This window comes from Gasterosteus aculeatus, chromosome X, assembly GCF_964276395.1.
Source record: "Gasterosteus aculeatus chromosome X, fGasAcu3.hap1.1, whole genome shotgun sequence".
In the NCBI taxonomy this organism is placed as follows: Eukaryota; Metazoa; Chordata; class Actinopteri; order Perciformes; family Gasterosteidae; genus Gasterosteus; species Gasterosteus aculeatus.
Window position 1 is genome coordinate 4,957,785 of NC_135698.1, and position 130,535 is coordinate 5,088,319.

A 130,535-nucleotide genomic window follows, 5' to 3' on the forward strand; every position below is an offset into this window, starting at 1 on the left:
TCATGCATTTGAATCCATCTTGAAAAATTCTGGCAATTTATTGAGAGCACTGTCCAGCAGTACACGAACATCTAGGTAAAGCACATTCCATCTCTGTGTGACGTGGGCTTTAGGGGAAGCAACCAACAACGCCACCTGGGGACTTACACCCAGAGAAATACAGACTTAAATACCCAAGGCATGCAAATAAATGACTGTGGATTAGGCAGAGACATTTGTAGTAATTAAGAAAAAGGTTTTATTAAAGAAAACAATGAAAGGTAAACACAAACAGGATTAAGATTATAAAAAACAGGCAAGTTGAACACAGCAAACAACACGGCAAACAAAACAACTGAGGAAAACAGCAGAAAGTAAACCAAAGAAAACATAAAATTACAAAATATAAAATGGCAAAACAGCAGCAGGTTCTCCCTCTCTCTCTCTATTTGTACAGCACAGGACCAAAGGTGACTTTGTGTTAGTATACAGAATACAGTGTAACACTAACACAACATGCGAACCACCATACCTGTACAGCACAGGACCAAATGTGAATGAGGCCTTGACGGCAGGTGCTTTTTAAAGGCTTCCACTAATCGCCGTTGGTTGGGGAGGAGCCAGCTGAAAGGCTGTGTTCCCAACCCCACCACATTTGCAGCTGTCTCCTGGTCCTGAGCGCTTTGTTAGTGCCAAAGTATGACACTCTTGTTAGTGAGTCAACCTCTTCACCCTGCAGCTACTGATGCATCCGGCTTCGCTGGCCTAGTAACGCAGGATACTCTGGTTTTTCAATGGTTTTCTCTTGGAAATAAAAATTCTGTGCGAATTCTGAGAAGCTTCCCTAAAATCTGGCTTTGAGGTGGAACTAACATGAACGCAATCAGTGATAAGTTAAGGCTTTTTTTCCCCCAAAAGTTACAAATCTGACGACAAAAAAACTTTAGTTTTCTCGTTTTTAATCATTTTTTTTTAATTAAAAACGAAAAAAACAGTGCTTTCGTTTTATGGTTTTTACGGTAAAAGGAAAGGAAATTATAACAGTTTCAGATCTATCAGGATCTGTTGGAGCTGACATGAGAGCGTCTGAGAGGGCAATCCACAGGATACGGTTATAACAAATGTTACACTTGCTACGGCCATTGAGCCGACACAGGCATACTGCATGCATGCGGGCCTATGGCTCTTTCCCTGAACGTTTAAAGAGCCCCTCGGAGGGAAAATTGAGTGCTCTATTAGAAGAAAAAAAAAAACTCAATGCAGTTTAAGCTTTACGTCCGAGGCACACAAACCCTTTCTTGCAAACTCTCTCGATTGAAGATTAAATTATAGACTTTACGATGTTCTCACCTTGAAAGATGTTACAGCCCAAAAACTATTACTCACTTCTCAATTTAGGGACCGGAACTTGACATATAAGGGACAAAATACACACACACTTGTGTCTTTTCTGTGTTTGTAAAATACAACAAAACCTAGAAATGAATTTCAAAAGAAAGTTGGAATAAAAAAATATGTTAGGGTTTTTGCAAAGTTTGTTGGATTTGGCAAAGAATATTGCAACAGCATTAATAATAATACACCAATGTGCAATCTCTCTCACCCCCCCCCACACACACACACACACACACACACACACACACACACACTACACCCCCCCCCCCCCCCACACACACTTTCTTTTCAAAAGTTTGTGGAATTTCATTCACTCAACTGGGCTATTGGTCTATGTTGGGGTCAGCTCCAATTCAGAAAGCTTTTACACAGCTTTTTCTTAAACGTTTCTCAATACAGCAAATGAAAAGAAAATTGTTGAGCTGGGTCCACTTGTTGAGTTGTGCAGGCCAAATTGGAACCAATCTGACCCCAATCCTTGTTTTGCTGTAAAAGCATTTCCTTTGCATCCTTTTGAGGAGCGAACAAATAATAAAATACCGCAACTCTCAGGGACCAAACGATATAATTCAAAACATTGATAGATAATAGGGACTGCATTGGTAGCTTGAACCAGTTAAAAAAATGCCTTGAAAGTAGAGCACAACATAAATTAAAACGTAAGCAGTGAATTTTTTTGTTTTGCAGATAAGAGGGAAATCTAATCTGTGTTAGAAAAAGCAGAGTTGACAAAATACAAGAAAGCGATTGGCAATGGAGTAAAACCTTTATACGACTTATAGTGTGAATACAACAGAGCTTTGGTCAGATATTTCTAATGTCCCACACATGGGAATTTCGCAGGTTAAGACATCTGGGGAGCATGTGCGTCCTGACATTCCGTATTGAGAGCTGCTAGCTGTGTTCACACATCTTAATAAGGGCACTTATGAATAACAAACAAGAAGAAAAATAAAATAGGTAAGGTAAGTTAAGAAGAAAAAAGTGATTAAGAAATTTACAATAAATACAGTTAAACATTTTCTTTTAGGGATTAAAAAGATACCCTGTTCATCTTTGTGATAACGCAGATTAACAAAAGTCATTAGAGAATAACCTCTATGACTTCCCTAAACATTACCTTTGGCTGTGTTATTTGGTTCATACATGTTCTCAGGACTGTTTGACAATGCCCAAATTACAACAAAAGGTCAGTTTGTGTCACAAAAGTCAAATGTACGGAAGCCCTGTGAAAGGTCAATGAGCTGTTTTCTCTCGTGCGTTCATGAGCAGGTGAAAAATATCATATATTGTGTGCTGGCAAGTTGTGTAAATTAAAACTCATCATAAATTCTTTAAGTCCTATTTCACAATATTTGGTAGTGGTGCAATTAAGATATGTGTACTGAAAATGAGTCCCAGATTTAGTTTTAAACGTGGGAAAAACTAGATTTGGATATCACTCTGAAATATTTTATTTTAACATTTTCTTCAGTCATGAACACAGGACATAAAGATCACATGGGTCGAGAAATGTTCTAAACGCTTCTTAGGACTCCCGTAAAATTGTCTCTGTAGAAATCAAAATAAAATAGAGACTAGTGCGTGGTATAATATCCAACAGGGACAAAATGTGATGCATGCATTCAGATAAAAAAATCTAGAACAAGTGGAAGGTAACGCATCCATGATGGAGTGTTCCCTCCTGCCACCTAGTGCTCAGTCCACACTCCTATATCTGGTGAAGAGGTTGTAGAGGACGCGCAGTGTCGATTTCAGGTCGCAATTCACTATATCTGGAAAAAAGGAAAACAGACAGAAGTTGTACATCAGGGAGTGAACTAGCTTGCTTCCACAATAAAATCAACAAAACAAGGGTAGAGCAAGAATATAAAGCATAAATGCAGATTTAAACAGGTCTTTTGAGCTACAAACTAAATTACATCTAAATCACTGTACTGTGATGAAACATACCAATGCAGGTTCAATATTTGCAATCCTTACCAAATTTGTAAGTAAAAGGTTGCAAATAGCACCCAATTTCAGTTTTAAACAAACAAACAAACAATCTAGATCTGAACTATGCCTATTCTTAGATAGATGGGAACGCTTGGGACTAATCTACATCGTGACGCCACAGACTCAGTGAGACTCAGACTCTCGTGACGCCACAGACAGCACTCTCTAATCAGACCCGGGTTGTAGTTCTGGACCAGACACCCTAAGTTCAATGTGCGTCCTACCTTCTGGTCGGGGCTTTGGCCTCTCCAGACCTCCGTCCTGCATCAGCTCAAAGGAGAAGGACACATTGTGGACCTGCGGAGCGAGTTAGGAGGCTGTGAGGAACCAGTACGCACGTGCACACACACAAAACCACGCGCACACACACACACACACACCTCCTCGCTGATAAGTGAACAGTGGACACTGGTTCCTAAATCCCACAACACGGGGGGGGGGGGGGGGGGGGGGGGGGGTGAGGAGCGATTCAATCGTGCGACCACAGCTTCCTGTGCTGGCAAACACTATGCCGCTCGGTTCTGTAATAACTTAAGCCTTCAGCAGCTGCACAAACAACTAGTTTATCAACGGACGCATGTCGCCGCGGTCACTGAAACACTCCCAAGAAGTTCATAGCGTAAGAAACAAGCGTGAACACACACAACGCAGGAACACACGTGATAGATCAAATCGACACTGGGGTTTATTTAAAAAGACGGAGCCTGAATCTTTGACAGGTGGAATTAATCTGTATTTTTCAATCTTTACATGGACCTGCGGAGGAAACCAGCAAAGACGTCTGAGTCAATATGAAAAGTGAGAAGGAATACCAATCAATCAAAGGGGAGAAAGAGATGAAAGATGTTTTTCTATTCTCTGCCCATTATGTGTGTGCGTGTCTGCTGTGATGTACTAAAAGCTGACCGTAGCCTTCTATAACACCCAAAAAAAAAGAAAAGCAGAGAGAACGAGCCATAAGCAGAGATCTACTGAGGAGAAGATGAAGACACACACACACACCTCAGCCCTTAAGCCACTCCAGTGTTTCCCTGTGCAAAAGGAGATTACAGATGCTGTGGGGCTGGTGCCTTCGTACGGGCCAGGAGTGGCTGTGTGTGTGTGTGTGTATCGTCGCACCGATGCCCATTCTGCTCCCTGGCTTGGCAGGGGCCTTCTGGCCGAGCCCCAAACAAAAGGCTAGTGTGGCGTCTATGCTGATCGCCCGTTCAGAATGCCGCAGTCAAGGAGAGGCCAATGGAGAGGAGAGATCGCTCAATGGGGTTCGAGGGAAGAAGAAACAGCGAATGGCATTTTTTGGGGGCGACGGGGTGAGCGGATTCCTCAAAGTATTTGATTCATTCAGTGCAGAGGGTCCACCATGCAGCAGAAAGCAAAACAACTGCACATGTGCATCTATTGAGCGACTGTAGCCCTTGTGTACCCAATTCGGCAAATGGACAGCAGACATAGCCGGAGACGTTAACCTTAAAATCGTGGATTCCGATCAGCATACAGAAAAACAATGACAGAACATCTTCAGTTGGTTGGCAGCTTGATTCGAGGGTTGCGTTTGGGATTCCACATTTTACCTTTTGTTCGAAATTTTCTGGTGTGAGAAAAAAGTTGTAGAGCGGCACAAAGTATCCCTCCAACAGCCCCATCAGCAATACCAGATAAACGCCGTCTGCAAACTGACACAAGCACAGGCCGGTTAACAACGGTGAGGGCTGATTTGGTAACACATGCTCATCATCTCAGGCATGTGACATGTAGGAGCACTGTGTTCCTGTGTATGTGAAGTACCTGTGTGTCCAATTCAGACACCTCAAGGTTGAGCTTGTTCAGGTGTTTGTTCACAAACGTGATCAATGTCTGTGAAAACAGAAAAGGAAAAAGGCTGTCACACTATATCCACACACACATATCAAAAAACAACAAAGCAAAGGACATCCAGGTTGTGGCCATAATGTGCTAATAAACTCCAAACCCAAAAAGGACGGACGAAGAACGGATTTTGTCGCAATCCCAAAGTGTCCCATATTTGGAGAATTACTTTACACTTTAATCATTTTAATTACTTTCATTTGCCGTTTTAGCCGCTAAACTAAAGTATCTGGCCGGCAGTCACTGTTTCGAATGATTCCACCAATATATTACACATCTGAAGATAAAAGTTTGAAAACCGGCTTTCCGTGACAACGACTGGCTCAGAGTTCTGTACTTGTGTGGGACCGGAGATCAAAGAGCATGGACCTGCACCGCGGACTGCAGTGAAAGGCCCGGTTTAGGGGTTTAAATACCCATAGAGAGATGGTCATCTCTTTAAATCTGCCTTCCTGAGACCTCGGATTGCTGCTACTGTACCTTTTTGACAACATTCAGCTTATCTGGAGCATGGTCAAACAGAGTGTCAAAAGCGTCGCGTTCTGTGAGGAGTAACAAAAAGAATAATAATACTTCCGTCAAAAACCAATGACGTCTGAATGTTGCTGACAAATCTTAAATAAAATCTCCAATGCGCTCTTCTTGGTGGAGGACATACCATGTCTTCCAGAGAAGGCCCTGAGAGGGAAGAGGAAGAAAAACACACGGATCAGAAGCAAATTATTAACAATTTCACCCTTGAATATTCATAGAAAAATTAAAGGCGAGCACTTCCAGTCCAATCACAGAGGATTGCCACAGAAAATGACAATAATGTAGCTGTGGCGTCATAATTTCATTAACAATGAACACAGGTACGCCTTCGGGTGCTCACAAATAACCCGGGCATCGTTTCCGGGGCTTCCACAGTGCCACATACTGTACCAATCCCCGCAGCAGAACAATGGCAGTTGGACGTTGATGCCATGAAAGACGTGCCCTTCGTAAGCACGCAAGTGTTCTATGGGAATGGAGAGGCCACTCTCTGGTTGTTGTAACAATGTTAGCACTTTGGATGATGTTGCTGTTGGAAAAGCTCAGGTGGTTTCTTTCTGCTGTGGTGTCTCCGAGGAGGAGATATCGCAGCGGGCAGGACAGCGAGAAAAAATAGCTTGCACACACAAATCTGTCATGGCAAAGGCGGGCAGAACTGGGCAACGGGTCCTGGTGGTGTGGTAATAACTATTTCCACTGTGACCGTGTGTGTGTCTGTTATTAACAGTGTATCCAGCTAACGTGAAAAAGTGTGTGCGTATGTGCTGGCCCGCCGTTATCTCCCCCGCCGCTGCCGTCTGGCTGCAGGAGCGCCTCACAGTAAGACAATAAAGGTGTATGTCTGTGTGTAGTGTATGTGTGCTTTAAAACAGTCTAATTCTTCAGCTTAAGGGTGCCACATATCTGGTTGAATCACAACGGTTGTCGATTCAGTGGTGCACAATGATTGTGCTCAAAGTGCATGCTGCACAGTTCTGTTTGCAGGAGGGGGAAGAAGACATTCAAGGTCCCAGCCGCAGTTGGGATTTCCACTGACTGCAGTGGGGTTTTTTAACGGTCATCATGCATACGTGCATAAATGCTTTTGGGTTACTTATTAGGATCAGATGAATTTTATTTTGCCAAATTGATGGAGGGATTTTGATGCCAGCAATTATTATCTAATCTATCATATAATCTGACTTTAAAGTGGCCGAAAGACGCTCTATTTACAATGATTGTGGATGAGCACGGAGGAAAAAGTGGGTCGACCATCGGCTGGCAAATGGGAATGCGCGTCAGTCTTCTCATTCGCTGTCGTGAGCAATCCCTACGTAGCGGAAATGGTGGATGGTGGAACTGCTGGAGTAATGGTATTGCGTTGAGAATAAAGTTGGAAAGAGAGTGAAAGAGCACAGTGGACGGAGGACACAAAGAGGGAAAGGAATAAAACCCCTCACATGGGTGGGTGGGTGGTGAAGTATCTGATGCAATTACTATTTCTGTCATTGCAGCAGATACCTATTAGCAGCACTGTTCTTGCACCTTGTGCGTTGGGGTGTCAAAACGAGTCGGGTAGCAGAGCGTACTCACTCTGTGTTGCCGGTGATCTCCTCTTGAATTTGCCTGGACTGAAGGATGCCTTCTCTTTTCTGAAGGACACAAAAAGCAGGACCAGATGCTGGGGCTTATCAGAGCAACGTTCTCCGAGAAAGGGAAGACTTGCTATACTGTTAAAGTAAGCAGGCTGCATACCTGAACGACCACCACCTGAATGGAGACGTGGTCCGGCAGTCTGATCGGCGCCCTGAAGTGCTGTGACAGCGCCACCAAGAGGTGCAGGATGGCAACAATGCTTTTGGCATGAACCGCTAGAGTTGAGGACAAAGGGAGAGCAAAGGAGTCACGGAGAGATGTTATCAATGACCAACTGTACATGTAACTCAGCTCTTTGACAAGCCCGCTAAACTCCTTGTTTATTTACCATCATCCAAACCTGTTGGTGCTAGTTCCAATGATCACAACCCACAGATGGATCAAAGCCCGCCCACACCAAAGATGTACCAGAAGTGTTTTTGGCGGCATAGAATCGGACAACAGATCTTTTGAGTGGAATGTGTCAGTGAAACCACCAGAGGTGCTTCCAAATGAATGAACACCCAAAAAAATATGCAGTTTGGTGTAGCAGAACACGAGATTGGCTGCAGACGGACGCAAACACCCACTCACGACCAATCTCCTAGCAGAGACAATCATACATGCATGAATCAGACTCCGGAAGAAAACAGGTGTTCTGTGGACTGTTTTTGGCAATTTCAACGAGATCATGCGGCCACCGCTTGAGTAATGAAAACACGCTACCAATGTATTGAGACATTCTTAGAATCTTCATCTATTAAAAATCTGTCAATTGTAACCGAGCAGAGTTGCATGAGCCCCGCTCACTGTGGGTCGCCAAATAACAAACGGCATATTTTCCATTATTTTCCAAACTTGAAGAAATGTATCATTTAAAGTTGTTACCACAAGGTCAAGCAGCTTCAAAGATGAACACAATCAGGGTGCCAAAAGTGGCCTTGCAGTGATTTCACAAAAGGTCGTAAATACACAAGCTGTCAGATGAGAGACGGAGGATTCGAGTTCTTGTGAGGATCTTCAGCCTTAAGTCGACCACAGAGAGCCTGTTCAGTCAGACGGACAAATAGGATTTACCTTTGGATACACAATCAGGAACAATTAAGTTCCCAAAGCAAGCCTCTGATTGAACCCCGTGGCATCGGCGAGTCACACAGAGCATGAGAGGATCCAAAAAGGATACATCAGGAAAGACGAAGAAGAAGAAAGGGACAAACAACAGTGGAATGATTTAAAAATAGGGAGAACTACTCAAATAAAAGGGCTTTAAAATCAATTACATGTCATGTTATTTGCCCCTACGCTTTAGCATTTTTCTATTTCTCTTATGGCTCATGTGCACCTTACGGCTAATGACGGAGGTAGAAAGCCCGGTGGTAATTATTGCGGATAAAAGAGCGCCGTCAAAAGGAGAGGAGGAGAGCTCTTATTGACGAGCACCGGCTGTTGTTCTCCATCTCAAAGCTCCCACCTCAATAAGGGGGATATTAATCCAATGGCGACAGCATTCAGACATAAAAAAACAATCCTGTGAGTGGGGCTTTTTTGAAAAAGAAATACAGAAAGATAAGAAAACCTGGCAAGTGGCTGCTACTCTCCACGCAGGAGGGGTCAGGCTGGGAGATGGGCTCTTTTAAGGATGGACATCACTTCATTTTGAACGTTATTACAAGATAATAAATGATATTTTATAACCATTTACGGCAATTTGGGGTAGAAAAATCATTTTGTGAGCTCTCCCATATAAAAGTAAACCCTGCTATCAAATTGCCACTTTGGCGCTTCCGTGTTACAATTTCCTTTCACTCACCGACCAAAATGCTCCACTTCGTTTTGAATCTCTCTCACTGTTTGCAGCAGAACCACTGCAGGCTTTTTTAATGTTCTGTAATGGTTGTACTCCTGATCTGGTTTCTACTGGGAGAGGTCTGAGGACTTCTCCCTTTCTGACCACTAGTGTACCCCTATGGTTGAATGCACTTATTGTAAATTGCTTTGGATGAAAGCGTCAGCTAAATGACATGTAATGTAAAAGTGTAGCGTCCTTCAGGACCAATTACTTAAGACCTTTACACATAATTAATTAAATCGTTTTAGAAAATTAAAATAGTCCCCTGCGGCTATTCTGCCTCAAATATTTCCATCTTGCGAAAGTTTCAACACTATTCCAATAAAAGATTCAAACGGCTCAGGCTGAGGATCTTATTGACCCGAAGCAGCGCCTGGCAGTCTGTCTGAGCTGGATCAATGTGCAGCTTCAGAAACAGTGAGCCATTTTATCGGACTCCCGCTTACCAAAATGAGTGAATTTTAGTTCCCAGGGGTAAATGGTTATGCAGTGTCTACGGCTTTTATTGAGAAATGTAACAAAGGAAGGAGTCGTTGTTGTCTGCACTTCCTTCGTCAAAGTCAAAAGGAGTGAAAAAGTTTAACATAAAAAAATCCAAACTCACTGATTTAAAATAACGGAATAGTACCCAGATAGTTAATCCCAGAATAAAATAGACAAGGAGCCGACCTGCCAATAAACCGACACAACTGTGCACACCTTGTCGGCAGATCGGGTTTTCACAAGCAGACTTATTTTTTTTAAGCGTGGACCACAGTAAACCTGGAAATGTTAAGTGGAATAGAAAGTGTCCTCACAGTCGACGTTCCAGCGGATGTTTCTGGTGGACAGTTTGAGGGAGTCGTTGATGCGCTCCAACACAGTCTGCAGCTTCTGCTTCTGGGCGATCTCCGACTGTGTCACCTCGGCCACGTTCAGCTTCTCGCCCTCCAGCTTCTCTGCAGCACCGGGGTACACATGAAACACCCGGAGGTTAGTGGACGCAGCAGCAGCCGCGGAGATTCAAAGAGTTCAGACCGCCGGCTCCTCACCGAACAGCTTCTGCAGCACCTGTCCATCGTACAGGTCCTCGGCCAGGTCCTTCACGATGATCCTCTCCCCCACCAGGACGTCGTTGATCCAGTCAATCAGCACCTTTGTGGGAACAAAAAAAAAAAAGAAAAGTTATTCGGAGGGTTACTTCTGCCCACATCTAGAGCCGCTGTGGCTCAAGGTTGACTTTAATGGTCTTCACTGTCCGTCCCTGTCTAGCTGAATGGCTCTGCTAACTGATCAAGCAGTTTCAAATCAATTGAAATATGTCGTTCAATGGAATTCTGAGTTCCTCAGAACTCAGTGATCTTTCCAGGCCATGCCGTTGCTGCTGGGACATATAGCGTTGCCCCAATGCGAGGCCTTAGGTATCCGCTCCATAATATGCCTGCTGGGACCCAGTGATTGCGCAGCACCACTCACATTTTTGAGAAGGAATGGTGTAACCTGTGTGCGATGAAGGGAAGTCTGGCTCACACCACCACACTTCTTTCACTTCTTCTCAGCGCTTTCTTTGGACAGCCTGTGTACTTTGTCGCAAGCACAATATGAAGGAATGGGCAGCCTGAATGACCTCACCCTCATGAGCTCCTGCAGCTTGCGGTCGGTCTTGGAGTTGGGATCCACCATGGTGCGCACTTCGTTCTCCTCTGGTGGGTGAGCACAGACGGGAGAAATGTTAAAGCCGGGGCGGGGTGTAGTATTACAATATTATCATTTTAGATTGTATATTTATTATAAAGTTACACACCCCGTGTTACATTTAATGCTTGGAGAAAACGTATTAACTTGGGGAAAAGTGGATTTTTAATAAATTAATATAAAAATAAATAAAAGGTTTCAAAGGCAAAAAACAAACCCACGCAGCCTTTAAAGCGATGTGCCAGTGTTTACCTAGCATTGTGTCCTCTGGGTCCAGTTCGTAGTGGGACGGGCTGAGAGGAAGGTTGATAGCATTAATTCCTTCTTCCTGAAGCTCAGACACTGTGAGGAAGACGTACACACATCATCATCACTTTCATTCAGACTCCCCCCTCCACAACACTTAAGGCTGGCGCATGCTTCTGCGTTTGCGTCTGCGTTGTTGCGTCAACGCACTCGTTTCAATTCATGGTTCTGCGTGTGTTGCAGAGCAATTCACCGCCAGAACAGGCGGAGTGACGTGTTTTTGTTGAAGACGACCTAGAGAGTCTATTTATTTATTTATTTATCATAGACTTTATTGCCCCGTGCATCGCCACTGTTGCTTTTCATCGCGGACACATTTGTCCCGTATTTTCCTCCACAACTTGTGCACCTCTCGACCGGCACACCGGCGTTTGCGGCGATCTCCCTCCGTGAATCCAACCCGCTTCTACAACCCGCCAATGACGACTTGTAGAAGCGGTCATATTTATTTATTTCCTCCGACAAAAGTTCTTAAATCTGCTCCGTTCTCTCGTAAACATTCTTCGTTTTAATAATGGCGGTGTCGGGCTATGAAAGCGGAAATATGAGACTCCGTAAAGGATGTAGTTAGCGGGCCAATCGCAGCCTTGTGCGCTGCGGGAGGCTTGCGTTGCAAGCCTAGAAAAATGTCGGTCTGTCTGTAAATGGAACAGGATGTAAACGCCAATCATCCCAAAGCCCTAAATAAAGTCTTTGGGTTCATATCCGACAGATAATCCCAATTTTAGGGATATTCTATGTTCAGCGATAATATGACACCGAAGCCACTAAATCCTCCCGTTAGAGAAGCTGGAACCAGGGAAGGTTTGTCGCTTTAGCTCAATGAATCGATCCAAAGGGCCGACTGACCATTTAAATAGCTAGCCAGAAATAAAAAAAAGCTAAATCTTGCAAAGCCGAGAAAGTCTTTGAAGCCATTGCACCGACCAAAGGACGACACTCACATCAGCTGAGAGATGAGGACAGGGATCGAACACCGGCCCCCGACCCCTCCCACTCGATGCCACAAAGAACCATTAGCCTTACGACGTCAGACCAACACGGAGCGTTTCTGCTTCCTGCTTCTCAGCGGGCTTTTATAGAAAACCCAGCATGCCTTTCTTCTCAGTGTGTCAGATACCTGAGGAGGCTTGATCACTGTGTGAGAGCATGGAGTGAACATCCTGTGCATTTCTCAGTGTTCACTGGAACAACATCCTCTCAATCAACACCATCCACCACTGCTGGCATAGTGCGCATGGGGAGGGGGGGGGGTATTCCAACAGAGCGCTGTGCGAGGATCCTGCATGAACAGAACAAACTAAAAGAAGGTGGATGAATTAAAACCAACTAAAAACCATGAGTATGTATACATGTTGTTATTATAAATTGAATTTGAGATGCTCCATTGGTTTAAAAGGTCATAAATGGAAAAAGGTTCATTTGAGCAGGCGAAAGAGAACATGGGTCGGCTTTAAAGAAAGACTACCACACGTTTGAGAGGAGGAACACCGTGGAACTCAACTGACCCAACCACAGACTGGGTGTAAGAAGTGGATGTACCGCCCCTCGGTTTGTAGACTGATATTTTGAAGTCCCGAGTCTGCCAATTCGAAGGCCTCCATCCTTATGGTGATGGCTGTAATAAAGCCGTAATATCGGGTTTTTTGCAACCGATAGACTGAAGTGACCATATTTGGAACGTGGGGGGGAGACAGAGACCCGTCAATCACAGAACGCTCGCCCTGAAGCGTTGCTTTTTGATCTTTTCAACTTCAAATGAAGGCGGGGGTGGGTTACTTATGGTTACTGTCCACAGCTGGAAACTTACAGGCTCATGCAAAAGCACGGCTGGGATGGCAGGCTGCGATGACACCACCCCCAATCAACCAGATTCTGTTATTATGGTAATTATCACTTTTGCTATTTAGGGATGAGCAAGTACGTGGAGACCAAGGCGGGTGGATGTATAACGCGATGTGGCGGGGAAATGGCTGGGGTGTTACCTCCATCAGCACGTCAGATACGTTCAGCGCAGAACTGATTTGCCATCAGCATTGCAACCAGGGTGAAGGGGAGCAGAGTGCTCCACAGTCCCCTGCCCCTCTCCTCCACGGGCGGAGCTCACAAGTCTCTAATGCAACACCTGATCCCATATATTCCATTCTTACTTCCACAGGAAGGACACATTTACACAACACCTCTCCTGAGTTGTGTGTGCTATATTTCCACGTCCAGCACTCATACCTCCTGACCTTCTCCTCCTCGCTCGCTCGCTCGCTCCCCATCTTATAGGACTCTATTCTCTCGCTTGAACCTGTTTTTCATCCTCGCCCTCCTCCCCCTTCCCCGCTCGTGTGGCGACCGCCGTAACCGTCACAAGGACTTAAATCTAATCAACAATCTCCCACCAGAGAGACCAACCCACGTTCTCCATCAAGAGAACACACTGCAGACATGCTACACACACACTGCACTGTGTGTGTAACAATGACCCAGCATGGATATAATGTGATTGCATGCATGCCGTAGACAAAGGCCACCTGAAACGTGGGCTCAGCTGTGTCAGAGTATCCCGAACGACACAACGTAATCATCCGATCGAAAGAGACCTTTTCTCCACGTGGATGATAAAAAATGAAAAAAATAAACCTGGCCTTTGGCGATGAAGGCCATGCCCTCGTTAAGTCGGCTGTATTTTCCAGATCAACCACACGTGGCAAAAAGCTGAACCGGACCTTTAAGAGGCTTTCGGTGTAGGTTGATTTATACTAGCTGCTTGGTAATAAAAGTCCAATATAACAAAGCTTCATAAGTAATATAAAACAGCCGAAGCTGCAGTTTTGTATCTGAGCTGTGACATCTCACCCCCGCTCTGAGAATCAAACTCGCAATTTTTCATAGGAGGAGGAAACGCTACGGAGCGAGCTCGCACATCCAGAGAGAATGCTGAGGCCCGTCGCTCCCGGCCCGTTTTTCTTTCCAAACGGAAAAGAAATTGAAAATAAATAAGACATAAGAAGAGGCTGATCCATTGACAGGAGAACATATATTTTACATATTTTCTGCTGAGGGACACGCCCCCCCCAAATAATACATGGTTACGCCCTTGATTGTCCCACTTTGATTTTACTTGCAATGCGATAGAAAGGTGTTCAGCCTGGCATATTCCATTTACACGGAAACGTTAAGGTAACACAATAAAAGCAGAGACAGTTTAACACAGCCGGATTATTTAAGAAACAATGTTTTATTACAGCCGTTTTGATTAAATCAAGTCAATTGATTATTTGATAACTACCTGAGGCAAAAGCCTGGATGATGATTAAATAAATGAATAAAATAACAAAAACAGAAGTAAATACCCACAATGGCACACAAGTAATGATGTTGTCATTACATGACATATCGTGTGCTGTCCAAGTTGCACATTTTTTAAATTCCTTACAGTCAGAAGGTCCCCGAGCGTCCAGGGAGGCCTCTGGGCCACCACAGTGTGGGTGCTGGAGGAGCCGCAGGCCTGGGACGGGGCCCTTGTTTACTCGAGCCTCATTCCTCACTTATTACAGCGGTAGCGGACTCAATACCGTACATGGATACAGACACAGCCCGCGGCCATGAAAAAACACACAAGAGCAACAAACACGCTGTAACCTCAGTTTATTGTGCTTCCTTTCGGGGGAAATTATGTTAAACGCTGGAAATATGTAATGAAGTGAAGTATTTGTTTTAGTAATTTCATCATGACTTCTGATAACAATGTAGCGCGGCGGGCTATTGGGACTATTTATGGCTCGTTGTTTTACCTTCTTTCGCCTTTTTCCTTCTCGCCAAAGTTCCTCCAAGTTTCCCCAGGAAAGAGTCGTCTTTCTTTCTGGAGGACGGGGATTTGGGCGTCGGAGACTTCGGAGAGGACGGGGATTTCTGGGGCGAAGAGGCCATCGTGGCTGCGGTGGTTTAATCCGGGAAACGTTGACAGGGAAACTCTCCGACTTGTCGTGGAAAAGAAAAGTTGGTTGGAAAGTTAAGCAAAAAAAATCACCGTCAACTCCCTAAAGCGGAAACGGAATTCCAGACATTTATTCCTGAAGTGCGTGACCCCTCCTCCTCCGGCGGGGAGGGGCGCCACCGTTAGTGGAGCAGCCCGGAGGAAGGCGGTCTGCTCACCGTGGGAAGGGTAGCTGATCGAGGGGGTACCAAGCGCAGCAGAGGGCGGCTAAAAAAACAGAAACACGGATTGTCTGTCTACAAAACGTCGTGCCCTTTTCAGTTTTGGATAGCTATAAATTATGTCTTGGGGACGACCCGTAATTAAATTCTATTTTTTTCCTACGCTGGACTTGGTTTCTCTAATAAAACTAGCTAACAGTAAGGCTCTTGCTAGCATGTTGGCTTACAGCATGACCGTTATATTGTAATTTTTTTTATTACAATAAAAACCTACATTAATAGTTGAAACATTTATGAATTACAAATTCTAATACCCCAACTTATTTCAATAGAAAAGGAGAACCATCATAGCAGTAATGAAAGTATTTTTTTATTTAAGATTTTTTAAATCCATTTAAAAGTTAAAACAGATGTATAGAAACACCATTTTTTCAATCATGAAGGAACTTATTCACAATTTATTAATTTATAATATACACAAACTTAATAATTTGACTCACAGCCCATACATCAGTGTTAAAACCAGCACCACTAGCGTTAACCGGCAGTAGGTAGTCAGAAAAAAAATCAGCGCTTAAACACTTTCTGACCCATGTCACATCTGTGGCAGCATGTTTGCACCTCTGGTAACCCCGTCCTGAGAGTTTTTTTTAAATTGCTTTTTGGGTTCGGTGGCAGAAAATAAGGTAACATGACCGTAATGTTTTGGGTTGTTGTAGAAAGACTTACTAAAATACTGACCAATTTCCAGGTTGGTTCCTTCAGTCCTCTATGAAAGAAAGAGTGGTGACTTCACCAGACTTTGCCTGAACATTTCAACATGTGCACTTGCGGTTTTCTGCTGCATGATGCAGTTTGGAGTTATTATTATTATTATTATAAATAATTTAGCCTTACCACTAATTATTATTATTATAAATAATAATAATAATAATTATTATTATTATAAAAGGTGAAAATTCCAGCCACCTGGCAGATGTGCATCATACCGGCTGGCCACAGTGGCAGTTAGGATTGTTTTTTGGCATCCGAGTGATTACTATTGCATTTAATTTGAAAACACAAAAAAACACACACACACACACACACACAGTTACAAAGTGTTAAACAGTGCACGACATAAAGCAAAACATTTTTGATTTTATAACAAGTCTCAGACAATCCTCGCTGTGCCAAGGAAAGTGTCGAGTCATTCCTCTCTTAAGGCGGGAAAACACACGCTGTCAAGTTTGGTTTACGAGGCCGAAAAACTGTAAAATGCACTTCACATTATGAGCAGCGCTTGTCAGGTCAGATAACCTGAATGTTATTCGCAGCTCCTTTTCTATTCATCCACCCGTCTCTGAGCTTAGCAAAGGGAGACCAGATGGAAGCCTTGCCATCCTCTTTAAGGGTCACTAAAGACTTTCATGAATTTTCCATCCTCGACACATGATCTAGATGTGTATTTTTACAAGGAGGAGTTCAATTCCAGTTTCTTGAAAAAAACGTCGCTGAGCCTCCCCACTTTCCTACCCTTTCCCGCTTGGCCTTCACTCCGCCACCCCCCCGCCCACCCAGCTGTTGTCCGCAGGCGCCCAGTTAAACTCGTAGCCCTTGGACAGCACGAGGCCCTCCAGGTCCCTGTCCTCTGCCCTCTCCTTCAGCCTCTGCTCCTCCAGCACGGACACTAGTGCGTCGCGTCTCTCCACCGTCCTCATGATCTCCGCCAGCATCACCTGTTCCTGCTGAAGCTCGGAGGCACTTTTCTTTGTGTCTGGGGCGAGGCGGAAGAGAAGGAGTTCAGGTTCCCGTTTTAAGTTTGGGCGTGTGTTACGTGATGCCAGCCTTACCTTCTGTTGCCATCCTTTGTCGTAGATCTTGCTGCAGACGGCTCTGTGTGTCCTCAAGTTCGAGCTCTTGGGCACTAAGGAAGGCGATAAATATTGGATGAGCCCTAGTGATGAGACGTATGAACTGCAGCAACATTTAACTAGAAGCACAGAGTCTGATTGTGCGGCCTTGGTGTTTCATGAGAACCGCTTGTCCGATCGTCTTCATAATTGGCCGGTGTATTATTGTGGACCCATGGGAAAAATTAAAGAAAAATACAATGTGACACTGCAGTTTACTTAACCAAACCCTTCTTTAAACACTCGGTAATATAAATCTGCATTATATTAACATATCTAAATAGCATCATAAATCTATAGCTGTTTGGGGTCACTGTTTTTTTCACTAGTATTTCTTATTTAGAATACTCGGGCTAGCGGCCATCAAGAAAGCTGCGGCGCAACACAGGATTTTTTTTTCAAGGAGTTTTATCTTCCTTTAGAAGTCATTGATCCAGGTGTGAGACGGCGACGTTGCTTACAAGATCATGAGCTCAGACTCGTAGCGCGCCAATCTGTTCTTCTCCAAGACGAGTCGAAACCAGGACTGATAGAGCTGGGCCTCGTCGCTGTCTTCAGTCTGAGGCGATTCTGGCAGGGGGAAAAAGAGGCGGGAAGAGTGTAGCAGGGTTGGAAGTACAGCGGCTTCAATTACATAAAGACATTACGAGAAAAGAAATCACTCACACTCACACTCACACACACACACACACACACACACACACACACACACACACACACACACACACACACACACACACACACCCCTCTGCTTTGCGTCAAAGTGACAGGACCATGAAGTCCTCTTTCTCTTGAGACTACAGCCATTAACTGTTAGTGCAGCTTACAACGCTTTTTTGTTCTGAATGTTTGAGAAGCGGCACAGCGGCTTAAATAGAAGAAAAGAAGAATGAATTTCACTTTCACATGGAGCCGTGTCTTGTTCAGTACCTGTTTCTCCTCTGATGATCTTCTCGATGGTCACCCCTCTCTCCTCCAGGTCTCTCTGTTTCTCTGCAACCTCCTCCAGTTGTCTCTGGATGGCCTGGGGAAAGAAAAACAAAATCAAAAAGGACATTACGTGACATACATGATCAAGTGTTTCTTGGTCAAATTGATTTATTTTTTAACAAAAAAAAAAAATGTACGTTAGATTTCATGCACACGGACGGACGCGGGATTCGTGTGAATACTGAACACAATCTCTAATTTGTGTCCTGCACTCGATAAACTTAATTACACTTAAATGACATCAGTATCTGATTTAATGCTGTGAATACAAAATTAAACAACATAAGTGGTGTTTTTTGTCCGTGTGTGATACAATAAAAAGGCCCAATTGGCTAGCTAAAGTCTAAGATACTATATCCATGACATGTTTCTTTTCTTGTAAAAGAAAGTACCATTCCATTTATAACGAGCGAATCTCAAAAGACCGGAGAGAGCCATACCTGAGCCCTGTGGAGCCTCTTCAGCTGTTCTGCTTTAGCCTGCTGGGACACCATCCTCTCCTGCCTCCTCCTCTGTCTCTCTGGACACGGCTGAATCCGGAAGCACAAGGAACGTTCAGAAAACTGAGGAGCAAATACAACGCGACTCCCCGGCTGCACGGACACGGTCTCTACCAACCTTCTGATTGGATGTCTGGTATTCGTCTTCGTCGTCACTAGAAGTGGCATCTTCAAGATTCTGCTGTCTGGAGGCTGGATATAAACAAAAATAAAAAAGTGAGAATAGGTAAGATTCAGTTTGTTAAAAAAAAACACAAAAGTTTCCATGTATAACTTTTATTATATCCACCAACAGGCTCAGACTATACAAGTGTACGACTCAGACTTGATATAAGAAGTGGAAGTAGTCGTGAAGACCCCACCCTTTGGTTTGTGGGCTGCAGTTTTGAAGCCTCACTTCCTGTCCGTCGCCATCTTGGAAAACGAAACGTCTGCATGCTCTTTATATATTTTTGCAACCAATGAACAGAAGTGACTATATTTGTAATTCAGAGGACCGATGTAGAGACGCTGTATACGGCTCTGGAAGCGGAAGCGACCTGTTGTCTAGACTTTTATACAATCAGACACCCCCTGATGGTCAGTAGAGAAACATGCACATTTTAAGGCTTCCCCCTCAATACTGGATAATAAATTGTGGTTCCCTTTCCCCGCTCACCAGAAACATGACTCCAAAAACAATGTTGTGCTAGCTACACTGCCCGTGCAGTGACCAAAAAAATAAATAAATACAACATCTCTTGTTTAAAAGATCATGTGCAACGACGGTTGGGAAATAGCTGGGCTAACCTTTGTTTCGGAGGTTGGCAAGTATCGTCCTGATCTCCTTCTGCGCCTCGTGGTCCGGCCCCTCCCCCTCTGACTCTTCCCTCTTCCTCAGCCTCAGGGACGAGAACAGGTTGACCCGCCTGGCGGGCAGCGATGCCATGTCGTCAGAGAACATCCCTCCAAAGTTTCTGCGGCCCTTCAAGGACACCTGCTGCAACAGCGAGGGCAGGTCCTGCTCAGACCCCCATGGATTGGCCCGTATAGACCCCCCGGGGGCTTTGCACTTGCTGATCCTCTTCTCATCTCTGTGTGGCTCCGGGCCCGCGGCACTGGAGAGCGAGCTAAAGCTCAGCGCTCCCTCTGACACAGGCCTCGGTTTGTGGGGGGCGTCCCGTTTGACCCTCCTGGTAACCCCAAAATAAAAAAGGTACCTACAATTAGCATTGCATTTAGAAATGTTGATGGAAGAACAAGTTGGCCATTCCAATGCTCTATTTTTATATTTAAGGCTTTGATCATCCTATAGGTCACAACAGGTCATATTCAAAAGTGAAGTCAATCATCACGTCATCACACATGAATGAAATAATCTCAGCTTTCTAGTCATACCCAATAATGCAATTGGAAGAATGTTTAGAAACATGCAGAAATATTGGTTCCCAATACATTTCATTGACATTCTTGAGCGGAGAGGTGAAGGGACTGGCGGTCACTCCAGTTTTCTCCCGTACCAAGCTAGCATGACATCCTTATCAATCCAACCAATGGTTGCATTACCTAAAGCTAACTTTTTGAAAATATCAACACACTACCACTCAACTCACAACAGGACTAACAAATTAGGAAAAGAGCAAGTTTTACTACAACCTTCCGCTTATATTATCTTGAGTGATTAACCAGCCATTTCCAAGATACAAGAGTCTGCTAAATCCTGCATAGATTTCATGCAGATTATTGAAAACATATACATTAAATACTGGGGTCAGGATAACTTAAATCCCTTCCCCTCCTGTGGGAAGCACGGCCTTAGGCTATCGGCTTTTTATGCGTACCAGTAGCTCCACGCTAGCTTTAAAACCCTGACAAGGTCACCAGAGAGTTTGAAAGTTTAATGCGCTGCTTGAAAATAAATAGTGAGCAGACTGTTGTGTACTGACATTGGGACCGCATGGTTAGACCTGCCGGAGGTGTTGGTCACACTAAATGTCCTCTTGAAGGCGTTTGCTATGCGCCCGAGGGCTGAGGGGGACGTCTGGCTCGAGGTCGGTTCCACAATCTGGCTTGAGTCCGTCTGAGGCTTATCTGCTGCTGCCTCTGCTTGTACCTGATAAAAAAAAAAAAAAAACATCAGAGGCTTATTCTTTTAGTAGAACCACCATCACTTGCTAAACGACTCCAGAATGCCACCTGAGTTTGTTGTTGATATGCGTCTTGGGGGTTAATTGGAGCTTCTTCCGGTATGACCGGCGTTTCCCAGTTTAAGAGCTTCTCTTTCTCAGAGAGGGAGAGAATCAATCGCTTCTTTGGGGTGGACGAGTTGGACGGCATCTTCGCCGGGTGCTCTTCGCTCGTCCCACTTCCCTCCGAGGGATTCTGGGTATCTGCGGATGTCACTGAACTACTGTCGGAGTTCTGAGATAACATATATCTTGTCAGTGCACAGATAGGTAATCTGACCGGAACCGTGCACATTTTTCAAAAGCTAAAAGAAGGTACTTACAGATGGTTTATCTGCTGAAGGGACCTCCTCAAAGTCTGAGTTTGCTTCCAGGGTGGTCTCCGGCCCCTCTTTGTCCGGAGGGAGGGTTCTTTGGAAGTGCTTGATGAAGATCAGAGGGAATGCTGCTCGAGGGAAAAAACAAAACAAAACACGCTTGTTATTTTGAGACGGTGGCAGCCACGTCGCTGTCGCCCCATACCAAAGTTTGAACTACTTCATTGCACATTGCTTTCAACAAACAAATCAGAAATGCCACACACATTCCATGTGAGATATTTCGGTGTCAGTTAGCCAGGTGTCAAATAATAACAATGAATGACTCCAGTTAGCTGCTCCAGCTTTAAGGTCTGTTGTATTGCCCGTGCTTTGGTGCACTGTCGCGTCTCATCAGGACCACTGTGCTTGTCTTACGACAACAAGTCATAGGTCTGTTGATTGAAGCATTGACCTTACAGCGATGACGTTGTTGTACTGTGACAAAACAAGTGATCGGAAAGAGCTGCAACATTCTGGGATGAGAAAAATGAGGATATCAAGCCAATGATGTTCAAGTCAAAATAAGCTGCTGCAAGGACCTCTGGTGTTGTACATGCAGCATTACAATTGTGTTCACATACTACAGCATGATGAACAAAATTAAATAAGATTTATTGCCAAACACCAAATGACAGAATAGCAACGGACCGAGCCTCAGTTCTCATCAAACCTCCACAAAACAACCAGTAGGGTAGAATTAAAGAAAAAGCACAGACGCATAACATTTGCATGCACTCACTTGCTCTGATTTTCCGTCTCCAGCGATGATTCTGTTTGAGGTTACAATGGTCTACAGAAGTAAAAAAAAAAAGAAAGAAATAAACAGCAGTGTCCTACATTTTAAAAGAATATAACAATGTCAGCTTTATATAAATACAATAAGTATCACTCAGGATCATCTTCTCCATTAGCACCATAAGAACACGTCTGATGAGTGGCAACCAAGAAAAATACATCAATTTGAGACAGAAACTAAACAGCCATAATAAAAAGATTATTTATTTCTATCGTAAATGTTTAATCTCACAATCTTAAAGTTCAGCCACTTTAAGAATAAGCTCCACACTGCGGCGTGTATCTGGGGACCCGGTTATTAACACCTCATACAGTAACAGTGCGGACCTGTGGTACAGTCCTGGCTGTGGCCCTTGGCCCCTGCGAGGTCCTGTGTTGTGGGCGTCACTATGGGGGCCTCCAGCGCTTCCACAACCATCTCCGTGTCTCCGGGATCTTCTAGCTGACCTTTGCCGAGCCGCTCCGTATGCAAGCTGGAGGTTGCGCCTGCCGGTAAAAGAACCACAGCGTTAATTGCAGTGTGGTTGAATAAACGCTAAAAATTAAAATTAAAAAACACACACAAAAGTCATGGTGAACGTTTACTCTAACCGTCTGGTTAGCTGATACCGAAGTGCTTGACAAATAGATGAGCTGTTTTGGGATCTTTTGGAATCATGTTTAAGTGATTTGGGATTTGGGTATTAATCTGAGTACTGGGTATAATGGAAGCTGTGCGCCTCACTGTGAAGAAGTGACGGGATCATTCAACCGCTTGAGAGGCTTCATTTTCCAAACTTGAAAACTTAAATCCCAATCAAACTAGGCAAAACTGGCTATTGTCTATTAGGGAAAACAACCATAACATTCCCCCAACTGCTGTATCTCTTTCACATCTTTTTTTGATAACCAACAAGATCTTCCTTAAACAAACAAGTACATTTATAATATATATATATATATATATATTATATAAAAAAAAAACATAATGTCTTTCTATGCAATAAAAATAATTCATACACATGCTGTAGAAAAAGCACCCCCTCACACACACTGTAAAAACATCCACATTCCAGCAGCATGAGCGCTGACAAACTGCATGATGTGTTCATAACGGTACTCACGGAGTCAACAGTGAACCCAATCTTTTCCACAGAGTATTCCATTTGGTCACAGCAAAGAAATGGAAAGGCCACTCTACAGCAGTGGTGTTCAAAGAGTGCCTGTCCACTATTGGGTTTAGGCTAATTGTTGGAATGGCACTTTCACCAGGTGATGCACGGATACCAAAACCCCAAGAGTGAAGGATAGAGCAGACCCCACGAGGAGAGCTGATAGGCTGATTCACTTCCATCTGTTCAGGTTGGATGGAGTGGAGTATGCTTTAAATGTAACCCTTGATTGTGGCCACCCTTTTTTCACCCTCAAGTTGCTTTGAATGTACTTTTATGATGGCAGCAGATGTAAGGACCTTGAAACCTATAGCCGACGTTAGCAGAAGCTGTGATGGGATCTACGGTGGTGACGTTACAGCGGTTAAAAGAAGGCGTGGGAAAAGGGGATTTGCTTGTTGAAGTTGTTAATTTTATGAATAAAACTAAAAGTTGATCGATGACTAAAAGTTGCTTTCATACCGAACAAATTACAAACAAAGTCTTTGCACATACCCAACGACACTGTAGCAAAGTGAATTTGCAGTTTGCAGCGAAGTCGCGCAAATTTGCATCAAACGGCGCAATAGCCTATTGCTGTTGAGATGCTCCCCCTGTCATCACTAAAAATGGAGGATAAATTAATAGTAACGTTCTCTGTGTGTGGGTACCCCGAGCCGTACGATACATCCTCATACCTATACCGCGACCGGGAAAGACCTTGCATTTTTAACAAACGGGATACAACTATTTTACAACATCCCATCACTGCACTGTTATATACTACGTTGTAGTGTGGGATAATTGTATTGTTGCAGGGCGTTTGATAAATTGCTCTTTGTTTCTTGTTTTTCTGGGTTTGTATCCTTATGGTTGAAACGCACTTATCGAAAGAATGCTTTGGATAAAAGCGTCAGCTAAATGACATTAATGACATTGTGTGTGGGGGGCTAAAGGAGCCGTCTGGGTGTGCTTGAGCACACCGTATTTTGACATGGTGTTTTGACATGATGACGCAGTTCCTGTAAGTCAGTGAAATTCTCAGAGCCGTCTGCGCCTACGGATGCTATTTAGTACTCAAACACATCGGCGGTGGTCCGACGAGTAGGACTTCTACAAGGGTACATATATGCGTTGTCTTCTATGGTCGACGCGGAGAAAATACTATGGCAGAAATTTGAACAGTTTTCAGGGTGATAAGCCACGCCCCCTCTCCGTTGGGTCACGCAAAAATGACGCGATTCATGCGAATCAACCAAAGACCGCAGCGCGTTTAGTGTAAACGCATCTTCAGTCAAACTTCTTCAAAGTTGTTATTACTAAGCAATTGGTAATAAACCACGAAGAAAATTATTTATGTAATCAAAATGGATTTATTTCTGAATATATATTTACAGCTTATAAATATAAATTAAGCAATTTTACAGTAATTATCTATGTCCAAAATAAATAAAGCTTGCAGGCTGCTTCAAGACTCATCAGGAACACAACTACGCAAACGTAGAGTCAGGCGAGCAAAAAAAAAGCTGCTACGGTGGGGCTGATGATGTCCTGAGAAAAGTCTAGGAGGTGCAGGAAAGTGACCTGGAAAGGGGCTCTGTGTGGGGGAGGCCTCCTTCTGAAACAGAAGGAACCACAGACAGACCAAAGACAACGTGGACACGTTTGTTACTGCCAAAATTGCGAGTTAAGAGAAGTGGGTGCCGGTGCTGATGAAACATCGGAGAAATCAGAACCAAAAAAGAAATTGAGGCGCATTCAGACGGGTGGTTTGGTGTTAGGGAAGCACAACACGTGTGTTAGTGGGGTTTGGTCGGGCGATGAAACACCAAACGGAACGGGCAAACGACCAACTGAAAAAGGTGCTACGTGGGCATCGAGTCAACTGGTGCTAATCTTTCATTCGCAACGTCAGCATTCTAACGCGTTTATGTTGTGATCACATCATGGTTATCACTTGCTAATTAGCCCCTCAAAGTGGAAACTATTCTGATAGGAATGTCAACCAGTATTACGGCATAAAGAAAATTCATTGGACGAACTAGAATCATGGTGCAGTAAAAGTAAAAAACAAGTGTCTTTGGAATAATCCTCTGGGGACCACAGATAAGTCTACAAACATTCACTGCAATCCCTTCAACAGTTGATGAGACGTTACTCTGAAAAGTGAAAACGTCAACGTCATTGTGTCGCATGTCAGCAGATAACATTACATTACAGGTCATTTAGCTGACGCTTTTATCCAAAGCGACTGTCATTGCATTTTTAACCCATGGCTTTTTACATTTTAGCCCAGGGAGCAATTAGAGGTTAGGTGTCTTGCCCAGGGACACTTCGACATGGGACATGGAGCAGCCGGGGCTCGAACCGCCAACCTTGGTGGTTTACTACTCTATTCGCCACCATCGACCCCCATAACATAAGTGATAAAGCTTCATCCTTTGGGAACCATGAATGCCTGAGCAATATCTTGTACCAATCCAGTAGATGTTAGAGATATTTCACTGAAAAGTCTGACCTCTGGGTAGAGCAACATAGTAAATAGAGGCTCAACGAAATTTAGTTGGGCTCCATCCTGTAGGGAACCTGAATGTCTGAAACTGTCTTAAATCTATCCAATCGTTATGTCAGGGTGATGGAGAGATGGATAAACACATTTATATCTTATGGAACAGGAGGAGTTGCAATTTCCTGAATGTAATTTGGCCACGGTGTAATAATTCATTTGGAATACTATTTAACATATGCCGATGCCACACGGAACACCTTTACTGACACCTGCATGCCATACTCTACATGATGGTTTGTGATTGGTTAATCTAGATTATGTGAAAGGGGGCAGAGCTACAGGGTCAGACAATGCAAAATCAACACGACAAGATCTCATGACCAAAGCTGGCCAATCATCACCTTCCCCCACGCAGAATCAGCCAATCACAGGGTGCAGCATTGGAAACTTGAAAAAGACTTAACAAAATTAAGTGAACTAAGCAGATGAAGAGGAAGGAATTTGGATAAAGAAAATTAGTGGGATATGGGGCGGAAATGAAAATGGAGGACAGGGCATGAAATGGACCACTGAGTGCTAAGAATTATTAGGATAAACTATAGGAAAGACATTCAAATGTGAGAACTGACAAAAGCAAGGTCAGTACCTCACCAGTGCATTTAAAATTCACCCTTAATTCATCATATATACAATATATAAATAACAATTATTAAAAAAATTAGATAAAAAGTGCAAAACAACAAAACAAAATATATATTTTTCCCCATAGCAAATATATTCACTACTGAGGAGAAAAGAAAAAGAAAACAGCTGATTGTTTTTGGCTGGTAATACATTTTACTGAGATATTGCCCAGATCTACACCAAAAAGATAGTTGTCTAACTGACCTTCAAATTAATTTTAAAACCCAATACAAACAACTTTTTACGCTTAGTTAATTTTTTTTATGATTCGATTTTCGTATTATGCTGTAATTTCCACAATATTTAATTAATTATTCTAAATAATCTGCCAGATTTCCTATTAGATGAGAACAACGTAAACAATGAGTCCTAAATATTACAAGGAAAACCAGTCATATACTGTAACTTTAACAAAATATATAGTAATGTGAAATACTACCTACCACAAAAACTAAACAATTTCCATTGCACATCCCTGTGGTGCAATGTAAAGGCACGGGGGGCCGAGGCATAATGATAGCTCACTGAAACCAAACACCACTGTCCTGATGGCTCAGAGGTTAGATTCAGAGGGCTTGTTCCAGGTTACTCCAAATAAATGTCTTCTGACACATCAAAGATCAATCTGAGGTGCAGATGGGAAAGGTTTCACATTTTGTGAAAATCCAATTGATTGGTTGGTTCCCCCCACTCCCTTGCCAACTTACTGTGTCTGATAAGTATCCCCATAAGCAGCCTGGAACAAGCCTGCGTCAGGTGGAGATGCATTTGGCAGTGGTACAGCACCAGGAGACCCTAAGAGTCAGTTGACTAAAGACTCACCTCATCGAAGTCGATGCAGCATGTACGATTTAAACAGACAATGTAGCCGGAGGACCCACATGACAGGCTTTTCCTTGTGCTGTCCACTGTAACTGCAGCCAAATACACCAGGCACTGAATCCAAGCAATAGTTACTAATCGATCAAAGCACTTTCATAGCAAAGTTATTTAATAAAAACAGAAATGACCAAGGACACTTGGAAGGTGGTAAATACAGATAGTATTTGGTGTTATAATTGTAACATTAATGAACTCTATTCAGCCATTTTGGAGAAGCACAAGAGCACGAATTGAAATCCGGGGGTTTCAGCCAGGTCGACGGGCCCTGTCAGTTGGTGGCCGACGAGCTGCTAGGGCTCCTGGGACATCTGTAACAGCACCTCATGCATCATGCAGAGCAGAGGGCCGCCGAGGCTCAGCAGCTCGTACAGGAACACGTAGTCGTGTGAGCGGCTCCTGACGTGAGGTCTCGCGGTTGCGAGACAATCGCGCACGCCTCCCGCCAGCCGTTGAGGCAACACACACAAGGCCCGGCTGGCACGCCGTGGCCAACTCAGGCCTCGCCTAAGCAAGGAAACCAGGGTACCTGGGGTTTGGAGCTGGAGGCCTCCCGTCGTCGAGAAGCCCCCGCCGTCCAACGACGAGTTGTTGGCGCGCTGTTGGTCTTCCTGAGATTCACAGGAAGAAAATGGTGAACAAACACAGTGTTTCACATCAAAAGGAAAAACAGTACTGCAATTTCTATATAATGAATTACCTCTTGGGGGAGTACCTTAGAGAGTAATTATGGATTTCTTTAACCTGGATACAACTTTCCCATGTTTTTAGGCCCCAATGAGGACAATTTTATAAAAAGGGAGAGTGCCGCATTCAAAGAAGATGCTGCAATGTAACCCTTTAGTGCAATTGTTGCAATTGTGTTATGGACTCATCACACCTTTCTGCAATTATTTGGTGACGACTCTGCAACAGAGTGGCAGCACGCCTGCTAAGTATGTAACAGTTGACTGGCAGCACAGAACTAACGGAGTGGCGTTCTTGGATGCAAACGGTTTGGTGGGATGCAAACACATTAAAAGCTCTATTTAGCTTATTGTCAGTGACATCAGCAGTGTTCCTTACCATTCTCCTTCTGAACCCCCCCATGTGAGTGCCGGAATGGCGCTGGGCATAATGCATCTTGCAGTAGAACTTTGCTGAAAAGTAAGCGCAGAGAAAATCAAATCGCTTTTATACACATGGCGATGAATGCGTTAAAATGAGTGCAATAAAACAAAAAAAATCTCGTAAAGAGGCCCAAGTAGGACAATAAGTTGAGTTTATAGTTTATGATTGGGCGAACAACATCTACACGTCCTACTCACCCTCCAACGAGTCGAAGGTGTGACCTCCCAGGCGGAGGGTACTGTTGCAGACGTCACAGCGGAAGCACTCGCGGTGGAAGAAGTAGCCGTCGGCGCTCAGCCTCTCCATCACGTACACCCGTTTGCTGCAGAAGTGGCAGACATCGCTGCCGCCGAGCCCGGGAGGGAAGTCCTTCCGCACCACACACTGAAAGGGGGAGGAAGACCGGGATGAGGTTGGAGGGATGTTTTAGAAAAGAAATAGAATTTCGGTGATTTCTGCAATAAAAATATAAATAAATGAGGCACATGGTCCAGCGGGGACTTTGTATACTAAAAAAAGAGGTTGATCCCATCAGTGTGTATTGGACCTATTGGCCATGAAAATCAGTGAGGAATCCTTTCAAAACTCAAACGGGGGTGTTGCCAACTTGAATCAAGACATCATACCAGCTGGCCGCAAACAGTGGCAGTTAGGATTATCCGGTGTTTATTGGCATCCGAGTGATTACTATTGCATTTTTTTTGAAAGTGGAAACAAAACACACACACACACACACACACACACACACACACACACACACACACACACACACACACACACACACACACACACACACACACACACACACACACACACACACACACACAAAAGTATATAAAGCATATGTTAAAGTATTGGCTTGCAAAAAAACATGGCTTCGGGCATATTGCAAGATGGCAAAACTACATCCACTTCTTGTTTGCGGTCAGTGGTGTTGGTAAGTCGATTTGCCCTGAAACAATTATCGGCTGATTCACGGACGTCTTTTCTCAAGGGTAAGTCTCAATGGGAGAAAGTATCGGCCCTAAGCAATCATCTGGCGGACCCAAAAATTAGGACTATGAAAATTGGTTTTGAAGCCCGGCTTTCCACCATGAGGTTTCCCAGGATTCACATCTTTATGCTAAGATGAGCATTTGCTGGCCATTGCTTCTTATGTACCGTACACAGGGGAGCTGTATTGTTCTTCTCATCAAACTCTCGGCAAGAAAGCAAATAAATGTAGTCTCAAAATATCATAATATAAATATCACATTAACAGCATCCACACAAGCGTAAACCTATCCTTACCAAAGATTGAGACAGATAGTCTCAAGTTCAAATCATGTGACTTGAAACCACGGCGTTAGGTCATGTTAGCATCAAACTGTTCTAACCTTTTCTAGCTACACTGTAGCCCAGAAGCTCAACAAAACAGTGATTAAAATATATTTCCAGTTAGCTATAGTTCCATGCAGAAGTAAATACAATGGCAACATGCTTTTCAGTCAGTCCACTGAGGAATTTTTGTAAACAGAGTTGCTGTTTTGCCCTCATGAAAGCAAAACAGAACCAATTAGCTCTTTCAGCTTTAGGAGCCCCCCAGGGTACTGGGTAGATGAAGGGGGAGATTTTCTGCTGCCTTCTTTTTTTAAAAACTTAAAAAAAGGAAACTTACATTTATAGAAAGAAAGAAAATAAAAATGAACTAACTGCATTTGAATCTCAGTCCGTCATCTTCCTAGTGACTGGTTGAACATCTAAACTGTACTTGAAAGGAGTTAGATGAGTCTCTGCAACATCACCATGCATCTTACCGGCGTGGCACTGGGCCTGTGGTCCGTCTCATACAGGACGGCCAATTTCTGAGCTTTAGCGTCTATGGCGGATGAAACCTTTCCGATCGTACGCTAATATTTATGCCCGGGAACCAGGGACCAGGGGGATGGAACGGTGGGAGGGTAGGGGCAGGAATAGGAAACCACAGAAAGCAGTTAAAAAGAAGACAGAAAAATGCAGAATTATACTTTGAATTTCTTGAAGTGCAGACTGCGGCATCGACTGGTACCTCCTTCACGTAACTGGCAGCTCCGGTGGAACAAGTCTCAGAGCGAACAATCGACTTCTGAGGGATTCTTCGTGGGTTCTCAAGAGCGCAGCTCACATTGCACTGAATGAAAACCCCAGAACGAAGTTCAGTTCAAACTTATTGCATCGTTTTTTTTGCAGGTTTGTAGCCATACCCACTAAAAGCCATGCACTACAATTTGTATACAACCTGTGCCATTTATTTGTTTTTAATCCACGGAATTGTGAGACGGGACAGGTGGCCAAGTACAAAAAGCAACATAGCCTGCATGGGGAGGACGTCCCAGAAAACACTAGAATTTCACCCGGGAGAAGTTTCCGGTGTCAAACCAGAAGTTAACTTACGAAATGTGTGGTTATTTTAACTCACATGTTGAGTTACTTGTTACTTGTCACGGAACAATCTTCCGTAGCTTCGTAAATTCTGTTTAATTATTGTGTATTTTCCGTTTATAAATAAAGTGACCTTTTCAACCTAAACATTAACTTATTTTTTATGCAACATTTGTACCTCAACGCCACTTCAGTTATTCGTTGTTACTTTCTACTTAATTCCACCCAAAGGTTGACTTGCATATCACGTAACTTCAGTACTTGCAACTTTTGTAAGTATTTTAACACATCTGATTAATTAGTCACATGACTTCCTTGCATCGCCACTACCATAGTTAGTGTAGCCTTTAGTTGTTATGAGTAGAGTCCTATGCAGGGTTATTTCAACCTAAATGTTGACTTAAGTGTTCAGCAACTTCCATACTTTAAAAACAGAGTAAAACACTTTCCCTAGAGATCAGCAGGTTTCACTGGAAGAGACGATTAGGTCTTTTACCTTCATGTGTTTGTTTACTGCCATTTTCTCAAATGCGTCGCGAGCGGTTTTGTGGACCTCCTGCTTACTTTCCAGATTATTCGGAGAACTCTCCTGAATCACATCATAGCTTTCCTTGTGTGGTACAGAAACTGCATGGGGAGATGACCTGATGTGCTCATTTTCACAGTTAGTATCAGAGATGTTCGGGCTCTCGCCAAAGCAAGTAGAGGAAAAGGCTGCACATGTTTTGTTGTTGGACGAGACATGTTTTGTTGTTGGAGAGCTAGCCATGGCGACGTAAGACAAGCGCTTAGAGGAGTCTTTCTGTATGCTGTCCTTGTGTCCAGGAGTGCACCAGGGCACAGATGAGAAGCCGGCCTGGGCAGTGGGGTCAGGGACAGGGTGGACTACGGGGTGGACAATGGAGCTATTCGATACAGAGGCAGGAGAAGTGGTGGAGGACTGATGGGGGAGGATAATCGTTCATGTGAATTGTCGAACAAATGTGATGAAATCACACACACACACAAGTCAGCCAGCTGCAGTGTGCCAATTCCATCAATTCATTTTTTCGATGGTGTCAACTAAGTGTCATCATCCAGAACTTTTAGTAGAAGTTTAATATGCTATCCTAAGGATCACACAATGTGATCATTTTTGTAAGAAAACTGCTACAATGAATCAAAGTGTCAGTGCCAGCAGAGGAAACGTTCAACATGGAACCATCATGCATCGCGTCAAGACGCACCCTGTTATTAACAACAAGCAGCAATTTTTGAGGGGCGGCGCGACAATACGCAACCTGGGATTCAGAGTGAGCAGCAGGAGGCGGTCTGCTGGACCCAGGGAACATGGAGGAGAGAAGGGCCGCCCGCTCTTTGATAGTCCGGCCAGAGTGTTTGCTCTGCAGGCAGCAGGCGGCGAAATAAGGTAAGGCAGGAAGAGAAAATGAGCGGTCACTTTTATTAGAAGGGTTGACGCATGCTGTACAGAACTGGCTCGACAGTCACCTGCTGCGTTGACCTCTCAGACGAATGGCCCGCCGCCTGGTCGGGAGAGGTGCGCTCTGGGTAGTGGCGTTCAGGGACGTTCGGGCTCGGTGCGCGCAAGGGACTGAGTGGATTCGTAGGCTGCGAGGGGGAGGGAGGGAGACTCGGAGGGCGAGGGGATTTGGGGCAGCAGTGGAAAGTGCTTTGCTTAACCACGGCACTAGGATTGTCTAGCAGGCGGAGGTAGACCGAGGGCTGGAGACAGGGAGGAGACACAAGCAACGCGGGATTATAGTTCAAAGGCAGCTGAAACATATTCATATGGTGCTTAAGGATCCTTTAAAAAAATGTTGAAGGAAAGGTTTTCTCGGGTGGAGGCATACCTGCCACTTCGGGCGAGGGAGAGGCCGAGGAGGAGGAGGGGGGGGGGCCTTTGGCTTTGCGAAACGGGGGTTTTCCCTCTCCTCCTCACCGTCTTCCTCATCCTTTGAGAGAGGATGTGGTGTGGTTGTAGGAAAGGAGGAGGGATCGGATGGGTCCTAGAGAGGACAGGAAGGAAGGAAAGGGAATGCAAGGAAAGGAGAAAAGGTATTGACCAAAGTTGTCATAAGAATAGCAGTGGATAGAGTGGCAGTGACCAGGATTTCAATGCTGCATTTAATGCTGAAGGCCCCTGAGCTTCACATACTAACACCATGGCATGAGGCCCCTTTTCACACGTCCGGAGTTGGTCTGCCATTACTATCATTTTGTAGATCATCAAATATTTCATCATGAGTAAGCAATAGCGACACTCCCCTCAGGCAGTGCACTTTTAGTACAGCTCTATTATCTACTCTCTATTGGAGTGTGGAAGCAAATAATTAGCCATACTGGATTGAAAATCATAAGAAAGGCAATGTCTAAGTGTTCTACTTAACCACTACTGAATAGGCAATGCTGATTTAAATGCACTGAACTAATATTTATTTTAATAATTTCTTAATGTACAGTGGTCTGAAATGTATTCTTAGAAGACAATACTTCACTTAGACATTAAAGTACAATTCCAGATGAGCCAGTTTGAAACTACTGTTGAAAACTAGGCATGCTACATTAGAATCAATCAGATCTCTGCTGTATCTATTATGGCCTGTCAGTCATATAAGGCAAGCTACTAATATGTAGAAGATTAACAACAGGTATAGCCTTTGTGCAGTTCAGCAGTTTCCTGTACCATCATCAGATAGAATACCTAAAATACGAGGCAAAGCAATTTAGTCCAAACTGACCAAATAAAAAAAAAAAGAAAGAAAAGTTATCTTTGACGTCAAACCATGTAGGGATACAGTCAAAAGTTTGGACACACTTTCTCATTGAAAAAGAAAATGTGTCCTAACCTTGGACTGGTATTTGAATTTAAATTAAAGACATACAGTGGATATCAACAGTAAGTACAATCTCATTTTTAGGCCTTTGTTTACTTCCATAATAAAGCCAGTTAGCACGCTCTGGTGAGCGAGAATTTCTCAGCTGGAGCTGAAAAAACGTTCATGTTCATGTAAAGAGGGTCTGACAGCTGAATGGCCGTTCTTAAAAAACAAAACAAGAATGTTTCCCCTGTAGCACGGCCCGCCTCTCACCTTGCTGCGCATCTTGGCAGTCGAGGAGTTCTCCTCAAACTTGGCCAGCAGCTGAGTTGCCATGAAGCGCACCTTGTTCTCCCGCGGCTCCCCATCCTCGCCAGCGGGGGGAGCACTGTGACAAGACAACTGGTGCCCGGGGAGGAGAAGAGTGTGATCAAAGAGAACCACAGAGCAAAGTGGGACTTTTGAACTACAGGAACACGTGGGACGTCCCGTTGAACCTACCTCTGTGAGGTAGTGGTTGCCCTTTCGCCGCCTCTTGCTGACGGAATCGTCTTCTGGCTTGTTGTCTTCCTGTGACAGCAGATGCCACAATAAACTTCAGAGAGAGAGAGTTTTTATCTGGATCACCCTGAAACTAAGATCCCATTTCCAAATATACTTGGGATGTGAGAGGACACAAAGAATCCCTCTCATCCAGTTTATTACAAAGCACACCTATCAATGTGCGCTTATCTAATCTGCATCTCAATAGTTGAAAAGTTCACTGGGGACAACTGAAAAGAAAGAAAGGAGGGCGGGCCTCCATGCTGAACGAGAGCGTCAATTGAACGAGCCGGACGAGGACTGCAAATGTGACGGTAGCCGTCTTTACCCTGGGTGTCCTCTTCTTGGGTTGAGGCGGGTTCAGCAGTCTCTGGTTGGCCTTAGCTGGACATACTTCACTGTTCTCATCTGCTTCTCTGGAACCTGGAACACAAACAAGGAGAGTGAGAGAAACTGAAGCAAGAAACTTCATGGGCTCAAAACGGAGACGGCTCCGCTCCTGGTTCTGGCTCTCCTGGGCCTCCATTCACTCCAGCAGTTCAACATACGAGAGGTGCTGTTGGGAAACGCTCTGCTGGAAAATAATTTTATAGAAACCCATCTTTGAGCAGATGTTTGTTTACTTTTGTGGGTCAATAGATAGAGACTAATAGAGACTTCTGTATTACGTTGAGTATGTTTCAAAGTTTCTCAGATTTACTTGTATTGCTTATATCTAATGAAGCCCTGTGAGATGAAAGGGAAGGTTCCTCGTTGGGTTACTTAACATTTGTGCCCAAGAAAACAAATACAATAAAATAAATTCTAAGACTCTTCTTAACCTATTTCCATCTGGATTCAATTTTTTCAGAAAACAAAACAACGGTCGCCTTCATCATACTCGCACATCAACCCAATTCAACATCAGGCCACAATGAAAAACATTATTAACCAATTTATTAATGAACCAAAACCCACTGGAGTCGCTTTGCACAACAACTCACACCATCAAACGCACATTGTGGCAAAATGGGACACAGTGATGACATCAGCTGACCTGATACGGCCAAACCATGTCTGCAAGTAAGTTTCCACTAGACGGACTGTGCAACTGGCTCACGGTGTGCATGTTAAAGCACAACAAGGTGAAACATGGCTGACGCCATCGAGACCAGCTGAGGGCCTCCAGAGTCACGCACAGCAACTGGATATGGTTTCCTCAGACATAGCGCGCATACCAGTCACGGCTCTCGAGGGGGGGCAGACCTGACCATGGTTGTGTAACGTGCAAAGAAACAGAGATCCTGTTCGGACAGCAAGGGTTGCATATTTTGCAAACTAGTCATTTCTTTTATCAAACTGTGGTAATGTTCAAGGAAATACCTTGATTTTAGGTAAATTTAGTCTGCTAGGTAAAATAACAATCTAATCTGTTTAACATAGGACATAAAATGCCCCATGTTTTTTTGACCCATTCAAAATTTCCAACCACACTGCATGGTCAGCCTTTTCTAATAAGTCAGAAAGGACTTAAAGCCGCTGAATAGATCAACATAGTCTCTGGTTAGCATTCACTACATTTAGCTACTGAGAAAGGGTTTCATGTCAGAAACCACATTGTCGCTAACTCCACTATGATTATCAAATCTGCCACTTCTACAAAAAAGCTTTGGACTTTACAATGTAATTTACACTATTGTTTAACTCCTCATGTAATCCCTATTATGATAAAGGGACAGTTCACCAAAAAAAGTAATATAGCAAAAAAATAATGGTTAACACCTCCAAAACTCTGCAACTCAGCCTGAAACAATCTACATTGACAAATCGTGTGAAAAGTGAGATAAAAAGCACTTGCTTTTTTATTTGGGATGAACTGGCCCTTTAAGAACTCTGCAGCAGCCAACATGGTGAATTGTTGGGCACTGTTTTGATCGTCTGTGACAGAAGTAGGGAGGAGCCTTACCATTTTCGTTGATGTTTCCTGGGGAGTTCCTGAAGGCCTCGTAGAATTTGGAAAGGTAGAGAACCATCAGCAGCTTGTCCGGCTCGGCCACCGCAGCCATCTCCTTCCCCCTCGTCATCGGCTGAATGCCAAACTCCCGCTCTGCCAGGTCAAACGCCAGCTGGTTGTTCGCCGCCACGTCGTCCTCGTTCAGAGAGTCATAGTCGCTGAGGAAGAACCAGAGCAGATGGAGGTTAGCAGCCGTGGAACATCATCTTTGTTCCCAGTGCAGAAGGAAATGCTGCATCTGATATTAAAGATCTATTTTTTTCATCAGTTCACCACTGGGTTGATGTAGAGTTAAAGACAAACAAAGACTAGTAGAATTAAAGAGTTATTTGCTGCCTTGCTGCCACCACACATCTACTTCCTGATGCGACAATAAGAAGACTACATACATGAGGCTTTGATGGCTTAGAGCAGAAAACATTTACAACTTGTCATGTGTTTTATGTTTTATAATAACCAAGTCAAAAACATGAAAAAGGTTGCTTGTGGCGATAAAGCAACAGGGAATTATCTCCTGAATCTACACAATGCACTGCTGCTTATGGTGCTGGTATTTTTTGACTGAAAATCCTCTTTGTGTGTGCATGTCAGAAAATGCCATCTTCGGGGTTTGGGCGTGGTAAGCAAAGGTTCCACCTAACCCGGCATTTGCCTGTGTTCACTTGTGACTTGCAAAACAGCGCACCGACCACGCATACATCCTGTCTCTACAAGAAGGGATCATACAGTGGGTGTGGAATCACAGCTCCCCGCCTTGACGGAGGATTAACACAACAAGTTCACACGGCCCCTCCTTAAAGAAGTGATGTCACTCCAACCGAATACTCTGATACTTTTAATTGCTTTCTCAGCAGCGAGCCAGCAGACTGGAGAAAGTAGGTCATTGAAATGAAATCCATTGCAAGGATTGAGTGTCAGGTTGAATCACGAACGTCTTAAAAGTGGAGCGTTCTACAGAAACCAAATAAACCATTGTCTATTCGTCAAATGATATCTGAGCAAGGAAAAACTGAAAAGGGGTGTTATAATTCACAAATTACTGCCATGACTGCAGCACCCTTAAGCTGCCAAGATATTTAACATCTAGCTAATAAATAAAAACTTTGATACACTCATGATCAGTTAAGAGTGTCCAATAATGATTTGAAATAAATGTTCTGATTTCTAAAGTCTCCTTTGTAAAAGTGATCTTTATGAGATTTAGTGAATACGTAAAGCTCAACCCTCTGAACCTCGAACAGCCCCAGGGCGCTTTTCTTTTCCTCCCATCACATTTGACTTTCTTTGGACGAATATCTACGCTAAACAGTGTCGATTTGGCAATTGTTTTAACAAAAACAACTACATGCTTTCCTATTCGCCCGGCGGGTTTTGGGAGTTTCACAGGGTCAATAAACTATTAACAGCTGACTGTCTACACACTACTTCAAAAGAGGGATTCATTTTGTCCTCGAGCTGCTCACTTTAAACAATGCCAGTCTGAACAGGTGACGCATCGCAGACCAACACCAGTCAAGACCCGAATAACTTTCAACATTTCCACATGGTCCCTAAGTGGGTGTATTCTTACATCAGCTCGGGCCTCTGGCGGTGGACGAGAGCGCAGAGGGCCAGGCCGTTCCTCCATGAGGATGTGAGGTTGGTGACATCCACCCCTCGGTAGCCCTGAGTCTGCTTCTGACACCAGGTCAGCAGCCGGCTGGGACGCACCTCTGAGTCTGCGCGAGAAATCAACAAATAAAAAAATCCTGTCAACTCAACCAACTCCCTGATGCCTTGAAACTCTGAACCCCAAGCGACCAGTGGGTTTCACTCGGGGGGCCAGGGACTCGAATGGCATTACAAGGCTATAGCATACCGCAACCGTGGCAACGGATTCAGACACCAACAGGCCTACTCATGTAAACATCTGCAGCGTTCTCTTTGAACTGTCTCTTCATCATAACCCAATCTGGGTGGAGGGAACTGTAAGTTAAAGGTGTTTGTGTGCAACATTTAGGTGTTTTATCATTATATTCAGCCCACTCTGACTAATTTAGTTGCAATGGACAAAATATGAGCAACACCTCCAAGTATATTGCGATCCACAGCACCACAAGCCGCAGGCTCCAACATGGCCGTGAAGTTGAATCAGCACAATTTATTTTGAATATGATTAACTTAATTAATAATGAACCTACATAACGATAGGATTAAAGGCATGACTGGTGTAATAGCACACTTTGTTTCTGGCTTAGGGTGATTTTACATACATATTTGGGTTCAATCCTTCCGGAAATAAACAAAATACACGGTTGAATTTTAGTTTTGGTTACGGTGACTTTTTACGAAACAAACAGGAGCCAACGGGAAGTCACACAGACTTGTTAATGGGGGCTAATTCTGGTGACGAAAATAAGCACAAATGTGCAAGGCGTCTTGTTCAGAATGGCTCAGGGCTCATTACTGCTTATTCCGTTTTTGGATGAGTAAATCAGCTGCTGCCTAGCAAACACCTTGGCCATGACATCATAACACAAGGTGATTGTATGTAACGCCTGTCTTTAGAGCTTGTTCTGCTGGGGCGAAGTGGCCTTTAACGCTGCTTTAAGTTGTGACTAAACCCCTTGATACCCTTGAGGGTGAACAGCTCCCAACATGATCCTGCTGGTAGAGAGCAGAGCGGGTCAGCACATGTCAGAGAAAGGCATTGTGTCAGAACCTGTGGGTGTAATGCTATCCAGCCCTAAGGTTTGTGATGGGGAGTATCAGCCTAAGAGGAGGGCCTGGTAAGCCCTGAGTAAGAATTATTCAGCTTTGATAAAGGTTACGATCCCATCCAAGTAGTTATGTCTTAAGTTATTTGGTGCATCTATTGTCTGTTACCACATGAACACACACACACACACACACACTTAATGCCCCAAACTCCCCCCTCCACACTCGAAATGGGTCGTACCTTCTTTGTTTTGAAACAATTGCAATTTAATATACTATAAACTTTCTTTCTAAAATAAGTATATATTAACTACATTTTCCACTTTTTTTTTTTTAATAAAATAGCAATAACATGAACTTAAATTCTGTGCAAACAACATTGTTGGGGTCTCAAACAAAAACGAATCTCAGTACTGATTTGGACATCATGCTTAAATGAAATACGAGCTGAAAAAAAAAATGTATAAAAAATTAAGGGCAAGTCTGAAACCTCACAGTTAGGTTGGAAAACCAACGTAACTAACGTTTCAGACCTTCAGATCAGTCCTTTGATGCTACATTTTGGTTAGAATCCAGTTGCAGTTAGTACGTTAGCCACTGTAACTGCCTGATAACTCACTATCTAATATCACAGAGCAATGTCTCTATATCACAGAGATATGGAGACCTGTGTCACTCTTTTTTCTTCCCTATGTCAGCACACCACAACTTCATTTCATTGTTTTAAAATGACTCAATATTTTCCATCCACGGCGACACTGAAAGTGTCGGTGGGACTGACTGCGCTCACCTCTTCTGGACAAGTTCACGGATCTCCGTATGGGGCCTCCTCTCTCCAGGAGACACGAGTCTTGCTGGCCATCAATGAACAGGTGACGCACCTGAAGGAAGGCCGAAATGAAAAAGCATTGAGAAGGAGACACAGAAGAGGAAATATTCATTTCATCAGTCAACTTTTAACAAACTTTTAACAAACACTTGACTTAAAAGTAAAACAGTTGGATTTGCAGTGGAAACAAATCTCCTGGGAAGTTAACAGCTATTGTACTATACATTCCTGAATATACTTAATGCTGACAACTCACTCATCTTCAAAAAAACAAGTACCATCACACACACAATAAAATCATCCTGAGTCAGTCAAACTGAGGCTGAATCATTATAACCCAACATCAACTTTGCTAAAGTGTTGGACTGACCTGATGCGGGCGAACACAGGTGGAGTTTAGGTTGGGGTAGCGCGTGGCAGGGTCAATGGCGTACAGTTCAAAGTTTTTACTGATGTTCTCGGTGGTGGTTTGAGGCAGCAGCCGGTAGATACTCTCCCTGAGGGAAGCAACAGGGCCGATATGAACTTCAAACATTGGAGAACCGCTCATTAAGGGAAAATGTACACGAGCTTGTGCTTTGACACAGACATGTCCAGTATTTGTTACTGCTGCTGCTTCTTCCGCTGCTGCTACGTTTCCAATTGTGGTAACGAGGCTAATCATAGTCATTTGACATGAAATACCCAAAGACAAATCATGGGCTCAGATGTAAACAAGGCTAAGCACTTTTTTCTAACAAATCGCACAAGGTAAAGTAACCCCTGGAAAACATGACGGGAGGAAGGCCATAGCGTCACTACAACCATGTGCATTCATCCTCATTGCATTAAGCGCTCTGAACAGCGGAAGCCAACAAGAATCCACGTTTCTATTATTGGGGTCACCAAGTATAGGTTATGGAGGAGCTGAAACAAACTAAATGTACATGGTTTATCCTCTATAGAGCATGAAGCTACACAACAAATGTAATGCTTTTCTGCTCATTTGCGATGATGTTTTTTGTACAAGTGGTAACTTTGACCTAGAAATTAAACAATAATGTGGTTCTTTTTCTAACTTTGTTCAGTGTTTCACTATGGGAATCGCCTCGGCGTGACCAACTAAGGAAGCTCCAATGACACCACGTCTGTCAGTGACAGACAGGTCGAACTGTGCTGGGGCCCCGCCCCTTCATATTATCACAGTCGACCGCCCCTCGCAAATCATTCTCGTTTTCTTCCCGTGAAGAACTATAGCTCCCTCAGCTTATCTTGGCTAGCTTGGATTGCTGCTTAACAGTTCGCAGACGACCCATTAGGACGCGTCGCCGAACGCAGCTCCTGGCCGTAGTCTGGGTTTGCTGGGCAAGTGACTTCATAGAAGTATATCTGGTTACTACACAGTATTAGGGCAGTGTCCGCGTCAAGGCGTACTGTTCTTCCGACGGCTCGGTATTTGGTTACCTGTGCCTTCGGTGGCTGTGTATTATCTATTGTATCGGGCTAACACGTTACGGCGAGCCTGCCGGGTCTCGGTTAGCATTAGTGCTAGTCGAGCTGAGTAACCGTTGTTTCGCTAACGTGTCACGACGAGCGAACGGTTACGGTGCGCGGTTAGCGGGTTTAACCCCCGGTTCCCGAAACAATTTACCGTCAAGCTAAGCTAACGCTAGGCTCGGCTAATTGTGGTGTATTCCCATCTCTTCTCAGTTGCTATGTCGGCCGCTACCCCCGCCAAAGGGTCAGAGCTGAAGGCCAAAGAGGCTGCATCCCGCCCGTGCCCTGCGTCATGCGGGGCGTCCATCTCGGGCAGGGACCCGAACAACTTCTGCCAGCCGTGCCTATCTGCATGAAGGAGATGGGCAGGTACTGGTCCAGCCCGTTCAAGAGTAAGCTCCCCACCAAGGGCTACTCTAAACTGGAAGTTGATGGGATGGGAGAGCTGGGCCTAGCAGGCCCACCAGAGGTAGAACCTTCAGTGGCTTACCACCTCCACCCAAACCGCCGCTCTCTCTCAGCTTCCTCGAACATCACCCTGCCTAATAAAACAGAGCGCCTCATCGCCTCTGTTTTGCAGAGAATGTACCGCTATGCGGCACAGTCAGTGTGTTCGCTAAACGCGGTGACTTTGCTGTCTGCGTACCAGGGAGAAATCTTAGAGGAGATGGGCAGACAACTGGACTCTGGGTCACCGAACCCGGCCCTGTGGGATGAGATTTGCGTAGTAAATGATCTCATCCTCCGCTCATCACGCGGTGCGGTGCAGGGCTGCGGCCGTGTGATGGGACTTGCGGTCTCAGGCGAGAGGGCCCTATGGCTGAATCTTTCGGGCCTCAGCGATGTGCAGAAGGCGGAAGTGATGGATGCTGCTTATGACCCGGCTAAGGGTTTGTTTGGCCCGGCTCTTGAAAAGATGAGGGAGGCCAGCACCCTCAGGAAACAAGAGGGCGAAGCCTTCGACCTCTGTTTGCCCCGAAAACACATCCCTCGCACCCCGCAGGTGCCCAGGGCTGGTTTTGCAGCTGCAGCTGTGAGAGAGGGGCACGGGGTGGCGCCAGACCGCACAGACAGGCAGCGAGTCAGCAGACTGTCCAGCAGCCTCGAGTGGAAAACCCCAAACCATGGGGCAAACACTCCTTTGCAGCCGCTGCAGCAAAGAACCGCCCATCCCACCCCGGGGAAGGGAAGAAGAAGCGCACGTCCTAACCGGCCTTGCTTTTCCCTCCCCTCCACCTTCAAAGAAAAGAAGGGAGGTGGAGGTGAGACAACCCCCCCGAGTTTGTATTCCAAATTCCCTGGTGTTTTCCAGTTCTCCAGAGGAGCTTTTGATGTTTCTCCCCCCTCAAGTTCAAGGGAGGGAGTATCGGGGGCGGCTAACACTGTGTCACCAAGCACTTCTTCCCACCTCAAACAAAGTTATAAAGTTTGTATTCTCGCAGCCAGGCCGAGGGCCGAGGGCGAAATACATTATAAAAACAAATCCATGTTATGGCCCCATAATCCCCACAGGGGGAGCTCACGCTCCACCGAGGGGAGGCCGGGTCCTCCAGGTGAGGAAAGTGACGTCACCGTACGGTGCGTTCAGCCCACTCACTGGTCGGGCGGAACGGTGGCGCGCATGCGCAGTGCATCCGTGGGTCTTGTCAACTATTTCTCAGGGGTACAGACTACAATTCGCTATGAAGCCACCCAGATTCAACGGGGTGTTAGTTTCAGTAGCCAAGGGCGATTCAGCCTGCTGTTGAACAAACAGGCGATCAGAGCTGTCCCGAGCGAGGAAGCTCAGCGGGGTTTTTACTCCCGCTACTTCCTCATTCCAAAGAAGGGGAGTACTTCCCTCCGCCCCATTTAAGATCTCCGTGTGTTAAACAGGCACTTACGCAAGTACACGTTCAGGATGTTAACACACAAGGGGCTCTGTCGTTCAATACGTCCGGGGGATTGGTTTGTAACGATCGACCTCTCGGACGCTTATTTTCATATCGCCATTTATCCAGCGCACCGGAGGTTTCTCAGGTTTGCTTATCAGGGCAAAGCCTACGAGTACCAAGCCATCCCATTCGGGCTCTCATTAGCCCCGCGGGTGTTCAGCAGGTGTGTGGAAGCCGCTTTAGCGCCGTTACGGAACAGCGGCATCAGGATTTTCGCGTACATAGACGATTATCTGATATGCTCCCGGTCACGGGAACAGGCGGTCAAAGATTCCACTACGGTGATAAATCATCTCACGGATCTGGGATTCAATATAAACTGGACGAAGAGTCGAGTCGAACCGGCGTAGTGTACAGATTACTTGGGTCTCAACATAAACTCCATCTCCTATCGCGTCTCGCTGACGGAGGCGAGAGTAACGTCCCTCACACAGTGTCTCTCCCTCTTCGGTCTGGGGAAGGCTGTGTCGTTCAGACTATGCCTTCGCCTGCTCGGCCTGATGGCGTCGGTGATATCGGTGGTACATCTGGGGCTTCTACGGATGAGGGATTTTCAGCGCTGGGTCGCGGCATTGCGCCTGTGTCCGCGCCGTCACCTCAACCGCAGAGTGAAAGTGTTACCGTCGTACGTGGCTGCGCTCCGCCCGTGGGAGGTGTCATCCAGGGTAACCTTGACAACGGATGCCTCCCTGTCAGGGTGGGGAGCAACAATGTCGGGCAGGACGGTGAACGGGACCTGGGACCCGAGGCTGGCTCAGAGTCACATAAACATCTTGGAACTCTGGGCAGTGTTTTATGCACTGAAACATTTTCTGACATTTCTCCAAGGACGCCATGTCCTGGTAAAAACAGACAACACCACCGTAGTGGCGTACATCAACCGCCAAGGCGGCACTCGCTCACTGCAGTTACACAGGTTGGCTCGAAAGCTAATCCTGTGGAGCAGCACCAAGCTCCTGTCTCTTCGAGCCACACACGTTCCAGGGGTGCTGAACAGGGGTGCAGATCTTCTGTCCCGAGGGAACCCTCTGTACGGGGAGTGGGCTCTTCACCCTCAAGTGGTGAAGCAAGTCTGGCAGAAATACGGCCAAGCAGACGTAGATCTCTTCGCCTCGCGGGAAAACACTCAATGTCCACAGTTTTTCTCCCTGGCAGACGCAAACGCACCACTGGGGATGGATGCGCTGGCCCACTCGTGGCCAAACGTGCTGCTCTATGCATTCCCCCCGCTCAGTCTGATCTCCCCGACTCTAGATAGGGTACGAGAACAGGGCTTGACGCTAATCCTGATAGCGCCGCGGTGGCCGTCCAAACATTGGGTGGCGGAAATAATACAGCTGTTGACGGGCGAGCCGTGGCCTCTGCCCATACGCAGGGACCTTCTGTCCCAGGCTGGCGGAGAGATCTACCACCCTCACCCAGACCGAATAGCGCTCTGGGCTTGGCCGGTGAGAGGTGGATCCTGAACGCAACAGGCCTGCCTGAACGGGTCATGGACACCATTCAGAGTGCAAGAGCCGCCTCCACGCGCTCTCTTTACAGTGGTAAATGGCGGGTTTTTGAGGAATGGTGCCGTCTTGACGTCATTCCTTTCCAGTGTTCAGTGGTTAACCTGCTATGTTTCCTGCAGGATTTAGTAGACAAGGGCAAAGCTTTTTCTACTATTAAAGTATATTTAGCGGCTATCTCAGCCTGTCATTGGGGCTTTGGCGAGAAGACGGTGGGGCAGCACCTTTTGGTATGTTGTTTCATGAAAGGTGCTCGCCGTAAGCTCCCCGTCTCCAGGCCCCTGGTTCCTCTGTGGGATCTATTGGTGGTGTTGGAGGCCCTCTCTCAACACCCGTTTGAGCCGATGGAGGCAGCGGGGATGAAATTTGTTTCACTTAAGACAGCCTTGCTCTTGGCTTTAACCACAGCAAAGCGTGTGAGTGACTTACAGGCTTTGTCCATTCGCCCTTCTGCTTACAGTTTGCTCCAGGGCTCACTAGGGTCTGTATGCGGCCCAACCCGGCTTTTGTGCCTAAGGTGGTGGAGACAGCGTACAAGTGTCCCACGGTAGAGCTTTCAGCTTTCCACCCTCCTCCGTTTTCCTCCTCAGAGGACCGAAGGCTTAACACGTTGTGTCCAGTGCGAGCACTGCATTTGTATGTGAGTAGATCGGCAGGTTTCAGAAAAGCAGATCAGCTGTTCGTGTCCTGGGCCAATTCTCACAAAGGAAAGCCATTGTCACACCAGAGGCTGTCCCACTGGATTGTGGAGGCCATATCTCTAGCCTATAGCTGTAGGGGTTTGCAGCCCCCCCAGGGTTTGAGGGCTCATTCCACGAGGAGTATGGCCACCTCATGGGCCCTGTTCAAGGGGGTTCCAGTGCAGGATATTTGTGCGGCAGCAAGCTGGTCTACACCTCACACTTTTGTAAGGTTTTACAGGCTAGATGTCTCAGGGCCTTCCTTAGCACACGCTGTGCTAGAGGCCAACGCGCCAGAGTCCCTGTGAGGGTCAGTACCGGGCTAAACAGTTTGTGGCTTCGGGAACGGCATGCAATACGGGAGCGGTCTATATCGCCCATAGTGAAACACCGAACGAAGTTAGAAAAATAACTTTGGGTTACTTAACGTAACCTCGGTTCTTTGATAACAGTGAGGTGTTTCACCACACATCCCTCCTTGCATTGACACAGAAAGAAATCGGTCTGGAATGATTTGCGAGGGGCGGTCGACTGTGATAATATGAAGGGGCGGGGCCCCAGCACAGTTCGACCTGTCTGTCACTGACAGACGTGGTGTCATTGGAGCTTCCTTAGTTGGTCACGCCGAGGCGATTCCCATAGTGAAACACCTCACTCTGTTATCAAAGAACCGAAGTTACGTTAAGTAACCCAAAGTTAGAGAGTCATCCAAAGCCGTTCTCCTCCTCAGGGTAATGTACATATTATTGTCTGGCAAAAACAACCGAGGGCTCTTCACTCTCTGTACTGATGTGTTTTCATGCACAGGAATCCCAGAGAGGAAGTGGAACCTAAACCTACGTACCTCTCTGCCAGTACCTCCAGAGGACTCTTGCCCTGTGCCCAGCCCCTCACCATCCACGCACTGTCGAAGGCTGCCATAAAACCTCGAGCACAACCCGTACCCATGGGCCAGAAGGGCTATAAACAGAGAACAGTGTCATAAGCTGATTCTGAGTCACGTGCGGGCCGGAGAATCAATAGACTCCGGCGGCAGTGCTTCTGCCCGCCCCCTCGTACCTCCAGCAGACTATCCCCCACCAGCGTGACCAGCAGCTGGTGTCCGTGTTTCTCCCTGATCAAGGCGGCGTTCTCCGAGGCATACATGCTGGTGAAGTCGAACATGGCTACGTCAGGCTGCCCGTAGTGGTTGATGGCGTAGTCCAGGGAAGGCAGCTGGTAGTTGGTGCCGAAGTCGGCCGCCTCGCGGGCGTACGAGAGCAAGGCTTTCTGGTTGACGTTATCGGGGCTCAGCAGTCGCTCCGTTTCCATGTAGTCCTGTTTTGAGACGCATGAGGGGATTTAAAGCAGAGATCAGTGACACAAACTACATGACTGTATTTCTTCAGTCATGTAGTTTGTGTTTGGGGGATATTTGTAGTAGGCCTTGAATAACTTGATCGATTTAAATCAACCTTGCTTTCAGCAGCAGACAAACCAAAGTTACTAGCCCGTGGATGCAGAGAAGTATACAATTAAAGATAAAACACACAAAATTATGGATTTTTTTCTGTATTTGCTCCTAGGGAGTCTTTAAAGGCAATGTTACGCTTGGTTTTGCCGTATACCTGTCCCAGATTGGTCCCCACCCCAAATGAAGGATGCCATCTCTCTTTGAGTTATTGTTGTTGTTGTTCTTACCAAAGCCAGGTGAACGATTACCCCATGCTTTTACCTTAGACCCAGCATGGCACGCTGAACAGAGATGGTGCCATAATAATATCCTCATTTAATCTCTTATTATCGCTCTTCAGACGACAGCGACCCTTGCTGGCTTATAATGCCTGTGTGTGTGTGTGTGTGTGTGTGTGTGTGTGTGTGTGTGTGTGTGTGTGTGTGTGTGTGTGTGTGTGTGTGTGTGTGTGTGTCATAGCAGTGCAGTTAGAGAGCACGAACAGCCAATTTCATTATCATCCCCTATGGAGGCCCATCAGTCACTGCAGAAGTAAGCTTATTGCTGCCCCGGCAAATACAGGAACATTTCTGTACACCCCAAAAAAGCTCCCTCCACTCTGGGAGCAATGTGTGTTTTCTGGCCCACAAAACTGTTTCTCAGATAGTTTTAGCTGCAAATTGGTGTAAAATGCGCCTCCGGGCCTACAATTTAGACTTAAAAAGTGCTAGGGAAACATTCTTCTCCAACATCATTAACAACAACACTAATAAGGCAAAAACCCTATTTGAAACTGTTGACAGACTGACCAACCCCCCAACACAAATACCACCTGAACTCCATTCCACACAGAAATGCAACGAGTTTGCGTTCTTTTATACTGATAAAATTGAAGGCATCAGACGCGCCATTAATATCTCAAACAAAAATGTTGGATCACCACCCTATTTAGGCAAAAGTAACACAGCAATGATGACAAGCTTTAATGCCATAGACTCTCAAACTCTAGTGGAGACGGTGACAAATTTAAAACCATCCACCTGCTGTCTTGATGCTCTACCTACCAACTTCTTTAAGAATGTTTTTGACTGCCTAGCAACAGACGTATTGCAAATAGTTAACTCTATTTAGACAGGCCATTTCCCAAAAGCTTTCAAAACTGCAGTTATTAAACCTCTCCTAAAAAAGCGGAGCCTAGATGCCTCTATTATCAACAACTACAGACCAATTTCAAATCTACCTTTCATAAGTAAAATAATTGAGAAAGTTGTCCTACAACAACTTAATCACTTCCTGGCTTCAACTGGCTGCCACGACAATTTCCAGTCAGGATTTCGACCTCTTCATAGCACCGAGACGGCCCTTATTAAAGTTGTAAATGACATCAGTCTTAACACAGACTCTGGCAAAACTTCAATATTAATGCTATTAGACCTCAGTGCTGCATTTGATACTGTCGACCACTCAATACTTTTGGACAGGTTGGAAAACTGGGTGGGGCTCTCAGGCACAGTCTTAAGCTGGTTCAGGTCATATCTACAAGACAGGAACTATTTTGTTTCCATTGGTGACTTTGTATCAAACAACCGACGTAACGTGTGGAGTCCCCCAAGGTTCGATCTTAGGGCCGACTTTATTCAACATCTACATGCTCCCACTAGGACAAATCATGCAAAGAAATAAAATTGACCACCATTGCTCCGCTGATGACACCCAAATCTATGTAGCGCTATCACCAAACGACTATCGCCCCATAGATCTTCTGTGCCAGTGCATTGAGCAAATCAAAGACTAGATGTGTCAACATTTCCTACAACAAAATGAAGACAAAACTGAGATCATTGTATTTGGTGCTAAAAAATAAAGGTTTAAAGTAACCTTCACTCTCTGTCCCTGAAAACATCAAATAAAGCCAGAAATGTGGGGGTTATTATGGATTCAGATTTACACTTGGAGAGTCACATCAAATCAGTAACAAAATTGGCCTACTACCACCTCAAAAATGTAGCACGACTTAGAGGGCTCATGCCAGCTCAAGACTTAGAAGCACTTGTACATGCCTTTATAACTAGTAGGCTAGACTATTGTAATGGTCTCCTTGCAGGTCTTCCAAAAAAAACTGTCAGGCAGCTCCAGCTTGTTCAGACTCTAGCAGCAGCCTGTACGCTGCTGCTAGAGTTCTAACAAAGACCAAAAAATGTGAGCACATTACACCAATTCTTAAATCCTTACATTGGCTCCCAGTATGTCAGAGAATTAATTTCAAAATCCTACTGCTCACATATAAATCACTACATGGTTTAGGGCCAAAGTATATCACTGATATGCTTCCACTACACAAGCCTTCAAGATCACTAAGATCTTCTGACACCAATCTGTTAGTGATTCCCAGAGTAAATACAAATCATGGGAAAGCATCATTTAGTTACTACGCAACAAACAGGTGGAATAAACTTCCTGAAGATTTAAGACTTGCCCCAACTCTGACCACGTTTAAAACAAGACTGAAAACTTTTATGTTCAGCTTCGCCTTCTGCTAAATTTTTACCTACATTGCACTTTTAACCTCTGCCTTTAATTAAACAATTTAAATAAGATTTTAATTTATAATTTTATTTGCTGTTTTTAATTGTCTTTTAATTCCTGCATTTTATTTCACTTTATTGTATGAAATGTTATAATGTGAAGCACTTTGAGTCTGCCTTGTGTATGAAAAGTGCTATACAAATAAAATTGTCTTGCCTAAACCCCCCCCCCCCCTTATTTCGGAAGTATGATTTTGGTCAGTCACCATTATCTCTGTAAATAATCTCTCATTTGATTGTGGAGTGAAGTAGAGGAGAAGCACGGCCAGTCAACCAATCAGCAGCCAGACATGAGACGCAAATGTGTGGACCAAAAATACATCAGTACAGCTTTCTTTGTCCAGTTAAATCTTCCATTAGCCTTTGTTCCATTCCATTTCATATTTGTCAACAGCTTTTAAATGACATAGATATGCAAATTTGGGGCTTAATTATTGCACCTTTGTAGCCCCCGGCTAATCTCTGCAGAGGCAACCTTAGCATTTTAGCAAGTAGAGTGCAATGCTAAATCCCCTGTGACCATGCCGACTATACACAACAATGATGTTAACTGAGGCTGGCCTCAACATGCTAAGAAAACATAACGAGTGTGTATTCAGAAATGAGACTAAAACAAAAAGATTTGATGTAAACTTCCATATTTAAGGATAAGTCTGTAAATAGATGTGTATGTAAACTCACATTCATGATGACCCCTTTTTCCAGCAGACTGTGCTTTTTAGCCGTCATGACAAAGTAGTGGGTGTTGTCTCTGTAGTAAACTATGTTCTCCAAGTCGATCCCTGACAAAAGGAGCAGGAAGAAAAAGAACCTTAACAAAACTTACACTTTATTGACTGAAAAAGGCTTTGCAATAAGGGTGGCTGCTGCCACATTGTTTTGTCTCAATCACCGGTGTCCTCTTTGAGTTCCAGAAAGAACTTCTGATTGAAAATGAACGCCACGCCACTGATCTCCTCCACTTTCGCCTCCGCTGTGGTGTTCCTGTTGACAAAGTTGGCTGTGATGGCGATGGCCAACTTCCCTCGGAACTCTTTGCGGCCAAAACCTGCAGAGAGGGGAAGAAGAGCAGTACCTTAGCAGGGAAACACGCAGAGAAAAAACTATGGCGATGATTTTATTGACCAACATATATGTAACCCAGTCAATATTGGTCTAAAATGGCCATTAACACATTAGGGAGTTGTGGAGACACAAAGGCTCATGGAGTCAAATGTTCGAAAATCTTGCTCTCTTGAATCAGGAATTCACATCATAATTTTGTCAAATAGGAAAGACAATTTTAGAGACCAGGCTGCCATACCAGCAGCACCCCCCGCTTGGGGGTTCTGGTTTTCCTCCTCTCTCCTACCGTCCAGTGTGTTCTTGCGTCCGTCCGCTCCAATCACCACATCTAAATCAAAGTCAGCGACGGGATGGCCGGGGGGACGGACTTCGGCTCGCCACCCGGGACCTAAGGGGCAAAGCAATTTGATGTTTTTTACAGGAGGACTGTATCAGCGGACTCCATTAATAGACTTGCTATTTGCTATCAACGCGTATTTTGTGAGCGTGGAGATTTCTGTATATAGCTGCGATATGCTGGTGTGAACAGCCCACACACACACACACACACACGCTCACTCACTCTCATCACTCTGGTCTGCCGGTGGCTCCACCAGTTTGACAAACTCTACGTTGACGTGAATTTCCACTCCCAGAATCAGACACACTTTGAGCAGCATCAGCTGGAGGTAGCGGATACCTGGAGTGGACACACAAACAAATGTACACACAAGTTGTTATCACTGCTTTGCTACTGCACCATATGCCATTGCGTATGCAAATACAGTAATCTCATCCCGAATAGAGCCGGCTGTAGGTACATACAGGAACTGGTTAGTTTAGTATTGGGAGGGAATATTGATCATATCTCATACACAATATCAAACTGGAGTTTTACTATATTCTGCTTATTACTGATTATTAAGGACCCCCTCACCCCGTACTCCCGCAGCACCTCCCACATTTTCTCTCGGGGGACCCGGTCATATGCCTTCTCCAAGTCTACAAAACACATGTAGACTGGATGAGCATACTCCCAAGCCCCCTCCATGATCCTGGAAAGAGTAAAGAGCTGGTCCGTCGTTCCACGACCAGGATGAAAACCGCATTGTTCCTCTTCAATCCTTGGTTCGACTATCGGCCGAACCCTCCTTTCCAGCACCGGAGTAGACTTTACACGGGAGTAGTGTTACACAAGGGGTCCTGCTGGACACTCACTCCCCAGTCTCATCAGAGACTCTGACTCCATCACCACATTCCAGTCCCGCCTCAAAACACATCTTTTCTCATCTGCTTACCCGTAGCCCCCTCCCTTCCCCTACCCTTCAGTCTGTGTAGTTGTATGCGATCGGCCCGTATATGTCGCCCCTCGTGTCTTGTCTCCTGCCTGTCTGCCTCACACCGTCCCCCCTTCAACTATGTTAAAGCGTCTTTGAGACATTTAGAAAAGCGCTATATAAAACCAATTATTATTATTATTATTATACCCCTGTAATTACTGATTTATGGAAATATTAATTCCAGTGTTTTTTTGCATGTGGTAGGATTGTGTTCAAACGAATAATTTTCCTAAATTAGGATCCTAGATTAAAACAAATTAAGACTGCAGTACATTGCAATACATTTAATTGTAACCCCTGTATCAAGATACCTAAATAGATTCTTGCCAAAACACAGCCTCAAAGATTGACACCGAAATGTATCTATCTGATGTAGGAAACATTGTGTAGAGGCCCAGACCAGCCGGTGTTGATATATCAATAGGAATGTGGACAATGAAATAGCAATAACCAACTTGTGTTAAAATTTAAGAAATATACTCATACTTCCACAATTCCTACTTTGTCAAGGACATATTTCATAAACCTCTAATACAGACCTAATCCGATTGGTACCAGGTATAGATAGACCTGGTACCAAACAAAAAATGAAGAAAAGAAACAATCTGTGTTCCTCACTGTATAGAACTCATTGGGCTTTCAGCAACTAGCTAAGTACATTGATGATTGGGCTTTTAGTTTATTTAAATTGTATTCACTATTTTAATGAAGATTTTACAGTATTGCAGAGTCCGTGACCATGAAAAGTCATCGATCATCAAAACCTGGTCAGTACAATAACTTTGAAAGAGTGCCTCCCCAGTCACGAACCTCACCGCACGTCACTGGTCCACGCGGCAGAAAAACAACTGCCGACGCAGTCGTCCGTGCCGGAGTTCTTCACATTGCCGTCTCCAACGTTTCATAATTGATTCATTAATGGCAAGTTTACGTGCAGCTACTCGGTTTCCTTCTCAGACAGCCGTATTGGTTGCCCGTAACTTGTCTGTCTCGCCCTCACACGTTTGCCCGTAAAAGATGATACATTAGCCGCACCTTGTATAAGCGGCAGGGTTCAAAGCGTTAAAAAAAAAGTAGCGGCTTATAGTCCGGAATTTTCAGTAATGGAGAGGAAACATCCCTGTCGGGAGATAAGAGACTCGCAACCTGCTGGAAGAGATTTTCCAGACTAGATTGCTGCAGTCAAAGTCGACGTACACCGCCCACACAATCAAGTCACCAGCGTGAAGTCTTACTGAAACGAAAAAGAGAATGTGTAACATTTCAAAGTGTAGAGAGCCATAGAAGACGAGCTAAATGAAACAACTTCATGCTTCCCCACTCCCCCACGCGTCACATCGTAAAGAGGCACAGCGCTATCGCCAGATAAGGGACTTATCTGTTCGGCTCACTTTCTGTGACCAGTAGCCAACCTGCTTGTGGTGGCGGGCGTGGTTTGGCTCAGCTGCAGAGGGGACGGAGAAGGGAGTGGCTCGGGGAACGGTGCCAGGAGGAGGCATAATTGGCCTCAGGTGGAATTAATCAGGTGTGTGTGTGTGTTCTGCCTTAGGAGAGACCCGGCGACAGCGACAGGACTGAGCCAGGCGAGGAAGCTGGAGCGTCATTCCGGGACCCCCCCGTTACACTGCTGTTTCACGACCGTAAAAATTGGACGAATGTCTCCGTTCTACTTCCATGTGCCTTTGTGTAGTTATTCATGTCCAATGCATGCAAGTCACTTTGGACAAAAAGCTTGGATTTTATAGAAATTATATACTTTTCGTACATTATTTTTTCAAAGTACAATAAATTACGAGCACTGATAGACGTAGTGAAACTATTTGGCCTTGATAAACAATAATTTCTATTGTTATTGTTATTCAAAATGTGTGGTAACTGAACCGCCTCACTCTCCTTCTCTCTCTACGTATTTGGATCAACTAATAAAAAGGACCAAAGAGAGAAAAATTAAGAAACAGCCGACGTGGATTCACACTCACTGATGTGGTCAATGGCGCCGGCACAGAATTTTCCGTAGAACTTCTTTGCTCCGAGCCCCCGGAGGTCATGAATGGTGAAGGGCCAGAGATGGAGGACGTTGTTCCTGGAGAAAGTGTCCCTCTTCTCGATCACCACCACCTTACAGCCCAGCAGGGCCAGCTCGATGGCCGTCCGCAGGCCGCAAGGGCCACCGCCGATAATCAGGCACTGAATGGAGGGATTGGGCTTTTGTTAGCGAGTGCTTATTCACCTTACTTTAGGGGACAAATGGTAACGGCCCAATAACGCAAGTCAGTCAAGTTTATGTTAGGGTTGTACAAAGCGGGAATTTGAACCGAAATTAATGCAAGTCAATAAAGAGATAAACACTTTTTTTTATATCAACAACGGATTAGATGTGTAATGCGAAAGGTGCTTTGCACAAGTTGTTCGCTTTTGTCAGACTACCCACTAAAAAGGTAAACACACTACCAGTGGTGAGGGTTTACACGTGTGTAGCATTATAATAAGGTGTGGAACATGGTGATAGTTTACATCAAATATTTTTGGTAACTGGCACTGATGTTTCATCTTATTTTAGACTACAAGAGAATAAATAAGAAAAGCAGCCGACGGTGTCATCATTTGGAAATAAGAAAGAAAAGGATGAAAAGAAACAAAAAAAGTCTCAAAGGGCCCAAGTGTTAATGTCTCAGTTTGGCTGACCTTTTGCCAGTTTAATTAAACTGTTTGCGCAGCCATCTGGGAGGGGTTGTTTACATTTTTTGAAGTACGATTGCGTCCTACATTGAAAAGAGAACCAATATAGAGTTCCAGAAAACAGATCACCTAGCCAGCTTCTGGGTCCCCGTCCAAATAGAAGGTTCTCCCACAAAAATGTCTGGGATAATAATTGAGCTGTTATTTTTGGCTTTGCATTTTTTTCAGCCCAACCCACCTCTGTTAATCTCCCTTCTGTGTGTCTCTCGGGCCTGTACCCTGCAGACATCGTTCCCTTTCAAATATGAGGTCATTCCAGACCTGGGCTAAAAGTTGGAATGAATTGTATTCCAAACATTGGTCAACCATGGTCCAGAGTAGAGTGGGTGCGCCAGGAACCGCATGGGTTGGCGGTTCGAGCCCCGGCAGCTCGCAAGACACCTAACTGCTCCCCGGGCGCCTTTGCGGCGGCGCACTGCTCGCATTGTGTGGGATGGGTTAAATGCAGAGAACAATTTCCTGTATGTGTAAAATAAAACTTGGCAATAAAAATGGCTTCTCCCTCTTCTAAATAAATTTGCATTTCTTGCCTCTCCAATTTAAGATTACTTTAGTCCAATTAATTAATTTAAATGTACCTTTATAAATAGTTCTTATATAATATATATATATATATATATATATTTCTGTTTTTTTAGGGATATTTTAAATCATTCATATTTTAAATGTCTTTCACTTTAAAAGGAACTTAAATTCCCATGTTAGTGACGCAGTTAGCGCAAGATGCCACAGTAGAAGTTACGGCAGGGAGTTTTATAAAAAAATAAATAGGAGAGCACAGAGGGAGAGGTAAAATGCAGCGGCCTATTTATTTGGACCATGTTACCTCAACTCACACATGTCACTACTGCTAATCCAGCTAGGGGCATTAAAAGCTGTGGGAGCTGTAAGGTCCTCTTACCCTGGTGCCCTGGCAGGCTTTATTCTGGTTGTAGACCTTGTGCTGCGCCCTTTTGTCCAGTTTGGTCCACAGGGCTTTGACCTTCCACGTGCTGATCGCCGCTTTCAGCGAGCTGTAGAAATTGGGGTAGTCTAGCGGGTCCAGCTCCAGCTGCCTGCAGAGGATGCTGAAGGCCTGCAGGGTCCCTTTGCAGGTGGTCGCCTGGACAAAGTTCTCAAAGAGCACGCCGGCCTGCGCCGTGCACTCGTCTTCCGTCTCGGCCATCTGCTGATACTTAAAAAAAAAGTTCAATCTCTCTCCCTCTCTCCTTCCTCCTCCTCTGCTGCCTCCTTTTCTCGTGCACTCCTTCCACGGCGTCAGAGCTGGACTCCTGTGACGCGGTTTGCGCAGTGATGCGCAGCTGGTTCTGAAAACAAACAACAAAAAGGTAAAATAAAACAATCCGTACCAGACAGTCATATCCACCCTACAGGAAACCGTTGGCTCACTTTCATCCTTTAAGACAACTTTGGGACTAGCCAACTGAAGGTCGTAATCATTCGATCGGGCAATATAGCATTGGTCGATGAAGACACAACTGGCATTAGTCTGCGACAGAGTGCACTCTTTCCGTTTAATATGAATTTGATAAACAAAGAACTGAATTTAACATATGTCGAGTGAGGAGATGTGATGTAGAGATGTTGCACACATCTATGGTAGCGACAGAAACCAGTCAGCCGCCCTAAAGCATATCCTGCTTTATGGTCTATTTGATTCTAAATGAACGAAATGCTGAGTTAAATCAGACTTGAAACTAGAGATGGAGACCATGAACCTGGACATTGCTGTCTGCTTTCGGCACCTTTTTGAAAAACTCTCGTCACTATCGAGAGTCCCACTGATTTTGTTTGACAGAATCCCCCTCACAGCGTCTTCGTTAACAATCTCCATCATCCTCTGCTAAATACAACAGACACTTTGGGCTGGGAAACTTCGAAATCATATAAAAGGAGCGACTTCGAAATCTTATAAAAGGAGCACATTCAAATGAAAGGAATGTTGGCAGTGCGTGTTGAAAAAGTGTTGCCTCAGTGTCGTGCACTGCTTTGACCAGACATCCCCGAACAAGACAATAATCTCAGCCACCAACAACAACTTAATACAGGGTTTCATTAATTGACCTGCGCACATATGTTTTCTGCCTACAACACCCTCTGTAGCTGGATTACGGATTATTGGATTATGACGTATGAGAGTGCGCTTGGAAGGGCTTCAGCTGACCAGAGAAACGCGGCGGCTAAAGACAAAGCAGTCACACGGTCTGATCACAAGAGGCACAAGATGCTGAAGAAAAGACCCGGGCCACATGTCAGGAGTGTACACCGCTGTGATGGGAGTCAGCAACGTTAGTCGCCAACTGTTGTTTAAAAAAAAATACTTAATTTTGTCTGTATGAATATGCTTGTGTTATAGTTCTGTCTGAAATGCCCGGTTTGGCTCGGATTGGCTTGCGAGAAAAATGTCTTTTCATAGCCATCAGCCAAGATAACCTCCAGTATGTGCGCAATCATGAAACCTCCCCCCGACAAAGTTTTCTTTGGAAAAAAAATTGAACTTTCTTCCCGGCCTGCATAAAATGCTTTCGCCGACAATAAATGGATTCTCTCTTCCTATGTTCCAAACAACAACACACTGAGGTCCTTTGAAACCTATGCCAGGCGCTTTCTTGGACGATTCATATCCTGATCGCTGGAAGCTCACTGCAATATTTTCCCTATTACAGCCATGGAATCTGCCAACACCAGAGGACCATGGAGAAAAATACCCAAGTACAGATAAGAGTCTGCACGTACAGAAACTTTTACACCCACATTCACACAGAGGAGGTTAGAGGAATTTGTTTGGAAATAACGCCCTGATATCAGCTCAGGGATAAGCACAACACATGGAGATTCTTTTTTTTTTACTGAAAATGAATTGAATACGTTTAAACAAATATAAAGCTGTATTAACCCTGTCTAATTATATAATTATTATGTTATATTACATTACAGGTCAGTTAGCTGACGCTATTATCCAAAAGCGACTTACATTGTATTTTTAACCCATGGCTTTTTACATTTTTGCCCGGGGAGCAATTAGAGGTTAGGTGTCTTGCTCAGGGACACTTCAACATGGGAGATGGAGCAGCCAGGGCTCGAACTGCCAAACTTGGTGGTTTGTGGTGTTGGTGGTGTACGTTCATTATTCAGTAGTTTTGGAGGCAGGCCTGAGGGCTGCGTTTTCATAGTTGGATTATTTTACCTGGCCTGCAGACGCCTCATTAAACAAAAAATCCCAAACCCTGTCTGATTTTTCTTTTTTTAAATCAATGATGGAAAAATGTAAAGGCCGTCTTCGACAAAATATCCTATTTGATTAGAAACACAAAATCCACCTGTCTTGATAAAATGATTGACAACATTTTCGCAACCCTGTCAAAATGACCGACGATGAGAAAGTAGCAGTGCATTGAAGAATATTTCCACCATTTTTCTTGGTAATTGTGAACTCTCAGTCAGCGCTTCTGTAACCACCCAGGAAGTGATTACACAATCCCATTTACTGGCTTCCTAGTCGGGACTCCACAGGACCTTAGCGCCCACTGTACATTAGATGCCCATGTCTTCCTGTTAACGCTGGGCATTCATAATGGATATCCATTTCTGAATGGATGACGTGTTAATCAAGTCAGCTATTTCAGTAGCTTTGGTCTATAATGGAGGTGTGACCAGCAATACAACAACCTTTCAGAAGTAACAGGATAGTAAACGGCATTTATAGATATGCATGTAAAGGATGTTGCCTATTACATGTAAAGGCCAGGAGCCCATGTTGAGATAAGCATACCTGCCCGCCAAATGACTCAGACGTGTGTTCGCACTTATCTTGGTGTAAAAGGCTGGAAGGAGTAAACAATAAAACAAACAAATAAATAAATAAATATATATATAATATATATATATATCAAGACAATTAAGATAAGGTTGATACTTGTAATGTCAGAGTATGGAATCAGGTTACCAGGTGCCTGAGGTACAAGGAACCAGAGAGCAGGAAAAATTTGTCAATGTGCTACAGACAAATAGAGGCTTCATGCACAACGCAGACACAAAATTACCGCATACTACGCATGATGCCTCTCAATAACTTTTTTTGTCTAGCATTTACCAAGCATTGGTGTTCATTCATTGTCAGTTCTTTAATGGTTGTGTCAATTATAATGGACTGAGATTATGAGCTTTTGCTCAGAACTTGTGAAAAAAAAAAAAAAAGAATCAAGTGTCCTTGTCCCAGTTACATTTTCTGTTAATACAAATGTAATTACTTAACAGCTCATTTAGCTGACGCTTTTATCCAAAGTGACTTTACATTTTTAACCCATGGATTTTACATTTTGCCCGGGGAGCAAATTAGGGGTTTGGAGGATGAAAAACGGGTTAGGGGTTAGGGGTCTTGCTCAGGGACACTTCAACATGGGACATGGGGCAGCCAGGACTCGAACCACCAACCTTGTGGTTCCCAGCTGGATCCACGATATTGTGGTACCATGGAGGATATGGAGATCTTGGATGATGTCAAAGAAAAGCTCTAGCAAGAACTACTAGACATCAATGAGAAGGAAAAGGAGAATGTGCCAGTGCTGGAGGTAAAGCTGCAGGGCGAAATGAAGGATCTGAATATGAACCTCCGGCCACCAAGAAGAAGAGGCTGTGTGACCTTCTCCAGAGCAGAAGAACCCTACTTAGTCACCAGACTTGGGCAACGGTTCCAAAAAGAGTGCAGACTGATGTGGAGCCGGCCAAGTTTCTCCCGGAAGAAGCAGTGGATGCAGCATCTGATTGCTTGATGTGGTGATTTAATGGCAAAGTTAGCATAAAGATACATGTGCATTTGTGCAACAAGCACCAGCTCAGAAAGAATGTTTAGCACAGCTGGTAACATTGTTACCCCAGGAAGATCCGGCCTTAAGCCCCACAAGGTAAACATGTTGGGCTTCCTTTCTCTGAATCTTCCTAATTAAAAAATCTGATCTGGCACCAGAAATGGCCTGTTGATGCATCTGTGACTCTCCTCTCAACGCTTTCCTCCTCTCAACTCTCTCTGCCCTCTTGCGACACGGCGGACTGGCAAATCCCCTCCGGCTCCGTGGCTGTCTCAACCAGTGCGTGCCATGAGAGCCACCATGCAAGCATCGGAAAGGAGATGGCGTAAATATAAACAACCTGATGACCTGCTTGTGTTTCAATCTCTTCGCTCCTCTTTTTCTACTTCCATCTCTGCTGCCAAAAGCCCTTTCTACCAATCCAGAACTAAATCTTCATTTTCTAACTCCAAAAAACTCTTTTCTATCTTCTCCAACCTCCTCGAACTCACTAGTCCTCCACCCCCCTCCCCCCGCTCCTCTTTCTCAAACCTACCTCCTACTACTTGTGTCCCACTGACTTTACCTCTATCGCCCTCGCTTTCCTCTTTCACCAACCTGTCTCCTAACCAAATTCATACCCTAGTAACCTCTGCCTGTCTGACCACCTGCCCTCTTGACCCCATTCCATCACATCTTCTACAATCGTTCCTGACCTGCTTCCTTTCCTCATCTGTCTCATCAACAATGCTCTGTTATCTGGCTGTTTTCCCAATACTCTGAAGGAGCCAAGAGTTTACCCACTCCTGAAGAAACCTACCCTCAACCCTTCTGAAGGAAACAACTACTCTTCTTCCCTTTTCCCGGAGCTGTTATTCGCTTGCATGGCTTCCCCTACCACAGCTATGCCGATGACACCCAACCAATTCTCCTTCTCCTTCCCTCACTCTGACACCCAGGTGACGGCACGGATCTCTGCCTGTCTGACTGACATCTCTCATCTCTGGGAAAAGATTCTCCGACCCAGGACTTGACGGTCAACTTTGGCAACTCTGTGTTAACGCCCACTTTGACTGCTAGGAACCTCGCCGTGACACTCGACAGTCAACTTTCCCTGACTCTCAACATCACTGAGACAACACGATCCTGTAGATACACGCTCTACAACATCAGGAGAATACGTCCTCTTCTCACTCAGAAGGCAGCGCAGGTACTGATTCAGGCTCTTGTCATTTCCCGCCTGGACTACTGTAACTCTCCTGGCAGGTCTCCCTGCTGCCGCCATTCGACCTCTGCAGCTCATCCAGAATGCAGCAGCTCAACTAGTCTTTAACCTTCCCAAATTCTCCCACACTACTCTACAACAAATTGTAGAACTTAAATTGTACTTATAACGCCACTTATCTATAGCACATTGTAAATTAGCTTATTTGAGGAAATTAAACTTTCTTGTTTCTCGCTCTTCTGAGTTTGTATCCCTATGGTTGAATGCACTTTTACTTACTATTGTAAGTCACTTTGGATAAAAGAGTCAGCTAAATGACATGTAATGTCATACTTCAACTTCAATATTTATAATCTGGAGAGCCACTCCAACTCTTAAACATTCAGCATTGGAATGAAAAACATACAACGACCACACTCAGTGCTAGCAACCTTTCTGGAGGGGAAGAACTTCGAACTGAACAACGTGGATATCTAGAGGCCGCATCAGGCTGGCCCACATGTGAGAGCAACACAACCATACTTGGCCCGGAGATAAGGGGCTCTAGGAGGGACCCGCTTCATATCTCATATTCCCTGGATGGCAACACATCCGCACACAAGAGCGGCCCATTAACATGACGTTTAAATGAAAGGTTTAATTTGACATGCGAATTCAAATCCAAAAAATGACTGAGCACCTGATTCTTTACAGCTGCCTTTGTAAACATACAAGTTATGTCTGCACTGCTTCTCACCGTAAAAAGGATGCTTTCGAACAGGTCGAGTGTGTAGAAAAACAAACCATTTGCTAAATATTTTAAGTCCTGCCTTGCATTCAACAGTGTCTGCCAGCATATTTATATACATTTAAAAAGTCACCCCTGCGCAAAAAAATACAATCAGGGAGCCACTTGTAACGAAATTGCTCAGCAGCGCTACACTGTAAAAGACATCGCTGGGTTTTCATCTTTCCAACTAGCACATCATGTATGATGAACGCGGCAGTCACAAAAACTAAAACAAAAGCAGTGTCTCAAAAATGGAAACAAACTATTGGAAACTGTGATGGCCCAGCCGACGAGCAGTGCCCCACATGGCGAGAAACGGCCAGGAGAGGGGCACCAAGAGGCATGGTAGTGGAAGGCCGATACTATCCCAGGTGCTATCAATCTCGCAGGCAATCAGGAGCCTGTTTTAAACCTCCCTCCCAGGAGACACGAGGGGGAAGGAAGCAGGCGGAACGCAAGGAGAAGGAGACCCAGGGATATTGCACAGCGAAGGAAACTAACCCTTTGTATTCTCTCTCCTGCACCAGGAGGAATCCGCAGAAGCTCGGACGTCCCTGGCCACCCCGGTGAAGAACTTTTGAGTTATCGTTTTCTCACACTTATTTTTGTTGATAATAAACCTTGGTTAAATTCCACCGTAACCCTGCGTGTCGTCCGCCTCTCTTCTCCCCGGAGACCCCGTGGCATACCCCGTGAGGTCGGGCGCCCACATATGGTGGAGGATGCGGGCGTGTCGATTCGTCGCGACCAGTGGATGTACGGAGGTTGAGTAGAGCACATCGATGGAAGGGATTTTGGGAGCCATTCTGACCTCGCAAGCCAACCTGCAGGCAGCAGTAGTAGAGCTGTGTCGAGCAACAGGAAGACCGAAAGAGCGGATGCCAAAAGAGGTGCTGACTAAGCTGACGGCCGATGATGACGTCGAGACCTATATTGCTCTATTTGAACGGGCCGCAACGAGAGAGAAATGGCCAAGAACCGAGTGGGCAAACAACCTTATGCCTTTTTTGACCGGCGAAGCTCAGAAAGCCTGTCGAGACCTTTCGGCGGCAGACGCCGTAGATTACGATAAGGTAAAGACTGTAATCCTAGCTCAATATGGACGCCCCTAGTGGATAGAGTGGTGATTGACCGGTGTGTACGAAGCCTACCCATTGACACCAAAAGGTATGTCGCCCAGCAGGGGCCTCTCAGTGTGGACACCTTAATAGCCTTGTTAGAAAATCACCGAGTGATTGCTAGTCTGATACGGTCAGAAAACAACAAACCTAACAATCCTAGAGCCAAGGCAGAGAGAGAAATGGTAGGAAAAGCTGTCAGTCTCCCACCACTCCGACCACCCTCTGGATGGACCGGGCCGGCGACAAGACTACCCCAGTGGCCTCCTTTAACCCTGCGATGTTTTTCTTGTGGCAGAGAGGGCCACCTAGCCAGAGATTGTCCGGATCGGGATGAACCAATGCCGACAGCCGGATCCACTGATAGCAAAGGCCTCCCCTGCCACCACCTCACCACCTGTTGGGCCCATGAGGGAGCCCCGGCCCCAAAGTTTCCAGTGAAGATTGCTGGGAAAGATACAGAGGCACTCTTAGACTCCGGAAGTATGGTCTCACTCGTCCGACCGCAATTCGCCAGTGCGCCCTGGGGTGACGAGGTGGCTGTGTCATGCATCCATGGGGACACCCGCAAATATCCAACCTCCAAAATCAATGTGATCACTCCTGGAGGACGCTTCACTCTGCAGGTGGGGGTCGTCGAGCAGCTACCGGTCCCCGTGCTTTTCGGCCGAGACAGCCCGCTGTTCTCCCGATACTGGCCAGCGGAGGCGAGGAACCCGAGACGGAGAACAAGAAAACAACCGGTGAAGAGAGAAAGACCCGCCGCGGCTCGCCCCGCCTGGGCGGTGGTATCCCCCGATGGCAGCCCGGCAGCCTCCAGTGAGGACGAGGGGGGGGCTGTCCACAACCAAACCACAGCAACTGACCCCGAACGGGCAGCGGAGGTGCAGCCCCTGGAAGACATACAATCAGACGAGGTATTCTCTCAATTTCCGGAGGTTGAGGGAGAAGAGGAGCCCAGGCCAGGACAATTCGGCTCAGCCCAGCTGCGGGATCCCAACCTGACCCAAGCCTGGAGAGACGTCCAAGTGATTGAGGGTCAAAGGCAGGCTGGGGTGAGTCAAGTGTCATTTCCACATTTCATGATTAAGGATAAGCTGTTATACCGGGTAACCAAAAAGAACTCTGAGATCTATGAACAGTTGATTGTCCCCAAAAACTATGTCTCTAAAGTTTTGTATCTAGCCCACGCACACTTACTAGGGGCACATTTAGGGAGGGAGAAGACTTATGACCGTGTTCTCGGACGCTTCTACTGGCCGGGAGTCAAGAGGGCCGTGGAGGAGTACTGCCGACATTGTGCCGAATGTCAACTCAACTCCCCAACCCTCTCGTACCCCTTCCCATTATCGAGACCCCTTTTAGCAGGATTGGCATGGACATAGTGGGGCCCCTACCAAAGTCTAGCCGTGGACATCGCTACATCTTGGTTATACTAGACTACGCAACTAGATACCCGGAGGCAATTCCTCTACGGTCCGCTACGGGGAAAGTGGTCGCCAGAGAGATGTTCCTACTCTTCAGTAGAGTTGGCCTACCGGAGGAAGTGCTGACCGACCAGGGGTCCTGCTTCATGTCCCAAGTAATGAAAGGCCTATGCCGAAGTCTGAAGGTGAAACAAATCAGAACCTCGGTCTATCACCCTCAGACCGATGGACTGGTAGAAAGGTTCAACAAAACTCTAAAGCACATGCTGCGTAAGGTGATCGAGGTCGATGGTAGAAACTGGGACCAACTGCTGCCTTACATTCTGTTCTCTATCCGAGAAGTTCCCCAGGGCTCTACTGGATTCTCACCGTTCGATCTCCTGTACGGTCGGAGACCCCGCGGGTTGCTAGATGTGGCCAAGGAGGCCTGGGAGCAGCAACCATCCACCCAGCGCAGCATCATAGAGCACGTGGAACAGATGCACCACCGGATGACCCAGGTCTGGCCCTTGGTCCGGGAACACATGCAGCAGGCCCAAGCGCAGCAGGCCAAGGTATACAACCGGGGAGCCCAGGTGAGAGAATTCAAACCAGGAGACAAAGTGATGGTATTACTCCCAACGAATGATTGACAGTTTTTAGCCAAGTGGCATGGACCTTGTGAAATACTGGAACGGGTGGGGACTGTGGATTACCGCGTACGGCAGACAGGCCGTAGGAAAGCCAAACAACTGTACCATGTGAATCTCCTGAAGCCATGGCACGAGCCTCTCCCCATTCCCCCTAATGTCCTCGCAGCTAACCTAACCCCTCAGGACCTCCCGCCAGTGAGACTGAGTGACCAGCTGTCCTCCGGACAGGGACAAGACCTCCGAGAACTGCTCGCCAGGAACAGAGACATCTTCTCCGAGGTCCCGGGGCGAACAACAGCCATTACCCTACCCTATGCCCCGGGTAGATGAGCTAGTCGAGAGGCTGGGGCCGGCCCGGTTCATTTCCACACTGGACTTAACCAAAGGGTATTGGCAGGTACCACTCACGCCCCAAGCCAAAGAGAAGACTGCCTTCTCGACACCAGATGGCGCCTTCCAATATAGAGTCCTCCCATTTGGTCTTCATGGGGCCCCGACAACGTTCCAGAGACTTATGGACAAAGTACTCCGACCACACCAAGACTACGCAGCGGCATACCTGGACGATATTGTTGTCCATAGCACCTCATGGGAAAAGCATCTGCAGCACCTGGTCGCCGTTTTTCAGGCCTTACGAGAGGCGGGTCTAACAGCCAACCCTGCAAAGTGCTCACTCGCCTTGGAGGAGGCAAATTACCTTGGGTACGCCGTTGGACGAGGAAACGTGAAGCCCCAAGTGAAGAAGGTGGATGCCATAGCGACCTGGCCCCAACCCCAGACCAAACGTCAGGTGAGGACTTTTCTGGGTCTAGTGGGATACTACAGACAGTTTATTCCTAATTTTGCTTCTTTAGCAGCCCCCCTGCATGAGCTAACAAGCAAAGGCGCATCCAATGGGGTAAAGTGGACCGAACGGACTCAGCTGGCCTTCAATGCCTTGAAGAAAGCCCTATGTGGAGACACCATTCTACACGCCCCCGACTTCGGCAAAAGATTCGTACTGCAGACGGACGCATCAGAGGTAGGCCTTGGGGCAGTCTTGTCCCAAGTACAGAATGGAAGCGAATACCCCATAACCTTTGTCAGCCGCAAACTACTTCCCCATGAGAAGAATTACTCAACCGTGGAAAAGGAGTGTCTCGCCGTCAAATGGGCAGTCGGAAAACTGAGGTACTACTTGTTGGGTCGAGAGTTCATATTGGTTACGGACCATGCCCCATTGAAATGGATGGCCGTCAACAAAGATAAAAACGCCCGAATAACCCGTTGGTTTCTACATCTGCAGGACTTTAAGTTCACAGTGGAGCACAGAGCTGGCAGACTGCACGGGAACGCGGATGCCTTGTCCAGAAGGGACGACTGCCTGTGGACTGCCGCTCCCCACCGTGGTTCGGAGCTGAGGGGGAGGGGGGGGGGGGTGTGTGTGTATGTGAGGAAACTAACCCTTTGTATTCTCTCTCCTGCACCAGGAGGAATCCGCAGAAGCTCGGACGTCCCTGGCCACCCCGGTGAAGAACTTTTGAGTTATCGTTTTCTCACACTTATTTTTGTTGATAATAAACCTTGGTTAAATTCCACCGTAACCCTGCGTGTCGTCCGCCTCTCTTCTCCCCGGAGACCCCGTGGCATACCCCGTGAGGTTGGGCGCCCACAAAACAAGCAAAAAAAAAACACACGAGTTTTTAGAAAGTAAATATATAAGCAGACCATATTTTTTGTATTCAGTTAAATACAGAATGTTGATAAAATGTGTCCATTAGTTATGAAGTTAAACTTAAAGAAAAACTTGACTTAGTATCAGGCTAAAATACTTACTTGTTGTCTTGGGCCCAAATATCTTACTCTATTGAAACTCAATGATTCCACAATATTGTTGACAACACCGATGTTTTTGGTTTCTGTATGGCAAGTTACTTGAACATTGGAAATTGAGCACCAAATATACAATCTAACTCAGGACTTTCAAGTAGAACTGACACAAAAAACGCTAGACTCCAAGTAGAGTGTTATGAATTTTCATTCCAATGAGCTGGGTTCAGCATTGTTCCACACAAAGGAAACTTGATCCACGTGGAACAAAAGATTTGCTGACTAATGTTGTTATCCAATTGAAAAGCCCATCTGCCCATCCATTCATCAACTATACTGTAAATCCAAGTCTTGAACTTGGATTCCCACTACAGTAGATGAACAGGGGATGGGTCTTGAACTTGGAACCATTTAAATTAGCTTATGTATGTATGAATAATCACGGTGGTGTGGTGGTTAGCACTGTCGCCTCACAGCAAGAAGGTCTCGGGTTCGACTCCGCCCAGTGGCCTTTCTGTGTGGAGTCTGCATGTTCTCCCCGTGTCTGCTTGGGTTCTCCGGCTTCCTCCCAGAGTCCAAAGACATGCTCTGGGGATCAGGTTAATTGGGGACATCAAATTGCCCGTAGATGTGTGAATGTGAGTGTGAATGGATGTGTGTCTCTGTGTAGCCCTGCGATTGGCTGGCGACCAGTCCAGGGTGTACCCTGTCTATCGCCCGAAGTTGGCTGGGATGGACTCCAGCCCCCCCGCGACCCTGTGTGCAGGATAAGCGGTTTGACAATGGATGTATGAATAATCGTTAGAGCTACTAACTGTTGTGCAGCTAATAAGCTTTACACTGACTGCTAAACACATGAATAAATCAAAAGAATGTGTGCTGAGTGGGAACACAAGTCTGGGGCCAGACAGCAGTAGCTTGGCTTTAACAATACAAAGCCATATGCTCGCCTACAATGAAATGGGCTTTAATTTGCACATTTGAGCCCATGCAATCCTTAATCCCCACCATATTAACAGCACACATTGTAGAGATTTGGGGCCTGCATTAAGTCTACCGTATGCAAGCAGTTGGCGAAAAGTTACGTCCCGCAGTGTGTCCAGCTTGCATGGCAATCAGATGTTTACATTAAAGTCAAGGGTATTTAATTCAGTAGCCAACCATACGCCTGTTGAAATAGAATACATCCTAATGTGGGGTGGGACCTGGGACCATGTAACCATTTTGCTTGGAGTGAACACCCATCTCTCAAGTTTCCCCTGACCACATGTTCTGCACGTGTTGTGCCTGCAAGGAGAGTTATTTCTACAAAGATAAACCTTACAGAAGAGGACCTTGTTATTGTGACGTCAACCATTGTTTTTTGTACTACAATTATGAATCCTCGAGTTCTACAATTAGGGAACCGAAGTGACGATATTCAGAATGTGCAAGGAGTGACAGAGTAGTAGCTTCAGTATGGAGCCAAATCCAGCTCAAACGTTTTTGAAAAACTGAAGTATGGTACATGTCAACATCATGCTGCCTTGAAGAAGAATTTTACTAGAGATCGAGGCCATACACTCATGTTTATAACATTTGATGAGGTAATACATTGAGAGAGAAGTAAGTTCCAGGAAGTGGGGGTGTTCCCAACCCAATCTTCAGGACAAAAAACTCATATGTACTATGAGTTATGAGTGACACTGGGGCTTCTCGGCACACTCACAAAAAACTCAAAATATGTACTATGAGTTTTTTGTAGCGCTCAACTCACAGTTACTTACAACTGTGAGCTGACAGCAGCAAACCGGTGAGCCAGTGACACTTTGGCTCCCTGGTGTATTTTTGTCTCGCTGCTTGCCCCCACCCCCATGGCCCAAAATGCAGCGACACCCCCTTATAAGTCTCATTCCAGGAAGTTGCGGCTTGTGTAACTGCTTTTTCTTTTTTCTCCTCCCAACGTCATCAAGATAAGTAGGAAACGCCAAGATGAAATGGTCAGAGATTAACATCTAGAGGTTTGTCTGCGTAGCAGTGGGAAGTGGACTTCAAAGCATAAATGAAAGAAAAAAGCCAAATCCTACTCACAATTCTAACAGTATTCAGTTCAGTTGGGATTCAGGGACACAGAAGAGTCTCAATGGGAGGGAATAAACCTACTAATCAAGATGAAAAAGGCTAACAAGCACGCTTATCAACTGGCTGTACAATGCACTGCAGGTTTGCCTTAAAGTTAAACAATTTGGTTACACCCCCCCATTCCCCCTGAAGAAAAAGTTTCAAAATGCACATTTAAATGGTAAATGGCCTGTACTTGTATAGCGCTTTTCTTGTCTTCTGACCACTCAAAGCGCTTTAACACTACATGACATCATTCACCCATTCACACCCATTCATAAACTGATGACAGGAGAACCATACACAGTGACACCTGCCATGAGTAACTACCATTCACACGCTGTAGTCGCAGCTACAGGAGCAATGTTGGGTTAAGTGTCTTGCCCAAGGACACAACGACATGCGGGTTAGCCGGGCCTGGGATTGAACCCACAACCCTCTGATTGGAGGACGACCGTGCTCCCCACTCACCCACAGTCGCCCCCATTTGCTCAGCAGCTGTAAGTAGACAACAAGCTTATTTTCCTGCAATAACCTCTGTTTAGAAGCAGCATTCAAGGATTTGCCCAAGTCTTCAACCTCTTCGCCCCTTATGCTGACCAAACTGCTTCTAACCAGCACTTGGAACTCAGCAAAAATAAGCTACTTGAAACAATGGCTTTTCCTGATGCCAATTTACCTCAAATTCATAATCCATGTAGAAGGAGCCATGCAAACTTGCTCGGTGTGTGTGTGCGTGTGTGTGACCAGGTGCCCAATTTCTATATCACACTAGTCTGACTAGGTTTCAGGTCCCCATGGTCGTGTATGGAGCCAAATCCAGGTGAAAAGTTCTGTTAATTTGAAAAACAAATGTGAACCTGAAAGTTTTGTTGTTGAGCCTGTCCACTGTGACACTGGGGCTTCTCGGCACACTCACCCCCTCTTCAGTGTCCTCCTTTCTACCAAAAGTTTAACTTGTTTGAGTAATCAATCGAGCTAAATATATTTTAATATTTGTATCTGATGTGTAAAAGTGATTCAAAGTAGCTCTTCAATGCATTGGTGGAACTTCATTACAGCAGGTTCACGTATGTTATTTGACTAATTTCCATCATAGATTACAACAGATTTGGAGCACCATTGCCGCTAAACCTTTGAGCCAGGCCTTGCACACGTCACCTGTTGCACCTCCACCGTCTATAGAGTTACAGCTGGGAGGATTAATATTTCAGAGGCACTTGAAATTCCACGTAAAAAAACGCCCGAAGTTCGCACCGCGTAACTAAATTAATCGTTTCCTTGGCGTCGTGAGACCAATGTCAGATATGAAGCATTTCAACATTCCCGATAGGCGCACAGTCGGATACTCACGCTCGGGGAGGAAAGTGCGGCTGTCAGCTGCTCACACCGGTGAGTCAACGGGGGAACGGGGGGGGGCGAATCGAGCAGCAGTTCCGCTGGAGTTCTCCGGGTTATATCCTCAGTGTCGTTAGTGGAGGTCCTAAACACTCACAGGTTAGTTAACGCGCTACTGCGGGCGCGGTGGTTCACTCCAGCGACCTGTTCCTCACATGATAGCCGCCGTGTGTCTCCTACCCCCCTCTCCCGGTGTAGATTAGCATCAAATCCCACCGCGCGTAGGGAGTACACTTCCGGTTGGTGTTTTTCTAGAATAAACCTTCCAGTAATGACTAGCCAAGTGGTGCAGTAGAACAGATAGGTAGGCGTTGCTGTCTATTCACCCGTAGGTCCATGCATCACACTGCATCAGGACTGACTATCAACTAAAAAATCATTTTAGCAACTAGTTCGTGAATATTACTGCAAGGCGGAAACATTTCTTCACATGCTATGTAGGGCCAGAAAATCAACATTTAATCGTTTAGATACCTGTTCAGAAAGGGTTTTCCAAACAGATGAGACACCCTTAAAAATAATTAATGTCTCATCATTATGAAGATTCGGATGACTGTGTAAATCAAGCTCCTCCAAATTCTCTACTAAAACATGAATAAAAAATAAAAGAATGTAATCACACCTTTATTTCGGTCCAATGTAAGTATAGTTTTTAAACACATTTTATTTTGAAAGTACATTTGCTTCATGTCCGCTACTGCTTGTTTGGGTAACTTGACACAGCCGGTGCCTGAATTAAGAAAAACTGCACATCCCATCGCTCCTTAAAAATCAGACATCGAAGCCATAGCGTCACCTTGTGCGTATTTTGATGGTTAAATCACTTTTCATGGGTTAGTATTAATGTCACAGACAAGTAGATACGAAATGTGTCAGTATAAATTTTCATACCAGGATTTGGAATAGAAATACATATTCTTGGTTGATGGCTTTTGTCACTGGGTTCCTCAGCCACATGTGGTGCCAGTGACGTGCAGTCACTGCCTACCTGCAAAAATTCAAACATAAAAATGTTTATTAAATAATTGTATTTAATAAACTTGTATTTGTATTTTTACTGTTCATTCTTAGAATTATAGATGCAATATGTGTGTTATTCCATTGTTTAGTTACAATGACAGGTGCAGTTTTACTGTCCATTCACTGCAGACAAGCGAAAAATCCATGTTGCGCATGTGCACTTCGATCCTGTATTCTACAACATATATGTCTGGAGTCTATCGCAGCCAACTTCGGGCGAGAGACTGGGTACACCCTGGATCGGTCGCCAGCCAATCGCAGGGCTAACACAGAGACATACAACCATTCACACTCACACACCTACGGGAAATTTAGAGTCCTCAACCTGATCCCCAGAGCATGTATTTTTGGGTGGATCATAGTTTTGACTGTTTCATTTTTTTTTTTTTATAAAATCTTTTTTTCTTTTTTTCATTCTTCACACCCCTCCCAGTTGATGCCCCGCCCCCTACGCCACATCAGGGTCAAAAGTCTGAATGTGAAAAAAAAGATTTGAATGCGAAAAACGATCTGAAAGTGAAAATATAAGATTTGAATCTGAAAACATAAAATCTGTAACCTAAAAATACATTACACCGAATATCCCAAAAAATATATAAGTGAAAAAAAAAAATGGGGGGGTTTTAAAAAATAGTGTTGTATTTTTCAATGTTCAACAACAAAGCTTTGAAGGTTGGTTCAGGTTGTTTTTCAAAAACGTTTGAGCTGGATTTGGCTCCATACCGAAGCTACTACTCTGTCACTTGTACATTCTGAATATCGTCACTTCGGTTCCCTAATTGTAGAACTCGAGGATTCATAATTGTAGTACAAAAACCAATGGTTGACGTCACAATGAAGTCACAATAACAAGGTCCTCTTTTGTAAGGTTTATCTTTGTAGAAATAACTCTCCTTGTAGGCATAACACGTGCAGAACATGTGGTCAGGGGAAACTTGAGAGATGGGTGTTCACTCCAAGCAAAATGGTTACATGGTCCCAGGTCCCACCCCACATTAGGATGTATTCTATTTCAACAGGCGTATGGTTGGCTACTGAATTCAATACCCTAGACTTTAATGTAAACATCTGATTGCCACGCAAGCTGGACACACTGCGGGACGTAACTTTTTGCCAACTGCTTGCATACGGTAGACTTAATGCAGGCCCCAAATCTCTACAATGTGTGCTGTTAATATGGTGGGGATTAAGGATTGCATGGGTTCAGATGTGCAAATTAAAGCCCATTTCATTGTAGGCGAGCATATGGCTTTGTATTGTTAAAGCCAAGTTACTGCTGTCTGGCCCCAGACTTGTGTTCCCACTTGGCACACATTGTTTTGATTTATTCATGTGTTTAGCAGTCAGTGTAAAGCTTATTAGCTGCACAACAGTTAGTAGCTCCAACGATTATTCATACATCCATTGTCAAACCGCTTATCCTGCACACAGGGTCGCGGGGGGGCTGGAGTCCATCCCAGCCAACTTCGGGCGATAGACATGGTACACCCTGGACTGGTCGCCAGCCAATCGCAGGGCTACACAGAGACACACAACCATTCACACTCACATTCACACATCTACGGGCAATTTAAAGTCCCCAATTAACCTGATCCCCAGAGCATGTCTTTGGACTGTGGGAGGAAGCCGGAGAACCCGGAGAGAACCCACACAGACACGGGGAGAACATGCAGACTCCACACAGAAAGGCTGTCCATCAAATTATATTTCTTATTATTCATGATTTTTTGTTCTTTTTGATTAAATGATTACACTCAAACATTACATTACTGTCACCGACACAACCTCAGGTAATGGATTTATTTATTTTAATACAGCCTGTACAGTACACTATAACGTCCTTTTACCATGTCCATACATCTAAAATCCCTTTCCAGTATGATGCACGTACAGCCACAGAGGCTGCACGACACCTCTTGTCCCTGATTTCAAGGGCCATACCTGAAGAACAGTGAAGCTTTCCAGCCAATTGTATTGGAAAAAGGTGCATTCATTCAATGCATCGAAAACTCTATGATGACCTCTGCTGTTGAAAACTTGTAGTGCAAATGTTTCGAATAGCCTACCAGTATATTTTGGACCTCTCTGTGGGTTGAACATTACATTACATGTCATTTAGCTGACGCTTTTATCCAAAGCGACTTACAGTAAGTGCATTCATATAGGGTACAAACTCAGAAGAACAAGAAAGCGCAATTTATGAAAAGTTGAACCAATAAATACATGGATTCCTATATGAATAAAACTATTGTTTTTCAGGTTTGAATTGTGTCCTTGTTTGTGCATTTCAATTCTCTGTACATTGGGAAAAAGTGGAACATGTATCTATGTGTCTTTCTGCACCTAATAGAAGAATATATATATATATATAAATATATATATATATATATATACACATATATATATACATTATATATATATATACATTATATATATTATATATAAATAAATATATATATATATATATATAGTATAGAGTTATATGTAAGCAATATGATTTGAAATACCAGCAAGTGCTTTCTACTGCATGTGCAGATAATGGCAGTCATGGGGACTTATGTGAATTGTTTGAATGTGGGTAATTTACGGAGGAAAGGTCAGTGGGGTAGTGATTGTGCTTTTGGACAGGTTTCTTATGACAAGATATTGAGGTGCTTGTGGACACATGGGATGGGGCATGAAATTATTATTGATTTCCGTCAGCTGCTTTTGTTTGGCTGCAATTGTGTGCCGCAATATCTTGACCAAGGGTATTATTTTTGAACCAGACACGTGTTTCTCTGCAGAAAGCTTGACTGTTACTTCTTTGAGCGGGGTCAAAAGTGCAATGCACTGACTAATACTGGCGTACTGGTTTGAGGTGAGTAGTGACACATCTGTTTGCAGAGAGGCCAAGGCTGCACCCACTGGCTCTCTCTGCTCATAGAGCCTTTGCAGCATGTCCAGGGTGTTGAACAATCATGTTCACCAGTGCCTCGTCAATCTTGGCCTTCCTATCACCTACAATACAACAGGCCATGGATACATAATATTATTATATTATAATAATACTTTTTAATGAGTAAATGCTGGAATAAAATTAATGTATAAACATATTATGTATTTATAACATTAAGATTACATGTAGAAGGGACCTACTGAATTAGAGGAATTGTACCCACCATGGATGCTTGCTGCAGCTTGACCAGCCTCATGCTTGGAACGAAAGTGCCTCAGCATGGATGAGGGGTTATTGTTATAGGCCAATTGCTGATGGCAAACCAAACATTGGACCTGACAACAGAACATTTTTCACGAATAAAATAAAAGGCACATGTATAGTTTAACTACAAAACCCAAATAAAAATAAACATCCATAATTACACAATACAAATGACAGACTTGGCCTGCCTATTACAAACCTTGTTAGAGGAAATCAAATTTAAGTGCTCCCACATCTCGGAGCGACCTCTCTTTGCCACAGGTTCCATTGTAAATTTGCGCTTTGCTACTACTACTACTACAACAACACTGACTTTGACTGTATCAAACAGACCAGCCCGAACCCTGTTTCGCGCCCATTTGAATCAAATCGAAGCGGTCACGTGACTGTGCGCCGGAACGAAGCTTCGGACGTCACTGATGACGTCACTGTGAGCCGGACCGAAGCTTCGGACGTCACTGATCACGTGATCAGCAGCGAACGAACCAAGCACCGATACATTTGCTTCGCCCTGCACTGGTTCATATTTCGACACAAGCTTCGAAGCAGGAGGGTCGGAGGTAACAACACTAGTTATCACTGGTTTGCACTTTCAAAGAAGAAGAATAAAAATGCACCAACTCTACCTACGACTACGTCATCGTTTTGTGAGATTCAGCAAGGACTGAGAGGGAACCCGTCACATATGGTGTCAGAAGTGGGATGGCTAGTCGGAGGAGGGCAGGTCGGCTTCCCAGACCACGCAGAGCTGGTCTGCGGTCTCAGCCAGTGGCATTTCGGGAAGAGGACGAGTTGGCGTCAAAAACAGACAAACAGACTGCATGGGAGACCGCAAATTCAACGTCTTCCTCAGCGGAGGAAGAGAAACGACAGCGGCCCACACCTGGCTCGTTCAGCGGCTCAGGAGGAGACCTGGTGTCCATAATGAATGACTTTCTGACAGCACAACAGCGAAGAGAAGAGGGCCTGCTGGAGGAACCACGTAGCCTCCGAGTGTCTCTGCAACCAGCAGCTCAACCCCTGCTAAATCCGCAATTGGCAGCTGACAGCAAGCAGTCCCAGAATGTACCTCCCTACACCAGCGGCTCATCGCCATGGCAGGGACCAGTCAGCATTGCCATCGCCTCCTAATTCAGGCTCAGAGGGCAGACCTGACCCACCAAGACCAGACTGGAGGCCCTATTCAGAGCCAAAAATTCCCCCATATGAAATGGGTGAGGATATTGAGAACAATTTGTTACGCTTTGAACGCATAGCCAAGACATGGAGATGGCCAGCGGCTGAGTGGGCATGCAGTCTTATTCCACTGCTTTCTGGGAGGGCATTGGAAGCCTATACAGCAATGGATGAGGAACAAACCCACTCCTACACAGCTCTGAAAGCAGCATTGCTTATCAAATTTGACATTTCCCCTAAAACGTACCGGCAGCAGTTTCGTTCTGGCTCAGTGCCAATGGAAGAAACCCCCACAGAAATACCATCGGCTCAAGGGACTCTACCGCCGCTGGATTCGACCAGAACAATGCTCCAAGGAGAAGATCGGTGAGAGTCTTATCCTGGAGCAGCTCCTTCGCGGCCTTACTCCAGAGGTGATAACCTGGGTTAAGGAACATGAGCCCACGGAAGGATTGACTGCTGCCAGGTTGGCCCTCCAGTACCAGAATGCTTGCAGAGGTGGTCCCGTTTTTCGTCCGACAAGCAGTGGACCTCAACCTGTTTTCCAGCCTCCGCACCCCAGAACGGAGCAGGAAGAGGCAGCCAGAAAACTCCAGGTACAACCAACACTGCTACTGGTAAGAACTTAATTTGTTTCTATTGCCAGCAGCCAGGCCACACATTTTCTGTATGTCCCCGAACGTAAAGCAAAGGTCACATGCTCCTGTTATGCGCCCGGGAATGAAGTAGACACTGCTGAGAACAAGGAAATGAGGATAAAAATAAAGACATTAACACTAAATGGCCAGCAGGTGACTGCACTATTAGATACTGGCAGCTTCACTTCCCTAGCAAAGAAATGTCTCATACCCGTGGGTAACCTGGACCGTAGTAACAAAACGGACATTATCTGTGTACATGGCGATAGTCATGCCTACCCTAAAGCGGAAGTGGCTGTGGTTATCGATGATCAATCGTACCTGCTGACCGTTGGGGTGGTAGAACATCTGCCTGTAGATGTTCTGCTTGGAACAGATTTTCCTGCACTTATGGACTTCACTGCATGAAAAGTGGGATTTTCGGCAGTATGCGGCACTGTAAATTGTCGTGGAATTTCAGGTTTGCGGCAATTTGCGGGCAACGCCGAAAACTGCCGTAAATTGTCAGAAATTCATGTGGGCCTCCCTTGGCAGTTGTTCCCCCATGACCCCCCTCCTCCTAATTCTAGGGGAGGCTTTGACATGTAAATGAAAATGCTGTGAGCTATACAAATGCAAATCAGGGTCGCAGAGGGAGTTTTAGCCCAGGTGACATTTTTTTAAAAGGAAAGAAAATCTCTGGTACAAATACATCAGGCTCAGTAGTTATAGACCCTAATTATACACTCTTACATTTGAGCTTGAATTGATTTAGTTAATTCAAATATGCTAGATTACTGTGTACGCCATTAGCAATGGCAAATGTTATGTAAAAAAATACACAAAATAACTTCTTTAAAAAATGAGTTTTAATCAAGGTAAAATGAGCATTCCATGCAAACAACATTTGAATCAGAATGATGGTCTGCAGAGATCACAGTCTCCTAGAGCTCAACTACAGTGCATAGTGGCAGGACTACAGTGACCTTTTCTTTGGTCTTACTTAAATGCACAGAGGATGTATTAACCACACATCTTCTAGCAATGCGCTCAACTGGCAGAAATGATGCTGGGTATGACGTATATGTTCCCTGCAAGCCCCAAACTTCTATTGGCTTTCCATAAAAATGTCTGTCCGGGTGGGGATGAAGCCAGGAAACCTGTGCAAGAACATGTTTAAATGCCGTACCCTTTGACACAACATTAACAACTATAAACTGCTTTATAATGGCTGGTCGTAGTTCTGCTAGAGGGTCAAGGACGGGTTCCTCAAAACTGTTAGTGTTTCCACACCACTTAGCATAAACATATGCTGACCTTTATGCTCTGTATCTATCGATTGAGTAAGTTACATTCATATATGTTACCCGTTTACATGTCATGGCAAAACATTCAACCTCAGTGACACAAGGGTACATCTGAGGATACATTGTCAACATTGCATGTATGTCAGACTCATCCAAGAGTGTCTGGTGGAATGGAGAAAGAGGCACCACTGTACAGATTTCTAGGGAAAGTCGTTCTGCTGACACCAAAACACTGCTTTACATAAAGCATATCAGCCGTTTCAAAGTCCCAACCATTTGTCTTCCTAAAATACTGGTCCTTCCGTATAACAATAACCTCGTATGTGATTGGAGGACCCTTAGACTCCTCGTCCAATCACGTGGGAGGTCATAGGCATGACTGATACAGCAGTACTTGCAAGACGAGCATACAAACACGTGTGTGTTACTATATTCAGAAGAACTGCATCTCCAGTTCCTTTGTTTGGTTTTTGCTGGTTTGTGAATAATGGCGGGACGATGTCTCGCGTTCAACTCGCCTTCAACTCCTCTCCGCGGTCACCAACTTTCGGCCAGTCCGCAGACAGACGAGAAGCTGCTGCTAAATGCTCTCAGTGGATCGTCTCGTCAACTCCAACAACAAACTGCCGATATCAACGAGCGGTTTCTGTCCATGGAGGAGAGGAACAACAACAACAGGATCATAACAATACATTTTGTTTTCACAGACTAATCTCGCCTCATAATGAGGCGGTGACCTCGTATTTGCTCCGGGAAAAGTCCAGATTTAGACGACGTCATTGTGTGTAAGTGACACTGTTTACTGTTTCTCCTTCCTTGTTAAATGTTACTGTGACTTGATTTTGATTTTTTTTGATTTTGTATTCATACCACACTCATTTAACTGTTTTCCAGCCGCCTGTGAGACGTATTGTGAGACGGGACGCAGGAGCTTCAGGTTCAGCCGGAACACTCACTGCGGGCGGAAGCTGCGAAGGATTCAGCGCGGAGTCGAGCGAGAAGAAAGAGGGTCAGAGTTTATTTGCTGACTTTTTTTCAGGTGCATTGATAGATGTGTTGTGTCCGTACGCATCGCACAGTACTGATTCATTGTTGTTTTTACAGCTGCTGGAATCGAGACAAAGTGCGCTGGCTGATGACGAGATGGAACTCTGGAAATCCGCCACCGTAGAGCTCGTCGGACGGAGGGGACGGCGTTGTTGGCGGGGACTCGGGGTGGATTGTACGGTCGCCACACACACACGAGCCGCCTGCACAACAGACCTGCCTCGGAAAACACTGCGCCAGTGACGGTCTACAACCCCGAGGAGGCTAACGGACAGTTTACTGAGCTGTAGTTTTTTAAACCGCCGTTACCCAAGTGTGGGCAGATCCTCACTTTGTATGTAGTTGTTGTGTGTTGTTAATAAAGCTCTTTCTTTGCATAAACATGTGTCAAATGTTCATTTTCTCTATAAATTCATTGATGTCCTGGTTGGTATCCTAATAATAGTGTAGTAGCCTGCATAGGATAACCATGAAATGAATATACAGCATAATATGAATATATAAATAAAATGAGGCGGGTGACCAATAGCGACAGATCTGCCAACCAATCACGAGTGATTGAAAGTTGTGTTTTCATCCAATCATGAACAAGGAAACTCAAGCCTGGTCTGCCCAGGTGGGGTTTTGCTGCCAATCACGAGTGATTTTATTTGTTAGTAAGTTGTGGTTTCATCCAATAAGGAGTAAGGATATTCAAGCCCGCTCGGCTCGGCCACCCGCGGTTTCGCTGCATTCATATGCTAATTCGGGCCATTCGCACCTCTGCCAGCTCTCCATATACGTCATGGTTCGTTTCCGACAATTTGTGGCACAGACAAACGCGACGTGCGCGGGTTGCAAATTGTCGGAAATTGTCGGAAATTAGGGAGATTTCCGGGCGTTTACGGGGACGAAAATCTCACTTTTCATGCAGTGTATGTAGTTGTTGTTTGTGTGTTGTTAATAAAGCTCTTTCTTTGCATAAACATGTGGCAAATGTTCATTTTCTCTATAAATTCATTGATGTCCCGGTTGGTATCCTAATAATAGTGTAGTAGCCTACATAGGATAACAATGAAATTAATATATAGCATAAAATGATTATATAAATAAAAAGAGGCGGGTGACCAATAGCGACAGATCTGCCAACCAATCACGAGTGATTGAAAGTTGTGGTTTCATCCAATCATGAACAAGGAAACTCAAGCCTGGTCAGCCTACGTGTGGTTTTGCTGCCAATCACGAGTGATTTTATTTGTTAGTAAGTTGTGGTTTCATCCAATAAGGAGTAAGGATATTCAAGCCCGCTCGGCTCGGCTACCCGCGGCTTCGCTGCATTCATATGATAATTCGGGCCATTCGCACCTCTGCCAGCTCTCCACCTACGTCATGGTTCGTTTCCGACAATTTCTGGCACAGACAAACGCGACGTGCGCGGGTTGCAAATTGTCGGAAATTGGCGGAAATTAGGGAGATTTCCGTGCGTTTACGGGGACGAAAATCTCACTTTTCATGCAGTGCTTGCTGCACGAAGAAGGGTCTAAAAGGGGGGATACTGCTAATGAATGTAGTTCCTATCCTGTGATTACTCAAGCCCAGGCCAGAACTGGTACTCAGCCACTCCCTGACTTAGATGATAGTTTGTGTGAGGGTGGCACCAGAAGGCCTAGAAAATCAAGGCGCCAGCGTCGCTTTGAAAAGCAGCTAATGCTAACTGGACATGATAACATGGGTTGACTACAGCTAAAGAGTGGGAAGTGCCTGGGAATATTGCTGATTTACAAAAACAAGATGAAACACTGAAATCTCTGTTTGCTAAAGTGGTAGATAAAGCAAATGTGAATGATGCGTGGAAGGAATGTTTTATTTTTGAAGATGAGGTGTTGTATACGATGCATGATGGTCATAAACGTCTGGTGGTTCCAGCTAGCGGTAGACAGTTGATCATGTACTTATCTCATACAGTCCCCTGGGCTGGCCACCTTGGCCGACACAAAACTTACATGCGGGTTAGTTCACGGTTTTATTGGCCTCGCATGTACACAGACATCCAAACATATAGCGCTATATGTCCTACATGTCAGAAAACCTGTGCTCCTCGTAAGGGTGATCTGGCCCTCTTGATGCCACTCCCCATCATCTCCACACCGTTCCGGCAGATTGCCATGGATATTCAATTCAATTCATTTTATTTTGTATTGCCCATTATCTCAAATTACAAATTTGAGAGCTTTACAGCCTGTACACGTACATGTCCCGAAACCCACCATCGGCACAGGAAAAACTCCCCAAAAAATGAAAAAACCCTTCCAAGAGGGAAAAAAGGGAAGAAACCTTAGGGAGAACGTCAGAGGAGGGATCCCACTCCCGGAATGGACAGACTACAATGGATGTGTACAGAATGAATAGGTGTACCGGATATTGTTGGCCCTTTGGTGAAGAGTAGCCAGGGCCACCAGTACATATTGGTCGTGTGTGACTATGCTACCCGCTTCCCTGAGGCTTTTCCACTGCGCACCATCACGGCCCCAGCAGTTTTGCATGCCTTAACAGTTTTTTTCCAGAGTGGGGATCCCGGATAAGATCCTCACCGACCAGGGAACCAACTTTACCTCCAGGCTGATGCAGCTTTTCCACCAGCAGCTAGGCATCACCACACTTAAGACCACCCCGTATCATCCTCAGACAGATGGGCTCGTCGAGAGGTTCAACCAGACTCTGAAGAGAATGCTACCCTTCCTGCTTTTTGCCTACAGAGAGATTCCGCAGGCCTCTACGGGGTTCTCCCCTTTTGAGTTGCTGTACGGCTGGGATGTGCAGGGCCCATTGGATTTACCTCGGAAAAGTTGGAAACCTACCACTACCTCTGGCGATAGAGGAGTGGTGCACTTCGTACTGGAAATGAGGGACCGGTTGGCCTGATACAAAGAGGCGGAAATTAATCTGCAAAAGGCGCAGAAAGCACAGAAGACGTGGTACGACCAGCAAGCACGGCGGCGGGATATCCAATCTGGTCAGAAGGTACTCTTACTACTGCCATCGTCGAGCAGTAAGTTGCTGACCAAATGGCAAGACAGACTTATTAGGTAGAGCCATCCATCCAGCCAGCAGAAACCTCGCTCTTTGTGAACGAGGCGGACATGGAAGAGGAGGAAGATCTTTGAGTGGAGGCTTTAAGCGGTGCTGCTACACCAGGGCTTGTCCACCTTACCCCTGTGGCAAAAAGTGGCAAGAGTTCTCCAAGTCTTTCAGGAGGTACCTGCACTGTTCACTGCATGTCGGGGCAAAACAACCATCATGGAGCATGTCATTCGGCTGAAGGATGGGCGACCAATGCGCCAACAACCCTACCACATCCCACAGCAACTGGTAGAAAAACTGCGAGAAGAGGTCGAGGCCATGTTGGAGTTGGGAGTGGTGGAGCCATCAATTTCAGAGTGGTGTAGTCCAGTTGTCATCGTGTGCAAGAAAGACTGTTCCCTATGCATCTGCATTGACTTCTGGAAGCTTAACTTCCAAACTTCCAAATTAAGTTTGATGCCTATCCAATGCCCAGGATTGACGAGCTACTGGAGAAAATTGGGTCAGCGGCGTATATAACGACCCTGGATCTGTGCAAAGGATACTGGCAAGTGCCTCTGGAGCCCGCAAGCAGACCCTACACAGCATTCGGCACACCGGCTGGACTGTTTCACTTTACCGTGATGCCGTTTGGACTGCATGGAGCTCCAGCCACCTTATGGATAAGGTCCTTCAAGGTTGCGAAGACTGCAGTGCATCTTACATGGACGACGTAATTTTCAGCAGCACCTGGGAGGAACAGAAACACCTTAGGGGAGTCTTGGGAAAGATTAAAAGATGCAGGACAAATGCTAAATGTTTAGCGGGCCAGACAGGAGACATGGTACCTAGGCTACCAGCTAGGAAGAGGAGAGGTGAGGCCACAGGTAGACAAAGTAGAGGCTATCCTTAGCTGCCCTAAACCTCGAACGAAGGAGGAGGTACGAGCGTTCCTTGGATTGGCTGGGTGGTACCGGCGGTTTGTGCCACAATTTGCCACCATCGCTGCCCCACCTACGGCACTCACAAAGAATGAGCAGAAAAATCCTATCGTCTGGACGGAAGAATGTGAGGAGGACCTCAGAAGGTTAAAGGCCGTGCTATGTTCCCTGCCAGTGCTTAAAAGTCCGGACTTCAGCAAATGTTTCCTGGTGCAGGTGGATGCATCAGCTGTAGGCCTTGGTGCGGTCCTCACACAGGGAGACCAAGGGGAAGAGCAACCGGTCCTGTACCTAAGCCGTAAGTTGCTCGCCCGGGAGACCAGGTACTCTGTGGTAGAAAAAGAAGGCCTGTCCAGCAAATGGGCATACGCAGCACTCACACACACACCAAACAGTTAGAAAACGAGAAGCAGGTGTAGTGATTGCCTGCAATCACGAGACAGAGGTTGTCAATTAGCCTGATGGGAGGGGCTTAGCATTTTTAAGAGAACCTCCTCATGTAAGGAAGAAAAAGAGGGTTTTTGTTTGAAGTGTGGCCGTGGTAGGTCATGGTAAAAATCCATTGAGAGTGAGATGGTGACTTTTTGGTTTATTTCTTTTGACCAAGTCTTCTTATTAGTGTAATGTTGTTATCACTGGTTTTCAAAGAAGAAGAATAAAAATGCACCAACTCTACCTACGACTACGCCATCGTTTTGTGAGATTCATCAAGGACTGAGTGTGAACCCCGTCATAGCTGTAAACCAAGGTTGACTTTCGAATGTATTTCTGCTGCATAAACATACATATCCCCTCCTCCTCTCCACAAGGAATGTGCCTGTGAAACAGCCCTGAGATCTGATTGGCCAAGCCACAGACCCCACACAACAAGCCATTCCCAACAAATGGTGCCCCATGTGAGGCTATGCCCAACTCGCTGTCCAGCCTTCTCTGTCAGATCTTGTCGTTTTCTCCACTTCAGTTGTGCCAACTATCAAACCAACCCATCTACTCATTTAAAGCCAACAAGGAAATGATAATCACTGGAGGATTTCCGTTTAAAATCAGCACCCTCAACAGAAATATTGGAATGAAGTTGCTTTGATATTAATGTCCGACCCACGACAGAGTCCACCCGACACATGCTTGTGTGCTTCAAGGCTCCAAACACAACATTAACCCAAGCAACGAATGACAAGAATGAACTTTGAGTACTGCAAATGTTTGTTGGAAATTTGGAACTCAGTTGGTTAAACTTAATTACGGTACTGTATTGGTTAGCCTAAATTGGCCCTTTAAGTTCATTTTTGGAAAATGGCTGAAGAAATGGCTACTAAAATGCAGATTGAGCCAGAAGAGGATTCAATGAACATGCAGTATAGAGGAAATAAAAAAGATGCGTGAGAACCGAAAAAAGAAAGCAACTCAACTCACTCGGCGCATGAATATCCTCAAAGGACTGATGAAAGTGAAGGTAAAGCAAATGCTGCCATGTATGATGAAACTCTGTTCAAATATGCTCACAGACAATACCAACAGATGTTGAATGAAGCTGAATGTGTGAAAGATACAAAATCATGGTTCCAGCCCAAATGGGAAATTATTTCTCCATTCCTTGCTTCTCTTTCCAATTGGCTGATCAGCATGAATGCAAATAAAAGCACCAAACCCCGAACTACAATTTGCTGTGGATGGAAGTGATGACCTTAAATGTGGTGCCTCTGCAGTTTCAACATATATGTCAATGAGGAGTGACCGCTCCACAAGTGTACAAATTCAGGCTGAAGCTGAGGGCAGCTCTTATGGCAAAGGCAGTGGTGTTCCAGGAAAAGCATGATCTGGAGATAAAAGAGGAACAGTTGAATCGTCAAATGGAGGACCTAAGAAGGAGATACTGTAGCTTCATACATTACTGGCAGCAGCATCAGCCAAGATTTCAGTCCTGAAATCAAAATAAGTAATAAACCATTGCTAATTTTGGACACATTATGAAATACCAGTCATTTGAACAAGTCATTGAGTAAAGTATAGTGAAGAAAGATTATACTTCCTTGCACAAGAGGCCCAGCTCAAGCCTTAGTTAAGAGTTGTCGATATATGGATCCTAATATTGTCAGAGTTCCCTCCTCCAGACCCAGGAGAAGGCTGGCCTTTGCACGCACCTGTCACTGTCCTCGTAATCACGCACCTTCACCAGGGTATAAGAGGGAGAGCCGGACAACCAGCAGACGTCGGATCGTCACCTAACTCACGTAGGTCGACCTCAGGCATAGTCTAAGTCTCAGTATAGGAGAAATCGAGTCTGCCGAGAGCGGTTTGTTGTTTTTTGGTTTCGTGTCTGTCAACGTCCGCTACTTACCTCTTGTTTCAGCTCCTTTTGTTCCAGTGGCACCTGTCTGTTCCTGCACGCTGGATTCTCACCGGATATTGTACACCTGGGAATTCACTCTCACCATCCTCATGCCCGTTCCTGACGCTCACCTGCCCTTGTGTCATCGAATAAATCAAGACTTTCACCTGCTTTCTGACTGCCGTGTCGTTTACATTCTGCGTTTGGGTTCAGTCCCACTACAACACCTGACAAATATGGGTTTCCAAAAGGCCCAAAGTCCGTTAAAAGCCAATTATTGTAATGCATATAGAATTGAAAGTGCCTACATAGAACAAGCTCTTACCTGGCTATCAATCAGAGCTGAAGATTCAATGGCTTTACAAGCATATTCACTGTTTCTCTGAGGCTGCTGTAATTCTATGCAGGATATGTCAAACATGGACGAGCTGGATTTGGCATTCAACCTTAGTATAGTACTCAAGCGGCCATACAAAGTCCGTGAAACATGGAGATCAGTCCCTTGTGATTTGCAAGACCAGGGAAACGCCAGAGTGAGGTTGGTGGATCTTGTAGAGTTTGATAAGCAAGTTCAAATTCACTCTGCCCCAATCTTTGGAAATCTCCAGGATGGAAATCAAGTCAAATTCAAAGCTCAGTCTCGGCCCGACTGGAAATCGACTGGAGGTTTTGCCACGAGTATTGTAATGGTAAAAATGTTATAACATTGTTTTGTGCTAAAGCCAGGTCTCAAGTGTCCTGTATTTGACCCTGATGTGCATAGAGCAGCATGATACAAAATGTTAGTTTGCAGCTGTGCTCTGAGAAGGGAGGACGGTCGACTCGATCTCATAGAAGCTTCAAAACAAAGATCTGTTCATGGCCTTGGTTCATATCTTATTCGGTACGAAAGTTCCGGACCCACGTTTTACTATGTCAATTAATTATGATTTGCACCGGCCACTGAGGAGGATCTTGTGTGTGTGCTACCCTCAGCTTCACCTGGGTTCTTATCTCAACCTGCTTTGCAGCTTCTCGTAACTGGCACGGAGAATGTCCTTCACATGTGTATAAAAACTCAGCGTTTTTACTGCTCGGAGACGCCATTTCCACAGAGCACCGTGATACGTGCCTGTGTATTTGACCTCCTGCTTGCAAGCAATAAATGGACTTTTTGCAACTTTGATCATTCATCAAGACTTTTATCAGATAAATCATTCTCTTCTACCGAGCTTTTATTGAAATATTCCATAACAATATTGACCCATCAGCTCAACCAGCCCACTGCAATATGCCTTGACTTCAAGAAAAGGTCAAACAAAGACAAGATAGACTTGAGAACAAATGGAATGTGTTTTGGATGTCTCACAAAAGGACTCATGAGCAAGGATTGCAGAAGGTGCCTGAAATGTGATGTGTGTAATAAACCACATCCAGGAGTTCTACACATACTGTACACCACTAGGAGAGGATGAGAATCCAAGGGACAGAGCAAGGTTCAGCAGATTGGAAGGTGATGGGTTTACTCTGTGTGGCTCAATCGTGTAGCCATATGGGGGCTGGTAAGAATGACTGTGCACTTTCCATCGTTCCTGTCCAGATCAAAAGCAGCAAAAGTGATAATTATTAAGCTGTATGCCTTCCTTGATCCTGGCAGTACTGCTAGTTTTTGCACAGAGCAGTTAATGTTAAAGTTGAACATCAAAGATGTTGAGCAACAGATGACTCAAATTGTGCACAAATGTGGTAGACCACTGTTATGATTTGACTACATTTATTGCTTTCTGTTATTCCGAATACTGTAAATTGTACATCCTGGTTAAGAGGAATGCCAAAAAGGAAGCAATGGGACATTACAAAGACATATTATGGTGTGTAGTATGTTTCAGCAGGTCACTTAGAAATATCCTTATTTTTTTAAAGAAAAGCACTTTTTTTTCAATGAAGATAACCTTAAATGAATCAGAAATATACTCTATACATTGTTAATGTGGTAAATGACTATTCTAGGTGGAAACATCTGGTTTTGAATGAAATATCTACATAGGTGTATAGAGGCTCATTTCCAGCAACTATCACTCCAGTCTTCTAATGGTACATTGTGTTTGCGAATTGTCTACATTTCCAAAAATGTGTCTGTAAGTGTCTCCCTAAGAGGGATATTAAGTGAAAAGACGTGTAAAAACAACATTTTATTAGGGGTTTAATTTAATATTTCAAGTAGCCACTGAATTAACATTTACTCTGTTTAATAGCCGAAGTCAATTCAAGAAAATGAATAAAAATTAAAGTGAGGTGCAATCATAGCAATACATGCCATACCTTTTTTTAACTGTTTTTATATTTCATTTTTAGCTGCTTCCAGGTCCTTTTTTCCCCTGTTGGATTGCACCTAAAATGAAAATCAGATTACATTCCTACATATTCATAACTATAGACTGCAACGATCTTACGGTTAAATGTTATGTCAATGGAATAGTACATTCAAACTTACGCGTTGACTTGGGCAGCAATTTTTACCCATGCAGTCTCTCTCTCCTTCGCTGCTGCAGCTGTATTGCATTTGCGGCGAAATATATCCTCATGCTCACCGTAGGCCTGCAGGAGGACCTCCAACTCCATCGCAGTGAAATAGCTTGCTCTTTTATTTACTGGTGACTCGTGGTATCGGGGCTCCATTGATGGTTTTTTATAAGCGTCATGCATGCGCTTAACTCAAGGTGAACATACTCCGAGTTGATTGAACTAACGCAGATCAGCTGTTCTGGAACCAGATACTCAGTTTCCCGTCTCAGAGTAAGTAAACCCGGAGTTCAAGGATAGACTTTGTTGAACCTCCTTTCTGGAATACCCCCCTGGTTTTATGTTTATGTCCGCGTACCCCTAACCACCGGACGTAACCGTATTAATATAAAACATTTCAATCACAACGCAGAGTACTAAAATATTAGTTATCATACAGGACGGCCAATTTCTGAGCTTTAGCTTCTATGGCGGATGACACCTTTCCAACTGTACGCTAACAGAGTTGTTCCACCAATCGACTTCTGAGGGATTCTTCGTGGGTTCTCAAGAGCGCAGCTCCCATTGCACTGAATGAAAACCCCAGAACGAAGTCCAGTTCAAACTTATTATATCGGTTTTGGTGCAGGTTTGTAGCCATACCCACTAAAAGCCATGCACTAGAATTTGTATACAACCTGTGCCATTTATTTGTTTGTAATCCACGGAATTGTGACACGGGACAGGTGGCCTAGTACAAAAAGCAACATAGCCTGCATGGGGAGGACGTCCCGGAAAACACTTGAATTTCACCGGGGAGAAGTTTCCTGTGTGAAACCAGGTTCAAGTTCACTTAAGAAATGTGTGGTTATTTTAACTCACACTCACTACTTGTCACGGAACAATCTTCCGTAGCTTCGGAAATTCTCTTTAATTATTGTGTAATTTCCTTTTTTAAATAAAGTCACCTATTCAACCTAAACATTAACTTACTTTTTATGCAAAATCTGTACCTCAAACACCACTGCAGTTATTCATTTATTCTCTTCCTGGAGGTCCCAATCAGAGTAATTGGTGAGAGGAAAGTCTCTCAGCTTCTCCCCGTAGGAAGGTCCTAGCAGAGCAGGAACACAGCCAGCTGAGTGGGAGGGTTGTCACACCCCCTTCCTTAAGATTAGGGTCCTCCCTGCAGGTAACCGCAACCTTGTCCATCCAGAATCTTCCCCTCTGCAACTTTGGTACCTAAGAAGCAATTTAAGAGAGGTAAAACACCAAACCGACAGAAAGAGACACTGCAGAGAGTTACTGAAAACAAGTTAGCTTAAACAGTTATCAGGGCTCTCAATTGTCATGCATTGAGCGTGACAGTCACTCATTTTGGTCTCTAGTCACGCACTCCCGCCACACATCCAATTCCTCACGCAAAAAAATAACTTGAGCGCTGTTGGTTACTCCCCCCACCCTCCTCCCCGTCGGCCCTAGCGTCTGTGGCATCCCCCCACCCCCTTGCGTTGACCGTAGCGTCATCGCCCCCCTGTCGGACGTAGCATCCATCCCCGACAAAATGTCACTCCCAAGGTTTTTTGAAAGCCCTGCGTTATAGCTCGGCACATGGCATCAGCCAGTATATTTTCAGTGCATTTACATACCGTACATCTAGGTGATATGGCTGATGGCTGACAGACACCAACGCATCAGCCTTTGATGATTTGGGTTTTGGAGTGAGTGGAGAAAGGTTAGGGGATTATGATCAGTATATACCATCAAGGAATGTACTCCACCACCCACGTAGACCGTAACATTTTTCAATGTCCAGATCAGTGCCAGTGCCTCTTTTTCTATTACTGAATAATTTAACTGGTGCGAGTTGAATTTATTGGAGAAGAAACTCACCGGGCAGTCAACACCACTTACATTATCCTGCATTAGCACAGCCCCGGCTCCCACCTTTACTCAAATCCGTATACAGCAAAAACGGCTGGTCCATCCGAGCAGCTGCTAAGACAGGTGCAGAACACAACAACAACTTTACAGTCTCGAAGGCTTTCTGACAAGTGAGGGACCACTCAAACTTAATCTTTGGGCTGAGGAGAGAAGTAAGTGGAGAAACTACTGTGGAGAAATTTCTGCAAAACCCACGATAGTATCCAACCATGCCCAAGAAACGGGAAAGTTCTTTCTTTGTATTTGGAAAAGGAAACTGATCAACTGCCAACACCTTTGCTCTTACTGGGCATACTTGTCCTTGTCCCACAACTATTCCCAGGTAGGTTACGGTCGCTTTTGCAAACTCGCATTTAGCCAAATCGCTCGGATGCGCTGAAGATGATTCTCCCAAGTCTCACTGTAACTCACAACATCATCCAAATACACACCACACCCAACCAACCCTTGTTCATTAGGCGCTGGGATGTGGTGGGAGCGTTACGTAAACCAAATGGCATAACTCTGTAGGAGTACAAACCACTGGATGTAATAAAGCTGGTAATCTCCCTAATTTTGGCAGTTAAAGGAACTTGCCAGTAACCTTTAAGTAGATCAAACTTACTGACAACCTGGCAGAACCTACCTAGTCCACACAGTCCTCCTCGTGTGGGAGTGGAAAAGAGTCTGGCTTAGTCACCTGATTGACCCTTCGTAGGTCAGTACATTGTTCCATCTGGCTTCTTAACTAGCAAACACGGGGAACACCAACTAGATGGACATGGCTCAGCAATGCCATTTTCCAGCATATATCTGACCTCTGTTTGAAAACATTCACGTTTTTCTGGAGACAGACGATAAAAGTGTTGTCTAATTGGCTGGGCATCACCAACTTCAATGTCGTGTTCCATAAGATGAGTACAAGAAGGGGCTTCACCAAACAGGCAATACCATCACAAGTTCTCAAATGACATGGGGCTACAGCTTGCCTGAAATGTAAATTTGTGAAGTTTGCCCTGTAAGGCAGTCCACTCTGGGCTAGGTTCCCCTGTGGAATGTGAATATCTTCTTCACCACCATCCTCATCGTTGTCTTCATCCTCATCCTCGCCATCCTCCAGAGGTTCTGCAATCTGTCTAACCTTGCAAATATTCTGTAATATTGCACAGGCTATGATGACTTTGCTGACTTTTTCAGGCCTCAGCCGCACCTCTCCGTGGAGAACATGAAAGCGCCTCTTAAGCTGGCCTATGCCACGCTCCACCACCGCTCTTGTTGTCTTGTGGGCCCTACAATAGAATACAGACCTTTAATTATTTGATGGAAATATTGCACTACTTGGATGCTCTAAAATATTGCTTGCATTTCATTTCCATGATTTTTGTATTGTTTGGCTTACCTGTTATAGTTTAGTTGGGGCCCTTGGCGTGGCTGGAGGTAAGGTGTAAGGAGCCATGGTTTGCATGGGTAGCCACTGTCCCCTAACAAGTGGCAATTAGTTGGCACATAGCGTCTCTCAAAAAGCTGTCTGATGCCACTCTCGGAGAGCATTCTCGCATCATGTGTGGAGCCTGGCCATTTAGCCACAATGTCCAAAATCTTACAGGCTGCATTGAACACTATTTGCACATTGATGCCGTGGAAATTTTTCCTGTTAACAAAGACAGCCTCGTCCTCTGATGGCGCAATTATTCTCACATGTGTTCCATCAATTACACCCACAACGGCAGGGAATCCTGCAATGTCCATAAATGCCCTTTTATGTCTGTGTAAAGTGCGGGCATCCAGCGGGAATGAAACAAATTGTGTCACAATATTAGGTTGTGACAAAGCTGTCAGTGTTTGGGTGATGACTCTGCTGACGGAGGATTGGGACAGACCCAAGTCATCACTGCTGCATTGTTGCATTTTCCCTGTTGCCAAATACCTCAGGGTTGTGATTACTTTCTTCTCCGGTGTAATAGCGTTGTGGCGTCGAGTTAGTGAAGTAATTGCATCTCTAAGGAGATCCACCACAAACATGATTCCTGCACGATCCAATCTGTAGGGTCTCAATAATTCCCTGTCATCCAGTGTTTGCAGGACATCTCTCCTGCCTCCTCTGTTGGCCATTTTGTGCAGCTGCTTAGGGGAACTCCTAAGCCACTAAAAGTCCTCTTCCCTGCTCTTAGCAGATCTCGCCTTGGGCGCCCTTTTAAGCACTAGGAATCTTGAGGAATAGCTTTTATATTAACTGGGATTTTCGTGTCACTTTTAGGGGAAATTCTAAGAAAACGTCATGACTCTGAGAATTTTCTTAGAATTTGGCCGCTAGGAGCCACTTTTTGCACAAAAATTCTTTAGGGATACGGGCCCTGGTCATTGGGACTAAAACACAGGGCCCGTATCCCTAAAGATTCTGAGAATCCTCTCAGAGAGCTCCTAACTTAACCTAAAAATTCCTTGCCAGGAGTTTTAGCTTAGAAGTGATTCCAAAACATTTTCAGTGAACTCTGAGCAAGGAATGGATGGAAAATCCTATCTTAGTGAGGAGGTGTGGTTGACCCCGTTGCTAGGTATGAGTCATCATTTCAAAAGCCGTGATTGGTTGATCCTACAAGTTTGATGAAAATGAACTTTTGGTGATAATGAGCAAAGGATGTACCCTCAAATCAATAAACATAATTATACACTCTAATCTTATGCAGACTGTAATTGTAAGTAATATTTCACATTCAAGAAAATATCTGGAAAATGAATAGTAAGCTGTAGGGTTTATAGCATAACATTAGAATCTAAAATATGTGAAAACTTAAGCTCATTACACCCTGTTCAAATAACGATTTGTGTCTTATTTGCTCATATTAATATCCTAGCTGGCATATTTTGTACTTTCACTCCCGTATGGACCCCATTGAAAAGAAGATGGCCTATCTCAAGGGGCTGTCCGTAATGAAGTAGAAATTGCAACGTTACAACTCAGTGTGGTCTTAACGAGGGTAACACGGCTCAGCTTTGATCAATGTCTGTGATTGCTGGCTGGTCTATTTATGAAGGCTTGTTAACAAATATCCTACAAACACAGAAAATGGAGAAAAAAAGGTATTGCAAGCCGAACTGGACTGAGGAGCAAGGTTTGTTGCTGGCCCAGTTGGTGAACGAACATAAAGGTATGTTACAAGGAAAATTTGGCCCAACTGTCACCAGCTAAGGCAAGAGGCGCGCCTGGGACACAATATCCCAAACAATCAATGCCTCTTTTCCACTGGTGGTGCGGACAGGCGATGATTGTGAGAAAAGGTGGTATGTGCTGCGGTCCAAGGCAAAAGATGAGATTTCAGCACACAAGCGGGAATCCTCACTCACAGATGAGCAAAATACTATCACTGCATGAAAAGTGGGATTTTCGGCAGTATGCGGCACTGTAAATTGTCGTGGAATTTCAGGTTTGCGGCTGTTCACGGCAATTTGCGGGCCACGCCGAAAACTGCCGTAAATTGTCAGAAATTGATGTGGGCCTCCCTTGGCAGTTGTCCCCCCATGACCCCCCTCCTCGTAATTCTAGGGGAGGCTTTGACATGTAAATGAAAATGCTGTGAGCTATACAAATGCAAATCAGGGTCGCAGAGGGAGTTTTAGCCCAGGTGACATTTTTTTTAAAAGGTAAGAAAATCTCTGGTACAAATAGATCAGGCTCAGTAGCCTAATTATAGACTCTTACATTTTAGCTTGAATTGATTTATTTAATGCCATTAGCAATGGCAAATGTTATGTAAAAAAGATACACAAAATAACTTCTTTAAAAACTTTTTAATCAAGGTAAAATGAGCATGCAAACAACATTTGAATCAGTATGAGGGGTCTGCAGAGATCAGTCTCCTAGAGCTCGACTACAGTGCATAGTGGCAGGACTACAGTTCCCTTCTCTTTGGTCTTACTTAAATGCACAGAGGATGTATTAACCACATATCTTCTAGCAATGCGCTCAACTGGCAGAATGATGCTGGGTATGACGTGTCTGTTCCCTGCAAGCCCCAAACTTCTATTGGCTTTCCATAAAAATGTCTGTCCGGGTGGAGATGAAGCCAGGAAACTTATGCAAGAACATGTTTAAATGCCGTACCCTTTGACACAACATTAACAACTATAAACTGCTTTATAATGGCTGGTCATAGTTCTGCTAGAGGGTCAAGGACGGGTTCCTCAAAACTGTTCGTGTTTCCACACCACTTAGCATGAACACATGCTGACCTTTATGCTCTGCATCTATCGATTGAGTAAGTTACATTCATATATGTTACCCGTTTACATGTCATGGCAAAACATTCAACCTCAGTGACACAAGGGTACATCTGAGGATACATTGTCAACATTGCATGTCTGTCAGACTCAAGATTGTCTGGTGGAATGGAGAAAGAGGCACCACTGTACAGTTTTCTAGGGAAAGTCGTTCTGCTGACACCAAAACACTGCTTTACATAAAGCATATCAGCTGTTTCAAAGTCCCAACCATTTGTCTTCCTAAAATACTGGTTCTTCCGTATAACAATAACCTCGTATGTGATTGGAGGACCCTTAGACTCCTCGTCCAATCACGTGTGAGGTCATAGGCATGACTGATACAGCAGTACATGCAAGACGAGCATACAAACACACGTGTGTTACTATATTCAGAAGAACTGCATCTCCAGTTCCTTTGTTTGGTTTTTGCTGCTTCGTGAATAAACACCTTCAACTCCTCTCCGCGGTCACCAACTTTCGGCCAGTCCGCAGACAGACGAGAAGAAACCGCTGAATGCTCTCAGTGGATCGTCTCGTCACTCCAACAACAAACTGCCGATATCAACGAGCGGTTCGCTCCACTGGAGCGTTAGGGACTCTGCGGGTTTCTGTCCATGGAGGAGAGGAACCGACTCAAAGAAGAGGAGACGGGCGCACAATCCCACGATAGCGGTAAGAATACGTTCGATGACTGCAAGCTAAGCGTAGCGTAGCCTCAAGCTAAGCGTAGCGTAGCCTAGTAGCCTTACAAGTGAGCAGAAACAGCTTTATTAAAGTCTATTTTCTTTGCCGTGTCGTTTACAGGAAGCGGTGCGCCGTCTTCACAACTCCGAGACGAACTACAGGCGCTACGAACCGGAGCAAGGGTAAGATTTAAATAATATGCTTTCATTCTGCGCTGTAAGGGAATATATACGTATGGATGCCGATCATAACTGTACATTTTGTTTTCACAGACTAATCTCGCCTCATAATGAGGCGGTGACCTCGTATTTGCTGCGGGAAAAGTCCAGATTTAGACGACGTCATTGTGTGTAAGTGACACTGTTTCTCCTTCCTTGTTAAATGTTACTGTGACTTGCGTTTGATTTTTTTTGTATTCATACCACACTCATTTAATTGTTTCCCAGCCGCCTGTAAGACGTATTGTGAGACGGGACGCAGGAGCTTCAGGTTCAGGCGGAACACTCATTGCGGGCGGAAGCTGCGAAGGATTCAGCGCGGAGTCGAGCGAGAAGAAAGACGGTCAGAGTTTATTTGCTAACTTGTTTCAGGTGCATTGATAGATTGTTGTGTCCGTACGCATCGCACAGTACTGATTCATTGTTGTTTTTACAGCTGCTGGAATCGAGACAAAGTGCGCTGGCTGATGACGAGGTGGAACTCTGGAAATCCGCCACCGTAGAGCTCACGTCGGACGGAGGGGACGGCGTTGGCGGGGTCTCGGGTGGATTGTACGGTCGCCACACGCACACGAGCCGCCTGCACAACAGACCTGCCTCGGAAAACACTGCGCCAGTGACTGTCTACAACCCCGAGGAGGCTAACGGACAGTTTACTGAGCTGTAGTTTTTTAAACCGCCGTTACCCAAGTGTGGGCAGATCTTCACTTTGTGTGTTGTTAATAAAGCTCTTTCTTTGCATAAACATGTGGGAAATGTTAATTTTCTCTATAAATGCATTGATGTCCTGGTTGGTATCCTAATAATAGTGTAGTAGCCTACATAGGATAACCATGAAATGAATATACAGCATAATATGAATATATAAATAAAATGAGGCGGGTGACCAATAGCGACAGATCTGCCAACCAATCACGAGTGATTGAAAGTGGTGGTTTCATCCAATCATGAACAAGGAAACTCAAGCCTGGTCTGCCCAGGTGGGGTTTTGCTGCCAATCACGAGTGATTTTATTTGTTAGTAAGTTGTGGTTTCATCCAATAAGGAGTAAGGATATTCAAGCCCGCTCGGCCACCCGCGGTTTCGCTGCATTCATATGCTAATTCGGGCCATTCGCACCTCCGCCAGCTCTCCGCCTACGTCATGGTTCGTTTCCGACAATTTGTGGCACAGACAAACTCGACGTGCGCGGGTTGCAAATTGTCGGAAATTAGGGAGATTTCCGGGCGTTTACGGGGACGAAAATCTCACTTTTCATGCAGTGTATATCCAAGTCTTAGGCAATGAATTCGTCTGTAGTGACATTGTTACGTCCCCAAAAATCTGGGTTCTTATAATGATTCCAATTCGGGGATGACTTGTAGTTGCGCGTGTGTGTGTTTTTTCCAGATAGGATTGGGACCCGGAGCTCCACCCCCCCCCTCGTCAGTGGTTGCAGCTGGCTGGGCTCTTTAAAAAGCCCAGTTTTGGACCAGTTCAGGCGCTGCATGCTCGCTGCATATTCACACATGTTGCCTTTGGTTTGTACCCTGTGTGAGGCGATATTCAGTTGTGTTTAGTGTTAGATAACTTGTGTTCCTTTTGGAAACATGTAGCAGCAGAAGAGAGCAATTGTTTGTTTGGGTCATTTGACTAATTATTTGTTTTCTCTTTTGTTCACAGGGAGTGGGGAGTAGATTTAGAGCTACCCCGGGGTATACATCACCCGTAGGTTTACTTCTCTGTCTAGAAACACCAGTTTAGACCTGAGCGGACCACCACCTGTAAGTTTGGTTAGGGCGCCTTGACCGTGTGCCAGGTAGAGTGTTTTCAATTGGGGGTTAGTACAGGTTAGGGGTGGGGACCTTTTTGTTTATTTCTTTGTTTTGGTCCGGCCAGCCCTCCCCTTTTCCCAGAAAGTTATTGTTTATTTGTGTATTCATTTTGTTAGATAAAAGCGTTATACTGTATTTGGTGTTTGTCCTTCTCTCGCACCGCGACTCCATACCCCTTTTGCTGGCACCGGTGGGCCGGAGCAGTGGGTTGTCATGTTCCCCTCCCTTTTGGGAGCTGGAACATAACAGACATGATGACTGTCCACTAAAATTAAACGTGAAATCTCACCATATCCTTTGTGTTTACAGGTTTACCGTTTTTCCTGAAAAGTCCCCAAATGAACAACTCTGAACATCATACATATTTTTATATTAATTTCAAACTTTTCAAAATTAAATAAAAATGTGTATTGTAAATGACCTCTCGCGGCCCACCTGCAGTACCTTCGTGGCCCACGCTGACCACACTTGCTGAACACACTGTAGAGAATAGCTTTGAACTTGGTTCAGATGTATACTTGCTAATGTAGTAAGTAAATGTAATCAATCATTTCAGTTAAGTTCAAGTTTTAATCTAGTGGAAATTAAATAACAGTATGAAGATTTAGTGACAGGTTTTCTTTAATTAAGGTTTTCACATAAATATATCCTATCCCTGCATCTATGCCCAACTGCCCATGTGCCTGCACTTTTAAGCCACTTGTTAAGATGTCATCAGCCCTCCAGACCTACTGAACTGACCACACTTAAATTCATCATAAGGGTTGTTCAATGAGTGACTTAAAGCCTGGAAAACTGCAGTTAGAAAAAGGAAATGCTGTGTATAGATCAAACAAGACAAGGTTGACTCTCAGTTCAGAAACAAAGTCAGGTATTCTGGAAAAGGTAGCAGAAGATAGTCCAAAGCTCCAGAAGATTCATTGCCAGAAAAAAAAGTTAAGACACCTGGGAGAGGAGAGGCCAACCACATACCTAAATACCAACTGGAGGACCCCAGACAAATTAGAAAAGGAGACTGTCACTTTTAAGTGAAGTAAAGAAGCAAAATTATTGTGCAGTGATAAAGGACAAAATGGCCAAGACAAGAAATCGTGGGAAAGGAAATATGAGTTGAAAGAGAAATGGCCTGCATTGTTCTCAATGGATAAGGCTAGTAACTTTTGTATCAATGGCAATAAGTCAGTGATTGCTTATGTAGCCCTGTGGGAAAAGTGTGTGGGGTCTGAGATGATGGTGTTTGGTGGTTGTTTACCCTCATGTGACGTACCTAATGTATCCTGTTTGTTTAAAAAAAAATAACACAACCCCGCGAGAAAAGACGCGGGACGACTGTCCCACGCAGACCTTGCCAACACCTTGAGGACAACGAGTGGGGTGTTTTTTTTCGTTGGCGCTTTAGCGCGAAGCCACCGTTTTTTGTCTCCAAGGACCCATTCGCCCATCCATCTGCAAACAGGCCTGCAACGTAAGCGGACAAATATTTGGGTACCCACACTCGTATATATATATATATATAAACATTATTAACCTGCCGGCTTATTGTGTGTACTTGTTCATCGTTCTTCCCATTTACATTATATCCCAAGTAAATGTTTTATTACTGTATTTGGTGTCGGGCTGTTTGTGTGTTGAAAAGTGTTTAAATATATGGTTAGCAGATAGTAGTAGTCACCTAGCATTAATTAGGGAGAAACGGTTAGGAATTCGGGCAGCGCACTCCACTCAAATGGCCAGGACTGTCAGGGATGCGTGGGGGAGGCAGGACTCAAACGCAGACCTCACGGAAAACAAAAGACTTTAATAGTCGAAAGGCAAAAACCCACAGGAACCAGGGGAAAAACAGCAGGCGGGAGACTACAGACATCCACGACAATGACGCGACAAGTGACACAAGAGACACACGGCTTAAATACACAAGGGAGGTGCAGGTGATTGGACACAGGTGGAAACTACGATCACAGGGGATGACGGGACAAGGCAGGAAGTGAAGTTACCCGGGGACACGAGTGGCAGAAAACTACAAAATACAACAGGAAGTGAACCACACCGTGACAGTACCCCCCCCCCTTAAGGGCCGAATTCCAGACGGCTCAAACTAGCGCGAACAAGGGGTGGGGGGGAGGGAAACCCGAGACGTTGGTCGGACCACCCGGGAAACTCTGGCGGGCGGCCCGGCGGGCGACCGGGGAGCCTCTGGGGGTCGGCCTGGCGGACAGGTACACTGCCGGGGAGCCTCCGGTGGTCGGCCCGGCGGACGGTCATTTGACCGGCTCCGGAGCGGCGACTGCAGGGCACGGAACGTCTCTGGAATGGCAGGCTCTGAGACACGGGAAACCTCCGGGGTAGTCGCCGGCGGCTCGGGGACACGGGAAACCTCCGGGGTAGTCGGCGGCGGCTCGGGGACACCTCCGGGGTAGTCGGCGGCAGCTCGGGGACACCTCCGGGGTAGTCGGCGGCAGCTCGGGGACACCTCCGGGGTAGTCGGTGGCAGCTCGGGGACACGGGAAACCTCCGGGGTAGTCGGCGGCAGCTCGGGGACACGGGAAACCTCCGGGGTAGTCGGCGGCAGCTCGGGGACACGGGAAACCTCCGGGGTAGTCGGCGGCAGCTCGGGGACACGGGAAACCTCCGGGGTCGTCGGCGGCGGCTCGGGGACACGGAACACGTCCGCAGTAGTCGGCGGCGGCTCCAGCTCGGGGACACGGAACACGTCCGCAGTAGTCGGCGGCTCCAGCTCGGGGACACGGAACACGTCCGCAGTAGTCGTCGGCGGCTCCAGCTCGGGGACACGGAACACGTCCGCAGTAGTCACCGGCGAACTTTGTACATTTCATATTAGCTTCTCTGGAAAAAAAAAAAGTTTTACTAAGTCAACTAGGTTACCGTGAATAGCAACAAGCCTTTAATAAAATGGAGCTGCAGCGTAGTACGGTAGATTTAGTTAAAGAGCTCAAAGAGTGGTGCAGAAGAGAAGAATTAGATGAAGACCACTCCCTTATGGTGCTGATTCCCGAAGATGTGGACAACGCACTGATTGAAGAGACTGGGAAACGTCAAAGCCTTAGGCCGAGTGCGAGTGAGAGGACTGACAGTGAGCATGAAACTGAACCATCTAACAGTGCTCTGCGAGTGCAGAGAAAAGGTGGACCTCACCACAGTCCCTCTGGAACTGCTGCCGGAGGGCACAACAGGAAAGTGGAGGATCATTATAGCTGCTGAAAGTCCTGTCGAGAATGTTTCTCCAAGCCCATTAAAACGTTTGTTGGAAGATCAACCAGCTGATGGTTCGGCTGAGTCCATTATTCGTGCAGTAGGTGATTTGCTAGCCAAGATGAAGAAACCATCTGGTGAGAACAGCAGTTACCGCCGTTTAAGAGTGTTCTCTGGTACTTTGCCAACCCCATCTGGGGAAGAGTCGTTGGAGCATGCACACCTGATGGTTGAGGAGAGCGAGTGTTCGGCCAAGGAGAAACGACGGCGTATCATGGAATGTCTGAAGGGGATCTGCGGATCCAGAGGTTAGTCCAGCTCGGTGCTTAGATGCCATTGAGAGTGCTTTTGGGTCTGCTGAGACCGGCGAGGACTTTTATTTTGCCTTTAGGTTGTTACAGCAGCAACTCAAGGAAAAGTTGTCTGACTTTCTTAGGCGCTTGGAGTTGTCGTTGACCAAGGTGGTTCGTCGTGGAGGTCTCCCTCCAGGCAGTGTCGACTGTGCTCGAGTGGAGCAGCTGCTGAGAGGTGCTGTCCACTCTCATATGCTGCTGGTCCAGCTCAAACTCTGGGAATGGAAAGAAGATCCGCCAACTTTCTTGGAACTCCTGAGCGATATCCGCAACAAAGAGTATGAGTCTTCAAGGACCAAGCTGCACACGTCTATCCAGAGAGTTCATGCTAGGCCTGGCATAGACGGTAGACAAGAAGATGTTGAACATTTGAGATCTGAAGTACAAGAACTCAAATCAGTGTTCACTGCCATGAGGTCTTTATCTAGTGTCACAGGCCGGCTCATAGCCCGTGGCAAAAATGAGGGGACACGAACAACAGGTATAGGCCAATCAAAAAGGTTTTTATTGTAAACCAAAACTATTAACTGTAAACAAAGAAAAAGGAATGAGGTGGGAAAATGTCATAATGTAAGGTGTATGTAAAGTGCAGGGATGCGTGAATCGGTGTGTGTAAACATGACTGAGTGGAAACTAAGTAAAACTACAAAGGAACAAACAAAACAGGATCATACCTGAAGGAGCAGAGAGAGCAAGAGCATGGTTAGTGAGGCAGTTTAAATACCCTGAGCCCAGGTGGCTCCAATCACCAACGACCCTCCTCTCCTGGCAGGGGCGGTTCCTCCTGCAGGCAGAGGAGGGGCCATGACACTAGCCAAACTGTAGCATATAGTAAAGAACATGAGTCACTTCCAAAAGTACTCAGCCCAGAGACAGGCAGTGAAGAGGAAGTAGCTGCCCTGAGGAAACAAGTGATGAACCTGCAAAAGCAAATAGAAGGCCAACAGTCAAAAGTCTCTGAATCCGCTGCATCAGCTCTAAGAGTAGAGCCATCAAGGCAACTATCTTTCAAGTGTGATGAGAACTTTTGTTATCGCTGTGGTGACAACGGCCATTTCTCTGCCAAATGTCATAATGCTGAGAATCAAGCCAAAGTAATCCAGAAGTTGATCCAATCCCTAAAGAAAGCTAAACAGGGTGAATCATCAGCTCAAGCCACAGGAAGCAGTCACACCGTGTGTTCAGCTAAGAAAAGTGAGATAGCCACACTGCAAAGAGACATTCCCCAGGGATTGATTGGCCCCTCGTCCATCTTACCAGTGAAGATAAAAGGACAACAGTGCGACACTCTCCTTGATAGCGGCTCTCAAGTCACAATAATATTTGAGTCCTGGTACAAGCGTCACTTGCCTGATGTCGCTATCCAGCCAGTGTCTGGGTTGGCCATATGGGGGTTGAGCGAAAACAGTTACCCCTACCTGGGATATGTGGTGGTGGATATGGCGTTTCCAGAGAAGAGCCCACCAAAGAGCCCCTGTGAGTCTTGGCTCTGATTTGCCCTAGCCCCTCAAGTCCTGAGCAGACTCCGGTGATCTTAGGCACAAGTGGCAACCTTTTTCAGAGGCTTTCCAGACTGTGCAAAGAGACCACCGAGTCGACATTGCCCAGACGCTTGGCATTGAAGCAAGGGACCCGGTTGTGCGCACAGACGGACCAGACAGGATGAGGTGGGATGTGTGAAAGGGATGGGTCCGGGCTCGCTGACCTTACCTCCTGGTGAGTGCTGTGTCAGCTGTGAAGTAGAGTTGAAGCAGCCTCTGAAGAAAGACATGCTGATGGTTGAAGCCTCCCACGCCGCTCCTTTACCAGCGGGGGTGCTGCTGCAGCCTATGGTGATACAAAGTGCAGCAGTGGATGAAGGCCATTTCACTGTGTTGATCATGAATGTGTCTCGGAAGGATATAGTCATCCCAGTGGGAATAGTCCTAGGACAACTGTACCACTGATAATCAAAAGTTCTTTTCATGGGCTTAGTTGGGGGTTTGCTGTCTTGTCTGGATTTAAGAGTTAGGTAAAGGGGTAAGCAGGATCTGCCAAGCAGGCAGACACGAGTCTGACAGGATGGGGAGTCCGTTTATGTCCTGGCTGAGGAATGCAAGGTCTGCGGGTCAACTAGAAGATTTACCAGCCAAAGGGGGGTTAGAGACACACCAACACTATTCAACATACACACTCTGTTTACGTTAAGTCAGGAGTCTGGACATTGGATGTGACCGGATCTTCGATGCGGGAGGTGGAAGGTCCTCCTCTACGCCAGTTTAGGGCCAATAGAAATCTTTCCTTCTCTGTCTTTCAAGGGTTATAAAACATGATGTTCTTGCTGATGTTAGTGAGTTGTTCTTCCGGCCTGTGTGCTGCCTGAACTGCTCCTGCCTTTGCAAACGCAGCGCTGATACTTGACCTGTGATCTGACAAATAAATTTCCCAGAACGAGAGAAATCATTCGGCTGAATTTTTGATAACCCCGACCAGGCTCCAAATCTTGAACACGTATTCTTACACCACGCTGATCCAGTAGTCCCATCAACTAAGGCGGGAGCTGAGACTGTCCCAACCAAGTTAGATCCTGAACTACTTCCGTTTGGTGACTCGCCCATCCCCCAATCAATCAATGGAAAGAGCGACTCCGTCAAAAGCTGTGTGAGCGAGCAAAAGTGTTCTCGTTGCACGAGTGGGATGTCGGCCTGGCAAAGGACGTGGAGCACCATATCAGGATGACCGATCCAAAGCCCTTCAGAGAACGTTCCAGACGCCTCACCCCAGCCAACATTGATGATGTCCGCAAGCACTTGCAGGAGTTGTTGAATGATGGGATCATTACGGAGTCACGCAGCCAGTATGCATCACCAATTGTGATAGTGTTGTGTTCAAAAATGAAGAAACGCCGGACGGACAGAGGTCATCGCTGATCAAAAGGTTAAAATCAAATGTATTTAATAAAGGAGATGGCGTTGCGGTAAAAAGAACATCCCAGCTGAGGAGCCGCTGGTCTCGGCAACCAACAGGCCCCAAGTCAGTCCTTTTGACCCTCCCTAGTGCCCGTCTGTAGCCTCTACCAGCGAACTCGAGAACAATGGTTCCCACAGGTATTTATAACAATGCTTAAAGGTGTGAAAGTTAGTGTCCACACCTCTGGGAGTGGTCTTCTGGTGAGTTCAATGTAACTCGGATTTCGAATGATCCTTAGTTGTTGTGCAAGTATTACATGCATGCATTCCAGTTGATTACATTACATCAAATACAATCATAACTGCATTGGTATTATTCTATTACAGTTGCAGAATTACAGTGGTTTTACAATATTGTCATTACTTTATTGATTACACAGTTTCAGAATCATGGCTGTATTCTGGTGTACACTATGTGCATTTTTATAAATTTTATGAACCGGATCGTCAATTTGTTTCTAATATCCTACAATAGCCTGAAAGAAAAATGGGCGTATCAGAATGTGTATTGAATATAGGACCATTATTAGGCGTACAATATCAGACCAGTACACAACTCCTCGCATAGATGATGCGTTGGATTGCTTAACTGGGAGCAAGTGAATCTCAGTCCTCGATCTGCGCAGCGGGTACTACGAGATTGCCATGGCAGACAAGTTTATCTGTTTCATGATGGTATCATGGTTTGTGAATAGTTTTCCAACCTTTTTTGTTCAAACTAAGTTTCCATGCTTTTTTCACTATTTAGGCGTTTTCAGGCTGAGAGAAGGCCTAAAAACGCACAGCATACAAGAATGCATTGGTTAACAGTGTTTTCATCAACCTAGAACCTCAGGAAAGTACATTTATCTGTTTTATGATGGTATCATAATTTGTGAATAGTTTTCCAACCTTTTTTGTTCAAACTAAGTTTTGGTGCTTTGATCACTGTTACGCCTCCACCCGGCTCGGGAGAGGAGGAAGGCGTAACTACCCAAGACCACGCCCACTGGATGATTATGAACCTGTATGCGAAGGCACCAGCTTGCTACCACAATAAGTAAAGCACGCTGCTACAATGGATGGCTATGGTGGGTTTATTTCCCCTACAATAACAATACAAACATTTCAAACAGTTCTCACACCATCCTTTTCCTCAGCCTGACTTCCCGTGGGAGAGCCGAAGACACTGGCAGCCTGCTCACCTGGCCCATCTCCTTGGATAGGAGAACCTGCCGCCCCAACTAGAGGTAAGACACCTTGTACAGCAAGCGCTTCCCAGATACAGCGTCGCAACTCATGCTTAACCTGGTGCTTAGGCACAGCCAGTGAAAAATGGTCAATGATCACCCCCAGGTCTACCTTGCGACACTGTTCTAGCAGCTCAACGGACGGCTGCGCAAGGAACAACTGCACCAGCGTCGTAGCCATCCCAACACAGGGCCACTACTCACTAACTACAACTAACAGGCCCACAACCCACAGACGGCGGACTTGAGCTAATGAATAACAGCCTCCACCCTGGCTCGGGAGAGGAGGAAGGCGTAACTACCCAAGACCACGGCCACCGGATGATTATGAACCTGTATGCGAAGGCACCAGCTTGCTACCACAATAAGTAAAGCACACTACACAATGGATGGCTATGGTGGGTTTATTTCTCCTACAATAACAATACAAACATTTCAAACAGTTACACACAAGTACAAAGACACGGGATAGGAGGACTAACAGGTAACAAGGTGTGGTGGCGGGCGTGGTTTTGGCTCGTCTGCAGCGGGAGAGAGGGGGGAGTGGCTCAGGGAACGGTGCCAGGTGGGAGCAATTGGCATCAGCACAGCTGATGCGATTCTAACTGTGTGTTCATGTCTTTTTAAGAGCAGTGAGAGCGGCGGCGAGAGAGGGAGAGACGAGGAGACTTCACAGCTCTGTGTGCGAAACGTTGAATAAAAACTATTATATTGCACCCAACCCTGCCGTGTCGTGCTGACTCTGTGCCTCCGAGTACCTACGTCGTGACACAAGGCCTGTGGAGTAGGGCGGTGCCAGCGGTCTGTCAAAGCAAAGAAACAAAACAAAGGACCCTGAGCTTCCCTAATCCTCTAAACCTACCTACCACAATCTAACCTATCACACCACTTACCTTACCGCTACAATACACTGGGTGACAGCCACTGGCTTCTAATCTAGTGTATCTAACAGAGGTTTTACCTACGGGTGTATGTAGACCCCAGGGTATCTTACCTAGCCCTGCTCCACAGCGCTCTTGGGGTAAGTACATAAACACAGACCTGGGTGTACAATAGACCACAGTTTAACAAACAACATGAACCATATATTCTTTCAATGTCTCAATCAATGTCACTCTCAATCTCTCCCAAAACACAAGCCCCCCCAAGCTCTCACAAACAAACATTTTAAAGAGCAGAGCTGAGAGCTGGATTGGCTGGAGGAACAGCTGGCCACGCCTGCTGCACCCTATACGGACCAGTGAAACGAGCGGAAAGAGACAAACCAGGCACTGGTAAAAGCACCAAAACACGGTCACCAGGCTGTAGGGAGCGAGGCACCGCCTTGCGGTCATAATGACCCTTCATCCGTTCCTGCGTAGAAGACAATGTCTCTTTCGCCAGTGCACATGCAGCATGCAACCGCTCACGAATCCAACTGACATAGTCCAGCACCTTCTTTGGAGAACCTGGGGCTTCCATCAAATGTTCTTTTACGACTTTAAGTGGCCCTCTAACAGTGTGTCCGAAAATCAGCTCGGCCGGACTAAACCAAATTGATTCCTGCACAGCCTCTCGGATAGCAAAAAACACAAAAGGAATGCCTTCGTCCCAGTCCTTTTTAGTGTCCATACAATGTTTCCTCAACATTGATTTGAGTGTTTGGTGACAGCGTTCTAACGCTCCCTGACTTTCAGGGTGGTAGGCACTAGAAACCTTGTGCGTGGTGGACAGTGTTTTCAGTACTTGGGCAAACATGTTGAATGAAAGTGAAACATGAAATTAGTACCCTGTTCAGTCTTAATGACTTTAGGCAGACCGAAAACCGAAAAAAATCTATTTAGTGCTGATACTACTACCTTTGACGTGATCTTCCGGAGAGGAATAGCCTCTGGATATCGGGTAGCAGCACACATTATTGTCAGTAGGTATTGGTTGCCTGACCTAGTTTTAGGTAACGGGCCAACACAGTCGACAATCACTCTTTCAAAGGGCTCACCCATAACAGGAATCGTGCAGAGTGGAGCTTGCGGAATGACCTGGTTCGGCTTTCCGGCCATTTGGCAGGTATGACAAGTCCTGCAGTGACGAACCACATCTTTCTTCAATCCTGGCCAAAAGAAATTTTGCAACACACTGTTATAGGTTTTTGTGACTCCTAGGTGCCCAGACCATGGGATGTCATGAGCGAGGGACAAAATGTGGGTTCTGAACGGTGTCGGCACCACAATCTGAAATACAGATCTCCCTGCGTCTTCAGCTTTGTGTGAGGACCATTTACGAAGCAAGAGCCCATCCTCACAAAGGTAAGAAACAGCTTGTTCCTTAGCTTGCTCCTGTGTCACAGCAGAACTATAACATTTTCTAAGTGTAGGATCTGTCTTTTGTGTCTCAATCAGGTTCACACGTGTAACTGATAACATGCACTCCTCAGTGGGAGATGGATGACTCGGATCCTGCGGTTTATTGATGCTGGTAAAGTGGGAGCCAAACGATATATCATCTGTACGAAAAACTGAGTCAAATATTGTGTCATTTAAACCAATCGCATCGCCCTGCCGACGTGACTGTGCACGCGTCACCACACATGCTGGGTACACAGAACTAAGCTCAACAGAGTTAGCAAGCTTTTCGGGAGCGTCTAAAACTTCCAATACTGGACTCACCAGACCTCCAGCAATGTCGTTTCCCATTACCAAGGTGATCCCATTTACGGGGAGAGAAGGTTGTACAGATACTTTGAAACGTCCGCTAACCAATTCAGACTGCAAATACATATAGTGGAGCGGCACCGGAACGTACCCAATCTCAATGCCCTGCAATAAAACATTGTAGCCACAAGCCGAACTGTCAGACCAAGGCCACACGTCCGACAGAATAATGGACTGCGAAGCCCCTGTATCTCGCAGTATACTAATAGGAACCTGCGTCTCGGAATTATCAGTTAACGACACCGACCCTGCAGATATGGTAGGATCGTAACAAGAATCAGCAGGTTGACTTGACACAGGCAACAATTTCACAGAAGTACCGGGCAAAGTGTGAACTAGCCCCACAGGTTTGGTAGAAGCCTGTCTACGTTGCAGCTTCAAACAATCTGCCATTACGTGTCCTTTTCTATGGCAGTAAAAACATTCACGCTCTTCCCTGGAACGAGGCGGAGAACGGGGAGGAGTGTGTCTCACCGGTGCAGCAGACGTGGAGGCAGCACCCCCAAACTCACTACGAGGTAAAGTGAACACTGTCTTGTGCGTTAGTGCAAACTCGTCAGCCAGCACTGCGGCCTGGGACAATGTCGCAACCTTCTGCTCATTTAGGTACACTACCAACCTGTCTGACAGACTATTTTTAAACTCCTCCAATAGCACTAGTTCTCGCAGGGACGCAAAGTCACTGCTTTTACTGACCGCACACCATCTATCAAACAGCGTCTGTTTTTCACGGGCAAACTCCACATAGGACCTATTTGGGTTTCTTTTATAGCTTCTGAACTTTTGTCTGTAAGCCTCAGGGACCAGCCCATATGCACGGAGAACTGCGTTTTTCACGCAGTCATACTTTAAACTGTCCTCCAGCTCTAATGCAGACACAACCTCTTGTGCTTTACCAAACAGCTTACATTGTACCAGCAATGGCCAAACTTCTTTGGGCCACTTTAGCGAAGAAGCAATACGCTCAAACACTCCGAAGTATGAATCCACCTCAGATTCTCTGAACTGTGGGACAAGTGCAATGTTCTTACTAACATCAAAACGATCAGATGTCTGATCCGGGAATGTGGTCTGTGAAGACGCTTGCCCAGCACGAGCCATTGCAACTTGCCCATCGATCTCCAGCTGCCTCATCCTGTACTCTGCCTCAAGTTCCATTTTCCTGAAGTTAGTTATCCTCTGCTTGCCTAGCCTGCCCATCCCTCTGAAGACGTGCAATCTCAAGCATACAAGAATGCATTGCTTAACAGTGTTTTCCTCAAACTAGCACCTCAGGAAAGTACATGTATCGGTTTCATGACTTGTGAATAGTTTTCCAACCTTTTTTGTTCAAACTAAGTTTTCATGCTTTCTTCACTATTTAGGCGTTTTCAGGTCCAGAGAGGCCTAAAAACGCACAGCATACAAGAATGCATTGGTTAACAGTGTTTTCATCAAGCTAGAACCGCAGGAAAGTACATTTATCGGTTTTATAAGGATTTCATTATTTGTGAATAGTTTTCCAACCTTTATGGTTCAAACTAAGTTTTCATGCTTTCTTCACTATTAAGGCGTTTGTAGGCTGAGAAAAGGCTTAAAAACGCACAAAACATAAGAATGCATTGGTTAACAGTGTTTTCTTTAAACTAGCACCTCAGGAAAGTACATTTATCTGTTTCATGATGGTATCATGGTTTGTGAATAGTTTTCCAACCTTTATGGTTCAAACTAAGTATTCATGCTTTCTTCACATTAAGACGTTTGCAGGCTGAGAGAAGGCTTAAAAACGCACAAAACACAATGCTTTGGTTAACAGTGTTTTCTTTAAACTAGCACCGTAGGAAAGTAAATTAATCTGTTTTATGATGATATCATGATTTGTGAATAGTTTTCCAACCTTTTTTGTTCAAACTAAGTTTTCATGCTTTCTTCACTATTTAGGCGTTTTCAGGTCCAGAGAGGCCTGAAAACGCACAGCAAACAAGAATGCATTGGTTAACAGTGTTTTCTTTAAACTATCACCTCAGGAAAGTACATTTATCCTTTTCATGATGGTATCATGGTCTGTGAATAGTTTTCCAACCTTTTTGTTCAAACTAAGTTTTGGTGCATTCATGACTATTAAGGCGTTTGCAGGCCGAGAGAAAGCTGAAAACGCACAGAACACAAGAATGCATTGGTTAACAGTGTTTACCTAAAACTAGCACCTCAGGAAAGTAAATTTATCCTTTTCATGATCGCATCATGGTTTGTGAATAGTTTTCCAACCTTTTTTGTTCAAACTAAGTTTGGGTGCATTCATGACTTTTAAGGCGTTTGCAGGCCGAGAGAAAGCTGAAAACGCACAGAACACAAGAATGCATTGGTTAACAGTGTTTTCCTAAATCTAGCACCTCAGGAAAGTACATTTATCCTTTTCATGATGGTATCATTGTTTGTGAATAGTTTTCCACCCTTTTTTGTTTAAACTAAGTTTTGGTGCTTTCTTGACTATTAAGGCGTTTTCAGGCCGAGAGAAGGCTTAAAAACGCACAGAACACAAGAATGCATTGGTTAACAGTGTTTTCCTAAAGCTAGCACTTCAGGGAAGTACATTTATCCTTTTCATGATGGTATCATGGTCTGTGAATAGTTTTCCAACCTTTTTTGTTCAAACTAAGTTTTGGTGCATTCATGACTATTAAGGCGTTTGCAGGCCGAGAGAAAGCTGAAAACGCACAGAACACAAGAATGCATTGGTTAACAGTGTTTTCCTAAAACTAGCACCTCAGGAAAGTACATTTATCTGTTTTATGATGGTATCATGGTTTGTGAATAGTTTTCCAACCTTTTTTGTTCAAACTAAGTTTTGGTGCTTACATGACTAGTAAGGCGTTTTCAGGCCGAGAGAAAGCTGAAAACGCACAGAACACAAGAATGCATTGGTTAACAGTGTTTTCCTAAAACTAGCACCTCAGGAAAGTACATTTATCCTTTTCATGATGGTATCATGGTTTGTGAATAGTTTTCCAACCTTTTTTGTTCAAACTAAGTTTTGGTGCATTCTTGACTATTAAGGCGTTTGCAGGCCGAGAGAAAGCTGAAAACGCACAGAACACAAGAATGCATTGGTTAACAGTGTTTTCCTAAAACTAGCACCTCAGGAAAGTACATTTATCTGTTTTATGATGGCATCATGGTTTGTGAATAGTTTTCCAACCTTTTTTGTTCAAACTAAGTTTTGGTGCTTACATGACTAGTAAGGCGTTTTCAGGCCGAGAGAAAGCTGAAAACGCACAGAACACAAGAATGCATTGGTTAACAGTGTTTTCCTAAAACTAGCACCTCAGGAAAGTACATTTATCTGTTTTATGATGGTATCATGGTTTGTGAATAGTTTTCCAACCTTTTTTGTTCAAACTAAGTTTTGGTGCTTACATGACTAGTAAGGCGTTTTCAGGCCGAGAGAAAGCTGAAAACGCACAGAACACAAGAATACATTGGTTAACAGTGTTTTCCTAAAACTAGCACCTCAGGAAAGTACATTTATCCTTTTCATGATGGTATCATGGTTTGTGAATAGTTTTCCAACCTTTTTTGTTCAAACTAAGTTTTGGTGCATTCTTGACTATTAAGGCGTTTTCAGGCCGAGAGAAAGCTGAAAACGCACAGAACACAAGAATGCATTGGTGTTACGTTTTGGGGGTGTTTGTGTTGGTTTGTGTCCTGTCTCTCCAGGTACAGGAAATCTGCAGGCAAGATGGCTACCCTTCACCCAAGGTGTAGCCGATTGGATACGACCGACCTGGACTCCTCCCCTTCATTATTGGATGCAGCTGGTGCAGGTCTATAAAGACCTGTCATTGTAGATCTTTGGGGGGGGAAGAGAAGGGTTCTGCAGATCTGATGGCAGAGCGCTTCTGGTGGCTCGCTGATGTCCTCTCATGGTTCTGTGTTTATTGTCCGTCGTTGGGGTTTTGTGAGTATCTTGTTCAGAGAGAGAGAGTTTGGTTGTAAAAAGGTAGTCCCAGAGCGTGGGCTCTTTGGGTTGGTGTGTATGTTATATTTGTTTTGTATACTGTTTATTATTTGAGTTAAACATTTTTCTTCCTGTGTTGCAGGGGGGGGGAAGGGGATATTGTTAGGGAAGAGACCCATGGGTATACACCACCCGTAGCTGACTGCCTGTCTAGATACACTAGGCAAGACCTGGGCGGACCACTCCCTGTACTTTTGGTTAGCGGGCCTCATCCGTGCCCGAGGTAGAGTAAAGGGGGGTGGAATTAGGTCAGACCTTTCGCCTCGTTCCTCTGTTGGGTCCAGAAGTGCTGCGGCTAGGCTCGAGTACCGGCTGGCTCGCCTAGAGATGGAACGAGAGGAGAGGGAAAAGGACAGACAATTTGAACTCAGAAAGAAAGAAATAGATGCAGAGAAAGAGGTGCGAATCAGGCAGCTCGAGTTAGAGGCTGGTGTTGGGGTTCCGTTAGCTCCCAACCTCGGTCGGTTTGAGGTTAGCAAGAATATTGCGGTAGTGCCGCCTTTCCGGGAGGCTGAAGTAGATTCATACTTTTCAGCATTTGAGCGTGTGGCTACGGCGTTGCACTGGCCACGGGAGGTTTGGTCCATCCTCCTGCAGTGCAAACTGTCTGGCAAAGCCCAGGAGGTTGTGGCGTCTCTCTCTCTAGAAGAGAGTGGGGATTACGAAATAGTTAAAGCAACTGTGTTAAGGGCCTACGAGTTGGTTCCAGAGGCATATGACAACGTTTTAGGAACCACAAAAAGCCTCAGACCCGCACTTTTGTAGAGTTCGCCAGGGATAAAGAGACACTATTCGATCGCTGGTGTGCGGCTAGCAAGGTGAAGACGTTTGCTGAGATAAGGGAGCTGGTCCTTTTAGAAGATTTTAAAAACCATCTACCTGACAGAATTGTTCTGCATTTAAACGAACAGAAAGTGCCGACATTGTCTCGAGCCGCTGTGTTAGCGGATGAGTACGCTTTGACCCACAAAATAATGTTTACGGCACCGCGACAAGAGGCTCGACCGCCAACAACGCCTACAACAACATCTCATGCCAGCCGTGTTTCTCTGGGTGAGACCAGATCTGCACAGGAGACACGTGAGTGTTTTTATTGTCATCGTCCCGGTCACCTCATAGCGGTGTGTCCGGTTCTGAGAAACAAGAAAGCACCGTCACCGGTGCGATCGAAAAGCATAAACTTAATACATTCCATGTCTCAGACAAACCGCAATAATACAAACGATGGTGGGGAGAAGCCAGATCAGGTGTATGCTCCGTTTGTGTCAGGTGGGAATGTGTCCCTTACAGGGGAACCAGTTGGCCAAATGAGCGTCACCATACTGCGTGACACGGGGGCAGCGCAGTCTTTAGTACTAGCAGACAGCCTGCCCTGGTCCCATGGGTCATACTGTGGGTCAAACGTCCTTCTACAAGGACTCGGAGCAACCCCCATGTCTGTACCACTGCATTGGGTCTGGTTAAAGTCCAAACTAGTGTCGGGACGTTTTCGTGTTGGCGTGGTACCAACTCTGCCGGTGGAGGGAGTCACATTTCTGCTTGGGAATGACATTGCCGGTGGCCATGTAACACCCATGTTAGAGGTGGTGGACACACCTACCCTGGAACCTACGGACGACATTTTAGTACAGGCTTACCCTCATGTGTTCCCAGCTTGTGTGCTTACACGGGCCCAGTCCCGTAGGTTGGGAGACGAGGTGGACCTGTCAGACTCGATTCTTGAGCGTGTGAACGTGGAGCCAGCCCAGTCCAGTATTTCCACTTCAATGAAAACTGCAATAGGTAAGCGTGGAATTGAATTCCAATTACACAATATATTGTCATCGATAACCTCACAGAGTATGATTAAGGCTCAGAAGGAAGACGTTAGTCTGAAGAAATGTTTTGATTGTGTAGTGATTTCTGAGGAAGCAAACACAAAAGAGGTGTCTTACTTCATGGAGGCTGGCGTTCTTATGCGCAGGTGGGCAGCGCAGGGTAACGTTCAGGGTTTAGGGGTTGTCAAGCAGGTGGTCGTCCCTAAACCATTCAGACAGCAAGTGTTATCCCTAGCACATGACCCTGCTTGGGCTGGGCACCTAGGAATAACAAAGACTTATGACAGAGTCCTTCGCCACTTTTTCTGGCCAGGTCTAAAGTCAGATGTTGTGGAATTTTGTAATACCTGTCATGAATGCCAACTAACAGGAAAAGCGAACCAGGTCATCCCTCGGGCGCCTCTGCATCCGATTCCTGTGCTGGGAGAACCGTTCGAACGGGTAATCGTGGATTGTGTGGGTCCTTTACCAAGAACGCGGAGTGGTAACCAATACCTTTTAACAGTGATGTGTAGTGCTACTCGGTATCCGGAGGCTATTCCCCTCCGTACCATCACAGCCAAGACTGTAGTTAAGGCCCTGATCAAGTTTTTCTCTACATTTGGCTTACCGAAAGTTCTTCAGTCAGATCAAGGTTCAAATTTTATGTCAAAACTGTTTGTAACCTCTCTAAAAGAATTGGGTATTACTCACCAGGTCTCGAGTGCGTATCATCCGGAAAGCCAGGGAGCACTCGAGCGGTGGCACCAGACCCTCAAATCGATGCTCCGAAAATACTGTATGGATAATCCAAATTGGGATGACGGAGTGCCATTTGTGTTGTTTGCTAGTAGGGAAACCGTGCAAGAGTCGTTAGGTTTTAGCCCTGCTGATTTAGTGTTCGGACATACACTAAGAGGACCGTTGAAGGTTCTGAAGGAAAACGTTTTGTCCCCCACGTCTGTCAGTGCCCCTAAGAATGTGATGGACTTCGTTAGCCAGATGAGGGAGAGGCTACATGCAGCCTGCGCAGTAGCTAAAGAGTCCCTCTCGACTGCACAGAAGCGTATGAAAATGCGTTATGATAAGGGGACGGTTGAGCGTTCGTTTGTGCCGGGAGAGCTAGTTCTAGCATTGTTGCCCGTTCCAGGGTCGTCTCTCTCAGCCCGTTTCTCAGGTCCATATGTGATTGATAGTAAGCTCAGCGATACTAACTATGTAATAAAGACCCCAGACCGTAGGCGTTCGTTACGGACATGTCACATTAACATGTTGAAAGCATACCGTACACGAGGTCCTTCTAACACTCTCTCCACTAAGCCCATCCAGCCCGCTGTCTCTTCAGTGGCCACTGTTGCGCTGCAGGCGGGGGCGTACCTGGAGGATGACCCGGAGGACGGTCTGGAGTTAAGACATGCAGTGAAACCGGGTGAATGTATGGGTAATACAGAAATGTTGGGAAAGTTACCATCCCTTTTGAAACATTTGGAATGTGAGCAGTCTCAAGAGCTTGTGTCCTTGATTAACTCCTACCTCACCTTGTTTCATGACGTACCTGGATGTACCACGGTTTTGACACACGATGTTGATGTAGGAAACGCGACCCCCATCCGTCAACACCCGTACCGGGTAAATGCGTTTAAGAGGGAGAAGATGAAAGGTGAGATTGAGTACTTGTTAAAAAACAACATGGCCAAAGCCAGTAACAGTGCTTGGAGTTCACCTTGTATCCTAGTCCCAAAACCAGACGGCACATCCCGGTTGTGCAGACTATCGGCGAGTTAATGGTGTTACTGCACCAGACTCTTATCCGTTACCTCGAATAGAAGATTGCATCGACAGCATCGGCTCCGCGGTGTTTGTCACGAAGTTAGACCTATTGAAAGGGTATTGGCAAGTGCCTCTAACCCCTCGTGCCTCGGAGATTTCTGCGTTTGTGACCCCTGACAATTTCGTGCAATATACCGTAATGCCTTTTGGCATGTGCAATGCCCCCGCTACGTTCCAACGCCTAGTAAATACTGTGTTTGCCGATGTTCCTAACTGTACTGCATATATCGACGACGTCGTAATATATTCGTCAACTTGGGCCGACCATATCGCTACGCTAGACATGGTGTTTGAACGTTTAGAAAAAGCATCCCTGACGTTAAACCTGGCAAAGTGCGAGTTCGGAAAAGCTACAGTTACATACCTTGGAAAACAGGTGGGACATGGGCAGGTTCGGTTGTTAGCTAGCAAGGTGGAAGCCATAGCTAGTTTCCCTGCCCCTGTTACGTGCCGTGAGCTTCGCCGTTTCCTAGGTATGGTGGGTTATTACCGTACGTTTTGCAAAAACTTTTCGACGGTGGTAGCCCCCCTGTCTTCGCTTTTGTCACCCAAGGTTCCGTTTAAGTGGTCTCCGGAATGTGAGCATTCGTTCAATTCCGCGAAGCTACTCCTGTGTACTGCCCCGGTGCTTGCAGCCCCTGATTTTAGCAAACCTTTTAAAATGGAGGTTGACGCTAGCGCCGTGGGCGCAGGCGCCGTCCTCTTACAGGAGGACGGTGAAGGGATCGATAGACCCGTTTGTTTTTTTTCCAAAAAATTCAGTGACTGTCAGACAAGGTACTCCACCATCGAGCAGGAGACATTGGCTTTGTTATTAGCCCTTCAATTTTTCGAAGTGTACGTCGGGTCTAGTGTTGTCCCTGTGGTGGTGTTTACTGACCACAATCCGCTAATTTTTCTCCACAGGATGTACAATCAGAACCGCCGGCTCATGAGGTGGGCTCTAATTGTGCAGAGTTACAACTTGTGCATCAAATATAAAAAGGGATCGGACAACATTGTTGCAGATGCGTTGTCTCGTGCACACTAGTGTTGTTTTGGTGTTTGTAGTATGTTTTACTGTGGTAGAATGGATGGTGCAATCCTGGATAGTTTTGCACCTTTTTTGGGGGGGGGGCGTGTTACGTTTTGGGGGTGTTTGTGTTGGTTTGTGTCCTGTCTCTCCAGGTACAGGAAATCTGCAGGCAAGATGGCTACCCTTCACCCAAGGTGTAGCCGATTGGATACGACCGACCTGGACTCCTCCCCTTCATTATTGGATGCAGCTGGTGCAGGTCTATAAAGACCTGTCATTGTAGATCTTTGGGGGGGAAGAGAAGGGTTCTGCAGATCTGATGGCAGAGCGCTTCTGGTGGCTCGCTGATGTCCTCTCATGGTTCTGTGTTTATTGTCCGTCGTTGGGGTTTTGTGAGTATCTTGTTCAGAGAGAGAGAGTTTGGTTGTAAAAAGGTAGTCCCAGAGCGTGGGCTCTTTGGGTTGGTGTGTATGTTATATTTGTTTTGTATACTGTTTATTATTTGAGTTAAACATTTTTCTTCCTGTGTTGCAGGGGGGGGGAAGGGGATATTGTTAGGGAAGAGACCCATGGGTATACACCACCCGTAGCTGACTGCCTGTCTAGATACACTAGGCAAGACCTGGGCGGACCACTCCCTGTACTTTTGGTTAGCGGGCCTCATCCGTGCCCGAGGTAGAGTAAAGGGGGGTGGAATTAGGTCAGTTAGGGGAGTGTTCACCCTTTTTGCTTGTTTCTTTGCTTTGGTCTCGCCCAGCCCCTTTTCCCCTGAACATTTGTTTGGTGTTTCCTTTTTAAGGAGAGAATAAACCTCCTATTTTGTTTACACCGTTTGCCTGTGCCAGTAGTCGTCACTCACACCACGACCCCATACCTCTGGTCGCCGCGTTCATCAGGGCTCATGTTTGCAAGGGTTGCGCTCCCTTACACCTAGACTAAGGGAGACGTAACAATTGGTTAACAGTGTTTTCCTAAATCTAGCTCCTCAGGAAAGTACGTTTATTCTTTTCATGATGGTATCATGGTTTGTGAATAGTTTTCCAACCTTTTTTGTTCAAACTAAGTTTTGGTGCATTCTTGACTATTAAGGCGTTTTCAGGCCGAGAGAAAGCTGAAAACGCACAGAACACAAGAATGCATTGGTTAACAGTGTTTTCCTAAATCTAGCACCTCAGGAAAGTACATTTATCCTTTTCATGATGGTATCATGGTTTGTGAATAGTTTTCCAACCTTTTTTGTTCAAACTAAGTTTTGGTGCATTCTTGACTATTAAGGCGTTTGCAGGCCGAGAGAAGGCTTAAAAACGCACAGAACTCAAGAATGCATTGGTTAACAGTGTTTTCCTAAAACTAGCACCTCAGGAAAGTACATTTATCCTTTTCATGATGGTATCATGGTTTGTGAATAGTTTTCCAACCTTTTTTGTTCAAACTAAGTTTTGGTGCATTCTTGACTATTAAGGCGTTTGCAGGCCGAGAGAAAGCTGAAAACGCACAGAACACAAGAATGCATTGGTTAACAGTGTTTTCCTAAATCTAGCACCTCAGGAAAGTACATTTATCCTTTTTATGATGGTATCATGGTTTGTGAATAGTTTTCCAACCTTTTTTGTTCAAACTAAGTTTTGGTGCTTACATGACTAGTAAGGCGTTTTCAGGCCGAGAGAAAGCTGAAAACGCACAGAACACAAGAATGCATTGGTTAACAGTGTTTTCCTAAAACTAGCACCTCAGGAAAGTACATTTATCCTTTTCATGATGGTATCATGGTTGGTGAATAGTTTTCCAACCTTTTTTGTTCAAACTAAGTTTTGGTGCATTCTTGACTATTAAGGCGTTTTCAGGCCGAGAGAAAGCTGAAAACGCACAGAACACAAGAATGCATTGGTTAACAGTGTTTTCCTAAAACTAGCACCTCAGGAAAGTACATTTATCTGTTTTATGATGGTATCATGGTTTGTGAATAGTTTTCCAACCTTTTTTGTTCAAACTAAGTTTTGGTGCTTACATGACTAGTAAGGCGTTTTCAGGCCGAGAGAAAGCTGAAAACGCACAGAACACAAGAATGCATTGGTTAACAGTGTTTTCCTAAAACTAGCACCTCAGGAAAGTACATTTATCCTTTTCATGATGGTATCATGGTTGGTGAATAGTTTTCCAACCTTTTTTGTTCAAATTAAGTTTTGGTGCATTCTTGACTATTAAGGCGTTTGCAGGCCGAGAGAAAGCTGAAAACGCACAGAACACAAGAATGCATTGGTTAACAGTGTTTTCCTAAAACTAGCACCTCAGGAAAGTACATTTATCTGTTTTATGATGGTATCATGGTTTGTGAATAGTTTTCCAACCTTTTTTGTTCAAACTAAGTTTTGGTGCTTACATGACTAGTAAGGCGTTTTCAGGCCGAGAGAAAGCTGAAAACGCACAGAACACAAGAATGCATTGGTTAACAGTGTTTTCCTAAAACTTGCACCTCAGGAAAGTACATTTATCTGTTTTATGATGGTATCATGGTTTGTGAATAGTTTTCCAACCTTTTTTGTTCAAACTAAGTTTTGGTGCTTACATGACTAGTAAGGCGTTTTCAGGCCGAGAGAAAGCTGAAAACGCACAGAACACAAGAATGCATTGGTTAACAGTGTTTTCCTAAAACTAGCACCTCAGGAAAGTACATTTATCTGTTTTATGATGGTATCATGGTTTGTGAATAGTTTTCCAAACCTTTTTTGTTCAAACTAAGTTTTGGTGCATTCCTGACTATTAAGGCGTTTGCAGGCCGAGAGAAAGCTGAAAACGCACAGAACACAAGAATGCATTGGTTAACAGTGTTTTCCTAAAACCAGCACCTCAGGAAAGTACATTTATCTGTTTTATGATGGTATCATGGTTTGTGAATAGTTTTCCAACCTTTTTTGTTCAAACTAAGTTTTGGTGCTTACATGACTAGTAAGGCGTTTTCAGGCCGAGAGAAAGCTGAAAACGCACAGAACACAAGAATGCATTGGTTAAGAGTGTTTTCCTAAAACTAGCACCTCAGGAAAGTACATTTATCTGTTTTATGATGGTATCATGGTTTGTGAATAGTTTTCCAACCTTTTTTGTTCAAACTAAGTTTTGGTGCTTACATGACTAGTAAGGCGTTTTCAGGCCGAGAGAAAGCTGAAAACGCACAGAACACAAGAATGTATTGGTTAACAGTGTTTTCCTAAAACTAGCACCTCAGGAAAGTACATTTATCCTTTTCATGATGGTATCATGGTTTGTGAATAGTTTTCCAACCTTTTTTGTTCAAACTAAGTTTTGGTGCATTCTTGACTATTAAGGCGTTTTCAGGCCGAGAGAAAGCTGAAAACGCACAGAACACAAGAATGCATTGGTTAACAGTGTTTTCCTAAATCTAGCACCTCAGGAAAGTACGTTTATTCTTTTCATGATGGTATCATGGTTTGTGAATAGTTTTCCAACCTTTTTTGTTCAAACTAAGTTTTGGTGCATTCTTGACTATTAAGGCGTTTTCAGGCCGAGAGAAAGCTGAAAACGCACAGAACACAAGAATGCATTGGTTAACAGTGTTTTCCTAAAACTAGCACCTCAGGAAAGTACATTTATCTGTTTTATGATGGTATCATGGTTTGTGAATAGTTTTCCAACCTTTTTTGTTCAAACTAAGTTTTGGTGCTTACATGACTAGTAAGGCGTTTTCAGGCCGAGAGAAAGCTGAAAACGCACAGAACACAAGAATGCATTGGTTAACAGTGTTTTCCTAAAACTAGCACCTCAGGAAAGTACATTTATCCTTTTCATGATGGTATCATGGTTTGTGAATAGTTTTCCAACCTTTTTTGTTCAAACTAAGTTTTGGTGCATTCTTGACTATTAAGGCGTTTGCAGGCCGAGAGAAAGCTGAAAACGCACAGAACACAAGAATGCATTGGTTAACAGTGTTTTCCTAAAACTAGCACCTCAGGAAAGTACATTTATCTGTTTTATGATGGTATCATGGTTTGTGAATAGTTTTCCAACCTTTTTTGTTCAAACTAAGTTTTGGTGCTTACATGACTAGTAAGGCGTTTTCAGGCCGAGAGAAAGCTGAAAACGCACAGAACACAAGAATGCATTGGTTAACAGTGTTTTCCTAAAACTTGCACCTCAGGAAAGTACATTTATCTGTTTTATGATGGTATCATGGTTTGTGAATAGTTTTCCAACCTTTTTTGTTCAAACTAAGTTTTGGTGCTTACATGACTAGTAAGGCGTTTTCAGGCCGAGAGAAAGCTGAAAACGCACAGAACACAAGAATGCATTGGTTAACAGTGTTTTCCTAAAACTAGCACCTCAGGAAAGTACATTTATCTGTTTTATGATGGTATCATGGTTTGTGAATAGTTTTCCAAACCTTTTTTGTTCAAACTAAGTTTTGGTGCATTCCTGACTATTAAGGCGTTTGCAGGCCGAGAGAAAGCTGAAAACGCACAGAACACAAGAATGCATTGGTTAACAGTGTTTTCCTAAAACCAGCACCTCAGGAAAGTACATTTATCTGTTTTATGATGGTATCATGGTTTGTGAATAGTTTTCCAACCTTTTTTGTTCAAACTAAGTTTTGGTGCTTACATGACTAGTAAGGCGTTTTCAGGCCGAGAGAAAGCTGAAAACGCACAGAACACAAGAATACATTGGTTAACAGTGTTTCCCTAAAACTAGCACCTCAGGAAAGTACATTTATCCTTTTCATGATGGTATCATGGTTTGTGAATAGTTTTCCAACCTTTTTTGTTCAAACTAAGTTTTGGTGCATTCTTGACTATTAAGGCGTTTTCAGGCCGAGAGAAAGCTGAAAACGCACAGAACACAAGAATGCATTGGTTAACAGTGTTTTCCTAAAACTAGCACCTCAGGAAAGTACATTTATCTGTTTTATGATGGTATCATGGTTTGTGAATAGTTTTCCAACCTTTTTTGTTCAAACTAAGTTTTGGTGCTTACATGACTAGTAAGGCGTTTTCAGGCCGAGAGAAAGCTGAAAACGCACAGAACACAAGAATGTATTGGTTAACAGTGTTTTCCTAAAACTAGCACCTCAGGAAAGTACATTTATCCTTTTCATGATGGTATCATGGTTTGTGAATAGTTTTCCAACCTTTTTTGTTCAAACTAAGTTTTGGTGCATTCTTGACTATTAAGGCGTTTTCAGGCCGAGAGAAAGCTGAAAACGCACAGAACACAAGAATGCATTGGTTAACAGTGTTTTCCTAAATCTAGCACCTCAGGAAAGTACGTTTATTCTTTTCATGATGGTATCATGGTTTGTGAATAGTTTTCCAACCTTTTTTGTTCAAACTAAGTTTTGGTGCATTCTTGACTATTAAGGCGTTTTCAGGCCGAGAGAAAGCTGAAAACGCACAGAACACAAGAATGCATTGGTTAACAGTGTTTTCCTAAAACTAGCACCTCAGGAAAGTACATTTATCTGTTTTATGATGGTATCATGGTTTGTGAATAGTTTTCCAACCTTTTTTGTTCAAACTAAGTTTTGGTGCTTACATGACTAGTAAGGCGTTTTCAGGCCGAGAGAAAGCTGAAAACGCACAGAACACAAGAATGCATTGGTTAACAGTGTTTTCCTAAAACTAGCACCTCAGGAAAGTACATTTATCCTTTTCATGATGGTATCATGGTTTGTGAATAGTTTTCCAACCTTTTTTGTTCAAACTAAGTTTAGGTGCTTACATGACTAGTAAGGCGTTTTCAGGCCGAGAGAAAGCTGAAAACGCACAGAACACAAGAATGCATTGGTTAAGAGTGTTTTCCTAAAACTAGCACCTCAGGAAAGTACATTTATCTGTTTTATGATGGTATCATGGTTTGTGAATAGTTTTCCAACCTTTTTTGTTCAAACTAAGTTTTGGTGCATTCTTGACTATTAAGGCGTTTGCAGGCCGAGAGAAAGCTGAAAACGCACAGAACACAAGAATGCATTGGTTAACAGTGTTTTCCTAAAACTAGCACCTCAGGAAAGTACATTTATCTGTTTTATGATGGTATCATGGTTTGTGAATAGTTTTCCAACCTTTTTTGTTCAAACTAAGTTTAGGTGCTTACATGACTAGTAAGGCGTTTTCAGGCCGAGAGAAAGCTGAAAACGCACAGAACACAAGAATGCATTGGTTAAGAGTGTTTTCCTAAAACTAGCACCTCAGGAAAGTACATTTATCTGTTTTATGATGGTATCATGGTTTGTGAATAGTTTTCCAACCTTTTTTGTTCAAACTAAGTTTTGGTGCATTCTTGACTATTAAGGCGTTTTCAGGCCGAGAGAAAGCTGAAAACGCACAGAACACAAGAATGCATTGGTTAACAGTGTTTTCCTAAATCTAGCTCCTCAGGAAAGTACGTTTATTCTTTTCATGATGGTATCATGGTTTGTGAATAGTTTTCCAACCTTTTTTGTTCAAACTAAGTTTTGGTGCATTCTTGACTATTAAGGCGTTTTCAGGCCGAGAGAAAGCTGAAAACGCACAGAACACAAGAATGCATTGGTTAACAGTGTTTTCCTAAATCTAGCACCTCAGGAAAGTACATTTATCCTTTTCATGATGGTATCATGGTTTGTGAATAGTTTTCCAACCTTTTTTGTTCAAACTAAGTTTTGGTGCATTCTTGACTATTAAGGCGTTTGCAGGCCGAGAGAAGGCTTAAAAACGCACAGAACTCAAGAATGCATTGGTTAACAGTGTTTTCCTAAATCTAGCACCTCAGGAAAGTACATTTATCCTTTTCATGATGGTATCATGGTTTGTGAATAGTTTTCCAACCTTTTTTGTTCAAACTAAGTTTTGGTGCTTACATGACTAGTAAGGCGTTTTCAGGCCGAGAGAAAGCTGAAAACGCACAGAACACAAGAATGCATTGGTTAACAGTGTTTTCCTAAAACTAGCACCTCAGGAAAGTACATTTATCCTTTTCATGATGGTATCATGGTTTGTGAATAGTTTTCCAACCTTTTTTGTTCAAACTAAGTTTTGGTGCATTCTTGACTATTAAGGCGTTTTCAGGCCGAGAGAAAGCTGAAAACGCACAGAACACAAGAATGCATTGGTTAACAGTGTTTTCCTAAAACTAGCACCTCAGGAAAGTACATTTATCCTTTTCATGATGGTATCATGGTTTGTGAATAGTTTTCCAACCTTTTTTGTTCAAACTAAGTTTTGGTGCATTCTTGACTATTAAGGCGTTTTCAGGCCGAGAGAAAGCTGAAAACGCACAGAACACAAGAATGCATTGGTTAACAGTGTTTTCCTAAATCTAGCACCTCAGGAAAGTACATTTATCCTTTTTATGATGGTATCATGGTTTGTGAATAGTTTTCCAACCTTTTTTGTTCAAACTAAGTTTTGGTGCATTCTTGACTATTAAGGCGTTTGCAGGCCGAGAGAAAGCTGAAAACAAACAGAACACAAGAATGCATTGGTTAACAGTGTTTTCTTAAAACTAGCACCTCAGGAAAGTACATTTATCCTTTTCATGATGGTATCATGGTTTGTGAATAGTTTTCCAACCTTTTTTGTTCAAACTAAGTTTTGGTGCATTCTTGACTATTAAGGCGTTTGCAGGCCGAGAGAAGGCTTAAAAACGCACAGAACTCAAGAATGCATTGGTTAACAGTGTTTTCCTAAAACTAGCACCTCAGGAAAGTACATTTATCCTTTTCATGATGGTATCATGGTTTGTGAATAGTTTTCCAACCTTTTTTGTTCAAACTAAGTTTTGGTGCTTTCATGACTAGTAAGGCGTTTTCAGGCCGAGAGAAAGCTGAAAACGCACAGAACACAAGAATGCATTGGTTAACAGTGTTTTCCTAAAACTAGCACCTCAGGAAAGTACATTTATCCTTTTCATGATGGTATCATGGTTTGTGAATAGTTTTCCAACCTTTTTTGTTCAAACTAAGTTTTGGTGCATTCTTGACTATTAAGGCGTTTTCAGGCCGAGAGAAAGCTGAAAACGCACAGAACACAAGAATGCATTGGTTAACAGTGTTTTCCTAAATCTAGCACCTCAGGAAAGTACATTCATCCTTTTTATGATGGTATCATGGTTTGTGAATAGTTTTCCAACCTTTTTTGTTCAAACTAAGTTTTGGTGCATTCTTGACTATTAAGGCGTTTGCAGGCCGAGAGAAAGCTGAAAACGCACAGAACACAAGAATGCATTGGTTAAGAGTGTTTTCCTAAAACTAGCACCTCAGGAAAGTACATTTATCTGTTTTATGATGGTATCATGGTTTGTGAATAGTTTTCCAACCTTTTTTGTTCAAACTAAGTTTTGGTGCTTACATGACTAGTAAGGCGTTTTCAGGCCGAGAGAAAGCTGAAAACGCACAGAACACAAGAATACATTGGTTAACAGTGTTTTCCTAAAACTAGCACCTCAGGAAAGTACATTTATCCTTTTCATGATGGTATCATGGTTTGTGAATAGTTTTCCAACCTTTTTTGTTCAAACTAAGTTTTGGTGCATTCTTGACTATTAAGGCGTTTTCAGGCCGAGAGAAAGCTGAAAACGCACAGAACACAAGAATGCATTGGTTAACAGTGTTTTCCTAAATCTAGCACCTCAGGAAAGTACATTTATCCTTTTTATGATGGTATCATGGTTTGTGAATAGTTTTCCAACCTTTTTTGTTCAAACTAAGTTTCGGTGCATTCTTGACTATTAAGGCGTTTGCAGGCCGAGAGAAAGCTGAAAACAAACAGAACACAAGAATGCATTGGTTAACAGTGTTTTCTTAAAACTAGCACCTCAGGAAAGTACATTTATCCTTTTCATGATGGTATCATGGTTTGTGAATAGTTTTCCAACCTTTTTTGTTCAAACTAAGTTTTGGTGCATTCTTGACTATTAAGGCGTTTGCAGGCCGAGAGAAGGCTTAAAAACGCACAGAACTCAAGAATGCATTGGTTAACAGTGTTTTCCTAAAACTAGCACCTCAGGAAAGTACATTTATCCTTTTCATGATGGTATCATGGTTTGTGAATAGTTTTCCAACCTTTTTTGTTCAAACTAAGTTTTGGTGCTTACATGACTAGTAAGGCGTTTTCAGGCCGAGAGAAAGCTGAAAACGCACAGAACACAAGAATGCATTGGTTAACAGTGTTTTCCTAAAACTAGCACCTCAGGAAAGTACATTTATCTGTTTTATGATGGTATCATGGTTTGTGAATAGTTTTCCAACCTTTTTTGTTCAAACTAAGTTTTGGTGCTTACATGACTAGTAAGGCGTTTTCAGGCCGAGAGAAAGCTGAAAACGCACAGAACACAAGAATGCATTGGTTAACAGTGTTTTCCTAAAACTAGCACCTCAGGAAAGTACATTTATCTGTTTTATGATGGTATCATGGTTTGTGAATAGTTTTCCAACCTTTTTTGTTCAAACTAAGTTTTGGTGCATTCTTGACTATTAAGGCGTTTGCAGGCCGAGAGAAAGCTGAAAACGCACAGAACACAAGAATGCATTGGTTAACAGTGTTTTCCTAAAACTAGCACCTCAGGAAAGTACATTTATCCTTTTCATGATGGTATCATGGTTTGTGAATAGTTTTCCAACCTTTTTTGTTCAAACTAAGTTTTGGTGCATTCTTGACTATTAAGGCGTTTTCAGGCCGAGAGAAAGCTGAAAACGCACAGAACACAAGAATGCATTGGTTAACAGTGTTTTCCTAAATCTAGCACCTCAGGAAAGTACATTCATCCTTTTTATGATGGTATCATGGTTTGTGAATAGTTTTCCAACCTTTTTTGTTCAAACTAAGTTTTGGTGCATTCTTGACTATTAAGGCGTTTGCAGGCCGAGAGAAAGCTGAAAACGCACAGAACACAAGAATGCATTGGTTAAGAGTGTTTTCCTAAAACTAGCACCTCAGGAAAGTACATTTATCTGTTTTATGATGGTATCATGGTTTGTGAATAGTTTTCCAACCTTTTTTGTTCAAACTAAGTTTTGGTGCTTACATGACTAGTAAGGCGTTTTCAGGCCGAGAGAAAGCTGAAAACGCACAGAACACAAGAATACATTGGTTAACAGTGTTTTCCTAAAACTAGCACCTCAGGAAAGTACATTTATCCTTTTCATGATGGTATCATGGTTTGTGAATAGTTTTCCAACCTTTTTTGTTCAAACTAAGTTTTGGTGCATTCTTGACTATTAAGGCGTTTTCAGGCCGAGAGAAAGCTGAAAACGCACAGAACACAAGAATGCATTGGTTAACAGTGTTTTCCTAAAACTAGCACCTCAGGAAAGTACATTTATCTGTTTTATGATGGTATCATGGTTTGTGAATAGTTTTCCAACCTTTTTTGTTCAAACTAAGTTTTGGTGCTTACATGACTAGTAAGGCGTTTTCAGGCCGAGAGAAAGCTGAAAACGCACAGAACACAAGAATGTATTGGTTAACAGTGTTTTCCTAAAACTAGCACCTCAGGAAAGTACATTTATCCTTTTCATGATGGTATCATGGTTGGTGAATAGTTTTCCAACCTTTTTTGTTCAAACTAAGTTTTGGTGCATTCTTGACTATTAAGGCGTTTTCAGGCCGAGAGAAAGCTGAAGACGCACAGAACACAAGAATGCATTGGTTAACAGTGTTTTCCTAAATCTAGCACCTCAGGAAAGTACGTTTATTCTTTTCATGATGGTATCATGGTTTGTGAATAGTTTTCCAACCTTTTTTGTTCAAACTAAGTTTTGGTGCATTCTTGACTATTAAGGCGTTTTCAGGCCGAGAGAAAGCTGAAAACGCACAGAACACAAGAATGCATTGGTTAACAGTGTTTTCCTAAAACTAGCACCTCAGGAAAGTACATTTATCTGTTTTATGATGGTATCATGGTTTGTGAATAGTTTTCCAACCTTTTTTGTTCAAACTAAGTTTAGGTGCTTACATGACTAGTAAGGCGTTTTCAGGCCGAGAGAAAGCTGAAAACGCACAGAACACAAGAATGCATTGGTTAAGAGTGTTTTCCTAAAACTAGCACCTCAGGAAAGTACATTTATCTGTTTTATGATGGTATCATGGTTTGTGAATAGTTTTCCAACCTTTTTTGTTCAAACTAAGTTTTGGTGCATTCTTGACTATTAAGGCGTTTTCAGGCCGAGAGAAAGCTGAAAACGCACAGAACACAAGAATGCATTGGTTAACAGTGTTTTCCTAAATCTAGCTCCTCAGGAAAGTACGTTTATTCTTTTCATGATGGTATCATGGTTTGTGAGTAGTTTTCCAACCTTTTTTGTTCAAACTAAGTTTTGGTGCATTCTTGACTATTAAGGCGTTTTCAGGCCGAGAGAAAGCTGAAAACGCACAGAACACAAGAATGCATTGGTTAACAGTGTTTTCCTAAATCTAGCACCTCAGGAAAGTACATTTATCCTTTTCATGATGGTATCATGGTTTGTGAATAGTTTTCCAACCTTTTTTGTTCAAACTAAGTTTTGGTGCATTCTTGACTATTAAGGCGTTTGCAGGCCGAGAGAAGGCTTAAAAACGCACAGAACTCAAGAATGCATTGGTTAACAGTGTTTTCCTAAAACTAGCACCTCAGGAAAGTACATTTATCCTTTTCATGATGGTATCATGGTTTGTGAATAGTTTTCCAACCTTTTTTGTTCAAACTAAGTTTTGGTGCTTACATGACTAGTAAGGCGTTTTCAGGCCGAGAGAAAGCTGAAAACGCACAGAACACAAGAATGCATTGGTTAACAGTGTTTTCCTAAAACTAGCACCTCAGGAAAGTACATTTATCTGTTTTATGATGGTATCATGGTTTGTGAATAGTTTTCCAACCTTTTTTGTTCAAACTAAGTTTTGGTGCTTACATGACTAGTAAGGCGTTTTCAGGCCGAGAGAAAGCTGAAAACGCACAGAACACAAGAATGCATTGGTTAACAGTGTTTTCCTAAAACTAGCACCTCAGGAAAGTACATTTATCCTTTTCATGATGGTATCATGGTTTGTGAATAGTTTTCCAACCTTTTTTGTTCAAACTAAGTTTTGGTGCATTCTTGACTATTAAGGCGTTTTCAGGCCGAGAGAAAGCTGAAAACGCACAGAACACAAGAATGCATTGGTTAACAGTGTTTTCCTAAAACTAGCACCTCAGGAAAGTACATTTATCCTTTTCATGATGGTATCATGGTTTGTGAATAGTTTTCCAACCTTTTTTGTTCAAACTAAGTTTTGGTGCATTCTTGACTATTAAGGCGTTTTCAGGCCGAGAGAAAGCTGAAAACGCACAGAACACAAGAATGCATTGGTTAACAGTGTTTTCCTAAATCTAGCACCTCAGGAAAGTACATTTATCCTTTTTATGATGGTATCATGGTTTGTGAATAGTTTTCCAACCTTTTTTGTTCAAACTAAGTTTTGGTGCATTCTTGACTATTAAGGCGTTTGCAGGCCGAGAGAAAGCTGAAAACAAACAGAACACAAGAATGCATTGGTTAACAGTGTTTTCTTAAAACTAGCACCTCAGGAAAGTACATTTATCTGTTTTATGATGGTATCATGGTTTGTGAATAGTTTTCCAACCTTTTTTGTTCAAACTAAGTTTTGGTGCATTCTTGACTATTAAGGCGTTTTCAGGCCGAGAGAAAGCTGAAAACGCACAGAACACAAGAATGCATTGGTTAACAGTGTTTTCCTAAATCTAGCTCCTCAGGAAAGTACGTTTATTCTTTTCATGATGGTATCATGGTTTGTGAATAGTTTTCCAACCTTTTTTGTTCAAACTAAGTTTTGGTGCATTCTTGACTATTAAGGCGTTTTCAGGCCGAGAGAAAGCTGAAAACGCACAGAACACAAGAATGCATTGGTTAACAGTGTTTTCCTAAATCTAGCACCTCAGGAAAGTACATTTATCCTTTTCATGATGGTATCATGGTTTGTGAATAGTTTTCCAACCTTTTTTGTTCAAACTAAGTTTTGGTGCATTCTTGACTATTAAGGCGTTTGCAGGCCGAGAGAAGGCTTAAAAACGCACAGAACTCAAGAATGCATTGGTTAACAGTGTTTTCCTAAAACTAGCACCTCAGGAAAGTACATTTATCCTTTTCATGATGGTATCATGGTTTGTGAATAGTTTTCCAACCTTTTTTGTTCAAACTAAGTTTTGGTGCTTACATGACTAGTAAGGCGTTTTCAGGCCGAGAGAAAGCTGAAAACGCACAGAACACAAGAATGCATTGGTTAACAGTGTTTTCCTAAAACTAGCACCTCAGGAAAGTACATTTATCTGTTTTATGATGGTATCATGGTTTGTGAATAGTTTTCCAACCTTTTTTGTTCAAACTAAGTTTTGGTGCTTACATGACTAGTAAGGCGTTTTCAGGCCGAGAGAAAGCTGAAAACGCACAGAACACAAGAATGCATTGGTTAACAGTGTTTTCCTAAAACTAGCACCTCAGGAAAGTACATTTATCTGTTTTATGATGGTATCATGGTTTGTGAATAGTTTTCCAACCTTTTTTGTTCAAACTAAGTTTTGGTGCATTCTTGACTATTAAGGCGTTTGCAGGCCGAGAGAAAGCTGAAAACGCACAGAACACAAGAATGCATTGGTTAACAGTGTTTTCCTAAAACTAGCACCTCAGGAAAGTACATTTATCCTTTTCATGATGGTATCATGGTTTGTGAATAGTTTTCCAACCTTTTTTGTTCAAACTAAGTTTTGGTGCATTCTTGACTATTAAGGCGTTTTCAGGCCGAGAGAAAGCTGAAAACGCACAGAACACAAGAATGCATTGGTTAACAGTGTTTTCCTAAATCTAGCACCTCAGGAAAGTACATTTATCCTTTTTATGATGGTATCATGGTTTGTGAATAGTTTTCCAACCTTTTTTGTTCAAACTAAGTTTTGGTGCATTCTTGACTATTAAGGCGTTTGCAGGCCGAGAGAAAGCTGAAAACAAACAGAACACAAGAATGCATTGGTTAACAGTGTTTTCTTAAAACTAGCACCTCAGGAAAGTACATTTATCTGTTTTATGATGGTATCATGGTTTGTGAATAGTTTTCCAACCTTTTTTGTTCAAACTAAGTTTTGGTGCTTACATGACTAGTAAGGCGTTTTCAGGCCGAGAGAAAGCTGAAAACGCACAGAACACAAGAATGCATTGGTTAACAGTGTTTTCCTAAAACTAGCACCTCAGGAAAGTACATTTATCCTTTTCATGATGGTATCATGGTTGGTGAATAGTTTTCCAACCTTTTTTGTTCAAACTAAGTTTTGGTGCTTACATGACTAGTAAGGCGTTTTCAGGCCGAGAGAAAGCTGAAAACGCACAGAACACAAGAATGCATTGGTTAACAGTGTTTTCCTAAAACTAGCACCTCAGGAAAGTACATTTATCTGTTTTATGATGGTATCATGGTTTGTGAATAGTTTTCCAACCTTTTTTGTTCAAACTAAGTTTTGGTGCTTACATGACTAGTAAGGCGTTTTCAGGCCGAGAGAAAGCTGAAAACGCACAGAACACAAGAATGCATTGGTTAACAGTGTTTTCCTAAAACTAGCACCTCAGGAAAGTACATTCATCCTTTTCATGATGGTATCATGGTTGGTGAATAGTTTTCCAACCTTTTTTGTTCAAATTAAGTTTTGGTGCATTCTTGACTATTAAGGCGTTTGCAGGCCGAGAGAAAGCTGAAAACGCACAGAACACAAGAATGCATTGGTTAACAGTGTTTTCCTAAAACTAGCACCTCAGGAAAGTACATTTATCTGTTTTATGATGGTATCATGGTTTGTGAATAGTTTTCCAACCTTTTTTGTTCAAACTAAGTTTTGGTGCTTACATGACTAGTAAGGCGTTTTCAGGCCGAGAGAAAGCTGAAAACGCACAGAACACAAGAATGCATTGGTTAACAGTGTTTTCCTAAAACTTGCACCTCAGGAAAGTACATTTATCTGTTTTATGATGGTATCATGGTTTGTGAATAGTTTTCCAACCTTTTTTGTTCAAACTAAGTTTTGGTGCTTACATGACTAGTAAGGCGTTTTCAGGCCGAGAGAAAGCTGAAAACGCACAGAACACAAGAATGCATTGGTTAACAGTGTTTTCCTAAAACTAGCACCTCAGGAAAGTACATTTATCTGTTTTATGATGGTATCATGGTTTGTGAATAGTTTTCCAACCTTTTTTGTTCAAATTAAGTTTTGGTGCATTCTTGACTATTAAGGCGTTTGCAGGCCGAGAGAAAGCTGAAAACGCACAGAACACAAGAATGCATTGGTTAACAGTGTTTTCCTAAAACTAGCACCTCAGGAAAGTACATTTATCTGTTTTATGATGGTATCATGGTTTGTGAATAGTTTTCCAAACCTTTTTTGTTCAAACTAAGTTTTGGTGCATTCCTGACTATTAAGGCGTTTGCAGGCCGAGAGAAAGCTGAAAACGCACAGAACACAAGAATGCATTGGTTAACAGTGTTTTCCTAAAACCAGCACCTCAGGAAAGTACATTTATCTGTTTTATGATGGTATCATGGTTTGTGAATAGTTTTCCAACCTTTTTTGTTCAAACTAAGTTTTGGTGCTTACATGACTAGTAAGGCGTTTTCAGGCCGAGAGAAAGCTGAAAACGCACAGAACACAAGAATGCATTGGTTAAGAGTGTTTTCCTAAAACTAGCACCTCAGGAAAGTACATTTATCTGTTTTATGATGGTATCATGGTTTGTGAATAGTTTTCCAACCTT

At 44.5% G+C, this 130,535-nt stretch overlaps 3 protein-coding genes and 2 long non-coding RNA genes across 22 annotated transcripts; 2 read left to right on the forward strand and 3 right to left on the reverse strand.

The window, feature by feature from the left end:
* Nucleotides 1-2,121: 2,121 nt before the first annotated feature.
* On the reverse strand, nt 2,122-15,798 carry parvaa (parvin, alpha a). The gene is made up of 13 exons (XM_040162605.2): nt 15,001-15,798; nt 11,162-11,251; nt 10,847-10,917; nt 10,267-10,369; nt 10,033-10,173; nt 7,507-7,622; nt 7,345-7,403; nt 5,897-5,916; nt 5,719-5,780; nt 5,158-5,226; nt 4,944-5,045; nt 3,597-3,669; nt 2,122-3,149 (listed from the first exon to the last, which is right to left on the reverse strand). Exons 1-13 carry the CDS (start codon nt 15,134-15,136, stop codon nt 3,073-3,075), a joined length of 1,119 nt encoding a protein of 372 aa, XP_040018539.1. The 5' UTR covers nt 15,137-15,798; the 3' UTR covers nt 2,122-3,072.
* Nucleotides 15,713-69,852, reverse strand: mical2b (microtubule associated monooxygenase, calponin and LIM domain containing 2b). Of its 3 annotated transcripts, none has more exons than XM_040162598.2 (36): nt 69,614-69,852; nt 55,295-55,700; nt 53,634-53,841; nt 50,898-51,014; nt 50,622-50,723; nt 50,163-50,318; nt 49,952-50,052; nt 46,313-46,570; nt 46,098-46,213; nt 40,026-40,152; nt 39,617-39,707; nt 37,700-37,847; nt 36,082-36,287; nt 34,465-34,559; nt 34,095-34,163; nt 33,867-33,995; nt 32,628-32,783; nt 32,266-32,499; nt 32,058-32,159; nt 30,425-30,526; nt 30,174-30,266; nt 28,575-28,761; nt 28,333-28,406; nt 27,797-27,878; nt 22,393-22,551; nt 22,010-22,060; nt 21,235-21,356; nt 20,922-21,146; nt 20,672-20,838; nt 19,536-19,918; nt 18,865-18,938; nt 18,687-18,776; nt 18,187-18,280; nt 17,718-17,826; nt 17,197-17,270; nt 15,713-17,120 (listed from the first exon to the last, which is right to left on the reverse strand). In XM_040162598.2, the coding sequence occupies exons 2-36, from the start codon at nt 55,556-55,558 to the stop codon at nt 16,897-16,899; spliced, it is 4,989 nt and encodes a 1,662-aa protein (XP_040018532.2). In that variant the 5' UTR covers nt 55,559-55,700; nt 69,614-69,852; the 3' UTR covers nt 15,713-16,896. The 3 variants fall into 3 exon arrangements, with proteins under 3 accessions (XP_040018532.2, XP_040018530.2, XP_040018535.2); XM_040162596.2 differs by having other exon boundaries at nt 20,919-21,146; XM_040162601.2 differs by lacking the exons at nt 30,174-30,266; nt 30,425-30,526; nt 32,058-32,159; nt 32,266-32,499; nt 32,628-32,783 and having other exon boundaries at nt 20,919-21,146.
* Nucleotides 69,853-75,691: 5,839 nt separating this feature from the next.
* LOC144383625 (uncharacterized) lies at nt 75,692-78,351 on the forward strand. Its single transcript, XR_013451050.1, has 3 exons — nt 75,692-77,765; nt 77,875-77,989; nt 78,085-78,351. It is a non-coding gene; the product is annotated as an uncharacterized LOC144383625 (long non-coding RNA).
* A 15,131-nt stretch (nt 78,352-93,482) lies between these two features.
* LOC144383628 (uncharacterized) lies at nt 93,483-94,594 on the forward strand. Its single transcript, XR_013451051.1, has 5 exons — nt 93,483-93,672; nt 93,805-93,866; nt 93,957-94,034; nt 94,131-94,245; nt 94,339-94,594. It is a non-coding gene; the product is annotated as an uncharacterized LOC144383628 (long non-coding RNA).
* Nucleotides 94,595-110,395: 15,801 nt separating this feature from the next.
* On the reverse strand, nt 110,396-115,734 carry LOC144383776 (uncharacterized). Of its 16 annotated transcripts, none has more exons than XR_013451216.1 (6): nt 113,495-113,697; nt 113,224-113,316; nt 112,308-112,786; nt 112,078-112,221; nt 111,781-111,916; nt 110,396-110,464 (listed from the first exon to the last, which is right to left on the reverse strand). XR_013451216.1 is itself a non-coding variant. In XM_078083046.1 (6 exons), exons 1-4 carry the CDS (start codon nt 114,190-114,192, stop codon nt 112,324-112,326), a joined length of 342 nt encoding a protein of 113 aa, XP_077939172.1. In that variant the 5' UTR covers nt 114,193-115,734; the 3' UTR covers nt 111,781-111,916; nt 112,078-112,221; nt 112,308-112,323. The 16 variants fall into 16 exon arrangements, 6 of the variants coding, with proteins under 6 accessions (XP_077939172.1, XP_077939176.1, XP_077939174.1 ...); XR_013451215.1 differs by having other exon boundaries at nt 113,478-113,697; XM_078083046.1 differs by lacking the exons at nt 110,396-110,464; nt 113,495-113,697 and adding an exon at nt 114,134-115,734 and having other exon boundaries at nt 112,308-112,380; nt 112,654-112,786.
* Nucleotides 115,735-130,535: the final 14,801 nt, after the last annotated feature.

What these genes read in the sequence shown, in the direction of transcription:
- mical2b (XM_040162596.2), bottom strand. Translation starts at nt 55,558, where the DNA reads ATGGCCGAGACGGAAGACGAGTGCACGGCGCAGGCCGGCGTGCTCTTT. An exon ending in AGAGGCTCCACAGGGCTCAG is followed by an intron (nt 18,281 to 18,686) that starts GTATGGCTCTCT and finishes TTCTTTCCCCAG; the next exon opens with GCCATCCAGAGACAACTGGA. An exon ending in GAGTCTGAGCTCATGATCTT is followed by an intron (nt 17,271 to 17,717) that starts GTAAGCAACGTC and finishes CGCCTTCCTTAG; the next exon opens with TGCCCAAGAGCTCGAACTTG.
- parvaa (XM_040162605.2), bottom strand. Translation starts at nt 15,136, where the DNA reads ATGGCCTCTTCGCCCCAGAAATCCCCGTCCTCTCCGAAGTCTCCGACG. An exon ending in AAGGAAAAAGGCGAAAGAAG is followed by an intron (nt 11,252 to 15,000) that starts GTAAAACAACGA and finishes TCTTCCTCACAG; the next exon opens with TGTCTGAGCTTCAGGAAGAA. An exon ending in TTCAGGTGGTGGTCGTTCAG is followed by an intron (nt 7,404 to 7,506) that starts GTATGCAGCCTG and finishes TGTGTCCTTCAG; the next exon opens with AAAAGAGAAGGCATCCTTCA.
- LOC144383776 (XM_078083045.1), bottom strand. Translation starts at nt 114,192, where the DNA reads ATGGCTTCCACCTTGCTAGCTAACAACCGAACCTGCCCATGTCCCACC. An exon ending in TGTCCCACCTGTTTTCCAAG is followed by an intron (nt 113,341 to 114,133) that starts GTATGTAACTGT and finishes TCTTAACTCCAG; the next exon opens with ACCGTCCTCCGGGTCATCCT. An exon ending in TTAGAAGGACCTCGTGTACG is followed by an intron (nt 112,787 to 113,223) that starts GTATGCTTTCAA and finishes TTTCCCTACTAG; the next exon opens with CAAACAACACAAATGGCACT.